This window comes from Pistacia vera, unplaced genomic scaffold, assembly GCF_008641045.1.
Source record: "Pistacia vera cultivar Batoury unplaced genomic scaffold, PisVer_v2 Contig510, whole genome shotgun sequence".
In the NCBI taxonomy this organism is placed as follows: domain Eukaryota; kingdom Viridiplantae; phylum Streptophyta; class Magnoliopsida; order Sapindales; family Anacardiaceae; genus Pistacia; species Pistacia vera.
Genome location: NW_022196347.1, coordinates 82,192 through 226,370, shown reverse-complemented (window position 1 = coordinate 226,370; position 144,179 = coordinate 82,192). Strand labels below are relative to the sequence as shown.

The window sequence follows — 144,179 nt, the reverse complement described above, 5'->3', positions numbered from 1 at the left end:
GTTAATGATCAAAATGATCAAAATAACAATTCATCAAAAACACAAACATATAGAAACATTGTCAGAATTCATTGTACAATCCTCTTTTCTCTTCTTTCACACATTTCTTTCTTCATTTTTTTTTTCTAAATTCTTAAATTAAAAAAAAAAAAAAAACATTCATCTTCTTATCAAGATTAAATTAAATTCATTTATATTGAGTTGTCTTCCGTTTCAACAATAAAATATACGTTTGAAATGAAAAAGAAAACTTATTATAATAAACAATTAATATATTTATTAATGCAATTTTCTTTGTTCTAATTTTTTTCTATTATAATTAAAACAAAATTCAGTACTCTGAAAATAAATTTCTAGTTTTGCCCTTGTTTGGATTTTTATAAATTAGACGAGGTAAATAAGGACATTTTGATTTTTTTAGTAACAAAATAGTCCCTTGACCTATCAGAGGTTGCTAAATTCTGTTTATTGATAGCATATCTTTTGTGAAAAGTTTAAAATAACCCAGTTGTTTTCTCTTCTTTACCTTCAAATAAAACCCAACCCCTATATAACCTGACCGTTTCATACTGCCCTTCTTGAACCACACTTGCCAACCTCTTGAAGCCGTTAACCACCACTGCCCCTCCTTCCCAACCCAAAAAAACCAACAAATACACAACTATCTATCAAGCAAACAACCACAGTAGCTCACAGCCAAACCCACTAACACCATTAATCAACACCAAAAGTCATTTAGGGAAAAAAGAAAAATATGAAGGAAATAAATCCAAGAGATCTAAGATTATGAATGTCAGTTGGTTGCGAGGGTGGATCAAGAGTGGGATGGAGGGGTTGGTAGGGTGTTTTTATGGAGACTGGTTCTACTAGATTTTGGATAAGGGGATTGTTGGAAATAAAATAGAATAACATATATCCTAACATAATCCCAAGATCATAGTCGCCATTGCAATCACATTTGTATATAAATGAACTATAATGAATTAACACAGTATAAATACCTCCTTTCCTTATCTCTGAAGCAACAAAAGTAATCTGGAAGAAAAACCACGAAATGTATTTTTGTTTTCCAAATTCTAGAGAAAGAGAGCGTATTTTCTTTTTCGTTTTTTGAGAGTGACAATGTAAGTAACCATTTCTAAAAGGAAAAAGTGTTCCTTTTATATGGGAGCGGTTCGTGAGAAACTGCCTTTGGCAGTTTCCACTTCTCACATCCCTTCATCATGGGTGGACTTTATTTAAACAAGTTTTAAATAAAAGCAAACGGGAACTTATCCAATATCTCCCACTCACACATGATGGGACTATCTCTCTCTATGCTTCTTTAAGGTTCATACCTTAGTAAATATGCCGTGTGACCATGCATACTTCGAGAGCACTTTAGTCATATATCTGTTAGGAATATATAACTTCTCGAATTGTGAAACTCAGGTTGTATGTTTTAGCAATACCCTAGATTACTTATACATTTTTCTAACAATCCTCATTTACAAAAAAAATATCCGTTGTATTCATAATTATGTTCTATCTTTACATAAAGTAAAACTAATTGGTCGACCAATGATACACGTGATTATAATGTGATAATTCAAAATCGTAATCTTCCTCTTTTCTCGATTCTTGCAACTTTTATTAACTTGCTTTCTAGAAATGTCCCAGCAGATTGAATTTATCTTAATCCTTGGTAACACTCTAGATAGCAATCATTAATGAAGTTTTCAAGAAACGAATAGAGTAATAAGGGTATTCTTTGAGATTTTATTCTTAAAAAAAACTCAGGGTCTCACACAATGTTAAAGTTGAGATTTTGACTTTCATTACCCCTTTGGTCAATGTTTGCACATGTGGTATGAATCACTGCTACAACATTTCCTCCTTTCCATGGTGCATGTTCTTTTCTTGTAAATGTTGTACAATTTTTCTTAGACATACCTAATGTCTAACTTGAGTTCACTTACATACTTTTAATTCATTAGACATCTAATCTGCATTAGACAGATAATGGATCATTTATCACTTGTGGTACATTTCATTATGACATTATTTTAATTCTATTTTCTAGGTGACGTTTAAACATTTTAAGCTTGGCTCTCTATTATCACCTAGATAATAGCTTAAAATCGTCTCATCTCCATTCCTACGAAGTAATGGAGGCGATTGTCTGTGTGAGAAGGCCAATCTTTTAGCTGTCCGACATGCTTTTCAAAATACACACATATATATAATATGTACAGAACATATGTATATACATAATACTTCTTCATGTATGTTCCATAATAATCTTAATTGAGCATTGGCAATATTGTTATTTAATATTGATAAGACAAATGTGAACAATTTGGGAAATCTCAAAGTATAAGTACATTAACACCTACGTAAGCCTAGAGATCTAACATATCTTGAAAGTATCTCTTGGTATAGGCTTTGTGAATGGATCCGCAACCATGTCATGCGTAGATATATACTTCATGTTCACCTCCTTTTGTGCCACCAAGTCTCGCACAAAATTATATTTGATATCTATGTGTTTGTTTACCATGATATTTGGGATCCTTAGTGTATGCTATTGCTGCTTGACTCACAGTTTATTCTTACTGGTTCAATAGCAACATTAATTATTCCCAGATGATTCTGAACTGTCTTGACCAAACGGCTCTTGCACTGCAGCTGAAAATGCTACAAACTCAGCCTCCATTGTAGATAAGGCTATGCATGATTGTTTCTTACTACCCAAGATATGGCCCCACCATTTAGTAAGAAAACATATCCAGAAGTAGATTTTCTTTCATCTAATATCTTCCCCAATCAGCATCGGTGTAGCCTCTCAAGTGTAAATCTTTCCTGATAACAAATGAGTAATCAGCTGTCCCTTTTAGATATCTTAAGATTCTCTTCACTGCTTTCCATGTGCGTCCCGGGTCGGACTGGTATCTACTTACCAACCTAACGCATAACAGATGTCGGCTCTAGTGCACATCATGGCGTACATGAGACTTCCAACAGCACTTGTATAAGGAACATTCTTCATTTGTTCCTTTTCTTGTGGAGTCTTCGGACACATTTTACCACTTAAAGTCTCGCCTTTCGCGATAGGGTTGTCTAGGGGTTTTACAATCTTGCATATGAAATCGTTCAAGAATTTTCTTAATGTATGATTCTTGTGAAAGAGATACTAATTTTCTTGAGCGATCTCTTGAAATCTTGACTCCAAGAATATAGGCAGCTTCACCATATCTTTCATCTCAAAATGAGATGATAACCATCTTTTATTTCATTGACAAATCCCTTATTATTTCCAGCTAAAGTATTCATCAACATATAATGATAATATAACAAATTTGTTATTGGATCTCTTGTATATACACAATATCTTCATTTTCATTTTGAAATCATACGACATTATCGCATTATGAAATCGAATATACCACTGTCTTGAGGACTGCTTGAGGCCATAAATTGACTTTAAAAGTCTACACACTTTGTGTTCTTGACCATCTCTAATAAAACCTATTGTTGATCCATATAGATTTCTTCTTGTAACTCTATTGAGAAAAGCATCTTTACATCCATTTGATGCAATTCAAGATCCATGCTAGCAACTATAGCTAGAATAAGTCGAATTGAGGTAAACTGTACAACAGGTGAAAAAGTTTCTTCATAATCTATTCCTTCTTGTTGTGTATTGATGGGAATGCAAAATGTCATATTTAACCCCCTTAATGTTTAGTCTTTTATATGTATTGTTTCCTAATTGTACTCATTATTACTTTATTTTGGTTATGAAGCAAATGGAGTGTTAATTGAAAAACGGAATTAATTAGGAATTCGGACAGTTTCGCCACTGCTTCGTATTCTGGGCATAATTCTCTCATCCAAGCTCCGATTGAGATGATTCAAAGTGCTGTGGAACGCTAAGAAGAGATCTACAACTTTCATGTTTTGAGTTTTTAGAGATACGGACTGAATCAAGGTGTAAGTAGCTTGAAGTTGACGCACCTGCATTACCGCCGTCCTGGAGCGTTCTGACTTGTTATGCAAGTCAGTCTTTATTGCACGTTTTGAAGACATACATGCTGCACGAAAATTACAGCTGGAAACACCACCTTCCATTTTATTAGGACTCTATTTTTATTTATTTCCAATTAGAATTAAATTAGGATTAATGTTATTTTAGAATAGGAGAATATTCTTTTTAGGAGATTGAGTGGGATTTGAATTCTTAAATTAGATTTTAAAAGGGAGATCAGAGGAGGTTTTTGTGACCACGCCTCTCTCTCTTCTCTTCTCTGAAATTTTCTTTCACTTGAGTTTTTGTGATGGCCATGAGCGGCTAGCTTTTGTAACTTGGTCGAAGGAAACGGAAACCTCGGAATCAAATAAACTGTGAGATCTTTCTTTTTTTAGTGTTAAATTCATGTTTGAGTATTGAATGTTTTCTGTGCATATTTTATGATTGATGCATTAATTACTAGGAGGCCTACTAGTGTATTTTGTTGAAATCTACTGCTAAGTTTGATATCAAATCCGTAATTGTTTGATCCCTCCAACTTGTGAAGCAACTGGGGTAAGTAATTTGCTGCGTCAGGAATTAGTAACCTTACGAAGAACATTCAACTAAATTAAATACAACCGCTTATTTTTTGGTTGTTTAGCTTCGTCGATCTCTCTAATTCTTAAGGCGGCCACTAATTAAATCTTGACGCTTGTCTAGGTTGTTTAGGGGTAAGATTAATTAGGATCGCTGTTTCCTGATTAATTACAATTAAGGAAGATAGGAAATTATTTTCAACGGTGAATATTCATATGTGAATTGATTTTTCTTTGCATCAATGATCAGTATAAGATTCCGATGGTGGATGTTGACGAGACCAAGTTCGTCCTTTTGATTGAATTCAAATTAAATGTTTTTGCTTTTACTGAAATTGTTTTCTGTTTTTACACAAACCCCCAGCGTTTTTCACATCAAAGAAAATTCGGGTAGACACTCTTCGTGGGATCGACCCTTGCTTACCCTATTACAGTTCAGTATTTAGGTTCGGAAGGTTTTATTCTGGGTGCCTACGACAGCACGCCAGATTTTGGCACCGTTGCCGGGGAGTGATTCTAGTTGATTATTTTTGTTTTTGTGATTTTTTTTATTGCGTTTTTGTTATATTTTTTTTTTTTTGCAGAAAAAAAAAAAAAACTGTGAACAGTATACTGTTCCATGAACAGTATACTATCATAAGGAAAATTTTGGTTGAGTTAGGAGTGCTGCGAGTACCCATTTCGAAGAAAACGACGTTCTGAGAAAAACTAGAAATTTTTTCTAGCCCCACCCTCTAAGGCCAAATTCGAATGTTTTGATATAGTTTTTGCCACTTTAGTGTTTCTGGCCAATTTAATTTAATTTAATTTTTTTAAATTTTCTAGTTAGTTTTCAATTTTTGTCATCATTCTAATTCTTTTATTAGGTTTTTTTGTTGTATGACCAGGTCCTCTAACCTTGGTGATTTACCGTTCGATCCAGAAATTGAAAGCACTTTGCGTAGGTTAAGGAAGGAAGTTCGGAGAAATTCTGAGGAAAGCAATTTGGCTTTTGATTCCAATTTGCTAGCAACTCTGATATAGAAGAGGAGGACTCATGGCTGGAAATCGAACTTTGAAAGAGCTTGCTGCCCCTGATTTGAATCAAGCACCTTTATGCATAACTTTTCCTGTTTTAGGATGCTGCTACTTTTGAATTGAAATCTGACTAATACACCTCTTGCCCCCTTTTCATGGTCTTGTAGGTGAAACCCTCACAGCATCTAAAGGAGCTTCATGTGGTTTGCACGAGTATGAAACCTACGGGGGTGACCGAGGAGCAAATCAAATTAAGAGCCTTCCCTTTTTCTTTGAAGGATGCAGCTAAGGATTGGCTCTATTATCTACCCTCCGGAACTATAACCACATGGAACGAGATGAAGAGATTATTTTTGGAGAAATACTTCCCAGCTTCGAGGGCAGCAAACATTCGGAAAGAAATTTGTGGTATAAGGCAGCACAACGGAGAGTCCTTACATGATACTGGGAGCGTTTTAGAAATTGTGTGCACTGCCCCCACCATCAGATTAGTGAGCAGTTACTAATCCAGTACTTCTACGAGGGCCTCACATACACTGATAGGAGCATGATTGATGCTGCAAGTGGAGGAGCTTTGGTGGATAAGACCCCTGAGGCCGCGAGGAACTTGATTGCAAATATGGCGCCAATTCTCAACAGTTTGGCAGTAGGCTTGACCTTCCATCTAGGCGTGATAATGAGGTAAATATTTCTTCCCTAGAACAACAAATCTCTAGTCTAACTTCTCTTGTTCGTCAAATGGCTGTAGGTAACATGCAAACAGTGAAGGCTTGCGGGATTTTTTCGGTAGTAGGCATCCAACTAACAGTTCCCAACTCTTCAAGAGGAGCCTGTTGAGCAAGTGAATGCAGCAGGTGGTTTCCCTGGACAACCACAAAGGAAATATGATCCTTATGAGCACATATAACCCTGGATGGAGGGATCACCCTAATCTTGGCTATGGAATCAACAAATGAATCAACCCTACCCTCAAAACAGCCTAAATTACCAGCGTACAAGCAGCCTACCCCCCTAGACAACAACTGAGCCATTCTAATTCTGGTATGTCTTTAGAAGATTGTTAAGTCTCTTGCAACTAATACTTTGCAATTTCACAGGAGACGAGAGCCAGTGTTCAAAGTGGGAGAATCAATAGTCAATGGCAACCGCGATCAATAGGCTGGGGCGCAAAGTTCGGGAAATTACCTTCTCAAACGGTGGTAAATCCAGAGAAAATGTAAGTGCGATCGTCTGAGAAGTGTATAAGAGGTTGAGATTCCAATGAGCAGCCCCTGCATCGTCGAAGGAAGAAAAGAAGAAAGATGTAGTTGTAGACAGCAACATTCCCATGACGATGGTTTCCTAAGCGTAAGTTTCCGCCTCTATCCGACTATAAACCGGTACCACCTTTTCCTCAAGCTTTAGCAGAATCTAGAAGAATGACAAAACAGAGATATGTTGAGACTTTTCGTAGATGCGAGGTAAATATTCCACTTTTTGATGCTATTAAACAAGTACCTCGTTATGCTAAATTCTTGAAGAATTGTGCACACTTAAGAGGAAACAGAAACTTAAGGGTGTGAAAAGGTGAGAGTGGAAGAATGTTTCTGCAGTGATTCAGAGAAAATTCCAGCGAAGTGCAAGGATCCAGGTTTACTATCCCTTGTACGATAGGTAACACTAGGTTTGAAGGCCATGATAGACTTGGAGCTTCTATTAATGTCATGCCATATTCCTATATGCTTCTTTGAAACTTGGACCTTTGAATAAAACTGGTGTTGTAATTCAATTAGCTGATGGATCTAATGCCTATCCTAAGGGTGTAGTTGAGGATGTTTTGGTACAAGTTAATGGCTTAATTTTCCCTACTGATTTTTATGTACTTGATATGGAAAATGGTGATCAAACTGCTCCTATTTTGTTGGAAGACCTTTCTTAAAACATCCAAACTAATAGATGTTCATAGTGCATACTACCATGGAGTTTTGATGGTGAACTTGTCAAATTTAATATTTATGATGCCATGAAATATCCTGATGATGATGATGATGATCATGTTTATTCTATTGATGTGGTTGATTCTTTAGCACAGGAAGTTTTTGAACTCAAGGAAAAGATGGATTGGGAGTTGCCATTAGTAAGCATCTTGAGAAGAGAGGAGAGTTAGCTTTTAGTACTGATTTGCAGGAAACGGTGGCAGCATGAATGATTCTCCAAAGTTACAGCAGCAGTCAGGTAACTTTCCTTGTATTGCATTACCAATTTCTAACGAGAGGTCTTTACCTTTTGTTTTGCAGGCCCCCTTCCAGATTTGAAGCCTCTCCCTAGTTACCTCAAGAAACGTGTCCTGGGAGATGGTAGAATGTTACTTAGTGCATCACAAGACAAAAGCTTTGAGTCGAGCCAACACAATAACAAAGGCGCTGCTTGGAGGCAACCCAATGGGAGTTTGTTTTCTTTTCTGCATTTTAATTTTGGTTATTTTTGCCTTTTTCTTTGCATTTCATCTTCCATTGGGGACAATGTCAGTTTTAAGTGTGGGGGAGGGGTTTAGGTTTTGTTTAGGTTTTGTTTTTTGTGTTTAAAAAAAAAAAAAAAAAAAAAATCTGCCTAGTTTAGGGTATATCGGCTGAAACCAGAACCCCCTAAAAACTGCCTAGCAGTACTTGGCAACCTCGGTATAACAACGCTATGTACACCTTAAACGAAATCCGCATTTGTTTTTAGGAAGGTTTATGCTTTAAGTCAGTCTTTGAACGTCTATGATGCATGAAATAGTAACTTGACTTTGTTGTTGAGCATATTCCTTGACTTAGGATTTAGCAATCTTTCATAAAATAGAGTTAATCAATTTGAATCTTTGCAGTTTTGAAATAATATGTCTTGAGAAGTTGTGTAGACTTGGTGACGAAGCATGATTAGGAGTGTATAACAACCCTTAAAAAAAAAAAATTGTTTTCTCAAGCTAGTCCTAATTTGGGTTTAAGCAAATAGGAAAAGAAAAGAAAGGTAGTGGTGAGTCGAGATGGAGCGTAAAACGCACTCACTCATAAACACAACCATGAAATGAATGGAGCATAAAATGCACTCATTCTTTTTCAAAACAAAAAAAAAAAAAAAAAAGAGAAAAAAAATTGTATCCTTAGTTTGCTACCCAGTTTGTAGTAGTAAAGAGAAACAGTAAAAGAAAAGTTGAGAGGGAGTTGTACATGAATTGGTTGTGATTAGTTCCCTTGTTTGCAGTGACTGATTGAGAGTAATTGTGGAAATGATGAAGAGAGAGAATGTCATTAACTCTGTTTTATTTTATTTGCTGCTTCCTAAGTAGGTATGAATATGCATGGATTAATATTGTTGCTTATGCATCATGCGATGTTTCTTGAGATGACTGGAGATGATGGTGTTCCTAATATGACTTGAGTGTAGGGTTTGTTTGAATTAGTTTGCCCAGGACGTGCAAAAGCTAAGTGTGGGAATTTGATGGAATGCAAAATGTCATATTTAACCCCCTTAATGTTTAGTCTTTTATATGTATTGTTTCCTAATTGTACTCATTATTACTTTATTTTGGTTTAGGAAGCAAATGGAGTGTTAATTGAAAAACGGAATTAATTAGGGGAATTCGGACAGTTTCGCCACTGCTTCGTATTCTGGGCATAATTCTCTCATCCAAGCCCGATTGGTGATTCAAAGTGCTGTGGAACTCTAAGAAAGAGATCTACAACTTTCATGTTTTGAGTTTTTAGAGATACGGACTGAATCAAGGTTGTAATTGAGCTTGAAGTTGACGCACCTGCATTACCGACGTCCTGGAGCGTTGACTTGTTATGCAAGTCAGTCTTTTATTGCACGTTTTGAAGACATACATGCTGCACGAAATTACAGCTGGAAACACCACCTTCCTATTTATTAGGACTCTATTTTATTTTATTTCCAATTAGAATTAAATTAGGATTATGTTTTTTAGGATAGGAGAATATTTCTTTTAGGAGATTGAGTGGGATTTGAATTCTTATTAGATTTTAAAAGGGAGATCAGAGAGGGTTTGGTGGACCAGCCTCTCTCTCTCTCTTCTCTTCTCTGAAATTTTCTTTCACTTGAGTTTTTGGATGGCCATGACGCCTAGAACTTTTGTAACTTGGTCGAAGGAAACGGAAACCTCGGAATCAAATAATGTGAGATCTTTCTGTTTTTAGTGTTAAATTCATTTTTGAGTATTGAATGTTATTCTGTGCATATTTTTATGATTGATGCATTTAATTACTAGGAGCCTACTAGTGTATTATTTGTTGAAATCTACTGCTAAGTTTGATATCAAATCCGTATTGTTTGATCCCTCCAACTTGTGAAGCAACTGGGGTAAGTATTTTGCTGCGTCAGGAATTAGTAACCTTACGAAGAACATTCAACTAAATTAAATACAACCGCTATGTTTGTGTTGTTTCTTTGTCGATCTCTCTAATTCTTAAGGCTGCCACTAGATTAAATCTTGAGCGCTTGTCTAGGGTTTTTTAGGGGTAAGATTAATTAGGATCGCTTGTTTCCTGATTAATTACAATTAAGGAGAGATAGGAAATTATTTTCAACGTGTGAATATTCAATAGTGAATTGATTTTTTCTTGCATCAATGATCAGTTATAAGATTCCGATGGTGGATGTGACAGAGACCAAGTTCGTCCTTTTGTTGAATTCAAATTAAATTGTTTTTTGCTTTTACTGAAATTTTTTTCTGTTTTTACACAAACCCCCCAGCGTTTTTCACATCAAAGAAAATTCGGGTAGACACTCTTCGTGGATGACCCTTGCTTACCCTATTTACAGTTCGTAGTTAGGTTCGAAGGTTTTAATTCTGGGTGCCTACGACCACGCCATGTATACCCCTTCGCGACTAGCGAGCTTTGTATCTTTCAATACTGCCATCAGCTTTACGCTTGATTTTGAGAACCCATTTGTTCCCATGGCTTTGCGTCCTTTCGGTAAATCAACCAATCCCATACTTGGTTTGATTTCATAGACTCCAATTCTTCTTCCATTGCTTTCATCAATTTTTCCTTAGAAGGGCAATTGAGAGCCTCATTTACATTACTTGGCTCTTCGTCATCTTAATCTATTCCTTCTTGTTGTGTATACCCTTTGCGACTAACGAGCTTTGTATCTTTCAATACTGCCATTAGCTTTACGCTTGATTTTGAGAACCCACTTGTTCCCAATGGCTTTGCGTCCTTTTGATAAATCAACCAATTCCCATACTTGGTTTGATTTCATAGACTCCAATTCTTCTTCCTTGCTTTCATCCATTTTTCCTTAGAAGGGCAATTGAGAGCCTCATTTACATTCCTTGGCTCTTCATCATCTTGTGGAGTAACTAGAAAATATTCCCCCTCAATCTCAATCGTCGCGTGGAACGTGTTCTGTTTGATCGACGTATTGGAGATTGATTGGTGTTACTCCCACTTGGACTAGCTATCACAGTTGGATTGCCAGTAGGGAATGATGGAGGATCTAAACTGATTCATCAACTTCCATATTGCTCCCACTGATGAAGTATAACCAACTGATTGTCGGCAACAGAATTTCCTTGGTCTTTGTTTTCATATAGAAACAAGTCTTTACCTATTTCGCCCTTCTTAGGAAAATCGGTTTCTAAGAATGTGACATCTCGTGATTCAAACTCAGTGATGCTACCACTTTCTTGTTCTCCTATGAGACGTATCCCTTTGAATGTTCTGAATATCTATAAAGATACATTCTTCTCCCCTTGGACCTAATTTTCCATATTTATGGAAGGATCATGAACATAGGCAGCACATCCCCATGCTTTCGGAGACTCAAATCGGGTTTCCGATTTGTCCATAACTCATATGTTGTAGTAGTAAATAGATTTGGATGGTACTCGATTGAGGATATATGTGGCAGTCAATAAGGCATCACCCCAAAAGGTATGGGCAAGTTTGCTTGTGCTATCATAGATCTCACCATCTCAAGTAGGGTTCTGTTTCTCTTCGTTCTGCAACACCGTTTTGTTGCAAGGTTCTGGGAATAGTTAATTGACGTTCTATTCCCATTTGATCCACAAATTCTGAACAATCAGATAAATATCACGTCCTCATCGTTTCGTAGAACTTTTATCTTTTTATCTAATTGATTCTCACTAAGTTTTTAAACCTTTGAAAGCATTTAAAGCTTCTGATTTTTGAGAAATCAAGAAAACATACCATATCGAGTGAAATCATCTATAAATGTGATGAAAAAATAGCCCCATGTCTAGCCCTCACATTCATTGGACCACATATGTCAGAATGAATTAGTTGCAATGGAACTTCAGTTCTTATCGCTTTTCCAAATGGTTTTTCTTGCTGTTTTTCCAACTAAGCAATGTTCACAAGTAGTCAAGTCTACTTTTGTTAAGGATCCTAACAAGCCTTCTCTGCTAGTAATTCTTCGTTGTGGGCCAATATGGCCAGCCTTGCATGTCATACATTCACATCATCATTATTAGAAGGTGTAATAAAGGAAAAACAAACATTACTATTATTATAAGTAACATCAAGTACTATAAAACCATCGAAAAATAACCACAACCATAGTATGTTGTGTCCAAAAATAATGGACACCAGTACTGGAAAAATTTAAATTAAAACCAAGTTTAACAATTCTAACACGGAAATCAAATTTCGACAAATATCGGGTGCATGTAACACGTCAGTAGGTATAGGATTCGACCTCCACGCATGATCAATTTGATGTGCCGACCCTTAACTTCCACTTTTGAATTGTTACCTACATATATCCATTTTTGTTCCCGTGGTATTCGTCGAAACTCCACAAAGCACTCTTGTCTTTCCCTATGTGGTATGTTGCTGCTGAATCTACAGTCCACAAAGGATGAGACTCAGTTAGAAAAACAGAACTGGAAACATTTATATAACTTACTTGTGCAAACAGTAATTTACCTTCTTTGGCTCGCTACAATCGCGAGCAAAATGTCCCTTGTTACCACAATTATAGCATTTCACCTTTGCCATATTCCTCTTCCTGCAGGATGCTTTCCTTTTCCGTGTTTGAAGAACTTCTCTTCTTCCCTTGAGCCTTTTCAGTATTGCCTTTTCTTTGGGATCCACCTTGGAATTTACGTTTAAATCCCTTCCCACCATGTGAACTGGAACCAGCCATATACCCATCAGTATTTGCCTTACTCGCATTAAGGCGATCTTCTTCCAGTTCCAAATGGCGTATGGCATCTTCTAAATTTCTGATGCCTTCATTGTGGGTAAGGTGTATTTTCATATGATCCCAATTTTGAGGCAATGATCTTATGACAGCTTGAACCTGTTGTTCATCTATTAGGACATGACCTGCATCTCTTAACTCACTTATCATGTTTGACAAATGCTGTAAATGTACTCTCATAGTATGTTCAGGCTTCTTTTTATTTGTGTCAAACTTGTAGTGAGTGACCGGAGTTTGGTAATGGACGTACCGCCAAACTTTGTAGCAAGTGCGAACCACATGTCCTTTGCTAATTCGTAATCCCAGTACTTTTTCATGAGATCATTGTCCATGCTGCTCAACAAAGTAATGCGAGCAGTGGAATTCTTCTTCTTCCATAAGTCATAAGCTGCACGTCTCGTCTATGTTGAGTCGTGACTCCTTCTTCAGGCTCTTCCATAGTTGTAGTAAGAGCTTCAAGAACCTCTTGTTCTTCCAAAACATATTGGATTTTCATGCTCCATATCTCATAATTGTCGCCGTTAAATTTTTCTCTCCTTTGTAAGTTCGGCGACAATGTTCTTAGATGCAGATGCCATTTCTAAACAAAATTACACGGGATAATGCATGTTATTCAATGCTCGACATACATGTTCATAATTAATTATACCAATAATAATTGTATATTAGATTTGAAATCAAAAGTTAACAATGTCAACAATCATCTCCAAAATTCCAAATTCCAATATCAAGATATAATTAATTGCAATTCTAAAATTATATTTAGACGCAATTATATAAATATAAATCAATATAAATTCACAGAAATTTTTAATAAAATAGAAAAAAAATAAATAAAAGTTGACAAACAAGTGAATTCTATTAAATAATGAAATTAGAACAAACAAATTCCAAAAGAAAAAAATTAAGTGTACAGCCACATTCCTAAAACGGGGAAGGATCTGATAATCCTTCCTAAGTCTTTATCTAACTTGTAATTAACCCTAGCAGGGAACTCCCAGTTTCTTGTGATGTCCTTTACGAGTGGAGACTCCTATAAATGCACCAACTGTCTTTTTGCACCCCAATCTATGTACTCTCTTGATATAGTTGTTGACCAAACGTCTATAATTTTTTATTGTCATCTTTAAAGTTATGAACTTTCAGCTTGGTCCACCATATCAAGGAGACCAACGAGATTAGGGTAACAAGAGTCTCTCTTAGAACTTGATATTTCGACTCATCTTCCTTTAATCCCCCTATCCAGACAATTCCTGAATCTTTTCATTCACATGAATGAAATGATTTACGAGTTGCACCAACTCTCCTCTGTGTCTCTAAAAAATCAATGTGTGAGTTTGTAGAGTTCTAATCTGTTCATAACCCTTTCCCTTTGAGCGGGTGTTCTAGCAACCATTGCACGTCTATAACGTAACATTTTTCTGTAACAAATACAAAAAAAAACTATTTATTTATCAAATAAAGGTTGACTATATTTGATAAATAATACACGTGTTTATGGTTCAATAACAAAATTAGACTCATAACAATATTCCAAGTATGCATTTTTATTCTTTACAGCAAAAGAAAAAAAATTTAGAATACTTCACGTGCCCCCACGCGCCGACAGGAGCCCCACGCGCTCCCACGCACCGGCAGGAGCTTCCGCACGCATGCCATGTGCTCACACACAATACGGGTTGGGTCAACCCGTTTCACACTAAACCGGGTCAATCCTGACCCGAGTTGACCCGTTGACCTTGTTGACTTTGCGGGTCGGGTGTTGACTGACCCGTTTGACTTTACGGGTCGGGTTTGACTCATTACCGGGTTTGACTAACCCGTTTGATCATATGGGTCGGGTCCACGGGTCAACTTGACCCATTTTTTATTTGGGTTATGGGTTGGGCCGGATAGGAATATAATGGGTTTGTGAATATGGTTAACACCAAAACAAAATTAGCCCAGTGGTTAGGGTATTGGGCTTCAACCATGGAGACTTGGGTTCAAGTCTCACCACCCACGCCTATTTGAATTTTTTTCAAAAAAAATCTAACAGGGAAAAAACGACATGTCATTCATCAGTTTGGATCGAAAACGACAGGTTGGTTCTTGTCGTCTTCAACCTCTGTCCGGGTCTACAACTGGGTACCCAACCCGGAAATCAACCCATACGAAACCTGAAACTTCAAAGAGGCATATCTAAGTCATTTTAACTCCATTTTTTATGATTCAAAAACCATTTTCTTCATAATTTCATAAGGAATTTAATGGTCTAATTATCATTACCAAAAAGACAACTTTTTACGTACAAAATTTGAAAAATTCAGAACTGCATTTGACAAACCAATAACATGCTTCAACATTAACAGTATGAATTTAAAACAATATGAACCATGGCTCTGATACCAATGTTGGAAATAAAATAGAATAACATATATCCTAACATAATCCCAAGATCATAGTCGCCATTGCAATCACATTTGTATATAAATGAACTATAATAAATTAACACAGCATAAATGCCTCCTTTCCTTATCTCTGAAGCAACAAAAGTAATCTGGAAGAAAAACCACGAAATGTATTTTTGTTTTCCAAATTCTAGAGAGAGAGAGTGTATTTTCTTTTTCGTTTTTTGAGAGTGACAGTGTAAGTAACCATTTCTAAAAGGAAAAAGTTTTCCTTTTATATGGGAGCGGTTCGTGAGAAACTGCCTTTGGCAGTTTCCACTTCTCACATCCCTTCATCATGGGTGGACTTTATTTAAACAAGTTTTAAATAAAAGCAAACGGGAACTTATCCAATAGGGATTGTGAAAAATAAGATCAGGAGAAGAGTGGAGCGACGGTTATAGTCGCCAGGGGCATCGGCGTGGATGGGAATAGAGGTAAAAAATCAAAAGAATGGAGTGGCGTGAAAATCATAAAGAAAGTGGAGCAGCGAGGGTGGGGGACATGGGTTAAACAATCGACAAAGAAGAGTTTTAAAGAAAGAGATTTAGTCAAAAAAATTCATTATAACAAATTATATAAAATTAATTAATAACTTTTATTTATTTTTTATTATCTAAAATAAAAATAAAAAATCCACCGCAGCTGTTAGCTGCTTTTTAAATTTAAAAAGTTTTAAATGTTTGTGAACAGCCAAATATGTCTAACATCTCCAATTTTGCTCTTTATTTTTAAGAACAGCTTTCATATAAATAAAGAGCATCTTCATTAATTTTTAAATATAATGAGCACAATTTTTATTCAAATCCAATAAACTCTTTAAATTTAATGAAGATGCTCTTTATGTTTAAGAAAGAGTTAATGGGAGAGAGAATTAATAAATAAAATGCATAAGAACTTGTAGTTTATTAATTAAAATTAAGATAGAGAGTGAAATTTGACTCTCTAAATGTGGAGAGCCAAACTTACTCTCTAATTCATATTTTAAAGATAAAGAGTATATTTTCTTGCATTATGGGTAGCTGGGGGTGGTAGCACCGATTGTAGGTGAGATGACGGAAAATGTATTCTGGATCTGATAGATCACTTAAGTGATATGGTATATCACTTAAGCGATCTGGTATAATGCAACAGATTGCTTAAGTAATCAGGTATATAATAGAAGATCGCTTAAGCGATCTACTATAAGTTTGGTATATGGTAGGAGATCACTTAAGCGATCGGGTATATGACAGAAGATCGCTTAAGCGATCATGCTTATTTATACCAGATTGTTTAAGCGATATACTAGATCGCTTATGCGATACACCACATCGCTTAAGTGACTCTGCATATGTTTTTAAAATCTAACAACCCTTAATATATCGGTTAATAATTTTTATTTTCTTGCATTATATGTACTTGGTTATTATTAGACATGGGACAAGTTGTTTTGGGTGTTGAATATTTTGGTAAGTGAGTGGAGGAAGAAAGTTATTGGAAATGGATTGGGAAGAACAAACAAGTTAAAGCATTTGTTATGAGTACAAAAGTTAGTTTTGATGAGTTGATTGATGAAATCATTAGAAGAGGTGGATTGAGTCTCTCACGTAGTTTTACAAATTTTTAGGTACCCCCTGTTGTATTAATGTCTAATGAAAATGTGAAGTTATATATGTTTGATGTGGTCGGTGATGGTTCGAGGCCGATTTTAACGGTTTTGGTTGCGGATAAAGCTTTGGAAGTTGGTTCAAGAGTAGGCAGTGATTTGGATGAGGAGAATGTTGGTTTTAATTTTAACTATGAGGGCATTGATTTCTTTATTGAAAAATCAAGAGTAAGAGGTGATTTGGGTGGTGAGGAGGACACTGTAGAAGAGATTGGTCATGTGGGGCAGAATGAAAATATGGACAAGGAGGATCCCGTACATGTTCCTACAGATGTAGAGATTCATATAAATACATATTATGCAAAAGGTGTAGTTTGTGAGGAAGAGAACACTATGGTCTTTTATACAGGTTCAGAGGTGGCAATTGCGGGCACTAGTGAATCAACTCATGTTTTTACTGATGGATCGAAGTTGCGCATAGGGTATTTATTTGACAACAAGGAGGAAATGGTGAAGAAGCTAAAACTTGTTGTTATGAGAGGTAATTTTGAGTTCATCACCAAAAACTTTAATTCATCGGTACTGACGGTTGCATGTCGTAACCGAAAGTGCAAGTGGCAGGTTTATTGTAGAAGGTTGGCAAAGTTCAAAAAATTTATTGTTAGCACATATACCAGTGAGCACACATGTGGGTTGGTACATATTTCAGGCGAGCATCGACAAGGCTCCGCTGATGTTATTGGACAATTTGTCAAAAGTCAGTTTGTTGAAGGGAAATGTCCATCTCCTAAGGACATTCAGAGACTTGTGCGCACAGAGTTGGGATGCGATGTTAGTTACTGGAAATGCTGGAAAGGGAGACAACATGCATAAGATTTTGTGAAGGGCACGCCAGAGCATGGGTACGCAGTATTAGAAGCGTACCGTTATATGCTTGAGTTGACAAACCAAGGTAGCAAGACGACCTTGAAGTGGGACAAGAATATGAGGTTTAAATATTTTTTTGTTGCTTACGGTGCTGCTATAAGGGGTTTTGTAAACATGAGAATGGTGTTGGTTTTTGATGGGAAAGTATGGAGATACATTGTTGGTGGCCACTGCATAGGACAGCGAGAATCACACACATCTCATTGTATAGTGTGTGGTTGACTCTGAGAACAACAAGTTGTGGATTTGGTTTTTTCAGTAATTACTTACGATAGTGCCTGATAGTGACGAGTTATGCATAATATCCAATAGACACAACTCTATAAAGAAGGGGATTGCCACTATTTACCCTCAAGCACATCATGGATTCTGTATGAGGCACCTTAGCGAGAACATAAAACAAAAGTTTAAATGTGCTGGCCTCCTTCAGACATACTACATGGCAGCAAAAGCTTATCGAGTTTATGAGTTCAAGGAGCACTTCTAACAAATCTGAATCAAGGATGATAGAATTGCTAAGTTTCTTGAGCATGATGTTGGTTTCGAGTGATGGAGTAGAGCTTACTTCCCTGGAAGAAGGTTCGATGTCATGACCACAAACATAGCCGAGTCTATAAATTCAAAGTTGCTAATAGAAACAGAGTTTCCAATAGTTGCCATTTTTTATGCAAGCTAGAAGACATTGTCACGGTGGTTCCATGAGCGTCATACAGAGTTAGATAATTTTACCACAACCCTTGTTCCGTCAGCTGAAAAATTATTGCGAGAACGTATGGAACTGTCCAATGCATTGTTTGTCTATCCTCTCAATGCTCAAGAGTTCACCGTGCGTGGCTATGGTTTGGATGCCCTAGTTAACCTTCTTAGTAAAAGTTGCAGTTGTAAAGTTTTTGACATTCAACGTTTACCTTGTCCTTATGCACTAGCACACTGAAACACCAACGTAAGCCAGATTTTGGTTGAAGAATTTACATGGAACTTTGCTCCCCTCTCTATATGGCAAACCACTATATGCTGACTTATTCAAAAATGATATATCCAGTTCCTCCAGAAAAGCAGATGTGGTGCCGCCTGAGTTGGTTGACATTATCATTAATCCACCATTCAAGAAGATAGAAAAGGGAAGAAAAAGAGTTAAACGTATTCCATCAGCTTGTGAGGTTCCTCGGAGGATGAATAAGTGCTCTATTTGCAAGCAACCTGGCCACAACAAAAGTAGTTGCCAGAATCGATCACATGTAGATCGAGAAAGTTAGGTTAGAATCGATCAGAAGAAAGAAACCAAGCAACCTGCCATTAGATCTGCAGATAATAGCAGATCGCTTAAGCGATTTGCTATCGTTTAAGCGATCTGTTGTTATCTATAGATCTGAACAGAAGATCGCTTAAGTGACAGAATAGAAGATTGCTTAAGCGATCTGCTACTTAGATTAGATCTGGTGAACACCAGATCGCTTAAGCGATATCAGATCTCGTGAACAGCAGATTGCTTAAGTGACACCAGATCACTTAAGCGATCTGATGAACTTATTACGCTTCTCTTGGCTATATGCCCTTCCTTTGTGGTGCATTAAACTGATTTTATGTCCTTGTATTTCCAACTATGTCATTAAGAAGAAGGATGAAATCGAGAGAGTTGCTAACCGTTGAAGACTTATTAGTGAATCGAGAGAGTTGCCAAGGCCAACCGTTGAGAACATGTTGTTTTCAAATGTTTATGTTGACAATTAGATTTTTTGTTTGAAGTTTTGAATAAATGATATTAAGGATGCTTGTAGTTACTTAATTGTTGCTTTTATTGTGCTACAAGAAAATGTATAAATATGTTTTTTTCACATCAGTTCTTGACAAGAAAAAAAAAAATATAAATAACTATTGAGATGTTATTGTGCTACTAAATTAATTCAATATTGAGATGTTATTGTGCTTCTGAATTTTAGCAGGAAATGTGAAGTACAAGTAAATTTGGCCTTGGTCGCTAAAGTGATGTCGTCTATCGCTTAAGCGATGATGGCTTATCTGTACAAGATCGCTTAAGCGATGACGACTTACCTGTACAAGAAGCGATCATGAATTTTAGAAGGAAATATTAAGTACAAGTAAATTTGGCCTTGGTCGCTTAAGCGATGTCATCTATTGCTTAACCAATGATAGCTTATCTGTAAAGGATCGCTTAAGTGAGAGCTTACATCGCTTAAGCGATCATGAATTTTAGAAGGAAATTTTAAGTACAAGTAAATTTGGCCTTGGTCGTTTAAGCGACGTTGTTTATCGCTTAAGCGATGATGGCTTATCTATATAGGATCGCTTAAGCGAGAGCTTATATTGCTTAAGCTATCTTGAATTTTAGAAGGAAATGCTAAGTACAAATAAATTTGGCCTCAGTTGCTTAAGCGACATCGTCCATCGCTTAAGCGGTCAAGACTTATCTGCACAAGATTGCTTAAGTGAGAGCTTACATCGCTTAAGCGATCATGAATTTTAGAAGGAAATGCCAAGTACAAATAAATTTGGCCTTGGTCGCTTAAACGACATCGTCTATCGCTTAAGTGATCAAGGTTTACCTATATAGGATAGCTTAAGCGAGAGCTTACATCACTTAAGCGATCATGAATTTTAGAAGGAAATGCTAAGTACAAATAAATGTGGTCTTGGTCGTTTAAGAGATCATGGCTTATCTGTAGAGGATCGCTTAAGTGAGAGGTTACATCGCTTAAGCGATCATACCTAATTTCCTTTAGTACTTAGAATAATCATTCTCAAATATACCATCGCTTAAGCGATGTTAGATCTTGCTTAAGTGATCTAGTATAGATTAGCCATTATCGCTTAAGCGATGTTAGATCTCGCTTAAGTGATCCAGTATAGATTAGCCATTATCGCTTAAGCGATAGCCTATGTTGCTTAAGCGACTATAGCCAATTTACTTATTTTCTCCTCAATCTTTTGATATTGTGCACGTTTGAGTGAGAAATTATATTCTGTATCATGGGTTAGCTCTATATTCAATCATAACCATCCGTATTTATGAAATGAGGTACGTTTCTACCAACGTGTCACACTAGTATGCTATGACATTCATCCATGTATCATACAGTTGTACGTCACATATCTTAGCTGTTATATTTTGATGTTATGAATGCCCAAGGTTTAAATTAACGTTAATAATCTTCTTACATGGCCTTAATATGTGTTGATGGAATTAGGTTGTCAAATAATCCTTCTTAGTTCGCCTTAATATGTGTTAATAATCGATGTTGCTTAAGCGATCAAGGCTAATTTGCTTCTTTTCTCCCGAATCTTGTGATGTTGTAAACGTCTCAAGTTAACATTAATGTTACTTAATATGGGTTTGTCAAATAATCCAAAAAAAAAAAAAAAAAATGGATCGCTTAAGCGATCTAGCTATTATTTAAGCGGTTCAGTATGTATAAGCCTTCGTCGCTTAAGCGATACTCGAAATCGCTTAAGCGACCAAGGCCAATTATTGTCAAAATCATCATCAAGTGCACGATCGCTTAAGCAATGTCACGTCTTGCTTAAGTGATCCAGTATATTTAGCCTTTGTCGCTTAAACGATATCATACATCGCTTAAGCGATCAAGTCCAAGGCAGATTCAAGATCATCCCCAAGTGCATACCGCTTAAGCAATGTCAGGTCTTGCTTAAGCAATCTAGTGTATTTAGCCTTCGTCGCTTAAGCGATACCATACATCGCTTAAGCGATCAAGTCCAAGGCAGATTCAAGATCATCCCCAAGTGCACGATCACTTAAGCGATGTCACATCTCGCTTAAGCGATACCATACATCGCTTAAGCGATCAAGTCCAAAGTTGATTCAAGATCATCCCTAAGTGCACGATCGCTTAAGCGATGTCACGTCTCGCTTAAGCGATCTAGTATATTTAGCCTTTGTCGCTTAAGCGATGTATGGTATCGCTTAAGCGATCAAGTCCAAGGCAGATTCAAGATCATCCCTAAGTGCACGATCGCTTAAATGATGTTAGGTCTCGCTTAAGCGATCTAGTATATTTAGCTTTCATCGCTTAAGCGATACACACTGTCAAAATCATCGTAAAGTCCACGATCGCTTAAGCGATTTCAGATGTCGCTTAAGCGATCTAGTATAGGAAACACTTGATCGCTTAAGCGGTATACGCCGTCGCTTAAGCGATCATGCCCAACACATATTAATTCCATCTTTTCCCCTCAATTTGATAACCTAATTGCACCAACACATATTAATTCTATCTTTTCTCCTCAATTTGACAACCTAATTGCACCAACACATATTAATTCTGTATTTTCTCCTCAATTTGACAATGTAATTGCATCAACACATATTAATTTCATATTGTCTCCTCAATTCGACAACCTAATTGCATCAACACATATTAATTTCATCTTTTTTCCTCAATTTGACTACTTTTTTGCATCAACACATATTAATTCCATTTAACAGGATCGCTAAATAAACTCAAAATCAAAAAGGGAAAGAAATACTGAATTGTTGTTTTATAAATCTGAATTGTGTCAATTACATGAAAATACAACATTATATACAAGAAATAAATGTCCTAACAACAACCCAAAATAACAACAGCCTCCATCGTCCCTCTTTATCATTGTCTTCAGCCACTTCCCTATCCTCCAAAATTATCCAACACCCCTTCAGCATCAGTAGCAACAACAGCAATGGCAATAGCAGTAGCCTCTTCGTCTTCTTCTACAGCTCCCCTTCCAACAATATCAATTTAATGCACCACAATCCAATTATCCAATTCAAGACAACCCAATTACCCATATAAGAAACACAATTCACATAAACTACGAAACTCTAAGTCCAACTTCCATACCTGTTGATGACAACATCAACAATGACTTGGATTGGGTTCTGGTCAGTTGATAATTTCCATAGTGTGCTTCACAATCCTAACAACCATCAGCAGAATTGTATTAATAATGAAAACAGCCAAACTAAAAGAACTGGTACATATTAGTGATCACAAGCATACCTTCCATAGTAACTAAGGGATCCATATGATCGCGAAAGCACTCAACAGTCAAGCGCTCCCGAAAGTTGTTCATTGTATCGTTATTCAAGCTGTCCATTGGGGTGTTGGTCATGTCAAACTTAAGAAATTTTAGTGCATATACCCCCCAATCAACATTACAATATGAGGAAGATAATAATATTGGAATTAACTTATGGAACAATTGTATTATGTAAGTTTTATACAAAATTTACCTCACGTCATTTGTCAGGGTGGGAACGCGCTTGTGTGGCCACTTTTCCATCAGTAGCTCATCACCCAAGTGCTGAAACATCCCGCTCTCTCATAACAGTCACGGGAACAATGTACACAGTGGCTGCATCTCCTTGTCCAACTGCCTCTCTCGACAAATACTCGAGTTGCAATCAAGGATCTTAAGCAAGCCATCCTCCAGTAGCCAGACGACGATTATCCAATGCATATCCTTGATGTTCAAAATATAGTATACTCTTTTCATGTTTGCCCAACTGTTGCCATATTTGGGCCTTTCCCCCCTTAAATATTGCGTCATCCTCTCATCAAATAGATAGTCAACAAGGACACTGTTAAACTCCTCTATAGCCATTCTTTTCTGCTTGCCTCCCCTTGTTGCAACTCCATCATTGGCCTTTTTCATTAACATCTCATATATACTTACCAGGTTTTGGCTAAAAGATACATCGGTGATGGCACAATGCGGATAAAAATTTCACCATTAGTGTTATATCGCAACCTCATAAGTGTCAAAACCTCATCAATACGCTGCATCAAATTAAAACAACATGATAAGTGTCATCAAATCAAAACAGATCACTTAAGTGATCACACAATACCTCATAAAAAACATAAGCAAAAATAAGGAAAAATACAGGAAAATAACTCATCGAGTCATTAAGCCAACGACCTATTGTCAAAATTTGATCAAATCACTTCCGAGGATAATCCTTGATCTTTCACTTCACAATCACATTGCTTCCTTCATCATTGTAATAGGCATAAAAGGATTTTTTTCTCTTCCTCATTTATTGCCCTAAACAAATCAAGCTTTAATTGCTTCACTTCCCCGCTTCCTTCTTGTTCCTCCGTATCAGCTTGCTTCACTTCCTCCTTGTTCCTCCGTATCAGTCAGTTTAGCTTCCACTGCCTCCGGCTTCCTCTTTTTCTTTTGTAACTCTCCTCTTCTTTGGATACTCTAATTGCGTGAAAGGGGATTTCACATGCTTGCTTTTTCGAGTCTCTCTTTTCTTTAGTTGAACTTTAGCCATTTCCAAGACCACATCAACCTTCTCCTCCACCCTTTGTACCCTCTCTTCCAATTTATCTACCTTCTCATAAATGGTACTGCTCAACATGTCAAACTTGTTGCTCAACAAGTCAAACTTGTTGTGTAGACCATTTATGAGGTACTTAGATTAAAGATGTGTTCGAAAACTGGTACTTGGTGGCAAACCAGTACTTGGTGTGGGTTTGCCACTTAAGAGGAGGCATACAAACCAGAGCCTCCATGTCTTCCTCCTCATCCGTCTCACCTATTACACCTTCGGCCTCAAACACATGCTCAACAAGCGGCCCTTCAATTGTAGTCAAATGAGTGCTCCTTCTAAGTCCCGCATTAGGCGGTCTATTTTCTCATAAAAAACATTGTCCAACGGTATGAACAATGTAACATAACCCATCACCGATTCTTCCCTAGTAGGAGTGATGAACGGATGGACCACTCCTTGCAAAAAGAAAAAAAATCAATCAAATTTACAAAAACCATTTAATCTATTACATATTCAAAAGACAAATCCTTTAATCGTACATAAGCCACTTGAATTTCCATTTCTATTTTGTCATAGTCCCAATGGGTGCTCTTCTCAGTGTGCCACCGCAACATCCTATGAAATTACGATGCCTCATCCAAAGTCTCCTTTAGCCCCCTCGCCTTAGCCAGGACAAGGACAACCTTATACATCCAAGCCTACATTGTAAAAAAAAAAAAAAAAAAACTGTCCATATCAAAATTAAAACACATATAATACAAAAAAATAAAGAAAAACCTATTAATATTTACTTGCATTGCCCAAAGGAAGCCAAACAAATTGTATGTGTTGGGTTTCTCCTTCTCGACATATTGGCGGTATTTTATCGCCATGTCTTTTCCTCGTGGGGAATCAATGGTTAACTGAAACGATAACCTTCCCCACGGATAAGAACAAAAGAAGTCCTCATTACTTGCATATCACACCCAATCCAGGTTTACAGCATTCGTTGAGTCACAAGCCATCAAGATTGAATGCACGAACCATACTAAGCACATTCGGAACTTCTCTGAAGAGCTATACTGATTTCCTTCCGCTTCTAACCTCTTCTCTAAATCATGACCCGAAACTAACTACTACCCTACGAGAACCTTTCTAACAAACGTTTCGGCAGCCTTGCTATTTTTTACCCTTTCTTCAACTTCTACTTCTGAAAATGGCCCACAATTTGGGCCCATCATTAAGCAGAATTCCATCATCCCAAACCAAATCGGCTTTCCATCAACCACAAACCACATTTCATTCTTCTTTTTGCATTAACATAGTGCACCGAAAGATAATGTGCACCCTACCTCGAGAAGACCTTACTCTGATTATCTCCTAACTCCACAAAATGACCGAACCATGAGCTTCTAAATCACTCCATCCCTCTCTGATGCCCACTTAGAATGTCCTTAATTTTCCTAAACACTTGCTAACTAGACTTAACGGTAACCCTTGTCGAGAAGTATGGCATAACATCATTTACAACCTCAAGCCCATAATCCTTATAATTTATGCTCATAGAACGCTGCACAATCGATATACACTACATATTAGCACAATAAAAAACCAAAAGAAGCAACATGTTGGAGTGCATTGGGGGAGTGGCTCTTTTTGGCTTCCAGAGGTCTAATAAGACAAGGGAGGCTGTTGTGGCAGGTTCGGTGCTCTGGACTTCATAGAATAAAGCTGCATAGGGGGGCTCAAGGCTTGCCTACATATTGCAGGGCTGGTTGCGAGTCAACCAGCCCTGCAATATGTAGGGTAATCCCCCAGCCCCCTCTATTTCGCTCTCATTGCCAACAAAAGCCATCCGAACTACCACAAACAACCTCCCTAAGGCCTCCCTTGGCTTCCCTGACTCTTTGGAAGACCAAAATACCAACTTCTCTGATGCCCTCCAACTATTTGACAAAATGCAACAATGACCCTAACAGCAAACACCAACCAAATATCCCTAAATTGGCACAAACAAGCAATAATTTCATAAAATATATAGATTATAACCTTTTCTTCATCTTCTTCCTCCTCCTGGCCTGAAGTTGTGCCGACATCCTCCTCTTCATTTTCAATTTCCCCTCCCTTGTTCAGCTGGCGGGATGTCTTCTGTCAGCGCTGTATTGTCTCCTGGTGGAGCAACTTCAGTCATCAGAAGTTGCTCCACCACAACCTTCGATTCTCCAATTTTTGAAGCACTTGCGTCCAAGATTTGGAGAGGGGCTGGGTCTTTGTCAAAATCTTTGTTTAGGTCAGCCATTGTTTCTTTGTAAGTAAGAGAGAATGTCTTCAATACAAACAACAAACGATTTCGACAATGGGTGGCAGAAAATGAGAAGAAAAACGCGATAAAGGGTGGCTGTTTCTATCGCCAGGGGGGGAGGGGTGGTTGGGTTGTTGAGTCCACTCAATCGATTTTGATTTTAGTGGGGGGTGGTCATTTTTAATTTTCAAAATTTAAACAAATTTCCGTTAATCAATTATTACCCACATATGTGTAAATCTTTTCAGTTTAACACTTTTTACATGTTTAGTGATTCTTAAGTGTGACACGTCAGTTTTTCCAACTTAAAAAAAATGCAATTTTTTTTCAAGGTCATTTTTTTGAAATGCAAACTTGGGAGGTCTGGCAAGTTAAATTTCCTCTTAGTTTTACACTAACATTTGTTAAGTTCAGGGACCTTTTTATGAATAAAAAATCCTTGTGTCCTTGACATGGGACAAAAAATATTTCACTCTAAATTAGACACTTAAACAAGTCCTTAGTTTGCGTTGGCAAACCTCCCCCTTTCTATGAAACTCTTTCGCGTGTTTGTTGTGGCTACTTGTTATTGGATATATGGCGATAGTGGTTACCCGTTCCACCAAAGTTGTAGTCGATGATTAAATTAAAACTATGCATCTTTTAGTGGAAGTCCCCAACTTATTTACACTACTGGCAATTCCATAACTTTTTTATGGAACTATAATTCTGAATTTTAAAATTACAATCCCAATTTGAGATATATTAACTTATATAATTACTAATATATTAATATTATTTTGATAATTAAATAATATAAAAAGTGATGATTTATTTAATAATTAATTTCGTATTACCACTTTAGATAATCTCAAGTGAAGAATTATTCTTTTAAGAAAATATGATATGAATATAGAGTATGTTTGGTTGTTGGCCGAAAGAATTTATTTAAACTCATAAACACTTTTAATTTTTTTTTAGAGGTTATTCACTTATTTGACTACATTTTAAAAATACTTATAAGATTTAAAATAAATTATATTACTACTTATAGATTTGAGATTCTTCTATAAGCTCTCTTTGAGGTCATTTAAAATGTTGAAATTTAAAAAATATATTATTATATTATATAAATTTGACTTTTATTTATTCTGTAGTTAGAGTCTTTTTTGGTAAATTAATAAATAAATCTCTTTTGTATTTTCCTAACCAAACAATTAAGAACTTTTTCATAAACACTATCATAAACTGTACTTTAATAAACTATTTTTCTATAAGTCATACCAAACCGAACCTTTATTAGGCTTTTATTACAATCTTACCTCATGGGGCAGTTTATTAAAAAGACATTTGGAGTTAAAATTAAATTAAAAGGCTATGTGGTTTGTAAATGTTAACTAAATAGCCTTATTTTTTATTAAGCTTAATTAAATATGATTAGGGGTTAATTAGGATTAATGAATAATTGTGTAATCTTTTAGAAATTATATATGTCCCCAGAGAGTCGAAATTCTTGCAAATAAACTCAAACACCTTCTTCTTCTTCCTCCCGCCACGTTAACGCATTCCTCCGCCATTAACATCTTCTCCAACACAGCTCCTTCTCCTCCTCCTCCTCCTCTTGACGTTTCATCCAGGTATATGTATCTCCCTTTCGATTTCATATTTCGATTTACAAAGATCTGGGTTATGATTTTGATTTAGCATGGATTGGGTTTTAGTTATGATTTTGATTTAGTTGTTTAGGTTGTTGGGCTATGTTTGATGTAATGGAAGTTGAAAGGAGTGAAATATGTTGAAAATTTGTTCTAGGTATGTGTTCTGGGTATGATGGATCGATTGTAGGTGGAGATGATTAAAAATGTATTCTGGGTATGATGGATCGCTTAAGCGATCTGGTGAATCGTTTAAGCGATCCGGTACGTCTAGAAATGCAGTAGATATATCGCTTAAGCAACCAGGTATGTGGCATAAGATCGCTTAAGTGATCTGCTAAAAGTCTGGTGTATAGGAGCAGATCACTTAAGCAATCAGTAAATGACATAAGATCGCTTAAGCGATCATGGTTATTTATACTGGATCGCTTAAGCGATACACCATACCATATAAGCGACTGTGCATATTCTTTTTAAAATATTTGAACCCTTAGTACAACATTTAAGAATATTTTTTTTTTCTTCCATTACAGGTGGTTGGCTATTATTACACATGGGACAAGTTGTTTTGGGTGTTGAATATTTTGGTGAGTGGGTGGAGGAAGAAAGTAGCTGGAAGTGGATTGGGAAGAGCAAAGAAGTTATACCAATTGCTGTGAGCACAGAGGTTAGTTTTGATGAGTTGATTGATGAAATAATTAGAAGAGGTGATTTGAGTTGCTCGCATAGTGATATAGTTGTGAAGTATGTTTTAAGCAGAGTTCCTAAACATTATAAGGTACCTCCTGCTATATTAAAGTCGGATGAAAGTGTGAAGTTATATATGATTGATGTGGCCGATAATGGTTTGAGGCCGATTTTAAGGGTTTCTTTTATAGAAAAACCGTTGGAAGTTGGTTCAAAGGAAGGAGATAACGAGGAAGTAGGCGGAGATTTGCCTGGTTTTAATTTGAACTACGAGGCCATTGATTTGTTAGTTGAAAAATCAAGAGTAGACGGTGAATTGGGTGGTGGGGAGGACACTGTAGAAGAGGCTGGTGATGGGGGGCAGAATGAAAATTTTGAGGAGGAGGACCCCGTAGATGTTCCCACAGATGTAGAGATTCCTTTAAATATAGATTATGTAGAAGGCGTAGATTGTGAGGAAGAGAACACTATGGTCGTTTATGCAGGTTTGGAGGGGGCAATTGGAGGTAGTAGTGAATCAGCTCATGTTTTTACGGATGGATCGGAGTTGCGCATAGGGTATTTATTTGACAACAAAGAGGAAATGGTGAGGAAGCTAAAACTTGTTGCCATGAAAGGTAATTTTGAGTTCATCACCAAAAAGTCGAATTCATTGGCTGTGACGGTTGCATGTCGTGACCGAAAGTGCAAGTAGCGGGTTTATTGTAGAAGGTTGGCGGAGTCGGAAAAATTTATTCTTAGCACATATACCTGTGAGCACACTTGTGGTTTGGGACATATTTCAGGTGAGCATCGACAAGCATCTACTGATGTTATTGGACAATTTGTCAAAAGTCGGTTCGTTAAAGGGAAAGGTCCATCTCCTAAAGACATTCAAAGACTTGTGCACACAGAGTTGAGATATGTTGTTAGTTACTGGAAATACTGGAAAAGGAGACAACATGCACAAGATTTTGTGAGGGGCACGCCGGAGCACGAGTACGTAGTATTAGAAGCGTGTCGTTATATGCTTGAATTGACAAACCAAGGTAGCAAGATGGCTTTGAAGTGGGACAGGAATATAATGTTTAAATATTTTTTTGTAGCTTACGGTTCTTGGTAGCGTGCCGAATGCACCAAATTAATTAACCTTACTGACCTAACTATTGAATTGTATAAAGGGCAAGCAAGGGTCGATCCCACAGGGAATGACTCGATTAATTTCTATATTCTAAAACAATAAAAACAACAGAAACGCAAATTAAATTCTAAATAGAAAACCTGACAACAGTAATGAAAGGGGGTTTGTAATCAAGGCAAACAAAAGTAAAACAGACAAAATAAAATATCAGGTTAAACAATCAGCTCTCGGTTCAAAATCCACCTAAACATGCACTGGACATAAAGTAACCGTAACACTGTTCTATCTCTATGAAACTATGACCCTAGAAACACAAGCTCTGTTACCCAGATTCCCTTAGTTGCTCACTACCGAAACAAGCTCTTCGAGTAGATACTAACCCTTGACAACCTAGAACAAGCTCTCTAAATTTAATTCAATGTAGCCTTAAGAATTAGGAAATAGATCAATCTAAGCAACAATCACGCAAGCTCGGATATTTAACTTAGGTTATGTTATTCAAGACAATAGACCGAAAACTTGTCCATAATCAGCTTCATCATGTGTCACTCGTTGAATAGAAAAGGACAATTACGGATCACAATTCCTAATTCTAACAGGTAAATTCTGATTTAAACAATTTAGCAGGCCAAAACTAAATCACTCAACAGAAATCACAAACATTAAAACGAATAATATAAACAATTCAATAAAACGAGATTAAGAACAATGTTACTAGAGTCAGGTTACACCAATGACATGAAATTAGTTCAAATCCCCTTGAACTGAAGAAGGAAATTAGCCGCACATCTTGATCTAGAACGCAAAAACTCTCCAAAATTAAAACTCTACTGTCCTCCCCCCCGTTTAACCTAAAAACTTCGGATTAATAACATTGTTTTCCTTAATTCTTCCCCAAGAATCACGGAATTTCTTTCCTAGACGTTTCCTAGAAGATAGACTTCCAGTTTGATAAAATCTGATCAGATATGGATTCCAATTCGTCTCCAGCTTGCACCAGGATTCTCGCAATGTAAAGATCTTTTCTGGGCTCTATCACTTCATAAAATTGTAGTCTAGGATGTGTAGATGAATTTGGGCTTTTGAATCACCCCGCTTTCGATATCCGACGCTCCAGTTAGGCCCATTTGAAGATTCGATGCTCAGCTAAGGAATCCTTCTGCGACTAGGATTCCGGTCCGGTTTTGCAACAACAACTGAAAACCCAAACGAACTCGGATTCTCACTATAATACCTTCCTGAAAAGCTTGATTTGTCTACCTTAATTTCTCTGAAGACCACTTTTGCAATTGAGGAATCTATCTCCATGAAAAACCGGAAAACGCAGCACTGGTCAAATAACGAAAATCTGGAAAATCTGGAATTTCCAATCTTTTATCACTTACTTCCTAAGTCTATCAACTATGCCAAACTCACAAAATAAACTCTAATCAATTCAAATAGGCATAAAACATAACAAAAAACATAATATGGAAAGAATAAAATATATCAATTACACTCTTATCAAATTCCCCCACACTTAGCTTTTGCACGTCCTCGCAAACTAATTCAAACACTCAATCATATCCAGAACACCCACATGATGCATAAGCAACATTATTTAATCCATGCATATCCATACCTAACTTAGGAAGCAACAAAGATAAAGTAAAGTAGAGTTAATGACATTCGTATCTCTTCATCATTTTCCACAATTACTCTCATCAATGCACAAGGAAACTAATCACACCAATTCATGTACACTCACTCTTAATTTTTTTCTCAATTGTTTCTCTTTACTACTACAAACGGGTAGCAAACTAGAAATTTTTTTTTTTTTTAAACAATTGAGTGCATTTTATGCTCCATCTCTTTCATGTTGTGTTTATGAGTGAGTGCGTTTTACGCTCCACTCGACTCACCACATACCTTTCTTTTCTTTTCCTATTTGCTTAAACCCAAATTTAGGACGCTTAAGAGAACACTTTTTTTTTTTCTTTTAAGGGTTGTTTACACTCCTCAGTCATCTTCGTCACCAAGTTCACACAACTTATCAGACATATTGTTTCAAAAACTACAAAGATTCAAAATGATTAACTCTTTTTATGAAATATTGCTAACATCCTAAGTCAGGAATATGTTCAATAACAAGTCAAGTTTTTCATGCACACTAGACACTCAAAGACATGATTAAAGCATAAACCTTCGTAAAAACTCTTTTTTTTTTTTTTTCTTAACATAAACAAACACCTAAACCTAACTTTCTCCCCCACACTTAAAACTTACATTGTCCCCAATGTAAACCCAATGTAGACAGGCAATAAACAAAAAGAAAAAAAAATGGGAAAACTAAAAAAAAACTAAAGTCAAGGGAAAAGAAAATCAAATCTGAATTCTTGGGTTGCCTCCCAAGCAGCGCCTTTGGTTAAGTCGTTAGCCCGACTCCATGACATCATAATATTAAAACGAATTACTTCACCATTAATTCCATTGTGAGGGTACCATCATGAACATCTATTTTTGTCCGAGCTGTATTTAGGAATGGTCTTCCCAATAGATAGGTGCAGGGTCAGGAGACGAAGAATCATCCATATCCAGAATGTAAAAATCCTTTGGAAACACTAACTCATGACCTGCACAAGAACATCTTCAACTACCCCTTCAGGGTATGCATTAGTGCGATCAGCCAATTGGATAATAACACAGATATCTTTCACAGGACCTAGATTTAATGAAACATAAAGATCTTGGCAAACATTAATCGAAGCTCCTAAATCTCCATAGCTCTCTCAATTCTGGTGTTCCCTATCTTACACGGAATTGTACATACCTGGATCCTTGCATTTGGGAGGAAGTTTTCTTTGGAAAACTGCTGACACATTTTCTCCCCATTATTATCTTCTCATCACCGTTCAACTTCCACTTATTGGTGCATAGCTCCTTAAGAAATTTTGCATACCTTGGCACTTGTTTAATTGCATCCAACAGAGGTATATTCACTTCCACCTTGCGAAACATCTCCAAATTTCTTTATCCTTCTCTTCTTTCTTTGACTTCGCAAATCTGCTAGGAAAAGGCAAAGTATAGACTGAAGTTGAATTGAAGGGTTGAATTACCTTTGTTTAGTTGTAGCCTTTCTTTCTCAATTTCATCTTTAATCTCTGCCTCCTTTGCTACACTTGGAATGTTCAGCTTTGGTTCTTCCACTTTCTTGCCACTTCTTAGCATCACTGTATTCACATTCTCCTTTGGATTCACCACTATTTGAGAAGGCAACTTTCCTCCAACTTGAGCCTCTAAACGACTTATAGCAGTTGCCATTTGACCCTCTGATTCTCCAGACTTTGAATACTAGATCTGGTATCTTGTTGAAACTGTTTGGATTCAAGCAAGGGACTTAACTATATCTTCCAGGGATGAGTTTGAACTCTGTGATGCAGTGTTGCTTCGGTTGAAAACCTTGTTGCTGTGTTTGTCTATTTTGGAGAAATATGTCCACCTCCTACTTGTCTATTTCCTCCATAACTGAAATTCGGATGATCTCCCAACCTGGATTGTACGTGTTGGAGTAAGGATCATGTTGCCTCGGTGGTCCAGAAAAGTTTCCTACTGTGGACTTTGTTCAGTCCCTTCCTCTTGAAGTGTTGGGCACCTGTCCGTTTGGTGTCCCATTGTCGAACATATCCCACAAGCTTTTACTTGTTGCGCATTCCCTACAGCCATTGTCTAACAAGAGAGGTAGACACATAATTGTTATTCAATGGAAGATGTACTTACCTCATTCACCTTTTTGGTTGGCGCATCATGTCTTGTACCAAATTGTTGGGAATTGGCAGCCATGTTTGAGATTACTGTTTGCGCTTCAGGATCTTATCTACCAATGCACCTCCACTTGCTGCATCTATCATATTTCTTTCCATAGGCAGAATCCTTCATAGAGATACTGAATTAGCAATTGATCACTTATCTGTGGTGAGGACAGCTTGCACATAGCTTCTTGATCGCTCCCAATTTCACAACGTCTCTCCATATATTGCCTTATCCCACATATCTCTTTCCTAATAGTGGCACTCTAGATGCTGGAAATATCTTTCTAAAAACATCCTTTTCATCTCATTCCATGTTGTGACTGTCCCCGATGGTAATAATAGAGCCAATCCTTTACATCATCCCCAACGAAAAAGGAAAAGCTCGCAACTTAATCTGCTCCTCTGTCACTCCAGTCGGTTTCATGCTTGAACAGACAACGTGAAACTCCTTTAGATGTTTATTTGGATCTTCACCTGCATGACCACGGAATGTAGGCAACAAGTGAATTAGACCAACTTAAGTTCAAAGCAACACTAAAGTAGGTGTATTGAATACACAAAGGCTGCTGATTAAAATCAGGGGCAGCCAACTCCTTTAATGTTCTGCCACGGCCATCTCTTCTCTATCTCTGAATCTGGATCACTGGATGAGCTGTGAGATGCTGAACCAAGGGCTATATTTAGATCGGAGATGAAGAATTGCTTGACGTGACTCTTTTCGCAACTTCCGTAAACTGCGTTCGATTTTTGGATCAAATTCCAACTCTCCTTCTAGTCTTGCTCGAATGTCGTTTTCTTTGAAATGGATACTTGCAGCACTCCTAGTTCAACCAAAATTTCTCTTAGGAACAATACTAAATAGTACTATTTTTTTTTCAAAACCTAAAATCACAATTAAACAAAATAAAATAAAAAAATTAAAAACAACTAAGCACTGATTAAAGAAAATCACAAAAAAAAAAAAAACAGATATATAAAAAAATCGACAAATACCACTCCCCGGCACCGGCGCCAAAATTTGTAGCGTGCCGAATGCACCAAATTAATTACCTTACTGACCTACTATTGAATTGTATAAAGGGCAACAAGGGTCGATCCCACAGGGAATGACTCGATTAATTTCTATATTCTAAAACAATAAAAACAACGAAACGCAAATTAAATTCTAATAGAAAACCTGCAACAGTAATGAAGGGGGGTTTGTAATCAAGCACAAAAGTAAAACAGAGAATAAAATATCAGGTTAACAATCACATCTCTTTCAAAATCCACTAAACATGCACTGAACATAAGTAACCGTACACTGTTCTATCTCATCATTATGAAACTACTGACCCTAGAAACAACAAGCTCTGTTCCCCGAATTCTCCCTTAGTTTGTCCACTACCGAAACAAGCTCTTCGAGTAGATCAACCCTTGACAACCTAGACAAGCTCTCTAAATTTAATTCAATGGCAGCCTTAGAATTAGGAGAATAGATTAATCTAAGCACAATCACGCAAGCTCGGATTATTTAACTTAGGTTATGTTATTCAAGACATAGACCGAAAACTTGTCCATAATCAGCTATCATCATGTGTCACTCGTTGAATAGAAAAGGGACAATTACGGATCACAATTCCTAATCTTAACAGGTAAATTCTGATTTAAACATTTAGCAGGCCAAACTAAATCACTCAACAAGACACAAACATTAAAATAGAATAACAAAACAATTCCATAAAAACGAGATTAGAACAATTTACTAGAGTCAGGTTACACCAATGACATGAAATTAGGCTTCAAAATCCCCTGACTGAAGAAGAAAATTGCCCACATCTTGATCTAGAACGCAAAAACTCTCCAAAATTAAAACTCTACTGTCCTCCCCCCGTTTAACCTAAAAACTTCTGATTAAAATACATGTGTTTTCCTTAATTCTTCCCCAAGAATCACGGAATTTCTTTCCTAGACGTTTCCTAGAAGATAGACTTCCAGATTTGATAAAACGATCAGATATGGATTCCAGATTCGTCTCCAGCTTGCACCAGGATTCTCGCAATGTAAAAGATCTTTTCGGGCTCCATCACTTCATAAACTTGTAGTCTAGGATGTGTAGATGAATTTGGGCTTTTGAGTCACCCGCTTTTGATATCCGACGCTCCAGTTAGGCCCATTTGAAGATTCGATGCTCAGCTAAGGAATCCTTCTGCGACTGATTCCAGGTCCGGTTTTGCAACAACACTGAAAACCCAAACGAACTCGGATTCTCACTAATAATACCTTCCTAAAAGCTTGATTTGTCTACTTAATTTCTCTGAAGACCACTTTGCAATGAGGAATCTATCTCCATGAAAACCTGTAAAACGCAGCACTGGTCGAATAACGAAAATCTGGAAAATCTGGAATTTCCTAATCTTTTACACTTACTTCCTAATCTATCCAACATGCCAAACTCACAAAATAAACTTAATCAATTCAAATAGGCATAATAACAAAAAACATAATATGGAAAGAATAAAATATATCAATTACACTCTTATCAGTTCTGCTATAAGGGTTTTGTAAACATGAGAAAGGTGTTGGCTTTTGATGGTTGCTTTCTGACGGGAAAGTATGGAGTACTTGTTGGTAGCCACTGCATAGGACGGGGAGAATCACATATATCCTGTTGCATGGTGTGTGGTTGACTCTAAGAATGACAAGTTTGTGGACTTGTTTTTTTCGGCAATTACATACGATGTGCCTGACAGTGATGATTTGTGCATAATATCCGATAGCACAACTATAAAGAAGGATTGCACTATTACCATCAAACACATCACGGATTCTGTATGAGGCACTTTGATGAGATAAAACAAAAGTTTGAGTGTTTGGCCTCCTCCAGACATACTACATGGCAGCAAAGCTTATCGGTTGATGAGTGTCGAGGAGCACTTCCAACAAATCCGAATCAAGGATGATGAGTTGCTAAGTATCTTGAGCATGATGTTGTTTCGAGGGATTGAGTAGAGCTTACTTTCCTGGAAAAGGTTTGATGTCATGACCACGAATATAGCAGAGTCATAAATTCGAGTTGTTAATAGAAAGAGAGTTTCCAATAGTTACACTTTTTGATGCATCCAAAGGATATTTTGTCACGGTGGTTCCATGAGCATCGTACGGAGTCAGATATTTTACTACAACCCTTGTTCCGTCACTGAAAATTATTGCGAGAACATATGGAACTGTCAAATGCACTGTTTTCCCTATCCTCTTAATGCTCAAGAGTTCACTGTGTGCGGCTATGGTCCGGATGCCCTAGTTAACCTTGTTAGTAAAACTTGCATTTGTTAATTGCTTGACATTCAACGTTTACCTTGTCCTCATGCACTACAGCACTGAAACCCAACGAACTGGATTTTGGTTCAAGATTTACATGGACTTTGCTCCCCTCTCTATATGGTAGATCACTACATGCTAGCTTATTCAGAAACGATATATCTGGTGCCTCTAGAAAGCGTGGGTAGTGCCGCCAGAGTGGCTGACTATCATCCATCCGCCATTCAGAAGATAGTAAAGGGGAAAAAGAGTTAAATGTATTCCATTAGCCTCTGATTCCCCGGAAGATGAATAAGTGCTCAATTTGCAAGCCACCTGGCCACAAAGACCCAGTTGCCAGAAGTACATCAATGCAATCCAGAAATTAGGTTCGAAGAAGGATGAAATTCAGGGAGTTGCGAAGGCCAACCGTTGATGAGTTATTGTTTTCAATTATTGATGTTTTAAATTTTTATTGTTACTTTAATAAATCGTTCTTTAATTTCTTGTTACAGCCGAAATCTAAATATTTGTTGGTGATTTTAGTTTGGAATTAGGTTGTCAAATTGAGGAGAAAGTATGGAATTAATATGTGTTGGTAATTTTAGTTTGTCAAAATTCAGGAGAAAAGCTGGAAAAGTATATATTGCCCATGATCGCTTAAGCGACCAAGTATATCGCTTAAGCGACCAAGTATATCGCTTAAGCGACAAAGGGTTTTTCAAACAGGATCGCTTAAGCGATCGTGCACCTGGGCAGATATTGATTCTACTAATCACATGATCGCTTAAGCGATCCAAATCGACCAAGACAAAAAGACAAGAATCGCTTAAGCGATATCACGGATCGCTTAAGCGATCATGCACCTGGGCAGATTTGATTCTGCCAATCACATAATCACTTAAGCAATCCACGATCGCTTAATCGACCAAGTGAAAAAGAAAAGAATCGCTTAAGCGATATCTACGATTGCTTAAGCAACCTTGTGTAAACAAAGTTCCTTTTAGTACGATCGCTTAATCGACCAATGAAAAATTTTAAAATTTAACAAATACACCCTCACCTTCCCACGATGCCAGATTCCGACCACCACCGATGGAATCCTACCGGGAAAGAGCGTTAGTACTCACAGCGGTCGAATCAAGTGGATAGGGTGTCGATATGACCTTTTCCAACCAAATCGACCACGGATGTGGCTGAAAAAGGCCAGATCACGGCCAGATCTGGCTGTTGACAGACGAAAAAGTCCACATCTGGTCGTCGTTTTCGGTCAACGATGCCCAAGATTTGGCCGTCATTGACTGTCAACGTCGGCCATTTCTTTAAAAGTCGATGACGACCAGATGTGGCCTTTTCCGGCCAGATCCATAGGGGATCTGGCCGGAAAATGTCACATCTATGAATTACCAGCCATTTCTGATTGTTTATAGCAATCGGTGGTAGCCGGAATCTAGGAAGTTGGGTTGGTGGGGGTGTATTTGTTAATTTTTAAACATTTTTAGGCGGTATTAATGAAATTAATTCACTTAATGGGTCTAAAATTAATTAAAAAAATACTAATATTTCCTAAATAATTAAACAAAGAAATATTTTGGGAATAGGATTTGTAATATTTATAGGAATATTCAACTAAACGCACCCTTTATGTTCTAAACAAAGAAGAATAACATATGTTCACTAGGATTCCATGGTTACCTTTGAAATATAATAATGGTCATGGTCCACTGAACGAATCGTAAACCCCATATGTTTAGCATAGACGTAAACATTCTACATCTTATATGTTTTATACTGACGTAAAAGAACTATATGTTTAATATAAATATAATAACGGTCATAGTCCACTGAACGAATCGTAAACCCTATACGTTTAGCACGTAAACATTCTGCATCTTATATGTTTCATACTGACGTAAAATAACTATATGTTTAATATAAATATAATAACGGTCATAGTCCACTGAACGAATCGTAAACCCTATATGTTTAGCATAGCGTTAATCGCTTAACCGATGCCCTGAAATATAATAAATAATATCCGAATACATAGGATCACTTAAGCGATCCTCTGTATTTACACAGTCGGTTAAGAGATCCGTCTGTATCGCTTAAGCGATTCTTTGCTTTTACTCATGGTCGCTTAAGCAATCGGTAATCGCTTAAGCGATCTAGTCCGCGGCAGATGCCCAGATCGAAAATCACTTAAGCGATCCATTTGTATCGCTTAAGCGATTTTTGTAAAAGACTCTTGGTCGCTTAAGCGATCTGAGATGGCTTAAGCGATCTTGTCCGAGGCAGAATGAATATCTGCCCAGATCTATGATCGCTTAAGCGATCTTATGTATCACTTAAACGATTCTTCCTAAAAGAGTCTTTGTCGCTTAAGCAATTTGGAATCGCTTAAGCGATCTTGGCCAAGACAGAATGAATCTGCCCAAATCTATGATCGCTTAAGCGATCTATTTGTATCGCTTAAGCGATTTTTGTAAAAGACTGTTGGTCGCTTAAGCGATCTGAGATTGCTTAAGCGATCTTGGCCAAGGCAGAATGAACATCTATCCAGATGGGTAATCGCTTAAGCGATGCTTCATAATAGACTCTTGGTCGCTTAAGCGATCTCAGATCGCTTAAGCGATCATATCTGGAAAAGTCTTGGTCGTTTAAGAGATATATGTGGTCAGTCATATACGTAATTTTTTGGTACCATGCCATTCTTTAAGTTAATTAATTTTAAAATGACTGTGATTGAGAAACATTTTTACCTCACTCATTTCCCTCCCAAATCCGAAAAGAATTTGTATCACAAAATTAAGTAATTTATATCAATCTAATTCATCACAAATCAAAATATAAGAGACATCAATGTAACCTGTTTATCAAAATAGGCATGGGATGTGGCAAATATCGAAATATTTGGACAAGCTAACCATTAGCCCCAATTATGGTGAATCAAATAATCATACCAGTATATCACACGTTGTAGTGATACACAAAATGAAACAAAACGCTAAAAAACTATTATCCAACTTAGGTGAAGCAAATGATCACACCATACATAGTAAATTCAAACTGCTAATGAGATATCTTATATGGACAAAAAAAAAAATATCCCCCAAATGTCAGATCCAATTCTTTACAATGATTCTGTAGGCACAAGGCTTTTGGCTGCCACAAGAAGAGCCACAACACAACGCGATATGGACTTGACTGCCTTTAATTTACTCTTTGATGCCAAAGAGTTTAATGTCACTAACACCTTTGCACAATCCCTTTATTGTAGATGCCTCCTCCTGCCAACCAGCCTTTGAGAAGTTTCCTCTCATTGTTTGCTAGGAACCTGTAAAATTATCCGGCACACACCTGCAGATGCGTCAACTTTTGTAAATAAAAAAAAAAACACGTAAAAAAGTTACAGAGTGGGTAGGTGAGAAGTTCACTCAGTCCGTCTCTTTCGGTAAAGCTCCATATAAGCATGATACCTGCAACTTCAGCACCACAACCCAAGTATCAACATCAACATCACATAAACTACAAAATTCCAAGTCCAACTTTCATACCTTTTGATTGGGTTCTACTCGCTCAAAACGGATCCATCTGCCCATGGAAGCAGTCGACAGCCTAGCCCTCCTGACAGTCTCTCATTGTTTCATCATTCAAGCCATCCATAGGGGTGTTGGTCATGTCGAACTCAATAAATTTCAGGGCATATGCCCCATATTCGGCAATAAAATAGGAAGAAGACATTAGCATTAGAATAAACTTACAGAACAATTATATTATGTAAGTTAGTTTTATACAAAGTTTACCTTGACTCATTTATTGGGCCGGTAGAGCGCTTAATTGGCCACTTTGGTTAGTACTTGATCACCCAAGCGTCCAAACATCCCGCTGTCATGCAATAGCCGCGGGAACAACCTAGACAGTGGTTTCAACTCGACCTCCAACTGCTTGTCTCGACAAATAGTTGGGTTGCAGTCAAGGATCTTCAGCAACCCCTCCTCTAGATGCGCGACGACTGCTATCCAGTGCATCTATTTGACGAGGATGATGCAGTACACTCTTTTAACAAAGGCCCAACCGTGGCCATATTTGGGCTGATCCCCCCGTATATACTGCATAATCCTATCATCAAAATGAAAATCATCAGGGATGCAGTCCAACGGTTGTGGGGCCAATCTTTTTCACTTCAGTCCTTTTGCTGCACCACTAGCAACGACATTTTTAATTAAAGTGCTATATGCCGAAACAAGCGTTTGGCCAAATGCCACATCAGTGATGGCACAGTCGGGAAACAATAGATCACCATTAGTAGTCTGTTGTAGCCTCATCAGTGCCAATATCTCATCGATGTGCTGCATCAAATAAAAACAACAAGATAAGTATGGAAAACATAGGCAAAAATAAGGAAAATTAAGCGAAAATAACTCACTGAGTCCTCAAACCACGTGCCCATCGTGAACAACTTCTCAAACCATTCTCGAGGATAATCCCTGTCTTACACTTTATATGAGCATTACTTCTTGATCCATTGTAATAGGCATAGAAGAGTTTTTTCTTTTCCTCTATTGGCCTATACACATCGACATTTGAGTCTATTTTCGCTTGCCCACTTCCTCCCCTTTCCTCCATTTTTACATCCCGCTTTCTTCGCCTCCCACTTCGCCCTCCTCCATTATCACCGCCCCACTTCCTCCACCAACCTCCTCAACCTCCTCCATTTCTGGTTCTTCCTCCATTTGTTTCTTAATTTTCTTCTTCTTTACGTGTGTCACTACCATGTAAGGCGATTTCACAAACTTGCTCTTTCGGCTCTCTCTTTTTAGCCCAGTTTGCACTTCAACCGCCTTTAATTCTCCACCAACTTCCTCCTCCATTGTACCAACTTTCTCTGCCAGCTTATCCACTTTCTCCTCCACCCTTTTCATGTGCTCTTTCATCTTGTCAAACCTGTCATAAACGGCTATTGTAAAACTTTCAAACAGGCTGTTTATGAGGTTAACCACCTTATTCTCCTGACGCCGATGTCTCGATAAAGCGGTACTTGTTATACTGGTTTGCTGAGGCATACGAACCTCTTCCTCCCTCTTCTCCTCCTCATCCTCGGGGCTCCCACCCATTGGAGCTTCAGCATCCTCGGCATCAACCATGTTGTCAAGCAGTGGCCCTGCAACTGCCGTCACATGCGTGACTCCTTTTAGGTCTCGCATCAGGCGGTCTATCCGTTCATCCCTTTCATCCTCTAATGCTTTAAAAGATGTGACATAATCCTCTTCCGCTTCATCCCCAGTAGCGGTGAGAAAGGGACAGATGACTCCCTGCAATAAGAAACAAAATCAATCATATTGAAGCGACATTTTAAAGCAACTGCATATTCAAAAGCTTAATCCTTTAATCTTACCCTAGCCACTTCAATCTTAATGTCTATTTGGTCGTAGTCCCAATGGGTACACCTCTCGACATGCCACCGCAACATCCTAGGAAATTGTTGTTGCACATCCAAACTGTTGCGCATCCCCTCACCCTAAGCGAAGACAGGGATGGCCTCATACATCCAAGCCTACATTGTAAAAAAACAGTCCATATCATAATTCAAACACATATATCATAAAAAAAATAACAAAAAGCTATTAATATTTACCTGCATTGCCCATGGGAAGCCAAACAAATTGTAGGTGCTTGGTTTATCCTTCCCGACCCATTGGGACTACTTTAACGCCATGTCTACTTTTTTCAGGTTGTTGATGGTTTGCTCAAATGATATCTGTCCCCACGGATCAGAATTAAAGAACTCCAAGTCGCTTGCAAACAACAACCAATCATTCTTAACAGCTTTTGTTGAGTCACCAGCCAATAAGATTGAATGTAAAAACAATAGCAAGCATATTTTTATCTTCTCCCCATCATTAAAACGAACTATTTCTAGCCTCTCCTCTAAAACGTGTCCTGTAATAGATTTTGCCCCGTGTAAAACCTTCTTACGAAACCTTTTGGCTCCCGGACTCGTCCTTATTGCATCTGCCTCTGCCTTATCTAGCATTTCCCCACATCCTAAGCCCGTCACCAAGGCATACTCCATCATCCCAAACCGTAGTGGCTTTCCGTCTACCACGAACCACATTTCTTTTTCTTTTTTATTGCATTTTACTGAGTGTAGCAACATGTAATGCACTCTCTGCCCCCAAAATGCCTTTTTCCAATTTGTTCTGATTCTTAAAGACTGACCGAAACAAGTCTGACGTAAATCTCTTACACCATGCCTCATTCCAGCTAAAATGTCCCTTATTCTGTCAAAAACATCCCAATTCGACCTCACTGTCACCCTTGCAGGGAAGTAGGGCACCTTCTCACTTATAAGCTCCAACTTGTAGTCTCTACAGTTTACGGTCCGCACCATTGATATAAACAAAATGTCAGCAACAAAAATAAACCAAAACAACTAATAAACAAAATATCAGCAACAAAAAATTACCACTGTAGTCACTTAAGTGATTTCGGATCGCTTAAGAGATCTTGACTCTGCCTCGTGCAAGATCGCTTAAGCGATCTGAAATCGCTTAAGCGACCAAGAGTAAACTGAAAGAATCTCTTAAGCAATACAAAAAATCGCCTAAGCAATCTTATATCTATGATTCTGCCTCGACAAGATCGCTTAAGCGACTAAGAGTAAACTGAATCAATCGCTTAAGCGATCGCAATTCCAAGAGTAAACTGAATCAATCGCTTAAGTGATCATGAGTAAAAGAGATTAATTGCGATCGCTTAAGCGACAGTACAAGCAATATTCCCAAAACATTTACGTACCCTTTCTTTGCCGGACTCCTCCCCGTCGCCTGAATCCTAGGACGACTCCTCTTGGCCTGAATTCTTGTCGGACTCCTCCTCTTGGCCTGAATTCTGGCCTAACTCCTCGTCTTCAGAACCGTTTGTCGATTCTTCCCTCTATTCTTGTGCGGCCATCATCTCCTCTGCCTGTGGACCACCTTCACTGATCGGATGATCCACCGGAGCAGCCATTGAACTGCTTGCGCCACTGGAATCTAGGATTTGAAGTGGCGTTGGGTTTTCCTCCTCATTGTGAGTGTCAGCCATGGTTTTGGATTGAATTTGGTGTCAAAGTTTGCAGTTTCGATCGGAAATGTGGACTGTATCGCCGTAAATTGTACAGATTCTATTTAGGGTTCAAGAAATCAATTTTAGGGTTCAAGAAATCGATCAAAAATTACGACTATATCACCGAAAATCCTGACTGTATTCCGTTTAGGGTTCAAGAAATTGATTTTAGGGTGAAATTTACAGGTTCGATCGGAAAAATCGCAGTGTCTCCCTTTGGTTCAAGAAATCGCTTTTGCCCTAATGATTTCGATTAGCAAGTAATGGTGGGGCTTGTTTTGATAAATTTCAAATTTTAAAAACTTTCATTATTTATATTTGGCCCACATGTTTAATCTTTTCATTTAACCCATTTTACGTGTTTAATTAATCCTAACTATGCCGCGTCATCTTCTCTAAATTAAAAAAAATGAAAATATTTTCAAGGCCCATTTTCTTAAATCGAAACTTGGGATGATCGGGCAGCTAAATTTTCTCCTTACCTCATTGGTGAAGTTGAACTAATGTTTGAGTATACTGGTAATGGTGAATTAAGAGACCACCTTAGCAAGCCTTAAAATCAGTGTTCTGAAAACCGGATCGGTCGGTCGGACTGCTCTGATTGGTGATTGGCGCCTTCTCTGGTCCAGGTTACCATTTTTAACTATTCACAAAATCCCTAATTTGATCGTCATTGACAATGGGCTACCAAGTGCGGGTTAGAGGGGTCTTGTAGAGTGGAGGCCATGGTTCAAGGGGTGGTGTTGATTAAATTTTGGAAGCCGAAGTTCGCCAAAATTTGGCCGAAAAAATCAACCAATACACAGTTCACGGCCAACGAACAGGGGCTACTAAATGCCAAGGTTAGATGAGTTTTGTAGAGTGGAGGCCAGTGGTTTAGGTGGTGGTGTCATGTTCAATTTTGGACGTCAAAATTAGTTGCAATTGGTCAGAAAAATCAATCCATCACGACGGTGTTCGAGAGTCATGGCCGGCTATGGGGGCTAACAAGTTATGGAATTGAGGGGTTTTGTAGAGTGGAGGACGTGTTCAGGTGGTGATGTCGAATTAAAATTTGGCTATTAGAATCAACCATAATTTGGTCGAAAATCAATTGTTGATCACATGAGTGTATTTACTAGATTTCAGACCTATAAAAACTCTTGCGTAGTTTTTAAGAGTGTGTTTATAATATAACTATATTAGATCCAAGTTAGACCATTGGTTTAACCGATCGAACTGGGCAACCCTGAGACCAGCCCCTTGGTCGAGAGACACTCCAAGTCGGTTTCAGAACCTTCTTAAAATATCGAAAATGCGGTGTTAGTTACGCGTGTTTGCCATAACCAAAACCGTGTGAATTAAGCAGAATATTCCCGTTCCCAAATTTAGCAAACCTCCAACGCCACGACGATCTCATTTTATCACCACGCCTTATATTTATATTATACTTATCGCAATAACTACTTAACTTCTCTCAGCTCCACAACAAATTCAGGTTCTTTCACTAACAAAGAATGAGCCTCACCTTGTGTGGAAGTGCTTCTGCAAGTGCTTTAATGGCGTTTCACGGGAGTGAATGATGGGTAAGGCCATCAAATTCATGTTAAACAACTCCTAGGAGGGATACAATCCTTTGCAGTTCGTTTGTAATTTTAAATGGTTAATTTTGATTTGTTAAATTGAATTATGAGTTCTAAACTTGACCTAATTTTTACAGTGCTTGTGTGGACTATCCGAACCGGATATTATATACAACTAATTCTTGGAAGCTGCTTACTTATCTTCTCCTTCGTGCTTCTCTCGTCCAACCAAGCCTTTGAAAGTTGTAATTGCTGGTGCAGGTGGCGTGTTTTTCCTTTTATCTCACCAGTTCATGTTTTAGAATCCTCGTGCTTTATGTTTGGAAATTTCAAAATTATGAATAAAACGTATTTTTCTAATAGCAATATTCAGTGAAATTAAAGCAAATATTCCGAAAACCATGTTGTAAGTAATCAAAACAAATGATTTCATTTCAGACATTTTGTACTTTTTAAGATTCTGATGGATTATTTTCCCCGGCTAACTGTTAGTAGATTTAGTTGTCTTCAGAGTTTACTACAAATCTTAAACTCCATTTCACTACTGTAACACTATATGGCTTGGCTTGTTTTTCTGTTTCCAGGCTAACGGAAGCATATGTCTTAATGGCAAAGTTATGGGGTTTTCCCAAACTGTAGATGAGCTGCATAGAAATGAGGGAGTATATTTATGGTTGTGCTGACTATTTTTTTTATGAAAAGTGCTCATAATTTAGTGTAAGCATGTCAAGGGAGCAGGTTCCCTAATCTTTTTGAATCTTGGTCTCTGTTTTCCTTTGGTCAAACTCTTTCAAAGATGCACCCAGAAAGTCAGCTAGTCTGAAGTGAAAGTTCTGTTATCTCTTATAGTGTTTCCTCTATGGGAAGAAGTTAAAGATCAGAAATACTGCTATAAAATAGGCCACCCTGTAAGATAGTTTTAACAACTTTAATAATGACAAACACCCGATTTCAAATAGGATATGAACTTATGCGCATTTACACATTGAAGTTTTGACTTATGAATTAAACCATTATGTGAAAAGTTCCTTGGCTTTGTGTTGACTCCACAAATGTCAGAAATTAGAATATTGACATAAAGTACATTGGTTAACTTGATAGAACACTCTACAATTAGAGTGAGCTGGCCACCTAAAGATAATGTTTCTTCCACCTAGTCAATTTGTTCTTTTGGGTTTGAATAATTGAATGCAGCACTGAAATTATATTCAAAGTAGAACCAAAGGCACTCAAATCAATGAAAGAGCACCAGTCTGCATACCCATTGTATTCCCAAGATTAGCAAAACTAAAGTTCCATACTGGAACTAACTCATCTTAGTCAATCTGTCTTCTGAACAAGTTTGCTTCAAGACAGAATATTCACTTTGGTCTCTTCTCTGTGAGGCCTATCTCCTCAGCAGATAAATTAAAACCCCTGTGGTCACCATTAATTTTTTTCCCAATATGTACTATGGGAAGCACTGATCTTTGAATCTTTAACAACAGGTTTTCTAAATTTGCTTTTGGACAGTGCAATTTGAGCATCCAAGACAATCTTTTGACACAGTCCTCTGTTATCTCGTGACACTTTACCAAAAGCTTTTACACTACTGTAACTAAAATAAACTTTCATCTTTCCCATTTATCTTTTAAAAGTTTCTCTTATTTATGTTATAATGAAACTCTAATTTCCAAAATATTGCAGGTCTGGCTGGTTTTCAACTGCAAAATATCTGGCAGATGCAGGTCACCGACCTTTGTTACTAGAACAAGAGAGTGTTCTAGGTGGAAAGGTTTTTGTGTTGCTTTATCTTTACCACTTCCCAATTAGTTGACCGCCAAACTAAAGATATATATGTTACTTTCTGTTGATTTCTTAGTCTTTGTTAACTTCTAGAAACTTACAAAAGCTTGTAGTTAGTGATTAGAGAGAGGTCATTTTTCAGCATCATTGACAATAGGCGTTTTCATATGGATGATAATCTGGAAGTTTTTAATTCTGGTTGATATTGTGGCATGAGTACTTTTCTGTTTCTAGGAGCATGGATTGCACAATTGCATGATAATTTTTGTTTCCATCTTGATATCCATATGTAATGCGGGTCTTATCTTTTCAATTTCTTTGTCATTCCCATTAAACTTGTTCTTTTCCTTATAGGTAGCTGGCCTGGAAAGATGATGATGGGACGGTATGAGACAGGCCGCTATATTTGTGAGTTGATATAGTTTCTTATATACTTAGTTAATTTTTATTTATTTTTATTTTTTTATTATATATTAGTTCGTGATGCTACAACATTATTTTCTATTAACCATCATTCCTAAGTTCTACTGCATTTTTTACTCGGATAAATTATGTAAGTTTAGAAACTAATTCTTGTTGCTGATTTCTTTGTTGTTTGACTCAACAACTTCATTATTGTCTTCTAGTGATTGTTGTTTTGATGTTATGAATGTCTTAATAAGTTCTGATGCACTTCACTTCGTAGTGATGATCTAGTGGTATCTTTTACCTTATGCAGTTTTTTGAATGTTCCATAACAAACTTTGACGAAGTCACCTTTTTGTCTTTTCCTTTCTTAAAGTAGGGCTAATCTTATGCATTTCCTTTTAATTGATAAATATTTTCTTTTCTTGCTGGCAAGTTGGGCTTACCAAATATACAGAACCTGTTCGGAGAACTTGGTATCAATGATCGATTGCAGTGGAAGGAGCACTCAATGATATTTGCAATCCAAACAAGCCAGGAGAATTCAGCCGATTTGATTTTCCTGAGTTCTGCCAGCTCCTGTAAAGGTTAGATACTTGTACCCACCTAAAGAAAAAAGGAAACTTCTGACCATTTTTAATTGAAGTTATGTTCTGCTTCTTCTTAAAAAAGTATGTGCTCTTTACGTAGATTTGGAAATGCATGTTAAGAACCAAGATTGGAAACAAAGAGTAAATTGGCTTGTTGGTTTATGTACTTATTACCTGATAAATATTTGAACACAGTTCAATTCTTCTACCACCATGTCTGACATGGTGGCCCCATAATCATATATGTATAGAAAAAAACATGTTACTAATTCATTAAATTGTTATTGTAAAGGTGAACTGGAAGTTTAACTTAGGAACATAGATTTACAAGTTAAAGCTTATCATTAAACAAGGAATGAAGAATTCTGCGCAATCAGCCCTACCAATCTCATGAATAGAGAAGAAGAATACTGAATTGAAGGGTTCATCACTATCTTTGTAGTTGTACAACTTCAATGCTAACTTTTGGTTGTTAATGTCATTTATATATATATATTTTTTTTTTTTTCAAAAGTTAAATTCTTCAATTTTCCACAATTTTGCAGTATATTTTCCAGAGTTTACATATTATCTCTCTTCGTTTTTTTAGATGGAATTTCTTCCCTTATGCAACACATTTAATGCTTATCATTTGACTCTACATTTTGAATGAACTGTAAGGAATAGGGGCGATTTTAAGGAATAATGAAATGTTGACTTGGCCCGAGAAAGTCAAGTTTGCGTTGGACTTCTTCCTGCATCTTGGTGGACAAGCTTATGTTTGAAGCCCAAGATGGTTTAACTGTTAAGGAGTGGATGATAAAGCAGGTACGTGGTAATTTGATTGCCATTATTATGTGCATACAGGAGTAAGTAACGCATTTCACTTGGTTAGCATATGACTCATTCATGCCTTGTTATTGAAACTTTAGCTAAGAGAATATTTGGTATCTTAGATCTTACCTGATGTTTTGATCATTAAAGTTTTAGAAACTTGACAATTCTGCTTGTTAGTGGTATAGTCTTTCAGGACTTTATTGTGGCATATGATACCTGTTAGACACTCAAAAATATTCTGTGTTGCTTGTGAAATTGCAAGATATTGACGTTAGTTTGTAGGCATGGCCCTCATACTTCACTTTTAGAACACTGACCAAATACGACATAAATGTGTATGTATGCACAATGTGTCTGTGACTGTATCTACAATTGACATTGCTTTGTCTTTGACTAAAGAAGAATTATCTTACCGACAAAGAGATCCTAGGTGTTGTTAGTTGAGGCTTGTGTACTAGTGTTAGTGAAATCACTCTTGAGTGTTGATGCAACCTCAAATTTCAACTGTCTGAAAGAACCTGCACAAACTTCCAGAATACTAAAAACTGACGAAATTGGGAAAACTTTATTCTTGGAAGAGTATAAGTAAAGAATTTGAAGTACTCCAAAATTTGTGGCATTGTGGGCTGTTGAATTCTCTCTCTTGTTGGTGTTTATATTGCACAGTTTACGCAAGATTTTGAGCTATTGTGAAGATCAACTCTCTTGCAGTGGAAATCTAGTCCACTTCTGTATCTTTTTCTCTTTTTCAGTATACTGGTGTTTCTATAAAAAAGAAAAAAAAAAAAAAAAAAAAAAAATACCTCCAAATATAGTCTAAATTCATGGAATAATTTCCCGTAGAAAACTTTATTGATTGTTGTGCTCTTGAAAGTTGTTAAAACTTTATTTATGTGGGTGCCCTACCTATTAAATCTAGACTTTTGGGATTTTTGAGTCTACAGCAGGGTATCGTATCAATTTGACCTGGATGTTTTACCTCTACTTTAGATTAAACCATGAAATGTGTTTGAACACAAATTTGTTTTGTGGTCACTACCTTTTTTTTTTTTTTTTTTTTTTTTAATGTTTGGGATTAATTCACTAGTACTTTTTATAACCAGTCCAACCTAGGTTTATATATAATCAGCTTCTGAGTTGAGTTGGTTATTTTGTATCGTTCATGTTAAATTTATTGAATGCTAGTGCAAACTACAAATTTAGCAAGGAACATGTATATTAGCTCGAGTTGAGTTCTGTATTCTCTATCTTCAAAGTTAAATTTTCAGAATGCTTTGTGCTTGTGAATTTGCATAAAACTTCGCAGATATTCAAGCTGAATGATTGACTAATTGTTTTGTCTTTTAAACTTTAGGGAGTACCTGAGGCGTGACGACAGAGTGTTTATTGCCATGTCAAGGCACTAAATTTATTAACCCTGATGAATTGTCATGCAATGTGTATTGATTGCTTTAAATCGATTTCTTCAGGTACAGTATCCTCTTTGTTTTCTTAAATTTTTTTCTAATCTCTTGATTGTCCACCAGAAACTTTATACTAACATCTATATCAAAATAATTTAAATGACCTTTGGTAAGTCTGGCTGGCGATCTAATGTTGGATTAGTGTATAGATGTAAAACTGAACATATCAAGTAACATATCACTTCTATTTTGTTTACCATGACCAAATTTACTCTCAAACATTTTTCTGCTTTCTTTGTGTTTGAAAGGTTTTGGGTATTTGGTAGCATTTTGCGGAAATGATTTCTCATTTTCAAAGTCTAGAACACGGGGACAATGTGTTGATTAACAAATTTTAGAAAAAGTTTTCATAAACACAAATCATTTTCTAACTTTTGTAAAGGAAATGACAAAACACTTATCTTGTTTTCACCATTTTCATGATTTTTTTGTGAATAACCATAAAACATTTTCGAGCTTTTGAATTCTTATTAATATTTAATTTTTTTTCACTATTAGGTAATTTAATAAGTTATTCTAGTAATAATATATCGAAAACATATTTTTTTCCTTCTAAAGAACTCTTTTGACACCTTTGCACTATTTTCATTCATAATACTGTCTTTTGAGAATGATACTACACATTCTCAAAATTTGAAAATAGACGTTCAATTTCTTGTTTCTATTTTTTCAAATTAATTTTATAAAATAATACCGAACAACTACTTAGAACCACGTGTTTTGATTACCCTTATTGAACTGTAATATTGTGGCATCCGCCATGTGTGTATATATAACCGCTGTTTAGTCCTCTGTACATTTTTATTTTTTCTTAATTTATTTTAGCTAGAGAAAATATACACATACACACACATGTACCTCATTTGCTACCTTATACTTCTTTATAGACCATCTACATAATAATTACTTTCCATTTTACAAGACCGATATCAATTGAATATAAATCAATGTTCCCTTTTTATTTAAAGAATGCTTCATTCTCCTCTTAATTCTATTTTAGATTGACATAGGTAGAATAATCGTGGGTCTTTTATCAAATTAAGTGAATTACTTTTCTCTACTTTGTTTTACTATCTGATCAAGTCAATCGAGACCTAATTTAGTTTTCTCATGAAACACTAACATGTTGTTGTGAGTATTATGTGTGTTTTGGTTGTATTTGTGCATATGAATATAGGTATAATGTGAATAAGCTTGTTGTTGATATACTATTGGATATACGTTTCCAGTTATTTATACTTAATATACATAACGAACTTCTGTAGAGAATGGCTGATTCAGAATATATTTTATTATGTTTAACAGAGAAAGCATGGTTCCAAGATGGCATTCTTGATGGTAGTCCCCCAGAGAGACTTTGCATGCCGATTGTTAATCACATTCAGTCACTAGTGGTGAAGTGCGACTAATTCTCGGATACAGAATTGAGCTGATAGTAATGGAACTGTGAGATTTCTTACTAACTAGCGGGGAGAGTATTGAAGGAGATGTTTATGTATTGCCACTCCAGGTATACTATATATTTTCTTAACTATAGTTTGTACTTATATATACATATTTCACTAATTGGGACTATGGATCTTGTTTTATTCAGTTGACATCCTAAAGCTTCTTTTCTGAAAATTGAAAAGAGATGCTGTACTTCAAAAGATTGGAGAAATTGGTTGGAGTTCCAGTTATCAATGTTCACATTGGTTAGTGTGGAACTCTTTGTTTTGTCTGAAATAATATATAGTAACCCTCATTCATGGCATGATTGAATTAGAAAGTCTATTGAAACTGACTTCTCTGTTTAAATGGTTGGCTGGAACTTTGATAAATGGAAAAGAATAGTTGATAAGATGTGAGTTTTTCTTGTAATCCTTAAAATGGTCTCCCTCCAAAGTACTGGTGTAACATAGGGAAAGTTGCATTTTTTTGTCATATCACTAGTTTTATCATTCTTTGTTCAATATTTGAAAATGCAGTACTGAGGTAACATGGGAAAATCATATTACTAACTTGTCCTATCATCACGCATTTTATCAATGTCTTTGTTCAAATGTCTGTCCGTGAATTCCCTTAAATGAAAGGTAGTTGATAGAAAGTGAAAATTTATTTCAAGCTTTAAAATGTTCTGAAAATGCAACTATTTAGGTAAATGGGGAAATTCATATGAATTGCTCTTTTATTATTAATTCATCACTCTTTTTCTTCATTTATTTACTTTCAATTTCATTATCATTTGCTGCTAATTAACTGATTGACAAATGAATACTCATTCCTTCTTTGAACAGTCAATTGGATTCTTTCGTATGTAATCGGCTATCTTTGGGATTGTTGGCAACTTCATTCTATAGTTAGTCATTAGTGAGAGCTAAATCATGAGTCCAGTGTTAACTATACAGATATTTTTCATCTGCAGGTTACAGGAAACTGAAAAACACATATGATCATCTACTCTTCAGCAGGTCCTGCTCTAGTTAATGCTAATCCAGTGCTGTTTGTGCAATAGTCATTAGCGATTCAATGCAGATTGGTTTACAAAGCTAATAGTATTGACTATCTTAATGCCTTTTAGGTTGCCCATGGTTGAAGAAGATTTTTTTCTTTAGCTTCTGCTTGATGTTATCTTACGTATCTAGTAATATTGCTTTTTGGTCTGTATTGAGTTTCACTGTGCGTCTCCTTTTACAGAAGTCCTCTATTGAGTGTGTACGCTGACATGTCTGTACACGTAAGGTAAAGTTCTATTTATTGATCCCTGTTGGCTATTTTTCTCTCCTTGTTGAACGCATGTATATTAAACCACAGCTTTTTTGTTGCTGTACCTTTAATATTCATTATTCTACCCTACACCCTACCCTTGATTAGTGGGAAACAACATAAACTTTTAAATTTTGACCTGGTAATGGTCAGCTTTTGCTTAACATATTGCAAGCATGGGTAGCTGTGCTGGTTAGGCACCACATGAAGACTACCCTGTATGTTTAATATTTAGGAAAAAATGGATATTGCCAGTTAATTGTATGCTCTTCTCTGTTGAATATGTTGGACAGTATATAAGTCGATGTCTATCTTTTTACCAGTTTTCTTATTCAAAGTACAGACCACCTGCATTAACTGCATCTTTCTTTGATTATGCATAAAGTGGTTAATTCCGATTCCTTGTTTTTGTAGGAATATTACAACCCTAACCAATCCATGCTGGAGTTAGTTTTTGCCCCTGCTGAAGAATGGATCTCATGCAGTGACTCAGAAATAATTGATGCACAATGAAGGAGCTTGCTAAACTCTTTCCTGACGAAATTTCTGCTGATCAAAGCAAAGCAAAAATTGTGAGTACCATGTTGTAAAAACACCAAGGTTAGATGGCCAACCTTTTAAACATTTCTGTAATTTCAAAGGTTCCAATCCTAGATTTATTTAACATAGTAAGTTTTGTTGATGCAACAAATTACCTTCAATATCACTTGAATTTGTGACATCCGCATGGATTGGGAAAGAGAATTTCTGATTGGGTGATTGTGACATCCCACATTACTTGTGAAGTCTCTGATGTTAATAGGGTGAAGTTGCTTACATCTTTAAAACACATGTTGGGTTATAAAAGCTCAACAAAAAACTGCACAGTTCTTTTAGTGCGAAATAACTCTTGAGATTAAAGTAGACTGTCTTGTAAATTGTGAGTATGATATATGGCATTAAGGCCAATCCCGATCGAAGTGTCGGTGGGTGTGAACAAGTTTCTCTAAGGTATTACAAGCAAGGACCCTGGATAGCAAGAGGGCTTGATTGTGACAAAATAAATCAGCCAGGAAGAGAACTTTTGATTTTTTAAGGGAGCAAGTTGCTTGCATATCAGAAAGTGTGTGACATGCAAAAAAATCTCCGAGGGTCTTCCAAGCAAGGAGGTGGGGTTGCAAGAGGGTTTGATTGTGATATCATACATCAGCCGAAGAGAAGTTTTTTTTTATTTCTTTGGGATGAAGTTGCTTGCATATGCAATACATGTTTGGGTAATAAAATCCAAAAACAAAGTCTTGTGGATCTTGACTGCAGAATGATGTTGGATTCAAATTAACATTATCGAACATAGTTTGGCTCATAGTAGATAGTTAATTAAACCCAGTTGGATGTGGAGGTGATGTGCAAAGAAACTTTTGAAGGTCTTGCAAGCAAAGACACTCTTTGGTCCCTAGTAAGGTGGTTGTACATCCCTTAGTGCCTGGGAATGAGAAGTTCTTGATGTTTATAAGGGGTGAAATTGATTACATTTGTAAGCATTTAAGACACATAAGATGAAAGTGGACGATCTCTTGCATATTGTTTATGCCATGATAGAAGCGGCTATGGTCATCTAGTGCTGGACAACAGACAGCAGTCTAATTTGATTTTTCAACTTAATTCAAAATTTGTCAATCCTGCCTAGTACTTTTCACTACTATATATTGTTTAACCTTTAGCAAATGCTTCTACATGTAGTGTCATAACGATTGTCAATAACTACATCAACGATTTCCATTCTTGTACTTCATTTGATTTGTCCATTTTCAAAGCCTAACTTATTATTTCAGGTCTGTGTACAAGACTGTCCCAAATTGTGAACCTTGTCGTCCCTTACAAAGATCTCCAATAGAGGGATTCTATTTAGCTGGGGATTACACAAAACAGAAGTATCTGGCTTCGATGGAAGGTGCAGTGTTGTCAGGAAAGCTTTGTGCTCAAGCTATCATACAGGTACATTTTGTCCAGTCAAAACGTTTATTATCTGCTGTCTTTCATTACCACAATTTCTTCCTTAAAAATGGCCTTAGCAGAATTTTTTTGTGAGAAAGCTCAAACTAAGCAAAACTGTTTTAGCATTGAGGGGGGAGCGCACAAGGTATTGATTGTTAGTGTAAGGTTAAATGAATATAGTTGATAGGAATATGAAAGATTTGAAAAGTAGATAAGTAAAATGAAGCACAGGTAGAGTTCTATGTCTAGTTTGGTTATGTGGTCAGCCCTAATTTATAGAAATATGCAGGATTTTGAGCTGCTTGTTGCACGACCAAAAGGAAGATTGGCTGAGGCAAGCATTCGCTAAATGCCCTTTAATTGGAGGCAAAATTGTTGAAAGATTGAGTGACGATTGTATATCAATTGTAATTAACATATAATGATAGAGATATCATTTTTTAACTTATAAAAAAGAAGAACACAGGAAGAACTTGTCGATTCTTTAATAGTGAATCTATTTCTCCAAATGAAGCATTTCATGTTTTCTCTCTGATTTTAAGTAATGATCATTTGGAGTATAATATCATTGCCTTGAGAGAAGAGAGATGATATCAATCGCTTCTACTTTCATTAGGAATAATACAATGGGATCAATACTCAATTGGTATCAAGGTGAGGGTCTTATGACGCTAAGCGAATAAGCTTAGAGGCGTAGGCGTGGTCAAGTTAGCGCTTAGACACGATAAAATTGTTGAAGTTTCTAATCTTCATCCCCCAATCTTTTTAGCTATTAGTTTTTCAATAAAGATTGGTTCATAAATTATTTTTTACATTGCGTAATCTCACTCATTTTGTCCAAAAAGAAAAGAAGTTATCTTATAAAAGATGTATATACAATCAATCAATTATAAAATATTATAAAATATTATGTTTGTATATAGATGCACCAGTCACAAGATTAGTTGATTGTATCATGTATTAATTATATGAAACTTTGTTAAATTATAAATTGTTGGTAACTTTAGTATTAAACGTATACACCAATTTAGGACTTAGAATATTGATAAAACCTTCTTCAATATGAGTGATGTTATTGAGCTTCGCCAATGGGTCAAGCTATTATAACAAAGAATTTTGACTTAAATTTGTAAAAAAAAATCCATGATTATTAATTCATAGTAATCCAATAGCTTAAAAATTTATTTAGTTAACATTAAAAATAGTTAAATCTAGCTTTTCATTCAAGTTCATTTGATAATTTGTATTACAATAAGATAACTCTTATCTGATTGGATCAATTTATAAATTAATTTTATATTACAATTTTATCATCGAATGAAATTTACAAATAGGATTGAAAAAGCAAATCTATTTTACCTTAAGGGGCAGTTTGGTTCGGGGTTAAGTGGCATTACTGGGGTAATGTCATCTTATATTACTTGATTACCATGTTTAGTTGTCAAGTAATATAAGATACTAGTAATCTTCAAATACCAATAATGGTTACTATTGGTAATATAAGAGGTAATCTGATTACCTCTATTTTCTTAGGTTTTCTGAGATTACCAGGGTTATCTTTTTTTGTTACAATTTTATCCCTTATTAATAAAAATTTTGGACAATAATACCCCTATTTTAAAACAAATTTACATTAATATCATATTTCAATTTTACCCTTATTTAATTAAAATTTTAGATAATAATGCCCTTATATTTAAAATAATTTACAGACCACCACTGCCACCAAGCCACCACCACCACAGCCACCCAGCCACCACCGCCGACAGCGGGTCAACCACCACGGACCACCGCCAAAAAATTGCCGGAGTCCCTAAAAACACTGGAAATTCTGTGGGAGGCTCCGGGAGGCTTCGATATGGCTGTTTTTGGCCAATTTGGCCGAAAACGGCCATATCGGGCCAGATCTGGTCGGAAATGGCCAGATCTATTCTGGCCATTTCCGGCCAGATCGAGGATCTGGCCGGAATGGCCAGAATAGATCTGGCCATTTCCGGCCAGATTTGGCCTGATATGGCCGTTTTCGGCCATCAATATGGCCGGAAACGGCCATAACGAAGCCTTCCGGAGCCTCCCACAATTCCCTTCTTTTTTAGGGGCTCCGCAATTTTCCGGCGGTTGTTCGCGGTGGCGGCAGGCGGCGGGAGGTGGGGGTGATTTCGTCATGAATTAAATTTTTTTTATAAGCGGGGGTGTTTTAGCTAAATCTGAAATATTGGGGGTTAAAAAATTATTCAAAAATTAATAATAAAAATAATATTATATTAATATTTAAAAGAGGGTCAATTTAGTAATTTAAATAACATACCCACCAATTTATTCTCATAACCAAACATATTAATATAACATACCCACCAACTAACCAAACATATTTTCTTAAAGATTCCCAGTAATCTTCCAAGGTAATCTATCTTTCCAGTAATCAAATATTTCCAGTAATCTAACATTCCTGAACCAAACGCCCCCTAAGGCTTAAACTCTAATTTCTTTTCTAAACCCTAATCCATTATTCCTTTATTTTATTTTTTTTAATCAAAATTTATTTAAATTAACGTGAAAGAATAATTATAGGTACAAACTTCAATCAAAATTGGGAAGTAGGTTGACAAACATCACAGTTATTTAACATACTTCAATTATATGAAAAGAATCCAAACATTTTGCAGTGATCCTAAGTTCCTAACAACACTAAGATGCAAAATCTTAACTTATTTAGTTAACTTTTGGTAATTTACAAAATTCGTGGGAGCAGTGAGAAAATTAGTAAAAAATTAGCTAGCCATTGTGTAAACTTCACTAGGGATGGATAGTTAATGTATTAATCTCCTGATGACTAATTAAATAACAAAAAAATTCTTGAGATTTTAAAAACTTCACCCACTAGTGATCAAGAGTTAATACATTAACTTGTCGTTATGTTTTAGCTATTAAAATAAATAACAAAACAATAATTCACTAAATATATATTCACTCTTTCAATAGCTTATTAATGATTTATTAAGGGTAGATATTTGTTATATCAAAAACTGAGTTTTTAGTTAAAACGAAGGTTCTGAAACCCAACTCGAGCAGTCACTCGACCAAGGGACCATGTTTCGATTTGCCTGGTCCGACCGGTTAAACAGGTGGTCTGCCAGTGATCTAGAAAGTTTGAAATCTTACAAACATACCCCTGAAGAATATGCAGCAGTCCTTACATGTTTGAAATCTAGCAAATACACCCCTACGATCGGACCCTAAATTGATTTTTCCGACCAAATTTTGATGGCCAAAATTCAATTCGACACTACCACCTGAAGTATTGTCCTCCACTTTACAAAAGCCCTTTAATTCCTAAATTTGGTAGCCCTTGTTCGCCAGCCGTGACTTGCAAACATCGATGTGATTGGGTTGATTTTTCTGGCCAAATTTCAGGTGATTTTGACGTTCAAAATTCAATCTAACACCACCACTTGAACCATTGGCCTCCACTCTACCTGACCACTTGGTAGTCCCTCGTTTGCCAACCATGACTCACGTATTGGGTTGATGTTTCTAACCAAATTTTGATTGATTCTAGCGTCCAAAATTCAATTCGACACCATCCCTTGAATTACCGACCTCCACTCTACAAAAACCCTCTAATCTTGAAACTTAATAGCCTCGTTCGTCGGTGATCAGGTTAGAGGTTTTTTGAATAGTTTAAAATGGTAACTCGGACCGAATAGGGCGTCGGTTTGGTCCAATTTTTAAATCAGTGGCTAAAACAATAAACCTTGGGGGTCGACGTCTTTTTAAGTAATAACATATTTTGTTCCCCTTGTCTCTTTGAATCTTGCTTTTTTGAAGAATTGGGTTAGTTTTACCCTCATGAAAAGGGAACAATGTAATCTCAAAAGTACAACATACCTTATATATTAGTAAACCAATTAGCTTGCTTGAAAAATCTGGAAAGGAGTTGGGCTTCTCTTTTCTTGAAGAAAATATAGAGGAGGGGCTGGACTGTCAAGATCAGATGGGGCTGCAATGTCTTGAAGGGCCAATCGTTGGTGAAAGTAGATGGAGTTATGGTGAGCCCATAATAATTATGGGTTGGACATAGAGAGGCCGGAGTCCAATTAAATAATTAAGCTTGCTTTATCTATTGCAAATTAAGCATACAATTGTTGAGGCTGCAGGAACATCCCCTCTACCACGCTTTCAAAACAAATTTTCCAGCCCAATTCTATGCAATGTAATTCTTATTTGGAGGTGATCAAAACAACTTACACTTTCCTATTCTTTTTCTGGGTATAAATTCCCCACAATGTGAATAATTCAACAAAATTCAGAAGTTTACCCCTCTCTACTCTAACGGCTACATTTCTTTATCATCTCCTCTTCTTGTCTCCAATGCCCTCAATCTCAGCAATCTTGCCCAAACCCTAATCTCTCTGTAGTTTACTGATCGGAATCAACCACTTCATGCAGCCAAGAAACACAATCTTCAGAGAGGATTAGCAAAACTAAAGTTCCATACTGGAACTAACTCATCTAGTCAATCTGTCTTCTGAACAAGTTTGCTTCAAGACAGAATATTCACTTTGGTCTCTTCTCTGTGAGGCCTATTCTCAGCAGATAAATTAAAACCCCTGTGGTCACCATTATAATTTTTTTCCCAATGTACTAGGGGAGCACTGAATCTTTGAATCTTTAAGCAAAGGTTTCTAAATTGCTTTTGGACAGTGCAATTTGAGCATCCAAGACAATCTTTTGACACAGTCCTCTGTTATTCTCGTGACACTTAGCCAAAAGCTTTACACTACTGAACTAAATAAAACTTTCCATCTCCATTTATCTTTTAAAAAGTTTCTCTTATTTATGTAATGAAACTTCTAATTTCCAAAATTATTGCAGGTTGGCTGGTTTATCAACTGCAAAATATCTGGCAGATGCAGGTCACCGACCTTTGTTACTAGAAGCAAGAGATGTTCTAGGTGGAAGGTTTTGTTGTTGCTTTATCTACCACTTCCCAATTAGTGACGCCAAACTAAAGTATAATGTTACTTTCTGTTGATTTCTTAGTCTTTGTTAACTTCTAGAAACTTACAAAGACTTGCTAGTTAGTGATAGAAGAGAGGTCATTTTTCAGCATCATTGAACAATAGGCGATTTTCATATGGATGATAATCTGGAGTTTTTAATTCTGGTTGATATTGTGGCATGAGTACTTTCTGTTTCTAGGAGCATGGATTGACACAATTGCATGATATATTTTTTCCATCTTGATATCCATATGTAATGCCGGGTCTTATCTTTTCAATTTCTTTGTCATTCAACATTAAACTTGTTCTTTTTCCTTATAGGTAGCTGCCTGGAAAGATGATGATGGGGACTGGTAGAGACAGGCCTGCATATATTTTGTGAGTTGATATAGTTTCTTTATATTACTTAGTTATTTTATTTTATTTATTTTTTATTATATATTAGTTCGTGATGCTACAACATATTTTCTATTAACCATCATTCCTAAGTTCTAACTGCATTTTTACTCGATAAATTATGTAAGTTTAGAAACTAATTCTTGTTTGCTGATGTCTTTGTGTTTGACTCCACAACTTCTATTGTCTTCTAGTGATTGTGTTTTGGTGTTATGAATGTCTTAATAAGTTCGATGCACTTCACTTCGTAGTGATGATCTAGTGGGTATCTTTTACCTTATGCAGTTTTTTGAATGTTCCAATAACAAACTTTGACGAAGTCACCTTTTGTCTTTTCCTTTCTTAAAGTAGGTAATCTTATGCATTTCCTTTTAATTATAAATATTTTCTTTTCTTGCTGGCAAGTTGGGGCTTACCCAAATATACGAAACCTGTTCGGAGAACTTGGTATCAATGATCGATGCAGTGGAAGGAGCACTCAATGATATTTGCAATGCCAAACAAGCCAGGAGAATTCAGCCGATTTGATTTTCCTGAAGTTCTGCAGCTCCTGTAAATGGTTAGATACTTGTACCCACCACTAGAAAAAAAGGAAAACTTCTTGACCATTTTTAATTGAAGTTATGTTCTGCTTCTTCTTAAAAAAAAAGTATGTGCTCTTTACGTAGTTGGAAATGCATGTTGAAGAACCAAGATGGAAACAAAGAGTAAATTGGCTTGTTGGTTTATGTACTTATTACCTGATAAATATTGAACACAAGTTCAATTCTTCCTACCACCTCTATGACATGGTGGCCCATAATCAATATAGTATTATAAGAAACAAAACATGTTACTAATTCATTAAAATGTTATTAGTAAAGGTGAACTGGAAGTTTAACTTAGGACATAGATTTACAAGTTAAAGCTTATCATTAAACAAGGAAATGAAGAATAATCTGCGCAATACAGCCTACCAAATCTCATGAATAAGAGAAAGAAGAATACTGAATTGAAGGGTTCTCACTTATCTTTGTAGTTGTACAACTTCAATGCTAACTTTGGTTGTTAATGTCATTATTATATATATTTTTTTTTTTTTCAAAAGTTAAATTTCTTCAATTTTCCACAATTTTTGCAGGATATTTTCCAGAGTTTACATATTATCTCTCTTCGTTTTTTAGATGGAATTTCTCACTTAGCTACACATTTAATGCTTATTCATTTGACTCTACATTTTGAATGTAACTGTAAGGTATGGGCGATTTTAAGGAATAATGAAATGTTGACTTGGCCGAGAAAGTCAAGTTTGCGATTGGACTTTCCTGCAATTCTTGGTGGACAAGCTTATGTTGAAGCCCAAGATGGTTTAACGTTAAGGAGTGGATGATAAAGCAGGTACAGTGGTAATTTTGATTGCCAGTATTATGTGCATACATGAGTAAGTAACGCATTTCACTTGGTTAGCATATGACTCATTGCATGCCTTGTATTGAAACTTTAGCTAAGAGAATATTTGGTATCTTAGATCTTACCTGATGTTTTGATCATTAAAAGTTTTAGAAACTTGCAATTCTGCTTGTTAGTGGATTAGTCTTTCAGGAACTTTATTGTGGCATATGATACTGTTAGACACTCAAAATATTCTGTGTTTGCTTGTGAAATTGCAAGATAATTGACGTTAGTTTGTAGGCATGGCCCTCATACTTCATTTTAGAACAGCTGACCAAATACGACATAAATGTGTATGTATGCACAATGTGTCTGTGACTGTCTATCGAAATTGAGCATTGCTTTGTCTTTGACTAAAGAAGAATATATCTTACCGACAAAGAGATCCTAGGTGTTGTTAGTTGAGGTTGTGGTACTAGTGTTAGTGAAATACTCTTGAGTGTTGATGCAAGCCTCAAATTTCAACTGTCTGAAGAACCTGCACAAAAATTCCAGAATACTAGAAACTGACGAAATTGGGAAAACTTTATTCTTGGAAGAGTTAAGTAAAGAATTTGAAGTACTCCAAAATTTTGTGGCATTGTGGGCTGTTGAATTCTCTCTCTTGTTGGTGTTTTATTGCACAGTTTACGCAAGTTTTGAGCTATTGGTGAGATCAATCTCTTGCAGTGGAAATCTAGTCCACTTCTGTATCTTTTTTCTCTTTTTCAGTATACTGGTGTTCTATAAAAAAGAAAAAAAAAAAAAAAAAAAAAAAAGTACCTCCAAAATATAGTCTAAATTCATGGAATAATTTCCCGTAGGAAACTTTATTGATTGTTTTGCTCTTGAAAGTTGTTAAAACTTTATTTATATGTTGGGTGCCCTACCTATTAAATCTAGACTTTGGGATTTTTGAGTTACAGCATGGTATCAGTATCAATTTGACCTGGATGTTTTACCTTACTTTAGATTAAAACCATGAAGAATGTGTTGAACACAAATATTGTTTTTGTGTGCACTACCTTTTTTTTTTTTTTTTTTTTTTTTATGTTTGGGAATTAATCACTAGTACTTTTTAAACCAGTCCAACCTAGGTTTATATATAAAATCAGCTCTGAGTTGAGTTGGTTATTTTGTATCGTTCATGTTAAATTTATTGAATGCTAGTGCAACTACAAATTTAGCAAGTGAACATGTATATTAGCTCGAGTTGAGTTCTGTATTCTCTATCTCAAAGTTAAATTTTCAGAATGCTTTGTGCTTGTGAATTTGGCATAAACTTCGCAGATATTTCAAGCTGAATGATTGACTAATTGTTTTGTCTTTTAAACTTTAGGGAGTACCTGAGCGCGTGACGACAGAGGTGTTTATTGCCATGTCAAAGGCACTAAATTTTTTAACCGATGAATTGTCAATGCAATGGTATTGATTGCTTTAATCGATTTCTTCAGGTCACAGTATCCTCTTGTGTTTCTAATTTTTTTTAATCTCTTGATTGTCCACCAGAAACTTTATACTAACATATATCAAAATAATTTAAATGACCTTTGGTAAAGTCTGGCTGGCGATCTAATGTTGGATGTGTAGTAGATGTAAAACTGAACTATCAAGTAACATATCACTTCTATTTTGTTTACCATGACCAAATTTACTCTCAAACTTTTCTGCTGCTTTCTTTGTGTTTGAAAGGTTTGGGGTATTTGGTAGCATTTTGCGGAAATGATTTCTCATTTCAAAGTCTAGAACACGGGAGACAATGTGTTGATTAACAAATTTTAGAAAAAGTTTCATAAAACACAAATCATTTTCTAACTTTTGTAAAGGAAATGACAAAACACTTATCTTGTTTTCACCATTTCATGATTCTTTTGTGAATAACCATAAAACATTTTCGAGCTTTTGAATTCTTATTAAATTTTAAATTTTTTTTAACTATTAGGTAATTTAATAAGTTATTCTAGTAATAATATATCGAAAACATATTTTTTCCTTCTAAAGAACTCTATTGAACACATTTGCACATTTCATTTTCATAATACTGCTTTTGAGAATGATACTACATTCTCAAAATTTGAAAATATGACGTTCAATTCTTGTTTCTATTTTCAAATAATTTTATAAAATAATACCGAACAACTACTTAGAACCACGTGTTTTGATTACCCTTTGAACTGTAATATTGTGGCAATCCGCCATGTGTGATATATAAACCGCTGTTTAGTCTCTCTGTACATTTTTATTTTTTCTAATTATATTTTAAGCTAGAGAAAATATCACATACACAAAATGTACCTCATTGTACCTTATACTTCTTTATAGATCCATCTACATAATATATTTCCATTTTACAAGACCGATATCAATTAGAATATAATCAATGTTCCCTTTTATTTAAAGAATGCTTTCATTCTCCCTTAATTCTATTTTAGATTGACATAGGTAGAATAATTGGGTCTTTTATCAAATTAAGTGAATTACTTTTCTCTACTTTGTTTTACTATGATCAAGTCAAATCGAGACCTAATAGTTTCTCATGATAACAACTAACATGTTGTTGGAGTATTATGTGTGTTTTGGTTTATTGTGTGCATATGAATATGGTATAATGTGAATAAGCATTGGTTGGATAACTATTGGATATACGTTTCCAGTTATTATACTTAATACATAAACGAACTCTGTAGAGAATGGCTGATTCAGATAAATTTTTATTATGTTTAACAGGAGAAGCATGGTTCCAAGATGGCATTCTTAGATGGTAGTCCCAGAGAGACTTTGCATGCCGATTGTTAATCACATTCAGTCACTAGGTGGTGAAGTGCGACTAAATTCTCGGATACAGAAAATTGGATTGATAGTAATGGAAGTGAGAATTTCTTACTACTAGCGGGGAAGTTATTGAAGGAGATGTTTAGTATTTGCCACTCCAGGTATACTATATATTTTTATTAACTATAGGTGTTTATAATATCATATTTCACTAATTTGGACTATGGATCTTGTTTATTCAGTTGACATCCTAAAGCTTCTTTTGCCTGAAAATTGGAAAGAGATGCTGTACTTCAAAAGATTGGAGAAATTGGTTGGAGTTCCAGTATCAATGTTACATATGGTTAGTGTGATGAACCTTTGTTTTGTCTGAAAATAATATGAGGTAACCCTCATCATGGCATGATGAATTAGAAAGCTATTGAAATGACTTCTCTGTTTAAATGGTTTGGCTGGGAACTTTGATAAATGGAAAAGAATAAGTTGATAAGATGTGAGTTTTTTTGTAACCTAAAATGGTCTCCAATCCAAAGTACTGGTGTACATAGGGAAAGTTGCATTTTTTTGTACATGTCACTAGTTTTGATCAATTTCTTTGTTCAATATTTGAAAATGCAAGTACTGAGGTAACATGGGAAATATATCTAGAACGTCCTATATCATCACGCATTTTAATCAATGTCTTTTTTCAAATGTGTGCCGTGAATTCCCTTAAATGGAAAGGTAAGTTGATAGAAAGTGAAAATTTATTTCAAGCTTTAAAATGTTCTGAAAATGCAACTATTTAGGTAAATGGGGAAATTCATATGAATTGCTTTTTATATTATCAATTCATCACTCTTTTCTTCATTATTTACTTTCAATTTCATTACATTTGCTGCTATTAACTGATTGACAAAGAATTCTCATCCTTCTTTGAACAGTCAAGGATTTTATCGTATGTAATCGGCTATCTTTGGGAATTGTTGGCAACTTCATTTCTATAGTTAGTCATTAGTGAGAGCTAAATCTGAGTCCAGTGGTTAACTGATACAGATTATTTTCATCTGCAGGTCGACAGGAAACTAAAAACACCTATGATCACTACTCTTCAGCAGGTCCTGCTCTTAGTTTATGCTTAATTCAGTGCTGTTTGTGCAATAGTCATTAGCGATTCAATGCAGATTGGTTACAAGCTAATAGTAATTGGACTATCTTAATGCCTTTTGGTTGCCCATGGTTGAAGAAGAGTTTTTCTTAGCTTCTGCTTGATGTTATCTTACAGTACTAGTAATATTGCTTTTTGGTTCTGTATTGAGTTTCATCTGTGCGTCTCCTTTTACAGAAGTCCTTATTGAGTGTGTACGCTGACATGTCTGTAACATGTAAGGTAAAGTTCTAATTTATTGACTCCCTGTTGGCTATTTTCTCCTCCTTGTTGAACGCATGTATATTAACCACAGCATTTTTGTTGGCCTGTACCTTTAAATTCATTATTTCTACCCACACCCTACCCTTGATTAGTGGGAAACAACATAAACTTTTAAATTTTGACCTGGTAATGGTCAGCTTTTGCTTAACATATTGCAAGCATGGGTAGCTGGGCTGGTTAGGCACCACATGAGGAACTAACCTGTTATGTTTAATATTTAGGAAAAAATGGATATTGACAGTTAATTGTATGCTCTTCTCTGTGAATATGTGGACAGTATATAAGTCGATGTCTATCTTTTTACCCAGTTTTCTTATTCAAAGTACAGACCAACTGCATTAACTGCATCTTTCTTTGATTATGCATAAAGTGGTTAATTCGCGATTCCTTGTTTATGTAGGAATATACAACCCTAACCAATCCATGCTGGAGTTAGTTTTTGCCCCTGCTGAAGAATGGATCTCATGCAGTGACTCAGAAATAATTGATGGACAATGAAGGAGCTTGCTAAACTCTTTCCTGACGAAATTTCTGCTGATCAAAGCAAAGCAAAAATTGTGAAGTACCATGTTGTAAAAACACCAAGGTAGATGGCCAACCTTTTAACATTTCTGTAAATTTCAAAGGGTCCAATCCTAGATTTATAACATAGTAAGTTTTTGTTGATGCAACAAATTACCTCAATATCACTTGAATTTGTGACATCCGCATGGATTGGGAAAGGAATTTCTGATTGGGTGATTGTGACATCCCACATTACTTGTGAAGTCTCTGATGTAATAGGGGATGAAGTTGCTTACATCTTAAAACACATGTTGGGTTATAAAAGCTCAAACAAAAAACTGCACAGTTCTTTTAGTGCGAAATAACTCTGAGATTAAAAGTAGACGTCTTGTAAATTGTGAGTAGATAGATGGCATTAAGGCCAATCCCGATCGAAGTGTCGGTGGTGTGAACAAGTTTCTCTAAGGGTATTACAAGCAGGACGCTTGGATGCAAGAGGGCTTGATTGTGACAAAATAAATCAGCCAGGAAGAGAACTTTTTGATTTTTTAAGGGAGCAAGTTGCTTGATATCAGAAATGTGTGGACATGCAAAAAAAAATATCCGAGGGTCTTCCAAGCAAGGAGGTTGGGTTGCAAGAGGGTTTGATTGTGATATCATACATCAGCCAGGAAGAGAAGTTTTTTATTTTTCTTGGGATAAGTTGCTTGCATATGCATACCTGTTTTGGGTAATAAATCCAAAAACAAAGTCTTGTGGATCTTGACTGCAGAATGATGTTGGGATTCAAATTAAACATTATCGAACATAGTTTGGCTCATAGTAGATAGTAATTAAACCCAGTTGGATGTGGAGGTGATGTGCAAAAAAAACTTTTGAAGGTCTTGCAAGCAAAGACACTCTTTGGTCCCTAGTAAGGTGGTTGTACATCCCTTAGTGCCTGGGAATGAGAAGTTCTTGATGTTATAAGGGTGAAATTGATTACATTTGTAAGACATTTAAGAACATAAGATGAAAAGTGGACGATCTCTTGCATATTGTTATGCCATGATAGAAGGGCTAATGGTATCTAGTGCTGGACAACAGACAGCAGTCTAATTTGATTTTTCAACTAATTCAAAATTTGTCAATCCTGCCTAGTACTTTTCACTACTATATATTGTTTAACCTTTAGCAAATGCTTCTACATGTAGTGTCATAACGATTGTCAATAACACATCAAAGATTTCCATTCTTGTACTTCATTGATTTGTCCATTTTCAAAGCCTAACTTATTATTTCAGGTCTGTGTACAAGACTGTCCCAAATTGTGAACCTTGTCGTCCCTTACAAAGATCTCCAATAGAGGGATCTATTAGCTGGGGATTACACAAAACAGAAGTATCTGGCTTCGTGGAAGGTGCAGTGTTGTCAGGAAAGCTTTGTGCTCAAGCTATCATACAGGTACATTTTGTCCGGTCAAAACGTTTATTATCTGCTGTCTTTCATTACCACAATTTCTTCCTTAAAAATGGCCTTGGCAGAATTTTTTTGTGCGAAAGCTACAACTAAGCAAAACTGTTTTAGCATTGAGGGGGGAGCGCACAAGGTATTGATTGTTAGTGTAAGGTAATGAATATAGTTGATAGGAATATGAAAGATTTGAAAAGTAGATAAGTAAAATGAAGCACAGGTAGAGTTTATGTCTAGTTTGGTATGTGGTCAGCCCTAATTTATAGAAATATGCAGGATTTTGAGCGCTTGTTGCACGACCAAAAGGAAGATTGGCTGAGGCAAGCATTCGCGTAAATGCCCTTTAATTGGAGGCAAAATTGTTGAAAGATGAGTGACGATTGTATATCAATTGTAATTAACATATAAGATAGAGATTCATTTTTTAACTTATAAAAAAGAAACACAGGAAGAACTTGTCGATTCTTTAATAGTGAATCTATTTCCAAATGAACATTTCATGTTTTCTCTCTGATTTTAAGTAATGATCATTTGGAGTATAATATCATTGCCTTGAGAGGGGAGATGATATCAATCGCTTCTACTTTCATTAGGATAATACAATGGGATCAATACTCAATTGGTATCAAGGTGAGGGTCTATGACGCTAAGCGAATAAGCTTAGAGGCGTAGGCGTGGTCAAGTTAGCGCTTAGACACGATAAAATTGTTGAAGTTTCTAATCTTCATCCCCCAATCTTTTAGCTATTAGTTTTTCAATAAAGATTGGTTCATAAATTATTTTTTACATTGCGTAATCTCCATCATTTTGTCCAAAAAGAAAAGAAGTTCTATAAAAGATGTATATACAATCAATCAATTATAAAAATATTAAATATTATGTTTGTATATAGATGCACCAGTCACAAGATTAGTTGATTGTATCTGTATTAATTATATGAAACTTTGTTAAATTATAAATTGTTGGTAACTTTAGTATTAAACGTATACACCAATTTAGGACTTAGAATATTGATAAAACCTTCTCAAAGAGTGATGTTATTGAGCTTCGCCAATGGGTCAAGCTATTATAACAAAGATTGACTTAAATTTGTAAAAAAAAATCCATGATTATTAATTCATAGTAATCCAATAGCTTAAAAATTATTTAGTTAACATTAAATAGTTTAATCTAGCTTTTCATTCAAGTCATTTGATAATTTGTATTACAATAAGATAACTCTTTATCTGATTGGATCAATTTATAAAATATATTTATATTACAATTTTATCATCGAATAAAATTACAAATAGGATTGAAAAAGCAATCTATTTTACCTTAAGGGGCAGTTTGGTTCGGGGTTAAGTGGCATTACTGGGGTAATTCATCTTATATTACTTGATTACATGTTTAGTTGTCAAGTAATATAAGATACTAGTAATCTTCAAATACCAATAAGGTATAGGTAATATAAGAGGTAATCTGATACCTCTATTTTCTTAGGTTTTCTGAGATTACCAGGGTTATCTTTTTTTGTTACAATTTATACCTTATTAATAAAAATTTTGGACAATAATACCCTATTTTAAAAACAAATTTACATTAATATCATATTCAATTTACCTTATTTAATTAAAATTTAGATCATACGCCTTATATTTAAAATACTGTACAGGGCAGCTAAATTTTCTCCTTACCTCATTGGTGAAGTTGAACTAATGTTTGAGTTAACTGGTAATGGTGAATTAAGAGAACCCAATTAGCAAGCCTTAAAATCAGTGTTCTGAAAACCGGATCGGTCGGTCGGACTGCTCTGATTGGTGATTGGCGCCTTCTCTGGTCCAGGTTACCATTTTTAACTATTCACAAAATCCCTAATTTGATCGTCATTGAACAATGGGCTACCAAGTGCCGGGGTTAGAGGGGTCTTGTAGAGTGGAGGCCGATGGTTCAAGGGGTGGTGTTGGATTAAATTTTGGAAGCCGAAGTTCGCCAAAATTTGGCCGAAAAAATCAACCAATACACGAGTCACGGCCAACGAACAAGGGGCTACTAAATGCCAAGGTTAGATGAGTTTTGTAGAGTGGAGGCCAGTGGTTTAGGTGGTGGTGTCATGTTCAATTTTGGACGTCAAAATTAGTTGCAATTTGGTCAGAAAAATCAATCCAATCACGACGGTGTTCGAGAGTCATGGCCGGCTAATGGGGGGCTAACAAGTTATGGAATTAGAGGGGTTTTGTAGAGTGGAGGACGGTGATTCAGGTGGTGATGTCGAATTAAAATTTGGCTATTAGAATCAACCATAATTTGGTCGGGAAAATCAATTTAGGGTTAGATCACATGAGTGTATTTACTAGATTTCAGACCTATAAAAACTCTTGCGTAGTTTTTAAGAGTGTGTTTATAAGATTTCAAACTTATTAGATCACAAGTTAGACCATTGGTTTAACCGATCGAACTGGGCAACCCTGAGACCTAGCCCCTTGGTCGAGAGACACTCCAAGTCGGTTTCAGAACCTTGCTTAAAATATCGAAAATGCGGTGTTAAGTTACGCGTGTTTGGCTCCATAACCAAAAACCGTGGTGAATTAAGCAGAATATTCCCGTTCCCAAATTTAAGCAAACCTCCAACGCCACGACGATCTCATTTTATCACCACGCCTTATATTTATATTATACTTATCGCAATAACTACTTAACTTCTCTCAGCTTCCACCAACAAATTCAGGTTCTTTCACTAACAAAGAAATGAGCCTCACCTTGTGTGGAAGTGCTTCTGCAAGTGCTTTAATGGCGTTTCACGGGAGTGAATTGATGGGTAAGGCCATCAAAATTCATGTTAAAACAACTCCTAGGAAGGGATACAATCCTTTGCAGGTTCGTTTGTAATTTTAAATGGTTAATTTTGATTTGTTAAATTGAATTATGAAGTTCTAAACTTGACCTAATTTTTACAGGTAGCTTGTGTGGACTATCCGAGACCGGATATTGATAATACAACTAATTTCTTGGAAGCTGCTTACTTATCTTCTTCCTTTCGTGCTTCTCCTCGTCCAACCAAGCCTTTGAAAGTTGTAATTGCTGGTGCAGGTGGCGTGTTTTCTCCTTTTATCTCACTCAGTTTTGTTTTGTTCATGTTTTAGAATCCTCATGCTTTATGTTTGGAAATTTAACATAATTATGAATAAAAACGTATTTTCTAAGAGCAATATTCAGTGAAATTAAAGCAAATATTATACCGAAAACCATAGTTAGTAAGTAATCAAAACAAATGATTTCATTTCAGACATTTTGTACTTTTTAAGATTCTGATGGATTTATTTTCCCCGGCTAACTGTTAGTAGAATTTAGTTGGTCTTCAGAGTTAACTACAAATCTTAAACTCCATTTCACTACTTGTAAACTCTATATGGCTTGGCATTGTTTTTCTTGTTTCCAGGCTAACGGAAGCATATGTCTTAATGGCATAAGTTATGGGGTTTTCCCAAACTGTAGATGATGCTGCATAGAAATGAGGGAGTATATTTATGGTTGTGCTGACTATTTTTTTTATGAAAATGTGCTCATAATTTAGTGTAAGCATGTCAAGGGAGCTAGGTTCCCTAATCTTTTTGAATCTTGGTCTCTGTTTTCCTTTGGTCAAACTCTTTCAAAAGATGCACCCAGAAAGATCAGCTAGTCTGAAGTGAAAGTTCTGTTATCTCTTATAGTGTTTCCTCTATGGGAAGAAGTTAAAGATCAGAAATACTGCTAATGAAATAGGCCAACCCTGTTAAGATAGTTTTAACAACTTAGAATAATGACAAAACACCCTATTTCAAATAGGATATGAACTTATGCGCATTTACACATTGAAGTTTTGACTTATGAATTAAACCATTTTGTGAAAAGTTCCTTGGTGACTTGTGTTGACTCCACAAATGTCAGAAATTAGAATAATGACATAAAGTACGTTGGTTAACTTGAGAGAACACTCAAATTAGAGTGAGCTGGCCACCTTAAAGATAATGTTTCTTCCACCTAGTCAATTTGTTCTCATGGGTTTGGATAATTGAATGCAGCACTGACATTATATTCAAAGTAGAACCAAAAGGCAGGTCTAAATTAATGAAAGAGCACCGGCTCTGCATACCCATTGTATTTCCTAGAATTAGCAAAACTAAAGTTCCCTATTGGAACCAACTCATCTTAGTCAAACTGTCTTCTGAACAAGATTGCTTCAAGACAGAATATTCACTTTGGTATCTTCTCTGTGGGGCCCATCTCCTCAACAGATAAATTAAAACCCCTGTGGTCACCATTGTAATTTTTTTTTTTCAAATATGTACTATGGGAACTACTTAATCCTTGAATCTGTTAGCAAAGGTTCTCAAATTTGCTTGTGGACAGTGCAATTTGAGCATCCAAGACAATCTTCTGACATAATCCTCTGTTATTCTGGTGACACTTTAGCCAAAAGCTTTTACACTACTTAAACTAAAATAAACTTTCCATCTTTCCCATTTCTGTCTTAAAAAGTTTTTCTTATTTATGTTATATTGAAACTTCTAATTTTCAAATTTATCGCAGGTTTGGCTGGTTTATCAACTGCAAAATATCTGGCAGATGCGGGTCACCAACCTTTGTTACTAGAAGCAAGAGATGTTCTAGGTGGAAAGGTTTTTGTGTTGTTTTATCTTTACCACTTTCCAATTAGTTGACGCCAAACTAAAGATATATATGTATACTTTTCTGTTGATTTCTTAGTCTTTTGTTAACTTCTAGAAACTTACAAAAGCTTGCTAGTTAGTGATTAGAAGAGAGGTCTTTTTTCAGCATCATTGAAAAATAGGCGATTTTTATATGGATGAAAATCTAGAAGAAGTTTTTCATTCTGGTTGATATTGTGGCGTTAGTACTTTTCTGTTTATAGGAGCAAGGATGGACACAATTGCATGATAATTTTTGTTTCCTTCTTGATATCCATATGTAATGCAGGGTTTTATCTTTTCGATTTCTTTGTCACTCAACATTAAACTTTGGTCTTTTTCCTTATAGGTAGCTGCCTGTAAAGATGATGATGGGGACTGGTATGAGACAGGCCTGCATATATTTTATGAGTTGATATATTTTCTTTTATATTACTTTTAATTATTATTTTTTTGTATTATCATTTTAGTTCGTGATGCTACAACATTATTTTCTATTAACCATCATTCCTAAGTTCTACTGCATTTTTTACTCGGATAAATTATGTAAGTTTAGAAACTAATTCTTGTTTGCTGATGTCTTTGATGTTTGACTCAACAACTTCATTATTGTCTTCTAGTGATTGTTCTTTTGATGTTATGAATGTCTTAATAAGTTCTGATGCACTTTCACTTCGTAGTGATGATCTAGTGGGTATCTTTTACCTTACGCAGTTTTTTGAATGTTGCAATAACAAACTTTGACGAAGTCACCTTTTTGTCTTTTCCTTTCTCAAAGTAGGGCTAATCTTATGCATTTCCTTTTAATTGATAAATATTTTCTTTTCTTGCTGGCAAGTTGGGGCTTACCCAAATATACAGAACCTGTTCGGAGAACTTAGTCTCAATGATCGATTGCAGTGGAAGGAGCACTCAATGATATTTGCAACGCCAAACAAGCCAGGGGAATTCAGCCGATTTGATTTTCCTGAAGTTCTGCCAGCTCCTGTAAATGGTTAGATACTTGTACCCACCACTAAAGAAAAATAGGAAACTTCTTGACCATTTTTAATTGAAGTTATGTTCTGCTTCTTCTTAAAAAAAAAGATATGTGCTCTTTACGTAGATCTGGAAATGCATGTTGAAGAACCAAGATTGGAAACAAAGAGTAAATTGGCTTGTTGGTTTATGCAGTTATTACCTGATAAATATTTGAACACAAGTTCAATTCTTCCTACCATGTCTATGACATAGTGGCCCCATAATCAATATATGTATTATAAGAAACAAAACATGTTACTAATTCATTAAAATGTTATTAGTAAAGGTGAACTAGAAGTTTAACTTATGAACAGAGATTTACAAGTTAAACCTTCTCATTGAACAAGGAAATGAAGAATACTTCTCATTGAACAAGGAAATTAAGAATAATCTGCGCAATACAACCTACCAAATCTCATGAATAAGAGAAAGAAGAATGCTGAATTGAAGGGTTCATCACTTATCTTTGTAGTTGTACAACTTCAATGCTAACTTTTGGTTGTTAATGTCGTTTATATATATTTATTTTTTTTCAAAATTTAAATTTCTTCAATTTTCCACAATTTTTGCAGTATATTTTTCCAGAGTTTACATATTATCTCTCTTTGTTTTTTTAGATGGAATTTCTTCACTTATGCTACACATTTAATGCTTATTCATTTTGACTCTACATTTTGAATGTAACTGTAAGGAATATGGGCGATTTTAAGGAATAAGGAAATGTTGATTTGGCCCGAGAAAGTCAAGTTTGCGATTGGACTTCTTCCTGCAATTCTTGGTGGACAAGCTTATGTTGAAGCCCAAGATGGTTTAACTGTTAAGGAGTGGATGATAAAGCAGGTACAGTGGTAATTTTGATTGCCAGTATTATGTGCATACATGAGTAAGTAACACGTTTCGCTTGGTTAGCATATGACTCATTGCATGCCTTGTTATTGAAACTTTAGCTAAGAGAATATTTGGTATCTTAGATCTTACCTGATGTTTTGATCATTAAAAGTTTTAGACACTTGACAATTCTGCTTGTTAGTGGATTAGTCTTTCAGGAACTTTAATAGTGGCATATGATACCTGTTAGACAGTCAAAAGTATTATCTTTGTTTGCTTGTGAAATTGCAAGATAATTGACGTTAGTTTGTAGCTGTTGGAAACTATGTGTATATATATAGTGTAAAGGGTAAAGGGTAAAGGGTATATTTGTAATTATTGAGTGTGTATATATTTAAGTTAGGGTGTACTGTTGACATTAAGTGAAATAGAGAAGATAACTTGCTATCAGAGCCTGAAACGCGTAAACCCTAAACCCATTTGCGTGATTCAGTTTTCCGGCGAGTGCTGGCTTTTTCCCTAGGTTTTCCGTCGACGTCAGACCCCTCCCTTGCATTTTCCAGCGATGTCAAACCCCTCCCTTGCGTTTTCTGGCGACGTCAGACCCCTTCCCTATGTTTTCCGGCGACGTCTGACCCCTCCCTTGCGATTTTCGACGATGTCTGATCCCTTCCTTCTGTTTTTCGACGACGTCTGACCTCTGTGTCTGTTTTCTGGCGACGTGTTTTTGTTTTTCGACGACGTCTGACGCTGTTCTTCATTGTTTTCCTTTTTTTTTCTGGCGAGTGCTGATTCTGAGTGTTGGTTTGGTGTAGTAAATCGCTCTTCTCTGATTGTTGGTTTGGTGTAGAAAATTTTTGCATGTTTTTTGTCTGAAATATGGCTCTGTGTTTGTGTGAAAATGGGAATGCTTTGTGTTGGCTTGGAGTTGAAAATGTGATACCAGAGTTGTTCTGAATCCTGGTGGTTTGAGTTGTTGTGCTTGCTTGGGTTGTTTGGTGTTGGGATTGTTGGGAATCGGTGGAATTGTTCTGTTTGCTTGGGTTGTTTGGTGTTGGGATTGTTGTGAATCTGTGGAGTTACGAGTTATTTGCTAGACAGTATGGCCGCGGATGGTAAGAAGATGGTGACTGAAATTGTCACTTCCTTCACCAAAATTACTAATCGAAAATTATTGGGAAAAAAGAATTATATTCAATGGAAGCGGATAATCCGACGATATGTGTCCAACATTGATATGGGAGACCATTTAATTGAGGATCCACCTGAGGAAACAGAAGATGATAGTAAAACTCGAAAAAGATGGCTCATGGAAGATGATAAGCTCTTCAATCAGATTCAGAACACTCTTGATTCGTTCGTGGATGATGTGATTGGTCACTGTGATATAGTCAAGGAGTTATGGGAGTATCTAGAGTTCTTGTATGCTGGTAAACAAGACTTGTCTCATGCCCACGAATTGTTATTAAAGATATATCGAGCAAATATGTAAGAGAAGACATTGCTCGAATATTATACAGAGATAAAAAGAGCCTTTGAAGAAAAAAGGGCTATGTTTCCTGTTCCTACTGACGTGAAAATGATGCAAGCACAAGAAGAACAAGTGGTTGTGCAATGTTTTCTGGCTGGGTTGAGACTGGAATATGAGATAGCTCGTACACAACTTCTTACTGGTGAGACACTTCTCTCTCGTACATATGTCTTTGCTCGCCTTCTCAAAGTTAGTAAAGGGGAAGATCGAGGAGTGTCTAAGGACAAAGAAACCCTCAAGGATCCTAATGTTGATCATGCAGCCCTAGCTAGCATGAAGTCTGGTGATAGCAAAGGTAACGAAGGGACAAGTCGTGATCCTAGGAACAATCGTGGTAATGACCCTCGTACTTGCTTTCACTGTGGTGCTGAGGGTCACGTAAAGAAAAATTATTGGAAGCTTCATGGCAAGCCCCTGAATATGCAAGACACTCAAAAGTTTGCTCATGTTGTAACTCAAGATGGTCTCTTACCCACCCCATCACAGGTTACTATCTCTACAGCAGAATATGCTCGTCTCACTCAGAATTCTTGCTCCCAGTCATCCATCCCATTGACCACCACTACTTTAACCCAGTTAGGTAATCCTACAGCCTGCTTGTCCACTTCTAGTAGTAACTAGGTCATTGATTCTGGTTCTACCCACCATATGATAGGCGATACAGGTATTCTCTGCTCATTTACACCTTCTCCCAATTTGTCTTCGGTTACCTTAGCTAACGGGTCTACTGCACCTACCATTGGATGTGGTACCGCCCATCTCAACAAATCTATGTCTCTTTCTTCTGTCTTGTGCCTTCCCCATTTTCCCTTTAATCTTTTATCAGTTAGTCAAATTACTAATGCATTCAATTGTGGTGTTTACTTTTTTCCTATTCATTGTATATTTCAGGATCTTGGGACGAGGCGGATTATTGGTAGGGGTCGTGTATTAGGTGGCCTGTATATGCTCGATGATGTCTCCACTCCTATCTCTCAACTTGTTGCGTGTACCAGTGATTCATCTCTACCCATACTACATGGTCGCCTTGGTCATCCTCCCCTTCCCATTTTGAAAAGGTTGTGTCCTAATGTAGGGTCAGTGTCACACCTTGAGTGTGAGGCGTGTCAGTTTGGAAAACACCATAGAGTGTCCTATAGCCCTAGGATAAACAAAAGAGCCACAACCCCTTTTGATGTTATACACTCTGATGTTTGGGGTCCTTGCCCTTTGTTGTCAAAGTCTGGATATCGATATTTTGTTATTTTTGTGGACGATTTTTCACGTGTAACTTGGTTGTACTTTATGAAAAATTGTTTTGAAATATTCTTCATATTTTTTACCTTTTATACAGAAATACAAAATCAATTTACTTCATCTATTAAAATTCTCAGAAGTGATAATGCCAAAGAATACTTTTATGCTCCTTTCTCTTCCTTTTTGTCTACTAGAGGTATTATTCATCAGTCATCATGTGTTTATACACCTTAGCAAAATGGAGTTGCTGAACGCAAAAATCGTCATTTATTAGAAGTCACTCGTACTCTCCTTTTTCACATGAAAGTCTTTACAGAATTTTAGGCAGATGCTATCTCTACAGCATGTCACTTGATCAATCGCATGCCTTCTTTTGTTTTGGGTGGTCAAATCCTGTTCTCCATCCTCTTTCCATCATAGCCTTTATTCTCTCTTCCTCCTAAAGTGTTTGGGTGCACGTGCTTTGTTCAAGATGTTAGACCTCATGTATCCAAATTTGAACCTAGGTCCCTCAAGTGCATATTTGTGGGTTATTCCCGATATTAGAAGGGTTATCGTTGTTTTTTCTCCTGTCCTAGGTAAGTACCTTATCTCAACTGATGTTTCCTTTTTTGAAACCACTCCATATGTTGAGTCTTCCACCTCATCTACTTCTCTTGAAGCACCCCCTGATGAACTTCTTGTTTACTACATTATCCATCATAGTCATCTACCATCTTGTCCTCCTATCACCCAGGCATACTCTCGCAGGGTTCACCAGCACTATGAGACACCTGTAGCAACATTTGATCCACTACCCTTATCGACTGCCTCGTCCTCTGATCCGGTTCCTCTATCCTCTGACCATGATCATGATCTTCCCATTGCTCTTCGTAAAGGTAAGTGCTCTTGTACCTATCCTATCTCCTCATTTGTTTCTTATCACTCTCTATCTTCATCTTCCAAGTCTTTTATTGCCTCTTTAGACTCTGTGTCTGTTCCCAACTCTGCGTCTGAAGCAATTGCTCATGATGGGTGGCGACGAGCTATGAAAGAAGAGATGTTGGCTCTAGAACATAATGATACATGGGTTCTAATGGGGTTGCCTGAAAATAAAAAGGCTATTGGGTGCAAATGGGTTTTCACAGTGAAGGCTAATCCCGATGGGACCGTGGCTCGATTGAAAGCTCGTTTGGTTGCTAAAGGTTATGCCCAAACGTATGGTATTGATTATTCCGAGACATTCTCCCCAGTGGCTAAAATGACCTCTGTCCAACTATTCATTTCTCTTTCAGCTTCATATCATTGGCCTCTTCACCAACTTGATCTAAAAAATGCCTTTTTACATGGTGATCTTCTTAAAGAGGTTTACATGGAGCAACTTTCGGGGTTTGTTGCTCAAGGGGAGTCAAGAAAGGTATGCAAACTGAGGAAATCTTTATATGGCTTAAAGCAATCTCCACGGGCGTGGTTTGGGAGGTTTAGCGAAGTGGTGACTCAGTCTGGTTTACATGGGAGTGCTTATGATCACTCTGTCTTTTATAAGCAATCTAGTTCTGGTATCATTCTTTTGGTTGTTTATGTTGATGACATTGTAATCACTGGCAGTGATGATGTTGGCATTCAGAGTTTGAAAAACTGTTTGGCTTCCAAATTTCACACAAAGGACTTGGGTGCTTTAAGGTATTTTCTCGGAGTTGAGGTTTCTTGGAGTAAGAAAGGGATCTTTCTCTCTCAACGCAAGTATGTGTTAGATGTGTTGACCGAAATGGGTCTAAGTGAGGCTAAGCCTTGTGACACTCCTATGGTTCCTAATGTGAGATTGAATGCTGAGGATGGAGATATGTTTGGTGATCCAGAGAGGTACAGACGGATAGTTGGAAAGTTAAACTACCTTACAGTAACCCGTCCAGATATTGCTTTTTTAGTGAGTGTGGTGAGTCAGTTTATGTCTTCTCCTAGGACATCTCATTGGGATGCGGTCCTCCATATTTTGAAATATCTAAAAGGAGCCCCTGGACGTGGGATTCTTTACAGTGACCATGGTCATAATAAGGTAGAAGGTTTTTCAGATGCTGATTGGGCAGGATCCTCTGTGGATAGACGGTCTGTGACTGGGTTTTGTGTTTTTGTTGGAGGAAATCTTATTTCTTGGAAAAGTAAGAAGCAACCTGTTGTAGCTAGGTCAAGCGCAGAGTCTGAGTATCGGGCTATGGCACAAGTTACGTGTGAGCTCATATGGACAAGACATCTTCTTAGAGAAATTGGGTTTGGTGACCCAGGGACTATGGACTTGTGGTGTGACAACCAAGCAGCCATACATATAGCAAACAATCCAGTCTTTTTCACGAGAGGACTAAGCATATAGAAGTGGATTGTCACTTTGTACGAGAGAAACTTGAACAAAAGTTAATTGCTACTAATCATGTTAGAACAGGGGAACAACTAGCTGACATCTTCACGAAGTCTCTAGTTGGTAAAAGGGTAACCTATATTTATAACAAGCTGGGCATGATAGATATATATGCTTCAGCTTGAGGGGGAGTGTTGGAAATTATGTGTATATATATAGTGTAAAGGGTAAAGGGTATATTTGTAATTATTGAGCGTGTGTATATATTTGAGTTAGGGTGTACTGTTGACATTAAGTGAAATAGAGAAGATAACTGTAGCCATGGCCCTCATACTTCACTTTTAGAACAGCTGACCAAATACAACATAAATGTGTATGTATGCACAATGTGTCTGTGACTGTATCTACGAACTTGAGCATTGCTTTGTCTTTGACTAAAGAAGAATATATCTTACCGACAAAGAGATCCTATGTGTTGTTAGTTGTGTCAACGGATAGCTTTGCTGTCCATATTTATTTCCATTTATTTCCAGATTTTTTTTCTTGATTTATGGTTATTTTAATTAGCTTAATATTTGACAGATTGTATAAGGATAATATTGGCAGATACGTAGCTTTTCTCCATGTATAGAATTCTTTTGTACAGTTTATATAATAGAGAGAAATCACAAGGCCATTCATACAACATTTTTGACTTATTTCTGACATGGTATCAGAGCAAGGTTGAAATTTTTTTCTTCTCTTGGTTTTGGTGTTGCTAGCGTGAATCATTTTCTCTTTTCGGTTTCGTGTGTCAGTGTCTTCTGAGTCTCGGTAGCACATCTTGGCAGCACATCTCGGCACCTTCTGGTTCTGGTGTATCAAGCACCGACATCACCGCTTTGTGTTTTTCAATATTTTGTTTTTGAGGAAATCTTCATTGACATTTTTTTGGGCATTTTCTGCTGGAGTGGTGTCCTTCGGCAATCTCTGTTTAAGGTCCTTCTCTCGGTTCCTTTATTTTTTTTTTGGCTATTTTTTGCTTTGTCTCAGGTTCCATTTATTTGCAATGGACGCTGCACCAGTGTGTCAAGTTTATAGGCAAAAATTACTTTACTTGGGCTTTTCAGTTTGAACTTTTCCTCAAGGGAAAAGATCTTTGGGGCCATATTGATGGCATGGATGTTGCACCAATATCTGACACTGACAAATCCTAAGATGTCGTGTCTTCTCTTTCTTGGGCTGTGCTTGATGCTCGAATCATGTCTTGGCTTCTTAGTTCGGTGGAACCACATATCGTCACCAACTTGCGGGCTCATCGCTCCGCTCAATCCATGTGGAATTATTTGAAGATGGTTTATCATCAAGATAATGATGCTCGTCGCTTTCAGTTGGAACATGCGATTGCCATGTTTCAACATGGTAGTCTTTCCATCCAAGACTACTATTCAAATTTTTTTACTCTTTGGCATGAATATACTGCTTTGGTTACAGTAGATGTTCCTGTTGCTGCTCTTTCGACTATTCAGAATCTTCACAAGACTAGCCAGTGTGATCAGTTTCTTATAAAACTACGCCCGGAATATGAATCAGTTCGCTCCTCTCTACTGAATAGATCTCTTGTTCCCTCTCTTGATATTTGTTTTGGTGAGTTACTTCGCGAAGAACAACGTTTTAGTACTCAAGTTATTCTGGAGCAATCTCATGGCAGTTCTAAGACGGCAACTATGGCTTATGCTGCCCAAGGACGTGGATCACCTGTGACTTCTAAAAATCTGCAATGTTTCTGCTGCAAAGAATATGGGCATATTGTTGCCAATTGTCCTAAAAAATATTGTTCTTATTGCAAGAAAAATGGTCATATTATCAAAGAATGTCGTATCCGCCCCCAGAAACGTCAAGCCCAAGCATTTCAGACTTCTGTTGCTATTCATCCAGCAGCGACTTCTGTAGCACATGGCTCTTCCTCAAGTGCTTCCTCTGATCTTGCACCTTCTGCAGCCACTTACTGCACCCCTGAAATGGTGCAACAGATGCTAATTTCAATATTATCTGCGATGGGGTTTCAAGGTAAAAATTCTACTACACTCTGGTATGTAGACTCGGGGGCTTCTAATCACATGACGAATACTCCCACAACTCTGTCTCATGTTCGGCCCTATGTTGGCCAATCTGCCATTCAGACTGCCCATGGCAGTCCTTTGCCAATCGCTGCTGTTGGAAATGCCTCTTCTACATTTACTGATGTGTTTCTTGCTCCTCAGCTTTCCACGAATCTTATTTCTGTTGGTCAATTAGTTGATATCAATTGTGCTATTAATTTTTCTGGTGATGGTTATGTTGTGCAGGACTAGGTAACGGGGGAACCGATCGCGAAGGGACCTAAAGTGGGGCGCTTGTTTCCACTATTTTTACCTGTTCCAGCACTTTCTCCAGTTTCTTCTATTAAGTCTTTTGCTTGTAATAATGTTCCTGATATGAGTATGGTGTGGCATCGTCGTTTGGGCCATCCCAATACTCAGATCTTATCTCACGTATTGAACTCTGGCTTTCTTGGTAATAAAGAACGTTCTTCTTTATCTCTTGAGTGTGATTCTTGTAAACTTGGTAAAAGCAAAACTCTTCCATTTCCTTTGCATGCTAGTAGAGTTTCTCATTGCTTTGATCTTATCCATAGTGATGTTTGGGGACCTTCCTCGGTTAGTTCACATGAAAAATTTAAGTACTATGTGACTTTCATTGATGATCATTGCAGATTCACTTGGGTTTATTTTATTCGCTCTAAATCTAAGGTTTTGCATACTTTCACTGAGTTGTTAGCATATGTTGAAAATCAATTTTATGCGAATATTAAGACATTACGCACAGATTCTGGTGGTGAATATTTGTCTACTGAGTTTCAGGCATTCTTGGCTTCTAAAGGTATTATCCATCAATGTTCATGTTCTGCTACTCCCCAACAAAATGGAGTAGCCGAAAGCAAAAATCGTCATCTTCTTAATGTGGTATGTACTCTCTTGTTAGAATCTTCTGTTCCATCCATGTTCTAGCTTGAGGCTCTAAAGACTGTTACTCATTTGATTAATCGTTTACCTTCCCAAGTTTTACACATGGAGTCTCCTTATTTCCGCTTGTTTGCTAAGCAACCTAGTTACGATAATCTTTGTATATTTGGTTGTGTATGTTTTGTTCATTTACCTCTTCATGAGCGTCATAAATTATCTGCTCAATCTGTTAGATGTGCATTCTTAGGATATAATGTGTGTCAAAAGGGATTTGTTTACTATGATCCTACATTACATCGTACACGTATTTCTAGGAATGCTATTTTCTTTGAAAATCAACATTTCTTTCTTGTGTCATATGTGCCCTCTTCTTCTATTGTGGTCCTCCCCTCTTTTGAGCAACAGTTCTCAGATCTTCCTCAACTCAGTTCTCGCTTTAAGCCAGGTATGGTGTATACGAGACGATCTCGCCCACGGTCTCTTTCGGTGGCTCACCCGATATCTGATCTTAACATGCATCAGAATCAGTCAGTTGTAGCACCTTCAGAGCCTTTGGTACATGCTGTTAAGCATGACTGTTGGCGACAAGCTATGCAGGAAGGGATTTGTTTACTATGATCCTACATTACATTGTACACGTATTTCTAGGAATGCTATGTTCTTTGAAAATTAACATTTCTTTCTTGTGTCATCTATGCCCTTTTCTTCTATTGTGGTCCTCCCCTCATTTGAGCAACAGTTCTCAGATCTTCCTTAACTCAGTTCTTGCTTTAAGCCAAGTATGGTGTATACGAGACGATATCACCCACGGTCTCTTTCGGCGGCTCACCCGATATCTGATCTTAACATGCATTGGAATCAATCAGTTGGAGCACCTCCAGAGCCTTTGGTACATGTTGTCAAGCATGACTGTTGGCGACAAGCTATGCAGGAAGAAATTGCCACTCTAGAGGCCAATCACACTTGGGACATTGAGCCTTGCCCTTCAACTATAATTCCTCTGGGTTGCAAATGGGTTTACTCAGTCAAGGTTCGCTCTGATGGAAGTTTGGATCGTTATAAAGCTCGGCTTCTTGTCCTTGGGAACAATCAGGAATATGGTGTCAATTATGAGGAGACCTTTGCTCATATGGCTAAGATGACTACTGTTTGTATGATCCTAGCTCTTGTTGCTTCCAATGATTGGCCACTACATCAGATGGATGTTAAGAATGTTTTCCTTCATGGGGATCTTAAAGAGTGTATTTATATGAAGCCACCCAAGGGATTGTTTCCCTCTCCGACCTCCAATGTGTGTAAACTTCGTCGTTCTCTTTATGGTCTCAAACAAGCTCTGCGGGCCTGGTTTGATAAATTTCGAATCACTTTATTACAATTTTCCTTCAAGTAGAGCAAGTATGACACTTCATTGTTTCTTCGGAAATCGGACATGGGTATTGTTGTCCTTTTTGGTTTATGTTGATGATATTGTGATCATTGGTTTTGATCCTGTTTTACTTGTCCAGCTCAAGACCCATCTCTCAAAATCCTTTCATATGAAAGATCTTGTGTCTCTCACGTATTTTCTCGGTCTTGAGGTGCATCGTAGTCCCTCTGGTATTTCACTAAATCAACATAAGTATGCTAGTGATTTGGTGGCTACAGCTAGACTACAGGAAGCTACCTCTGTCGATATTCCCATGGAATTAAATGTCAAGCTTCGCAAAGAGGAGGGTGACTAACTTGTTGATCCCAGTTTATATCGGAAATTGGTGGGTAGCCTTGTCTATCTCACCATCACTAGACCAGATATTTCTTTTGCTGTACAGCAAGTCAGCCAGTTTCTTTAGACTTCTCGTCATCTTCATTTGGCTGCTGTCCGTAGGATCATATGTTATGTTCATGGCACTTCTGCCTGTGGCTTATTCTCTCCTGCAGGCAATTCTCCTCGTCTTGTTGCTTATAGCGATGCTGATTAGGTTGGTTGTGCTGATACACGTCGCTCCATCACTGGTTGGTGCGTGTTCTTAAATGATGCATTGATCTCTTGGAAGAGTAAGAAGCAAGACAAAGTTTCTAAGTCATATACAGAATCTGAGTACCGAGCGATGTCTCTTGCTTGTTTCGAAATTATTTGGCTTCGAGGTTTGCTTGCTGAGTTAGACTTCTCTGAAACCGATCCTACACCTTTACACGCCAATAATACAAGTGCTATTCAGATCACGACCAATCTTGTCTATCATGAGCTTACAAAGCATATTGAAGTCGATTGTCACTTTATCTGTGAAGCTTTTGAAGCTCGTGTTATCACTCTTCCACACATTTCCACTGAACTACAAATTGCTGATATCTTCACTAAGGCTCTCACTCGTCATCGACATTGCTTCCTAAGTAGCAAATTCATGCTTGTTGATCAACCCGCATCAATTTGAGGGGGGCTGCCAACGGACAACTTTGTTGTCCATATTTATTTCCAGATTTGTTTCCATATTTGTTTCCTTGATTTATGGTTATTTTAATTAGCTTAATATTTGACACATTGTATAAATCCACACCAGTTGATAGCTCCTACTATCAACCTCTAATGTGAAAAAGCCAACAAATCAATCACATAATCCAATGGACACTACATGCCATCGTCCTCAAGTGTGATTCTCAGTATCAGTAGAGTGGACATTACATGCCACCACGTACACGCACAATGTGTACTTCTTTACTATGCTCATGATGCGTTTATCAACCTTCGCTTTGGCGAACAAGCAAAACTGTCATTTTAAGTCGACCCATCACCATTAAGGAAAACTCTAATGCATTTTAACCTCCCACTGGTAGAAGTGTACCCTTCGCTTTGGCGAACAAGGTTTCGACGAACAGTGGTTTGATTAAAACCATGGTGATGGAATGCTTACGTGACTTAATATACTTTAATTGAGGGTTTGTTATTTAATGTCTGATCAGCTTATTATCTTTGTTAGAATGACATTGTTTGGCATGTTATTGAACATTCAACCTTATCATGCATTCTAAACAAAATATTAAAATGTGCCGATATATGGCCCAACTAAAACCGATTTCCTCGAGCCTAGAGGAATCGGTATGTCACCTAGAGGTCCTGTAATAAAATCTTGAGTCTTCAAGTATGATCGTCTCTTCCTTGACCCATCTTCAAGTATGATCGTCTCTTCCTCGACCCGTCTTCAAGTACATTACAAAAACATCATTCTAAATTTACAATAAGAATAATTATACAAAATTCTTTACATCAATAAATTTAGAAACCTCGATTTACATTCGAGGGGAATGAGATGAGAAGAGAATGTACATTGAGAAGAGGAGAAAGGCAGGATACGCATACCCTATTTAATAAATTACAATCATACATACCCAAAAATTTTAAAACATTTACCATAGGTCTAAGGCTCATGTACCGGACACCATGCAATATACAAACAAGTACATGGCATTCATTCAAAAATAATCAATTTTGAATTGGGTGGGTGAACTATTAATTACCCCCTAACAATCTGCAAATTTACATTTGGTCTAAAAGTTTTGAAACTTTACAATCTGGCCCCTATGCAATTCTGGAATGGCAACAGCCAAAGACAGTAAAAGAAGTTAGAAGTTTTTTAGGGCTAGCAGGTTATTATAGGCAGTTTGTAGCAAGGTTTGCTCAGTTGGCCAAACCGCTTATAGCTCTCACCAAGTAGAGAACTCCTTTCATTTGATCAAATGCCTGTGAAGAAAGTTTTCAAGAGTTAAAAAGAAGATTGACCACAGCTCCTATTCTCGTGTTACCGCAAGAGGGTGTAGATTATGACATTTATACATATGCTTCATTTCAGGGACTTGGTGCAGTATTGATGCAGTTGGGTAGAGTAATAGCCTATGCTTCTTGTCAGTTAAAAGAGTATGAGATGAGGTACCCTACACATGATCTAGAGTTGGTTGCTGTAGTTTTTGCATTGAAAATATGGAGACATTATTTGTATGGAGCAAAGAGTAACATTTATACAGATCATAAAAGCTTGAAGTATTTATTCACCCAAAGAGAGCTGAATGTGAGACAGGGGAGATGGTTAGAGTTGGTTAAAGATTATGACTGTGAAATTAAGTATCAACCTGGGAAAGCCAATGTAGTAGCCGATGCCTTGAGTAGAAAAGCTTACTTGTCCCGACTCACAAGGCATAAAGAATTAATAGAAGAATTATGCAAAGAACAGATTGAGGTCATACCAGGAAGGATTGTTAGGTTAGAGGTTCAGTCTACATTACTGGAAGAAATTAGAGGAAAGCAAGCTGCCGATGAGTGGTGTCAGAAAATAAGTCAACAAGTGCTTAAGGGTAAGATACTAGAGTTCCATCTTTTAGATGGTGTCCTCCGTTTCAAGAGTCGTTTGTGCATTCCTCAAGATGATAAGTTAAAGAAGAGAATTCTTACGGAGGCTCATGACACACCATACACTGCTCATCCGGGAGCAACCAAGATGTATCAAGACTTAAAGAAATGCTATTGGTGGCCAGGTATGAAGAAGGATATTGGAGATTTTGTAGCTAAGTGCCTGGTTTGTCAACAAGTGAAAGCAGAACACCAAAGGCCATTAGGTTTGCTTCAACCGCTTAGTATTCTTGAATGGAAATGAGAAAGTATTTCGATGGATTTTATTATAGGTCTCCCTAGAGTGCAGAAAGGGTTTAATGCTATATGGGTGATAATAGACAGATTGACCAAGTTAGCCCATTTTCTTCTAGTCAAGGAGAGCACTACTTTGGATCAGTTGGCCCAGATTTACATTAAAGAGATAGTGAGACTACATGGAGTACCCAAGACAATAGTATCAGATAGAGATTCCAGATTTGTCTCAGCTTTCTGGACTAGTTTACAGAGGAACTTGGGTACCAGATTGGCTTTTAGTACTGCCTATCATCCTTAAATATATGGCCAAACAGAGAGAACGAATCAGATACTTGAGGATATGTTAAGGACTTGTTGCATGGATTACAGAATGTCCTGGCATGAGATGTTACCCTTGGTGGAGTTTGCTTATAATAATAGCTATCAGTCTACAATTAAGATGGCTTCTTATGAGGCTTTGTATGGTAGACGTTGTAGATCTCCACTACATTGGGATGAGATAGGCGAGAAAGATGAGTTGAATACCACTCTTGGGCTAAAACTAACTCAGAAAATGATAGAAGATGTCAAGTTAATCAGAAGTAGAATGAAACAAGCCCAAGACAGGCAGAAAAGTTATGCAGACTTGAAGAGGAAAGATGTTGAATTCGAAGTGGGTGATAAAGTGTTTCTAAGAGTTGCCCCCTACAAACGGGTGATGCGTTCGATAGCAAGGGAAAGGTAGCACCGAGATACATTGGTCCATTTGAAGTATTACAGCGAGTGAGAAAGATAGCCTATAGGTTGGCTCTACCACCCAACATGGACAAAGTACACAATGTATTTCATATCTCGATGCTTCGGAAATATGTAAGTGATCCTTCCCATATATTAAGTGTAGTGTTAGAATAGATGCCCTAGAGCTAATCAATTATTGTGGAATTGACTCTTTGTAATAATGTTCATTAATCAATAATCAAGGCATTTTATACTATATCGCGTAAATCATTATTATTGCAATATGTATTGATATATGTCCTTAGAATGGTAGAACCGTGACGAGGGTATCAAGTGTTTCAAATCTTGATAGTGAGAACCCTATGAACACATATGGTGGCCATTTTAGAAACGTCCATAGCCNTAACCTACTCTCTTCTAATGCCTGATCAAGACCTTGTTGTACCAAAAGGTCTTGTATCATACTTTGCCATAACATAAAATTAATTTTGCCATCAAATAAAGGAACCTCAAACTTAGACATACCTCCAGAAAACTAAGATGTCTGACAATCACCGATTACTCTTAAATCCAGTCTCCTCTAGAGCTTGCCTTCTCCCAAATCACAAACAGTGGGCTCTGATACCCCTTGTTGAAAAAAGATTTCCACAACTCAAACGAAAATTGAAGCAAACAACTAAAAATAAAGAAAACCAAAATGCAATAATTTTAACGTAGTTCGGTCCAATCAATTTAGCCTATGTCTACTATCCACTCAAACAATCCACTAAGCAAAAGCTTACAATTATGCAATTTTTAGAAGAGAAATTGCAAACTCCTTACACTATCCCAAAAGCCCAATTACACCTTTAATAATAGGCCACAATGACTATTCTTTTGGTATCTATCTTACACTTTTTAAGATATTTTAATAGCCTAATTTATTAGTCTATTTAAAAGTGATAGTCCCCTTGCAACTCCATTTCCCAAGCAATATGGGATTCAAGGCACTATCCTAACATACAGCGCCTTGTTTGATTTTGATTGCATTATCTCATGCAACTAAAACGTATGTTAAGATGATTGACATCTGTTTTAAATCCATTCTCTGGAGTTGAGATTCTCCTTTCACGTGCTTACAATGCATATCATAAGTTGGTATATATTCTCAGCAGGGCATCCTCGTAAGAGGACCTGTACTTATTTGTTATTAAGTTGGTTACCTGCTGCACTGGCCTTACGGAATTCAGGAGCTAAAGATTGTCGTATATGTAAAATAGAGGAAGAAAGTGATCTCTTTGTTGATGCAATCTCCTTCAATGATTCTTTCTACTTTTTAACCAAGAGCTATAACATTTGAGTAATGATGATAGATGTGTTTACTCAATATTCAAGAAAGGTGTTTCCTCAATAGTCAAGAATAGGAGATGTCCAACTCTTAAAATAAAAACTCAATTGATCAAAACTCAAATGAGCTTTCGATCATCTTTAGGGTTTAAAGTATTTGATTGAGTTATCTGGTGAGATTTTACTTGTCTATCGATTTTTGAGGGATTGGGGTCATGCCACTGTAAATTTCAAGGTATTTGAGTTAGATATTGAGCAAGGGGCATGGGCATTTTTAGGCTGGATAAAGATGGACAAGGAGGAGGACATTTTTTAATCAATGTAAAAAAAAAAAAAAAAAAAANGCGTTTTGGTCAAGCAATGGCCAGTGATTCTCAAATGGCAAACTTGGCTATTAAAGATTGTAAGCCAATTTTCGAAGGGTTGGATTCATTAGTTGATGTAGGGGGTGGAACCGGATCATTTTCCAGGATCGTATCTGAGGTATTCCCCAACATAAAATGCACGGTACTTGACCTCCCACACGTTGTTGCTAACTTGCCTGAGACTAGGAACTTAAAGTTTGTAGGAGGAGATATGTTTCAATCAATCCCTCCAGTGGACGCCTTCTTATTTAAGGTACGTTTTCTCCTTGCTCTAACAATGAAAATTTTTAATCCTGAAATTGGGATAGTTTCTTTGTCCAATTCTACCTCTCATATCAGGTTTAAAAGTAAGCTGAATCTGTTTGCATCTTTTATTTACCAATTCAAATCGTAGGCAAGTGATGAAGCAAACTGTTCAATGAAGCTCTATAACATGGCCACGATAGAACATTAACATCTAAATCATGTATATGTAAACAATGAATAGTGTTTTAGTTTTCTAATGAGTTGTTCTTCAGTGGATGTTTCATGCCTTCGGTGATGAGGATTGCGTGAAGGTACTGAAGAAATGCAGAGAAGCGATGGCAACCAAAGAAGGGAAGGTTATAATCATAGATATGGTGATAGATGAAAAGAAAGATGCACTGAAATAACAGAAGCAAAGCTCTTATTTGACATGTTGATGATGGTTTTTGTCACTGGAAGGGAGAGAAATGAGAAAGAATGGGAAAGGCTATTCTTAGAGGCTGGTTTTAGTCACTACAAGATAACACCTATGTTTGGTTTGAGATCCCTTATTGAAGTCTATCCATAGAATGAACAACTCAATGTTGCAAGCTCCATCAATAAATCACTTAATCTTTGAAGCTGAATTGCTATCATTCCTCTTGAATCATTTATAATGAAGGATTTGTACTCTGGGATTTTGTTGTTATTTGTAGAATATGCCTGTGGCCTTGTTTCTGTTTGATGGGTTAAGATAAGCTATTAAGATTGGGATACAAAACTTGGAAGTTTAAGCCTTGAGCTACCTTTATTCCATTTTGATTTCTCTTATTAGTTCTGCCAATGTCAAGCTTGTTAATTATTCTGGAAAAATACTTGCTAATAGCTAAGTGATTGATGAGTCAATAACAGTAAGGTAATCTACATACTAATACAGAAAAAATCAAGAGTAAATCACATTCTAACAAAGACAAAATTGCATGCTAAACCTCAACTAATCTAATCCCAAGGGGTTGGCTGACGATAAAGAGGTTTGCTCATTTCTTTAAGTTTTTTGGTTCAAACCTTAAGGCCACCTACCATAATAATATTGTGGTTTACCTGGTTCTTTGAGTTTGTAGGGTATTTAATAGACTTTGAAAATTAGTTGAAGTTCATGCAAACTGGCCTGGACACCCTGGTTACCAAAAAAAAAATAAAAATAAAAAATTGCATGCTTAAACCCAATAATCAAATGCTTCCTAAGCTCTTCTTTGAATAATGTCAAACCAAAAAGAATAAAGGAAATTACAACCTGTACAATCTCTATATATTTTTGCCCATAGCAGCAAAATCATCATAAATATAACATTAATTCACCAATGTGGGCATACCAAATAAACTACCCTCCAGATATAGGCCTATTTTTTCTCTTCAAACTTTGGCGTTACATTGGCCAAAGCAAAACCATCAAATGAATTCATCTTCTGATGTTCATCTGGTTTTTTGCTAACTTTTTCTTCATCAATTTCAACTGCAACATATTCAGTGTCATCAAATTGAAGATCGCAGTCAACGGAATATGAAGTATCAAGGGTGAAAGAAGGTGAAGTGTCAAGGGAAAGTGAAGTGTCAAGTGAAGCATCAACTGAAAGTCCTGAAGAGTGACTAGATTTCAACTTTTTTCTAGCTCTGCGTCGCCAGTTTTTAAGACCTTGAACCACATTTTCTGTGAAAACAGCTTTCTTCATTGATGATCCCATCTGGTTCATATTGCATCAAAAAATATCATAATGAAGAATGTGATGATCATTAAGTTAATAAAATCAAAAGCATAAAAAACTAATGACACGATTCTGTATACCTGTGTGACCAAAGCATAAAGAGGCAACGTCACATAGCCGCAAAGGACGTGAGCTAACACTCCTAACACTAACTTTATGATAATATCTTCGTTTTCTCGATGGAAGCAAGATCTTAATCCAAACTTGTACTGTAATTTGAACCAAAGTTAATCAGTAATGAACCTCAGTTTGTTCAATTTATGACATAAAGAACCTCAAACAATGCTTACCCAAGTCCATGTGAAGAATGCCAACTGAAATGAATTCTGCAGAGCCCAAAATATAGATAAGTTAGTTCAAAACTGATCCAAACACACTAAGAAAAAATATGGACTGATTCTAAATTTAATATATTAAGTTACCTGAACCAGTATGAAGTGTATGATGTGTAGAATCAATTTGGGCCTATTAAACCAGAAGTACCGGTCACTAGGCCGAACAAGCAAAGTCCCTATAACAACGTGAGATTTGTTATGGCTATCTAAGCACATCTGAGTTATTATGGCTTGCAGCTTTGTTCCCACCAGTAATAGCATCTGCAAACATAGAAAATTATTTTTACTGTAACTCTGTGTTCTTGAATTAGCACACCTATGCTAATATAATGTTTTACTTTTTTCTTACCACTAGTGGAATAAAGGGAAGCCACAAATAACTGTGGAATTCTGCAGAGTTTCAATATACAAATGGAGTTAGAATAACCAGAGCTAGCTTAATAAATAAAATGAGGTTCATTTTACAAATATAATTTAAGTGGGGGTTTCAATCTTACTATATGCGTTGAAGAAGATGAAAAGAACGGAGAATATCCAAATCCAGAAGCTGCCAAAATGATTGCAATGAAGAATTATTTTCTACTCATATTTCCATGTAATATATGGATCAAGCAGTACTAAATGTATACCTCATTCCAACGACCACTCCAAAGTCCTTTTCTAAAGCTCTTTTTATGTATTTTTGGAAGTCAAAGTTATTTCCTGCAAAATGAGCCTACAGAACAAGAGAAAACCATGAAGATTAGTTTAAATCAATAATTAATCCTTAAAAATTGCAGGGTATACTTCATCAGTAAAGAGTGAGTAATACCATAATAAATCCATGTCTGAGGGTTAAATAATCTGTTCTGGAGACAGGTTCATAAAATTGTCTCAGAAAATATGCCTGAAAAAAAGAAATGAAACGGACAAAATTATTAATAGCTAGATAAGTTATACGGTTTCAGATGGTGAAGCCAGTTTTTCAATATTAATGCACTAACCGGCCAACGAAGTAATCTGTTCTCACTCCAAAATTTAAGGTGTCGCTTCCCAAATGATGTTTGATGAAACAGCCGGAACCTTCTTGGATCTTCATACAGATACAGTAAGGTCAGTGGGAGAACAAAGTCTTCAGATTAAAGAAACTCGATTTTTTTTATAATCCAACAAGCTAGAGATTGAGAATGTAAAATATGTTCTTATATGTGAAGAGGATAAGTAGAATCTTGATTCTGTTTTTTTCTTCTATACACAAGTTAGAAGGTAAACAGATCATGATTTGTTATATAAAAATGGGGCACAGAGTTTTTCACTTTTTAGATGAGTTAACGACTTTTTCCCATCCAAATAATGATTTAAACGATATTTTCTTACCCATAAACTTTTAAAATATCATTTTATTAACTAAATTTATATTTCAACAACGAATAGAGAGCAAACCCGGTCCAGGTTATTAAGGCTTCTAAAGAGAGGAGGCCAATGAGTCTTTTGATAGTTAGGATTGATCAAAATTTGATTTGAGAGGAATAGTTGTAAAAACCCTAATCGCTTGATTTCCAACGATTGCAAGGTCAACGAGAGTAGGGTTTGATGAGTTTTGGTAAGTGATAATCAAATAAGAGAATGGTGATGGTTTAAGGTAGTAACAATATTAGAATTGAAAACGAAATATAAATTTAAGTAATAATATTTTAAAAGTACGTGGCTGTAAAGTGTAAACTAAACACACCATTATTTGGGTGGGAGAAAGTCGTTTTACTCCTTTTTAGATTAATAAAATATTAGAGGGTCCATAAACAATTGAATCAGAAATGAAATGAAATTAATAGCGTAAAATATATTAACTTACCATTTGTAAATTGATATTCTATTGTCCTTGTTTCAGCCTCCCAAGATTCCCAACTCCTCATCTGGGAAGGTTCACAACAAAAAATTGTCAAACTTCAAGTCAAACTTTCCCACTAACATGTACTGGAATCCCTATAAAAAATCTGGTACCGACTATATAATAGAGCCTTTTCAGACTTGGTTAATTTGTCCATATTATTGTTAGTCAAAAGCTTGAAGTAAATCAGTCCCTAATCAAAATCCCAAGAAGCAAAATATGGAAAGTTCAAATATTGAGATTGTGGAATATTCATTAAACTGTCGACCAAGAAAAAGAGAGAAGAAATTAAGGATGAATATTTATTGCCTTATTGGAATAGGAATACCTTGGCCATGCCAAGACCGAATGTGAGGACACAAGATGAAGAATGGAAAAAGGCCAGAACAAATATCAAATACTGAAGTTGCCTTACAGCTTCCCTTGAAAGCAAAGACACCTTTCCCTGTTTAAGAATCGCACCCACACCAAAACCAACATTAGAGTTCATTAAAGTTAAAACTTGAAGCTTTTCAATACATAAACACATTACATAAATATTTAACCTCACCCTTGCAACATTACTCTAAGAACTTAACAAAATTTGAAGCTTTAAAATCTATGAGAATGTTCTCAATTGTCACCATTTTAAACGAGTTTCCTGCTGTCCAAACTAGCCCATATATCAAAAGGCTCCTTTACTCTCTAATAATGAAGCTAAAGTATCATTTTGACCGAACCACATATATAGTTTCGTTTGTTTGCTGTGATGTCTCGTTCTAAGATTTCTCGACTGTAATTCTTGGCTAATGATTTTATTTTCAGGACATCTTATACTTGTTCAAGGATCATTTCATACATTATGTTAAATATCAAGGAAAATCCATTGTTCATGAATCGTATATATGGGATTTCTTTCTAATTTTCTGAAATATGGGATTACCTGTTCCTGACATTTGAGTTCTTCTTCACTAAAGTAATCTGAATCGGTTCTTCCGCAAGGCAGAAAAGTTTCAGCTACGCTGGTTGGGATACAAATATTTGCAATAAGCTTTTCACTCACAGTCAGCAGCAATGACATGAAACCCAAGAGCATCAAGTCTGCAAACATAAACTCTTATATATATAGTTCACACTTATACATGAAAAAAAACCATCAAGTAAAAAAGCATCATTTCTTGATTACTTTCTCACCTGATTTGATCTTCTCAAGAGCTTGAATAAGGGACTTCTTCTTCCTCTTATTAAAATACTAAAAACAAAACCATAAAACTTCAGCGTTACCGTTACATGATGTTTATTAATTTTTCGTTGCATGCAACGGCCTATATGGTAAAGTAATAGTGTCGTTACCTGAGCTAAAAGATGAAGTAAATGGTCGATAAGAATGGAAAGTGTTATCAAGACGAAACAAACAGTAGCCACAGCCCATGTTGGTGTTCTTTGAAGTGAAGTTGTTGTCTCTTCAGCCATTTCTCTCTGACTCTCTCTCGCTTTTCCTCGTCTGCGTGTAAGCTATGTATAGCTGTTGATGCCAATCTAAACAATGCAGTTGAAGAAGAAAGGAGATCAGTTGAAGGAAATTTCAAAATATTAGAATTTTTTGATAGAAAGTGATGTACGGCTAAATTAACATAACTAAATTCCATTATAATACTAATATATTTATGTGTTGAATTCTTTAAGTTTCTGATATATTGGTTGGTCTGACCCCACAGAGTTCTCATACGATATCAGTGACGGGGGCAAGAAAAATGACAAAAGAAAGTGGAGGGCCTGGAGGCTGTGTTTGGTAAAATCAATTCAACCACCAATAAAATCATCATCTGTTACATTTCTGTTAGATTTCCCATAGAAGAAAGAAACAGACGGCGGGGAGAGGAATTTGGGTGGGTAAAATGTTTCCATATGGCTTAATTTACATATATTTGAAGATTTCATTAGATTTGTCTTTGAATTGAAGTTCAAGTTATTGTCTGAATCAAATTCTATGGCCTCAGAAAAACTTTACCAGGCTGATGAAATCAATTGTGTGAACTGATCTTTGTTTACATGGGACTTTGAATTATTGAGATTCAAGAACTTAGGCTGTGACCATGAAATTTAACGTGAGGCCCCGCCCTCAAGATGAGCAAATTGAAGATTAACTGGTTGAAATTTATTAGAATGGCTTCCGTGGGAAAGAGACAATTTGTTAAAGCGTAGCCAATGAAGCAACTAGTATATTGGCGTTTTAATACTAAACACGTTTTTCGTCCATTGATATATTTATTTGATCTCGTTTTGACTATAGCCAATACACTCTTCCTCATTGACCACCTTATGCGTTTGTGTATATTAACATACAATACCTGGTTAGTGGTTTCTCCTACGGCTTCAACTTCTCTTATATAACAACCTAAAAGTAGTAAGGGTGTTTTTTTTCAGATTTTTAAAATTACAGGGGTGGTTTAATGTTACCTCAAACATAGAGGGGTTTCACATGAGCTTAATAAATTGATAGGGGTTGAAACAACCGCCACCGCCCACTGCAACGGATGAAAAGATTTGAGCATTATATGCAGCCAAATACTGGAATAGTTAAATGGTTAGGAACATTAAATTGACTTTAATGTTTATTTGATAATTGAAAAGAAAATTACTTTTCAAACATGTCACCACTCATTTTATCTTACAAAAAGTAGATACTCTTACGTATAATTTCAAGAATATATCCTAATTAAACCCATAACAAAAAAAAACCTTCCGGAAATTTCATGTTTAAGTTTAACAATTTACACACAAAGAATCCTGAAATCCTCCACCAACATAATTTGTATTTGAAAGAAATATTGTCCAAATCAAATAAACATGACCAAAATTGAGTACACTCTCTCTCTCTCTCTCTCTCTATATATATATATATATGACCAACCAAGGGTGTCCAAGCTAGCTTGCGTGTATTTCAACTAATCTTTCGGGACGTTAAACTATCGACTAAGTAAGAGCTTCAGTGACCACCCCTATTAGCAAGCGTAGAGACTCAAACTCAAAAGATATCATATTAGATCCTCCTCTTACTCTTTTATCATCAAGGAGACTTGAACATGGGAAACCATGTTAGATCTTCTCTTACTCTTTTACTATCAGGCCACCAGTGGTGGTTGAGTACTATATTTTTGTGCGAAATTGTTCTCCCTATTACTTGTATTAAAACAACTAGACTATATAGAGTGGAGCATTATCTCATTGAATTTCTATTTGTTCATATATTTTGATGTTAAAAGATGAAAATTTGTCTTTGGCAGTCGAACTACTTGAATATTCCATGCATAAATTAAGTCTTTATAATCCCATATAACTAAGACGCGTTTACATGTTGACAATTCAAGATTAAATTAAGTCTTCATAATCCCATATATCAGGATCTGGTGGATAACATTTTTGGCTTCAAACCAAGTATATATTTGGAATTGAATTTTGTACTTTGATTCTCCTGAGAAGCAGTCAACATGGAGATGTAAATGTAATGGGGGGCGACGTTAAGTGAATTTTGTCGTTGAAAATATGAAGCAGAGTGATGTATCGAGGCAAGCAACAAGACTGGGCCTTGTGGACCTCACCCTATTCTAAGAGGAGGACCATTTTACAAATTTTGAAAACATATAATACGTTCATAACCATATGCCATTCATTTCTTCTTAAAAGTTAAAAACACCACAACACGGCATCCTTTACATCAATCAATGCTCTCCCTGTTCATACCTAAATATTACGATTCATAAAGCCGTGCTGGAGTTGTCTACCACTTCAACAATAAGGGATCATGCGAACACATTCGGGGGTGAGGTGAGACAATATTTTAATATATTGACTGTGCTGAACATAACTTGTTAATTGGGTGAACCAGAGTAAATAACATGTCTTTCTCTTTCTCTTTACTAGTTTGATATTTGTGTGTGTTTACTTATTTGATTTCATAATTGTTTTAAAATCTGGCCCACTGTGAGACCCAACAAAGTGACCGAGTCACGGGTCGACTGGTCCAACCAATTGGACCGGTCGGTTTTAATTAGAATCCGAAATTTTAATTTATTTTGAAAATTGCCAAATAAATTACAAATGAGTCTCTAAATTTATGAAATATTTTGAAGACACCCCTAGAAAATTACCAATTAACCCCTATAAATGTGAAATATAGCAAACCCCCCCTAAAACCATTGTTTTAAAAACCGGACAGGAGGGCAACCCGCTCTGATGGCCGGGTCACGGTTCAACCGGTCCAACCAGTTGGACCGTCGGTTGAACCAATGGTTTGACAGGTTTAAAATCTAACAAAAACACCCTTGATAAATACCATAAGACCCTATAGGTTTGAAATCTAGCAAACACAACCCTGGCCAAATGCAAATCGACGATCGATTGGGACAGCAGCAGTGACACACTAGGGAGGGTAGATTGGATGATGGGGAGGGCGAATCAGTAGCTAGCAACCAGTTGGACCGGTCGGTCCGGTCTGGTTTTTAAAACAGAGCCTAAAACCTGAATCGGACCAAAAAGGCTGCCAAGTCTCGGTCTAACTGGCCAATCCAGGTCTTAAAACAAATGTAAAATATTTCAAAAACACCCTTGAAAAATTGCCAATGAATCCCTGCAAATGTAAAATATAGCCCCCCCTAAAACCTAAACCGGACCGAAAAGGCTGCTGGGTCCCGATCCGACCGACTGGTCTGGGTTTTAAAACAAAGTTTTGTATTACTCTAGACTGTTTCCAGCCGGGCTTCATAATCCAGAGGCACATTTATTTCGCCATTCATTAGCTCGACTTTTCAATCGTTAAAAGGGATCGTTGTTTGATAGTGTTTGTATTCTGAATATAACTTAGAATTTAAGAAGAATAAAACAAACAATACCTTCGGAATTTCATAAAGGGTATCACAAAAGCATCTATGCAATACCCTTTTAAGTTTGATTACAGTACTGGTATTCAAATCCGGGAATCACTAGGAACTTTTACAAGGTTAATACAAATTGTTATACCCAAAGAAGTTAAGCATCAACAAGTTACTTCAGAAGAATAATTACAATTTTTTTTTTTTTTTTTTTCTCTCAAGCTAAATTGTATCAGTTACAGCACACGTATAATTAGAGCAACTTGAGGCACATTTTTCTTCTGCAAACTCAGGTGCTTACTACTGGCATCTTCATTAGTATATATCATAATTTCCAACACACTGGATGATTCCCTGAAAAAGAAATTAACAACTTCAATGAGATTACAACTACAAGGAATTCAATCTCAGGTACAGTAAACCCATTTTCAAGAAGACCATGAGGCTAAAAGTATTTATTCTACCAAAAATTTTGACAATACAGAATCATCCCATCATAATTAGTGAATCAATGAACACTCTAATCCTAAATTAGACCATGAAAACCAGAAGTAAATGAGATGGTATTTGCCAAACCCCTCCAAACTCGTGGCACTAACTAGCTTTAAGTCAGCTTACGGGTTAGCAGGTCTTGCAACAAATAAATTCAGAAACAGAAGCATTCCTAATCAAAATGCTGTTTAGCTCTGACTGCAACCAATCATCTCCAACAAGCTATATTCTATCATCACCATCCTCGCAAATGACTTCCATCATTTATTTTCTCCACATCTAGAAAAGCCCTTTTGTATTGCGCACAAGCATTAACGACCCATCACACCACTATGCACATCAAGCATGCAGAAATTAAGAGTCATTGTCCACAACACTCCCCTTTTTGTGAACCTGCAGTTTCTATCCTACAACTGAAGTACATTACGCAATATCAAAAAGCGGATCTCGTACAAGCATAGAGGTTGCTTACATTGGTACAGTTGTTTCCAACTGCCTTGGTCATCATTGGAGGCTTTGGATGGAAATGCTCTCCAACATGAGGAAGAAGTGAAGCTCTGGGATTCAACTGAGATGTAGCTGGAGCTGTGTTGTCCTCAACAGTAGCAACATGTCTTTCCTCGGTCAGACAAAAGCCAAAGAGTCTGCAGCTACTTTTACATGAGGAAACTATATCTTGACCTCCCCTACATGCTGTTTGAGGGGCAAGAGGACGTGACATCCCAAGTTGAATATGCTCATTTGACTGGCCTAAAGAATTCAAGCCTCCTGGATCATCCCCCCTGAAACTATGCTCATAAGGTGAAGATGATGTTTGCTTTTGCCCATATGTTTCAGAACTATGAAAAACACTGTGATTGCCAATTCGTGGCCCCTTCTGATCATTCAAGCTATGAAGAGGAGGATTATAGTTTGGAACCGGATTATTTACCAGCTGGAACATCAACACTGAAGATGGTGATGAGACTTGTACAGAAGGTGCAGGGGGGCTCATATGAGTACTATAACCCTGAATTGCAGAAGACCATCCATTTCTTGAACCTAGCATCTGACCACCATTCCTGATTCCAACACAGCCATTACCATGAGCCTCATTAACAGTAGGTGCTCTTCCATATGGAGACTGGGGAATAATTTCTTGACCTTGCAAGACCTTACGGAATCCAAAAGATTCACCAAAGCCCAAGCCTTTGTAGGAAATATCAGAATTTACATGAAGGTTGCTGATACCATCTCCTGTAGCAGCAATCCCAGGTCCATTTGAACCAGGACGGCACCTCCTGATTTCAGATGGCTGCAGATTCTGAATATCAACACCATCATAAAGACCATTAAAACCAAAAATTTCTTGACCTTGCAAGACCTTCTGGAACCTCAAAGATTCCCCAAAGTCTGGTACTCCAATTCCATCTGTTAGAATAATGCAATAATTAGTCAAACAATGTTGCAGGGGCAGGAGAAGTGCAACTGGTTGGAGTGAAATATTTTTTGTCAACAAAGGACCTACCAGGAACTGGAAAATCTGGTTTCCCTGAAGGCAATCCCATCCTGGTTCTCTTCAAACCAGGTGTGATCAAGCTATTGGAATTAGCAGCAGAACCAGATTGCTCAATTTCCCAAGGAGAAACCCTTGTGTGCCCGTTAGCCTCACTATCATCCCACCTAACCTGCAAAATAAAACAGACACAGTGAACATTACAAAACCTAGTAGTATTTGAATAATCATATATTAAAAGTCAGAATCCACAAGATGCTGAAAGCAGAGAAAGCAAGGCAAAGAGAAACCAAAGGTATGCAAAACAAACATGAAGAACCCACCAGTAAGACAAAGTCAAATTTTAGACAAACATCCATCAATCAATCCAAACACATAATCAAGGCCATAAGTGATCATAGAAATGAAGTGTGATTGACAATGACTCTGGACAGGATGCCTAGCTAAATGTTAAACATGACATCTGTGACTATTGAAGTAATTATCAATTGGTTATTCAAGAATGCAATAGATGTCCTGTTGAGTGATACAGAAAATAATCATGACTGCAAAGCATACCATTCAATCATCCTTTTAAGACTTTGCAACTTGATCTTTCCACTAGAAAAGATAGACCCAAGGTTTTTGTAATATACCAAATAACATCTTGCATGGCATACATAATAAGTGAGAAGAAGGAAACTACCTCTACATGACCTACATGAAATAAATTAGATATAGCTAAAGAAAAGATAAGCAAGATGTGGCACACCATATCCACAAATTACCAGCCACAAGACTCACCAAAATCAACACCACCTCACTTTTTACACACGTGACACTTCCAAACTGTAGGATCAATGCTCTTTTGACAACTGAGATTACATATTAATGCTATGTAATTTCAGCGATTTATCGTGCATTGAACCAACACTGCACAAATTACGTCATATACATCAGGGCTAAAACAATTGCACTTTCAATGTTTACTTCGTAATTGGAAGTACATTGGGTTCTGAACATTTAAAAGATAAGAACATGAAAATTTGAAAAAGAAAAAAAGAAGTAAATTATACAAAAGTAACAAAACATAAAACCAAACTAATCAGTTGCCAATTTCATAAGTGTCTTTTCGTAGAAACCCAATTTTTCATTGAAGCACAAAGTGTGATTATTGCATAGACCCCTATTGGGTAACAAAGATACACTACAATAGTCAACATCAGAAGAGAACATGAAAACCTAACCTTAGAAAATTAGCAGGGCAACATGAGCAGGATGGTAAACTAAAACAAATGAATAAGACATATCACACCCATGTCTATCAAGCAGAACACAAAAACTAATATAGGGCATTTTTTAACCCAAAACTTGTACGCACATGTACTTGAAATATCAACAAAGTCTTACCAATAGGCATCTCCATTTTGAACCAGGCCATCTAAGAGGATCTACATCACTGATTCCAGTAATTAGTCCAGTGCATCTGCCATAAAGACTTCACATAAGAATTTAATATTGCCAAGTTAATTGAACTCCTTGCAAGCCAAAACATGCCAAACCTTCGCTCTGCAGAATCTTCCGTTTCAAAACGCATTTTGAATCTCATTCCAACAGAAAAATGATGATCAAGGCTCTTCAAGAATTTATGGACAGGGATTATGAACTCTGATGCACTACCCCTACAACATGCATCAGGATAGGATGATTCATTAAGATATCAATAGGAAAGAATCAACAAAATTAATCTCTATGAATTATAAAAAATAAATTTACTAACTAATAACTATAGGAAGAAAAATGTTGGTCATACAATAGTCATTTGATGATGGTGGTACAAGATGAGAATGATAATTGATAAAAGAAAAATGGTAACAAAGGGTACAACAAAATCAGACCTTTATTTCCTTAGGCATTAAGAGAATACATTTGACAATGCTGGTTATATGGGACTCATGACACAAGTAAGGGCATAGTATTATAAAGGTACAATATATTGTTTGCACATACATAATACGATTTTTCTTAATTACTAACTTTGGTAGATTGTGTAGATAGTTTGAATGTGTCAGATTACTGTTTTCTCCAAGATTTAGCTTTTTTAGAATGTCTTAAATTTTATTATAAAAAAAAATTATAATCTTTCTAGAGTTCAGTGATGTACACTTGATGCAAGAAAATATAAGAAAGCAAAACCGATCCAAAAAGCTTTATAATTTATGTAAACAATAGTTTTACAGCATTCCAAAAGGGGCAGCTTAGTGTAGGTATGCACATATAAGCCCAATAAATGGATTCACATATTAACATACTCTCAGATTGTTTCATAAAAGTACTAGACAAGGGAAGCAGCAAAATACCTTGGATTGTAGTAAACGCTGAAAGAACGTCTCATTGATATAGCACTAACCACATCCGTGATAGTGCTGTGACTCAACTGCTGGCTGCACGAAGATGGAAAAGCAGCACCACTTTTTACTTGAGATGCCCTTCGTATTCCCAACCTCAATTCACCATCTTCACCTCTGCGAAAGTTAAAATATAAGAATACAGAATCAAAAAGCTAGTATTTCAATGGTGTAAGTTCTTCATACCTCAGGAAAAGCACCGCATCTCCAGAGACAAGCTTCTTCTTATTAACAAATGCACTCCATCCAGTAGTCAGCAAGTGCCTCCGCGGTTGTCCTGCTCGATCCACAGAAAATTTGAACCCGTAATATCAATAGTTTTTATGATGTAATAAAGGCATTGAACATAACTGTTACAAAAAATCAATCTAACCCTTTCAGCATACCCCTGTAAATGTGTCGAAATCTCCATTCCAGGCCATGAAGATCCTTCGCTACAAGCTCTTGTGAAGGCCTCTGTTGACTATAATCCTATAGTAACAAACTACTTTATCAAGACATAATTTTCAAAGCAGTATCTGATGTAGGCATTAAACACATGATTCATTTTTAACTGTTTTAAGGCCAAAGAGCATTTGGGGAGGAAAATGCACTACAATTACCAGGGGAGGGAAGCAGTCCTCTGCAGCCCGACGAGGTACAGAAAAGCCTCCATGAGTGCTAGTATCAGAAGCAGTAAGGGTCTTGCAAAACATGTGGGGTGTCGAAGACTTCGCAGCCACCTCAACATCCTCCTCCCCATGCCCCTCAATTTTCCCTTCTAGCAACTTCTTCTCAGTTTGCTACACAAAATACAAAAATTCAGGCACAATCAACTCATCTTAAGAACTTAAAGCCAAACCACCACCAAAAATCATAACACCGTGGCATATCAAATTCCACAAAAAAAAAAAAACACACACACACTCACAAATTTCCAATCAATAACTACCCATTTCGTTTCTGAAAACTAAACCAACTTAGCCAGTCAATTTTACAAGATAAATGATGAAGCTCTAGCCTCTGTGACCAAAGAAAAAAATTTGTAGATTTAAAATCTAAAATCAGAACAGAACTCACCTCGGTTTCAGGAACCAGAGAGACCTGCGCGTAAACCTCATCACTTGCAGCCTCCGCCTGCCACAAAGAACACAAATTTAAGAGAAAAACCATAACTTCCACCTAAAACAGATAAAAATATCGAACCTTTATACTACTAACCAACACTTAATTAGTAACAACACACAACAACTCCAGCATATTTTCTTTCCACACTTAGCTTCAATTATCCACAAATATGTGACAAAGAAAAAAGAAAACAAAATTTTGGCGTGTTTAATTGTAAGCTTACATGGAGTTTGACATCAGCAACGCGACAAAACACGTGAGGAGGAAGATCAAAAGGAGCGGAAGATGCGGCGGAATAATCTGAGACATGTTCAAAGTGACCCTGAGGAAAGTACACCACCACACTCCCTCTCTTCGGGAGAGATATGAGGGGGCCAGCACAGGCGTGCCACAGCTCCAACGACACTCCAGAAGCGCTTAAAGTAGAAGCACTTAAAGCGGAAGCAGATGAAGAAGAGGGAGACGGAGACAAAGACGCAGAGGAAGGAGTGTCTTCGTCCTCCGTAGTATTGAGATCGATTAAACCCACCATTTTAAGAAGCAACCAGAGCTGTTCAGAAGAAAAAGAAGAAGAAGAAGAAAAGGAAGAGTTTCATGGGTGCATTTTTTAGAGGCCAGTTTAGAGTGGTAAATGTAGTTGAGATGGGAGGATATCAAATCAAGCTTTTAATTAAAATGAGGTTCATTTACAAATAAAATTTAAGTGGGGGTTTCAGTCTTACTATATGCGTTGAAGAAGATGAAAAGAACGGAGAATATCCAATCCAGGAGCTGCCAAATGATTGCAATGAAGAATTATTTTCTACTCATATTTCCATGTAATATATGGATAAGCAGTACTAAATGTATACCTCATTCCACGACCACTCCAAAGTCCTTTTCTAAAGCTCTTTTTATGTATTTTTGGAAGTCAAAGTTATTTCCTGCAAAATGAGCCTACAGAACAAGAGAAAACCATGAAGATTAGTTTAAATCAATAATTAATCCTTAAAATTGCAGGGTATACTTCATCAGTAAAGAGTGAGTAATACCATAATAAATCCATGTCTGGGGTTAAATAATCTGTTCTGGATACAGGTTCATAAAATTGTCTCAGAAAATATGCCTGAAAAAAGAAATGAAACGGACAAAATTATTAATAGCTAGATAAGTTATACGGTTTCAGATGGTGAAGCCAGTTTTCAATATTAATGCACTAACCGGCCAACGAAGTAATCTGTTTTCACTCCAAAATTTAAGGTGTCGCTTCCCAATGATGTTTGATGAAACAGCCGGAACCTTCTTGGATCTTCATACATATACAGTTAGGTCAGTGGGAGAACAAAGTCTTCAGATTAAAGAAACTCGATTTTTTTTAATCAACAAGCTAGAGATTGAGAATGTAAAATATGTTCTTATACGTGAAGAGGATAAGTAGAATCATGATTCTGTTTTTTATTCTATACACAAGTTAGACGGTAACAGATCATGAGTTGTTATATAAAAAGGGGCACAGAGTTTTTTACGTTTTTTAGATGAGTTAACGATTTTTTCCCATCTAAATAATATTTAATGATATTTTCTACCTATAAACTTTTAAAATATTATTTTATTCTCAATTTTATTATAACAATAAATAGAGAACGAACTCGTCTAGGTTGTTAAGGCTTCTGAAGAGGAGAGACGATGAGTCTTTTGTGGTTAGGATTGATCAGAATTTGATTTGAAAAGACAGTTATACAACCCTCATCACTCGATTTCTAACGATTACAGGATGGCGAAAGTAGGGTTTGATGAGTTTTGATAAGTGATGATCAAAGAACAGAATGATGGTGGTTGAGGTTGCAACGACACTAGAATTGAAAACGAATATAATTTAAGTAAAAATTGTTTTTAAAATATGTAGGCGTAGAAGTGTAAACTAAACACACCATTATTGGGTGGGAGAAAGTCGTTTTACTCTTTTTAGATTAATAAAATTAGAGGGTCCATAAACAATCGAATCAGAAATGAAATGAAATTAATAGCGTAAAATATATTAACTTACCATTTGTAAATTGTATTCTATTGTCCTTGTTTCAGACTCCCAAGATCCCAACTCCTCATCTGGGAAGGTTCACAACAAAAATTGTCAAACTTCAAGTCAAACTTTCCCACTAACATGTACTGGAATCCCTATAAAAAATCTGGTACCGACTATAAAAGAGCCTTTTCAGACTTGGTTAATTTTTCCATATTATTGTTAGTCAAAAGCTTGAAGTAAATCAGTCCCTAATCAAAATCCCAAGAAGCAAATATGGAAAGTTCAAATATTGAGATTGTGGAATATTCATTAAACTGTCGACCAAGAAAAGAGAGAAGAAATTAAGGATGAATATTTATTGCCTTATTGGAATAGGAATACCTTGGCCATGCCAAGACCGAATGTGAGGACACAAGATGAAGAATGGAAAAGGCCAGAACAAATATCAAATACTGAAGTTGCCTTACAGCTTCCCTTAAAGCAAAGACACCTTTCCCTGTTTAAGAATCGCATCGACACCAAAACCAACATTAGAGTTCATTAAAGTAAAACTTGAAGCTTTTCATACATAAATATTTAACCTCACCCTGCAAATTACTCTAAGAACTTAACAAAATTTGAAGCTTTAAAATCATGAGAATGTTCTCAATTGTCACCATTTTAAACGAGTTTCCTGCTGCCAAACTAGCCCATATATCAAAAGGTCCTTTACTCTCTAATAATGAAGCTAAAGTATCATTTTGATCGAACCACATATATAGTTTCGTTTGTTTGCCGTGAGTCTCGTTCTAAGATTTCTCGACTGTAATTCTTGGCTAATGATTTTATTTTCAGGACATCTTATACTTGTTTGAAGGATCATTTCATACATTATGTTAAATATCAAGGAAAATCCATTGTTCATGAATCGATTATATGGGATTTCTTTCTAATTTTCTGAATATGGGATTACCTGTTCCTGACATTGTGTTCTTCTTCACAAAGTAATCTGAATCGGTTCTTCCGCAAGGCAGAAAAGTTTCAGCTACGCTGGTTGGGATACAATATTTGCAATAAGCTTTTCACTCACAGTCAGCAGCAATGACATGAAACCCAAGAGCATCAAATGCAAACATAAAGTCTTATTATATAGTTCACACTTGTACATGAAAAAAACCATTAAGTAAAAAGCATCATTTCTTGATTATTTCTCACCTGATTTGATCTTCTCAAGAGCTGAATAAGGGACTTCTTCTTCCTCTTAAAATACTAAAAACAAAACCATAAACTTCAGCGTTACATTAATGATGTTTATAATTTTCGTTGCATGCAACGGCCTATATGTAAGTAATAGTGTCGTTACCTGAGCTAAAAGATGAAGTAATGGTCGATAAGAAGGAAAGTGTTATCAAGACGAAACAAACAGTAGCCACAGCCCATGTTGGTGTTCTTTGAAGTGAAGTTGTTGTCTCTTCAGCCATTTCTCTCTGACTCTCTCTCGCTTTTCCTCGTGCGTGTAAGCTATGTATAGCTGTTGATGCCAATCAAACAATGCAGTTGAAGAAGAAAGGAGATCAGTTGAAGGAAATTTCAAAATATTAGAATTTTTTGATAGAAAGTGATGTACGGCTAAATTAACATAACTAAATTCCATTATAATACTATATATTATATGTGTTGAATTCTTTAAGTTTCTGATATATTGGTTGGTCTGACCCCACAGAGTTCTCATACGATATCAGTGACGGGGGCAAGAAAATGACAAAAGAAAGTGGAGGGCCTGGAGGCTGTGTTTGGTAAAATCAATTCAACCACCAATAAATCATCATTACATTTCTGTTAGATTTCCCATAGAAGAAAGAAACAGACGGCGGGGAGAGGAATTGGGTGGGTAAAATGTTTCCATATGGCTTAATTTACAATAGTTTGATATATTTGAAGATTTCATTAGATTTGTCTTTGAATTGAAGTTCAAGTTATTGTCTGAATCAATTCTATGGCCTCAGAAAAACTTTACCAGGCTGATGAAATCAATTGTGTGAACTGATCTTTGTTTACATGGGACTTTGAATATTAGAGATTCAAGAACTTAGGCTGTGACCATGAAATTTAACGTGAGGCCCCGCCCTCAAGATGAGCAAATTGAAGATTAACTGGTTGAAATTTATTAGAATGGCTTCCGTGGAAAGAGACAATTTGTTAAAGCGTAGCCAATGAAGCAACTAGTATATTGGCGTTTTAATACTAAACACGTTTTTCGTCCATTGATATATTTATTTGATCTCGTTTTGACTATAGCCAATACACTCTTCCTCATTGACCACCTTATGCGTTTGTGTATATTAACATACAATACCTGGTTAGTGGTTTCTCCTACGGCTTCAACTTCTCTTATAAACAACCTAAAAGTAGTAAGGGGTTTTTTTTCTTCAGATTTTTAAATTACAGGGGTGGTTTATGTTACCTCAAACATAGAGGGGTTTCACATGAGTATAAATGATAGGGGTTGAACAACCGCCACCGCCCACTGCAACGGATGAAAAGATTTGAGCATTATATGCAGCCAATACTGGAATAGTTAAATGGTTAGGAACATTAAATTGACTTTAATGCTTATTTGATAATTGAAAAGAAAATTACTTTTCAAACATGTCACCACTCATTTTATCTTACAAAAAGTAGATACTCTTACGTATAATTTCAAGAATATCCTAATTAAACCCATAACAAAAAAAACCTTCCGGAAATTCATGTTTAAGTTTAACAATTTACACACAAAGAATCCTGAAATCCTCCACCAACATAATTTGTATTTGAAAGAAATATTGTCCAAATCAAATAAACATGACCAAAATTGAGTCACTCTCTTTCTCTCTCTCTCTATATATATATATATATGACCAACCAAGGGTGTCCAAGCTAGTTTGTGTGCATTTCAACTAATCTTCGGACGTAACTATCGCTAAGTAAGAGCTCCAATGACCACTCCTATTAGCAAGCGTGAGACTCAAACTCAGAAGAGATCATATAGATCTCCTCTTACTTTTTATCATAAGGAGACTCGAACATGGGAAACCATGTTAGATTCTCTTACTCTTTTGCATCAGGCCACCAGTGGTGGTTGAGTACTATCTTTTTGTGGAAATTGTCTCCCTATTACTTGTATAAAACAACTAGACTATATAGAGTGAGCATTATCTCATTGAATTTCTATTTGTCTATATTTTGATGTTAAAAGATGAAAATTTTCTTTGGCAGTCGAACTACTTGAATATTCCATGCATAAATTAAGTCTTTATAATCCCATATAACTAAGACGCGTTTACATGTTGACAATTCAAGATTAAATTAAGCTCATAATCCCATATATCAGGATCTGGTGGATAACATTTTTGGCTTCAAACCAAGTATATATTCGAATTGAATTTTGTACTTTGATTCTCCTGAGAAGCAGAACATGGAGATGTAAATGTAATGGGGGGCGACGTTAAGTGAATTTTGTCGTTGAAAATATGAAGCAGAGTGATGTATCGAGGCAAGCAACAAGACTGGGCCTTGTGGACCTCACCCTATTCTAAGAGGAGGACCATTTTACAAATTTTGAAAACATATAATCACTGTTTTAAAAACCGGACCAGACCGGTCAGTCCAACCGGTTGGACAGGGACCCGGGGCCTTCTCCGAGTCAGGTCACTCTTTTTAACTATTTGAAGTTTAAAATATACACACACACCCCTATTATTCCATCAGTCCCTGAAGGTTTCAAATCTAATAAACACACCCTCTAGCCAAATGCAAATCGGTAATGACCTCCCCTTTTCCGGCGACCTTCACCTTCCCTTACTGCGGAAACCACCTTCTGAGTTCTGACTTTCTCCGGCGCTGTCAGCTTCATCTCCAACCGCCGTGTGACATTTCGTCGTCCACCTTCGCCGCGAGATTTTTCTTCCATTTTCCGGCGTCGATCGGCTTCTCCGACATCGACAAGCTTCCTAGCCACCGATCTACCTTCTCCCAAGCTCCCTTGCCGTCGTTCACGAAGATCCAGTCATCTCACCAAAAAAGCAACCGCGACCAGTGACTTCCACCACCGATCTGCATTTTCCAGCGATGCCTCTACTTGTAGCTGTCGTTCACCCTCCCCATCATCCGATCTACCCTCCCGTGTGTGTCGCCGCTGCTCTCCCAATCGATCGCTGATTTGCATTTAGCCAAGGTTGTGTTGCTAGATTTCAAACCTATAGGGTCTAATGGTAATTATTATGGGTGTTTTTGTTAGATTTTAAACCTGTCAAACCATCGGTTCAACCAAAGTCCAACCGATTGGATCGGTTGAACCGTGACCCGGCCACAAGGGTTTGCCCTCCGGTTCTGGTTTTTAAAACAATGCATATAATACGCTCATAACCATATGCCATTCATTTCTTCTTAAAAGTTAAAAACACCACAACACGGCATCCTTCACATCAATCAATGCTCTCCCATTCATAACTAATATTACGGTTCATAAAGTCGTGCTAGAGTTGTCTACCACTTCAACATAAGGGATCATGCGGACACATTCGGGGTGAGGTGAGACAGTATTTCAATATATTGACTGTGTTGAACTAATTGTTAATTGGGTGAACCAAAGTAAATAACATGTATTTGTCTTTCTCTTTACTAGTTTGATTTGTGTGTGTTTACTTGTTTGATTTCATAATTGTTTTAAAATCGGCCCATTGTGAGACCCAACAAAGTGACCGAGTCAGGGTCGACTGGTCAAACCGATTGGACCGGTCAGTTTTAATTAGAATCTGAAATTTTAATTTATTTTGAAAATTGCCAAATAAATTCAATTAGTCTCTAAATTTATGAAATATTTCGAAAACATCCCTAGAATATTACCAATTAACCCTATAAATGTGAAATATAGCAAACCCCCCCTAAAACCTGAATCGGACCGAAAAGGCTACCAGGTCTCGTCTGACTGGCCGTCCAGGCTTTAAAACAGATGTGAAATATTTAAAAAACCACTGAAAAATTGCAATGAATCCCTACAAATGTGAAAGCCCCCCCTAACGACTTGAACCGGACCGGAAAGCTGCTAGGTCCCGATCCGACGGCTGGTCCGGGTTTTAAAACAAAGTTTTGTATTACTCTAGACTGTTTCAAGCCGGGCTTCATAATCAGAGGCACATTATTTCGCCATTCATTAGCTCGACTTTTCAATCGTTAAAAGGGATCGTTGTTTGATAGTGTTTGTATTCTGAATATAACTTAGAATTTAAGAAGAATAAAACAAACAACCTTCGGAATCATAAGGGTATCACAAAAGCATCTATGCAATACCCTTTTAAGTTTGTTACAGTACTGGTTCAAATCCGGGAATCACTAGGAACTTTTACAAGGTTATACAAATTGTTATACCAAAGAAGTTAAGCATCAACAAGTTTTCAGAAGAATAATTACACCATTTTTTTTTTTTTTTTTTTTTTTTTTTTTCTCAAGCTAAATGTATCAGTTACAGCACACGTTAATTAGGCAACTGAGGCACATTTTTCTTCTGCAAACTCAGGTGCTTACTACTGGCATCTTCATTGTATAATCATAATTTCCAACACACTGGTGTTCCCTGAAAAAGAAATAACAACTTCAATGAGAATACAACCACAAGGAATTCAATCTCAGGTACAGTAAACCCATTTTCAAGAAGACCATGAGGTAAAGATTTATTCTACCAAAAATTTTGACAATACAGAATCATCCCATCATAATTAGTGAATCCATGAACACTTAATCCTAAATTAGGCATGAAACCAGAAGTAAATGAGATGGTATTTGCCAAACCCCTCCAAACTCGTGGCACTAACTAGCTTAATTCAGCTTACGGGGTAGCAGGTCTTGCAACAAATAAATTCAGAAACAGAGCATTCTAATCAAAATGCTGTTAGCTCTGACTGCAACCAATCATCTCCAACAAGCTATATTCTATCCACCCATTCGCAAATGACTTCCATCATTTATTTTCTCCAAATCTAGAAAAGCCCTTGTGACTGCGCACAAGCATTAACGACCATCACACCACTATGCACATCAAGCATGCAGAAATAAGAGTCATTGTCCACAAACACTCCCTTTTTTTGAACCTGCAGTTTCTATCCTACAATGAAGTACATTACGCAATATCAAAAAGCGGATCTCGTACAAGCATAAAGGTTGCTTACATTGGTACAGTTGTTTTCCAAATGCTTGGCATCATTGGAGGCTTTGGATGGAAATGCTCTCCAACATGAGGAAGAAGTGAAGCTCTGGGATTCAACTGAGATGTAGCTGGAGCTGTGTTGTCCTCAACAGTAGCAACATGTCTTTCCTCGGTCAGACAAAAGCCAAAGAGTCTGCAGCTATTTTACATGAGGAAAATATCTTGACCTCCCCTACATGCTGACTGAGGGCAGAGGGCGTGATATCCCAAGTTGAATATGCTCATTTGACTGGCCTAAAGAATTCAAGCCTCCTGGATCATCCCCCTGAAACTATGCTCGTAAGGTGAAGATGATGTTTGCTTTGCCCATATTTTCAGAACTATGAAAAACACGTGATGCCATTCGTGGCCCTTCTGATCATTCAAGCTATGAGAGGAGGATATAGTTTGGAACCGGATTATTTACCAGCTGGAACATCAACACTGAAGATGGTGATGAGAATTGTACAGAAGGTGCAGGGGGGTCATATGAGTACTATAACCCTGATGCAGAAGACCATCCATTTCTGAACCTAGCATCGACCACCATTCCTGATTCCAACACAGCCATTACCATGAGCCTCATTAACAGTAGGTGCTCTTCCATATGGAGACTGGGGAATAATTTCTTGACCTTGCGAGACCTTACGGAATCCAAAAGATTCACCAAAGCCCAAGCCTTTGTAGAAAATCAGAATTACATGAAGGTTGCGATACCATCTCCGTGCAGCAATCCCAGGTCCATTTGAACCAGGACGGCACTTCCTGATTTCAGATGGCTGCAGATTCTGAATATCAACACCATCATAAAGACCATTAAAACCAAAAATTTCTTGACCTTGCAAGACCTTCTGGAACCTCAAAGATTCCCCAAAGTCGGTACTCCCATTCCATCTGTTAGAATAATGCAATAATTAGTCAAACAATGCTGCAGGGGCAGGAGAAGTGCAAATGGTTGGAGTGAAATATTTGTTGTCAACAAAGGACCTACGGAACTGGAAAATCTGGTTTCCCTGAAGGCAATCCCATCCTGGTTCTCTTCAAACAGGTGTGATCAAGCTATTGGAATTAGCAGCAGAACCAGATGCTCAATTTCCCAAGGAGAAACCCTTGTGTGCCCGTTAGCCTCACTATCATCCCACCTAACCTGCAAATAAAACAGAACAGTGAACATACAACCCAGTAGTATTTGAATAATCTATATTAAAAGTCAGAATCCACAAGATGCTGAAGCAGAGAAAGCAAGGCAAAGAGAACCAAAGGGATGCAAAACAAAAATGAAGAACCCACCGTAAGACAAACTCAAATTTTAGACAAAAATCCTCAATCAATCCAAACACATATCAAGGCCATAAGTGATCATAGAAAGAAGTGTGATTGACAACGACTCTGGACAGGATGCCTAGCTAAATGTTAAACATGACATCGTGACTATTGAAGTAATTATCAATTTGTTATTCAAGAATGCAATAGAGTGCCTTGTGAGTGAACAGAAAATAATCATGACTGCAAAGCATACCATTCAATCATCCTTTTAGACTTTGCAACTTGATCTTTCCACTAGAAAAGTAGACCCAAGGTTTTGTAATATACCAAATAACATCTTGCCTGGCTACATAACAAGTGAGAAGAAGGAAACTACCTCTACATGACCTACATGAAATAAATTAGATATAGCTAAAGAAAAGATAGCAAGATGGGCACCATATCCACAAATTACCAGCCACAAGACTCACCAAAATCAACACCACCTCATTTTACACACGTGACACTTCCAAACTGTAGGATCAATGCTCTTTCGACAACTGAGATTACATATTAATGCTATGTAATTTCAGCGATTATCGTGCATTGAACCAACACTGCACAATACGTCATATACATCAGGGCTAAAACAATTGCACTTTCAATGTTTACTTCGTAATTGGAAGTACATTGGGTTCTGAACAATTAAAAGATAAAAACATGAAAATTTGAAAAAGAAGTAAATTATACAAAAGTAACAAAACATAAAACCAAACTAATCAGTTGCCAATTTCATAGTGTCTTTTCGTAGAAACCCAATTTCATTGAAGCACAAGTGTGATTATGCATAGACCCCTATGGGTAACAAAGATACCTACAATATTCAACATCAGAAGAGAACATGAAAACCTAACCTTAGAAAATTAGCAGGGCAACATGAGCAGATGGTAAACTAAAACAAATGAATAAGAAATATCACACCCATGTCTATCAAGAGAACACAAAACTAATATAGGGCATTTTTAACCAAAACTTGTACACACATATACTTGAAATATCAACAAAGCTTCTACAATAGGCATCTCCATTTTGAACCAGGCCATCTAAGAGGATCTACATCACTGATTCCAGTAATAGTCCAGTGCATCTGCCATAAAGACTTCACATAAGAATTTAATATTGCCAAGTTAATGAACTCCTTGCAAGCCAAAACATGCCAAACCTGCTCTGCAGAATCTTCCGTTTCAAAAGCATTTTGAATCTCATTCCAACAGAAAAATGATGATCAAGGTCTTCAAGAATTTAGGACAGGGATATGAACTCTGATGCCCTACCCCTACAACAGCATCAGGATAGGATGATTCATTAAGATATCAATAGGAAAGAATCAACAAAATTAATCTTATGAATTTAAAAAATAAATTTACTAACTAATAACTATAGGAAGAAAAATGTTGGCCATACAATAGTAATTTGATGATGGCGGTACAAGATGAGAAGATAATTGATAAAAGAAAAATGCTAACAAAGGTACAACAAAATCAGAACGCATTTTGAATCTCATTCCAACAGAAAAATGATGATCAAGGCTCTTCAAGAATTTATGGACAGGGATATGAACTTGAGCACTACCCCTACAACAATGAAAATTTTTAATCCTGAAATTGGGATAGTTTCTTTGTCCAATTCTACCTCTCATATCAGGTTTAAAAGTAAGCTGAATCTGTTTGCATCTTTTATTTACCAATTCAAATCGTAGGCAAGTGATGAAGCAAACTGTTCAATGAAGCTCTATAACATGGCCACGATAGAACATTAACATCTAAATCATGTATATGTAAACAATGAATAGTGTTTTAGTTTTCTAATGAGTTGTTCTTCAGTGGATGTTTCATGCCTTCGGTGATGAGGATTGCGTGAAGGTACTGAAGAAATGCAGAGAAGCGATGGCAACCAAAGAAGGGAAGGTTATAATCATAGATATGGTGATAGATGAAAAGAAAGATGCACTGAAATAACAGAAGCAAAGCTCTTATTTGACATGTTGATGATGGTTTTTGTCACTGGAAGGGAGAGAAATGAGAAAGAATGGGAAAGGCTATTCTTAGAGGCTGGTTTTAGTCACTACAAGATAACACCTATGTTTGGTTTGAGATCCCTTATTGAAGTCTATCCATAGAATGAACAACTCAATGTTGCAAGCTCCATCAATAAATCACTTAATCTTTGAAGCTGAATTGCTATCATTCCTCTTGAATCATTTATAATGAAGGATTTGTACTCTGGGATTTTGTTGTTATTTGTAGAATATGCCTGTGGCCTTGTTTCTGTTTGATGGGTTAAGATAAGCTATTAAGATTGGGATACAAAACTTGGAAGTTTAAGCCTTGAGCTACCTTTATTCCATTTTGATTTCTCTTATTAGTTCTGCCAATGTCAAGCTTGTTAATTATTCTGGAAAAATACTTGCTAATAGCTAAGTGATTGATGAGTCAATAACAGTAAGGTAATCTACATACTAATACAGAAAAAATCAAGAGTAAATCACATTCTAACAAAGACAAAATTGCATGCTAAACCTCAACTAATCTAATCCCAAGGGGTTGGCTGACGATAAAGAGGTTTGCTCATTTCTTTAAGTTTTTTGGTTCAAACCTTAAGGCCACCTACCATAATAATATTGTGGTTTACCTGGTTCTTTGAGTTTGTAGGGTATTTAATAGACTTTGAAAATTAGTTGAAGTTCATGCAAACTGGCCTGGACACCCTGGTTACCAAAAAAAAAATAAAAATAAAAAATTGCATGCTTAAACCCAATAATCAAATGCTTCCTAAGCTCTTCTTTGAATAATGTCAAACCAAAAAGAATAAAGGAAATTACAACCTGTACAATCTCTATATATTTTTGCCCATAGCAGCAAAATCATCATAAATATAACATTAATTCACCAATGTGGGCATACCAAATAAACTACCCTCCAGATATAGGCCTATTTTTTCTCTTCAAACTTTGGCGTTACATTGGCCAAAGCAAAACCATCAAATGAATTCATCTTCTGATGTTCATCTGGTTTTTTGCTAACTTTTTCTTCATCAATTTCAACTGCAACATATTCAGTGTCATCAAATTGAAGATCGCAGTCAACGGAATATGAAGTATCAAGGGTGAAAGAAGGTGAAGTGTCAAGGGAAAGTGAAGTGTCAAGTGAAGCATCAACTGAAAGTCCTGAAGAGTGACTAGATTTCAACTTTTTTCTAGCTCTGCGTCGCCAGTTTTTAAGACCTTGAACCACATTTTCTGTGAAAACAGCTTTCTTCATTGATGATCCCATCTGGTTCATATTGCATCAAAAAATATCATAATGAAGAATGTGATGATCATTAAGTTAATAAAATCAAAAGCATAAAAAACTAATGACACGATTCTGTATACCTGTGTGACCAAAGCATAAAGAGGCAACGTCACATAGCCGCAAAGGACGTGAGCTAACACTCCTAACACTAACTTTATGATAATATCTTCGTTTTCTCGATGGAAGCAAGATCTTAATCCAAACTTGTACTGTAATTTGAACCAAAGTTAATCAGTAATGAACCTCAGTTTGTTCAATTTATGACATAAAGAACCTCAAACAATGCTTACCCAAGTCCATGTGAAGAATGCCAACTGAAATGAATTCTGCAGAGCCCAAAATATAGATAAGTTAGTTCAAAACTGATCCAAACACACTAAGAAAAAATATGGACTGATTCTAAATTTAATATATTAAGTTACCTGAACCAGTATGAAGTGTATGATGTGTAGAATCAATTTGGGCCTATTAAACCAGAAGTACCGGTCACTAGGCCGAACAAGCAAAGTCCCTATAACAACGTGAGATTTGTTATGGCTATCTAAGCACATCTGAGTTATTATGGCTTGCAGCTTTGTTCCCACCAGTAATAGCATCTGCAAACATAGAAAATTATTTTTACTGTAACTCTGTGTTCTTGAATTAGCACACCTATGCTAATATAATGTTTTACTTTTTTCTTACCACTAGTGGAATAAAGGGAAGCCACAAATAACTGTGGAATTCTGCAGAGTTTCAATATACAAATGGAGTTAGAATAACCAGAGCTAGCTTAATAAATAAAATGAGGTTCATTTTACAAATATAATTTAAGTGGGGGTTTCAATCTTACTATATGCGTTGAAGAAGATGAAAAGAACGGAGAATATCCAAATCCAGAAGCTGCCAAAATGATTGCAATGAAGAATTATTTTCTACTCATATTTCCATGTAATATATGGATCAAGCAGTACTAAATGTATACCTCATTCCAACGACCACTCCAAAGTCCTTTTCTAAAGCTCTTTTTATGTATTTTTGGAAGTCAAAGTTATTTCCTGCAAAATGAGCCTACAGAACAAGAGAAAACCATGAAGATTAGTTTAAATCAATAATTAATCCTTAAAAATTGCAGGGTATACTTCATCAGTAAAGAGTGAGTAATACCATAATAAATCCATGTCTGAGGGTTAAATAATCTGTTCTGGAGACAGGTTCATAAAATTGTCTCAGAAAATATGCCTGAAAAAAAGAAATGAAACGGACAAAATTATTAATAGCTAGATAAGTTATACGGTTTCAGATGGTGAAGCCAGTTTTTCAATATTAATGCACTAACCGGCCAACGAAGTAATCTGTTTTCACTCCAAAATTTAAGGTGTCGCTTCCCAAATGATGTTTGATGAAACAGCCGGAACCTTCTTGGATCTTCATACATATACAGTTAGGTCAGTGGGAGAACAAAGTCTTCAGATTAAAGAAACTCGATTTTTTTAATAATCCAACAAGCTAGAGATTGAGAATGTAAAATATGTTCTTATACGTGAAGAGGATAAGTAGAATCATGATTCTGTTTTTTTATTCTATACACAAGTTAGACGGTAAACAGATCATGAGTTGTTATATAAAAATGGGGCACAGAGTTTTTTACGTTTTTTAGATGAGTTAAACGATTTTTTCCCATCTAAATAATAATTTAATGATATTTTCCTACCTATAAACTTTTAAAATATTATTTTATTATCTAAATTTATATTATAACAATAAATAGAGAACGAACTCAGTCTAGGTTGTTAAGGCTTCTGAAGAGGAGAGACTGATGAGTCTTTTGGTGGTTAGGATTGATCAGAATTTGATTTGGAAAAGACAGTTATACAAACCCTCATCACTCGATTTCTAACGATTACAGGATTGGCGAAAGTAGGGTTTGATGAGTTTTGATAAGTGATGATCAAAGAACAGAATGATGGTGGTTTGAGGTTGCAACGACACTAGAATTGAAAACGAAATATAAATTTAAGTAATAAAATTGTGTTTTAAAAATATGTAGGCGTAGAAGTGTAAACTAAACACACCATTATTTGGGTGGGAGAAAGTCGTTTTACTCTTTTTTAGATTAATAAAATATTAGAGGGTCCATAAACAATCGAATCAGAAATGAAATGAAATTAATAGCGTAAAATATATTAACTTACCATTTGTAAATTGATATTCTATTGTCCTTGTTTCAGACTCCCAAGATCCCCAACTCCTCATCTGGGAAGGTTCACAACAAAAAATTGTCAAACTTCAAGTCAAACTTTCCCACTAACATGTACTGGAATCCCTATAAAAAATCTGGTACCGACTATAAAATAGAGCCTTTTCAGACTTGGTTAATTTTTCCATATTATTGTTAGTCAAAAGCTTGAAGTAAATCAGTCCCTAATCAAAATCCCAAGAAGCAAAATATGGAAAGTTCAAATATTGAGATTGTGGAATATTCATTAAACTGTCGACCAAGAAAAAGAGAGAAGAAATTAAGGATGAATATTTATTGCCTTATTGGAATAGGAATACCTTGGCCATGCCAAGACCGAATGTGAGGACACAAGATGAAGAATGGAAAAAGGCCAGAACAAATATCAAATACTGAAGTTGCCTTACAGCTTCCCTTGAAAGCAAAGACACCTTTCCCTGTTTAAGAATCGCACCCACACCAAAACCAACATTAGAGTTCATTAAAGTTAAAACTTGAAGCTTTTCAATACATAAACACATTACATAAATATTTAACCTCACCCTTGCAACATTACTCTAAGAACTTAACAAAATTTGAAGCTTTAAAATCTATGAGAATGTTCTCAATTGTCACCATTTTAAACGAGTTTCCTGCTGTCCAAACTAGCCCATATATCAAAAGGCTCCTTTACTCTCTAATAATGAAGCTAAAGTATCATTTTGACCGAACCACATATATAGTTTCGTTTGTTTGCTGTGATGTCTCGTTCTAAGATTTCTCGACTGTAATTCTTGGCTAATGATTTTATTTTCAGGACATCTTATACTTGTTCAAGGATCATTTCATACATTATGTTAAATATCAAGGAAAATCCATTGTTCATGAATCGTATATATGGGATTTCTTTCTAATTTTCTGAAATATGGGATTACCTGTTCCTGACATTTGAGTTCTTCTTCACTAAAGTAATCTGAATCGGTTCTTCCGCAAGGCAGAAAAGTTTCAGCTACGCTGGTTGGGATACAAATATTTGCAATAAGCTTTTCACTCACAGTCAGCAGCAATGACATGAAACCCAAGAGCATCAAGTCTGCAAACATAAACTCTTATATATATAGTTCACACTTATACATGAAAAAAAACCATCAAGTAAAAAAGCATCATTTCTTGATTACTTTCTCACCTGATTTGATCTTCTCAAGAGCTTGAATAAGGGACTTCTTCTTCCTCTTATTAAAATACTAAAAACAAAACCATAAAACTTCAGCGTTACCGTTACATGATGTTTATTAATTTTTCGTTGCATGCAACGGCCTATATGGTAAAGTAATAGTGTCGTTACCTGAGCTAAAAGATGAAGTAAATGGTCGATAAGAATGGAAAGTGTTATCAAGACGAAACAAACAGTAGCCACAGCCCATGTTGGTGTTCTTTGAAGTGAAGTTGTTGTCTCTTCAGCCATTTCTCTCTGACTCTCTCTCGCTTTTCCTCGTCTGCGTGTAAGCTATGTATAGCTGTTGATGCCAATCTAAACAATGCAGTTGAAGAAGAAAGGAGATCAGTTGAAGGAAATTTCAAAATATTAGAATTTTTTGATAGAAAGTGATGTACGGCTAAATTAACATAACTAAATTCCATTATAATACTAATATATTTATGTGTTGAATTCTTTAAGTTTCTGATATATTGGTTGGTCTGACCCCACAGAGTTCTCATACGATATCAGTGACGGGGGCAAGAAAAATGACAAAAGAAAGTGGAGGGCCTGGAGGCTGTGTTTGGTAAAATCAATTCAACCACCAATAAAATCATCATCTGTTACATTTCTGTTAGATTTCCCATAGAAGAAAGAAACAGACGGCGGGGAGAGGAATTTGGGTGGGTAAAATGTTTCCATATGGCTTAATTTACATATATTTGAAGATTTCATTAGATTTGTCTTTGAATTGAAGTTCAAGTTATTGTCTGAATCAAATTCTATGGCCTCAGAAAAACTTTACCAGGCTGATGAAATCAATTGTGTGAACTGATCTTTGTTTACATGGGACTTTGAATTATTGAGATTCAAGAACTTAGGCTGTGACCATGAAATTTAACGTGAGGCCCCGCCCTCAAGATGAGCAAATTGAAGATTAACTGGTTGAAATTTATTAGAATGGCTTCCGTGGGAAAGAGACAATTTGTTAAAGCGTAGCCAATGAAGCAACTAGTATATTGGCGTTTTAATACTAAACACGTTTTTCGTCCATTGATATATTTATTTGATCTCGTTTTGACTATAGCCAATACACTCTTCCTCATTGACCACCTTATGCGTTTGTGTATATTAACATACAATACCTGGTTAGTGGTTTCTCCTACGGCTTCAACTTCTCTTATATAACAACCTAAAAGTAGTAAGGGTGTTTTTTTTCAGATTTTTAAAATTACAGGGGTGGTTTAATGTTACCTCAAACATAGAGGGGTTTCACATGAGCTTAATAAATTGATAGGGGTTGAAACAACCGCCACCGCCCACTGCAACGGATGAAAAGATTTGAGCATTATATGCAGCCAAATACTGGAATAGTTAAATGGTTAGGAACATTAAATTGACTTTAATGTTTATTTGATAATTGAAAAGAAAATTACTTTTCAAACATGTCACCACTCATTTTATCTTACAAAAAGTAGATACTCTTACGTATAATTTCAAGAATATTTCCTAATTAAACCCATAACAAAAAAAAACCTTCCGGAAATTTCATGTTTAAGTTTAACAATTTACACACAAAGAATCCTGAAATCCTCCACCAACATAATTTGTATTTGAAAGAAATATTGTCCAAATCAAATAAACATGACCAAAATTGAGTACACTCTCTCTCTCTCTCTCTCTATATATATATATATGACCAACCAAGGGTGTCCAAGCTAGCTTGCGTGTATTTCAACTAATCTTTCGGGACGTTAAACTATCGACTAAGTAAGAGCTTCAGTGACCACCCCTATTAGCAAGCGTAGAGACTCAAACTCAAAAGATATCATATTAGATCCTCCTCTTACTCTTTTATCATCAAGGAGACTTGAACATGGGAAACCATGTTAGATCTTCTCTTACTCTTTTACTATCAGGCCACCAGTGGTGGTTGAGTACTATCTTTTTGTGCGAAATTGTTCTCCCTATTACTTGTATTAAAACAACTAGACTATATAGAGTGAAGCATTATCTCATTGAATTTCTATTTGTTCATATATTTTGATGTTAAAAGATGAAAATTTGTCTTTGGCAGTCGAACTACTTGAATATTCCATGCATAAATTAAGTCTTTATAATCCCATATAACTAAGACGCGTTTACATGTTGACAATTCAAGATTAAATTAAGTCCTCATAATCCCATATATCAGGATCTGGTGGATAACATTTTTGGCTTCAAACCAAGTATATATTTCGAATTGAATTTTGTACTTTGATTCTCCTGAGAAGCAGTCAACATGGAGATGTAAATGTAATGGGGGGCGACGTTAAGTGAATTTTGTCGTTGAAAATATGAAGCAGAGTGATGTATCGAGGCAAGCAACAAGACTGGGCCTTGTGGACCTCACCCTATTCTAAGAGGAGGACCATTTTACAAATTTTGAAAACATATAATCACTGTTTTAAAAACCGGACCAGACCGGTCAGTCCAACCGGTTGGACAGGGACCCGGGGCCTTCTCCGAGTCAGGTCACTCTTTTTAACTATTTGAAGTTTAAAATATAACACACACACCCCTGATTATTCCATCAGTCCCTGAAGGTTTCAAATCTAATAAACACACCCTCTAGCCAAATGCAAATCGGTAATGACCTCCCCTTTTCCGGCGACCTTCCACCTTCCCTTACTGTCGGAAACCACCTTCTGAGTTCTGACTTTCTCCGGCGCTGTCACGCTTCATCTCCAACCGCCGTGTGACATTTCGTCGTCCACCTTCGCCGCGAGATTTTTCTTCCATTTCCCGGCGTCGATCGGCCTTCTCCGACATCGACAAGCTTCCTTAGCCACCGATCTACCTTCTCCCAAGCTCCCTTGCCGTCGTTCACGAAGATCCAGTCATCTCACCAAAAAAAGCAACCGCGACCAGTGACTTCCACCACCGATCTGCCATTTTCCAGCGATGCCTCTACTTGCTAGCTGTCGATTCACCCTCCCCATCATCCGATCTACCCTCCCTGGTGTGTCGCCGCTGCTCTCCCAATCGATCGCTGATTTGCATTTAGCCAAGGTTGTGTTTGCTAGATTTCAAACCTATAGGGTCTAATGGTAATTATTATGGGTGTTTTTGTTAGATTTTAAACCTGTCAAACCATCGGTTCAACCAACAGTCCAACCGATTGGATCGGTTGAACCGTGACCCGGCCATCAGAGCGGTTTGCCCTCCGGTCTGGTTTTTAAAACAATGCATATAATACGCTCATAACCATATGCCATTCATTTCTTCTTAAAAGTTAAAAACACCACAACACGGCATCCTTCACATCAATCAATGCTCTCCCTATTCATACCTAAATATTACGGTTCATAAAGTCGTGCTAGAGTTGTCTACCACTTCAACAATAAGGGATCATGCGGACACATTCGGGGGTGAGGTGAGACAGTATTTCAATATATTGACTGTGTTGAACATAATTTGTTAATTGGGTGAACCAAAGTAAATAACATGTATTTGTCTTTCTCTTTACTAGTTTGATATTTGTGTGTGTTTACTTGTTTGATTTCATAATTGTTTTAAAATTCGGCCCATTGTGAGACCCAACAAAGTGACCGAGTCACGGGTCGACTGGTCAAACCGATTGGACCGGTCAGTTTTAATTAGAATCTGAAATTTTAATTTATTTTGAAAATTGCCAAATAAATTCAATTAGTCTCTAAATTTATGAAATATTTCGAAAACATCCCTAGAATATTACCAATTAACCCCTATAAATGTGAAATATAGCAAACCCCCCCTAAAACCTGAATCGGACCGAAAAGGCTACCAGGTCTCGATCTGACTGGCCGGTCCAGGCTTTAAAACAGATGTGAAATATTTTAAAAACACACTGAAAAATTGCAAATGAATCCCTACAAATGTGAAATATAGCCCCCCCTAAGACTTGAACCGGACCGGAAAAGCTGCTAGGTCCCGATCCGACCGGCTGGTCCGGGTTTTAAAACAAAGTTTTGTATTACTCTAGCTGTTTTCCAGCCCGGGCTTCATATCCTGAGGCCATTTATTTCGCCATTCATTAGCTCGACTTTTCAATCGTTAAAGGGATCGTTGTTTGATAGTGTTTGTATTCTGAATATAACTTAGAATTTAAGAAGAATAAAACAAACAATACCTTCGGAATTTCATAAAGGGTATCACAAAGCATCTATGCAATACCCTTTTAAGTTTGATTACAGTACTGGTATTCAAATCCGGGAATCACTAGGAACTTTTACAAGGTTAATACAAATTGTTATACCCAAAGGTTAAGCATCAACAGTTACTTCAGAAGAATAATTACAACTTTTTTTTTTTTTTTTTTTTTTTTTTCTCTCAAGCTAAATTGTATCAGTTACAGCACACGTATAATTAGAGCAACTAGAGGCACATTTTTCTTCTGCAAACTCAGGTGCTTACTACTGGCATCTTCATTAGTATATATCATAATTTCCAACACACTGGATGATTCCCTGAAAGAAATTAACAACTTCAATGAGATTACAACCACAGGAATTCATCTCAGGTACAGTAAACCCATTTTCAAGAAGACCATGAGGCTAAAAGTATTTTATTCTACCAAAATTTTGACAATACAGAATCATCCCATCATAATTAGTGAATCAATGAACACTCTAATCCTAAATTAGACCATGAAAACCAAGTAAATGAGATGGTATTTGCCAACCCCTCCAAACTCGTGCACTAACTAGCTTTATTCAGCTTACGGGGTGCAGGTCTGCAACAATAAATTCAGAAACAGAAGCATTCCTAATCAAATGCTGTTAGCTCTGACTGCAACCAATCATCTCCAACAAGCTATATTCTATCATCACCATCCTCGCAATGACTTCCATCATTTATTTCTCCACATCTAGAAAAGCCCTTTGTATTGCGCACAAGCATAACGACCCATCACACCACTATGCACATCAAGCATGCAGAAATTAAGAGTCATTGTCCACAACACTCCCCTTTTTGTGAACCTGCAGTTTCTATCCTACAACTGAAGTACATTACGCAATATCAAAAAGCGGATCTCGTACAAGCATAAGGTTGCTTACATTGGTACAGTTGTTTTCCAACTGCCTTGGTCATCATTGAGGCTTTGGATGGAAATGCTCTCCAACATGAGAAGAAGTGAAGCTCTGGATTCAACTGAGATGTAGCTGGAGCTGTGTTGTCCTCACAGTAGCAACATGTCTTTCCTCGGTCAGACAAAAGCCAAAGAGTCTGCAGCTACTTTTACATGAGGAAACTATATCTTGACCTCCCCTACATGCTGACTGAGGGGCAAGAGCGTATATCCCAATTGAATATGCCATTTGACTGGCCTAAAGAATTCAAGCCTCCTGGATCATCCCCCCTGAAACTAGCCGTAAGGTGAAGATGATGTTTGCTTTTGCCCATTGTTTCAGAACTATGAAAACCACTGTGATTGCCATTCGTGGCCCCTTCTGATCATTCAAGCTATGAAGAGGAGGATTATAGTTTGGAACCGGATTATTTACCAGCTGGAACATCAACACTGAAGATGGTGAGAGACTTGTACAGAAGGTGCAGGGGGCTCATATGAGTACTATAACCCTGAATTGCAGAAGACCATCCATTTCTTGAACCTAGCATCTGCCACCATTCCTGATTCCAACACAGCCATTACCATGAGCCTCATTAACAGTAGGTGCTCTTCCATATGGAGACTGGGGAATAATTTCTTGACCTTGCAGACCTTACGGAATCCAAAAGATTCACCAAAGCCCAGCCTTTGTAGAAAATCCAGAATTTACATGAAGGTTGCTGATACCATCTCCTGTAGCGCAATCCCAGGTCCATTTGAACCAGGACGGCACTTCCTGATTTCAGATGGCTGCAGATTCTGAATATCACACCATCATAAAGACCATTAAAACCAAAAATTTCTTGACCTTGCAAGACCTTCTGGAACCTCAAAGATTCCCAAAGTCTGGTACTCCAATTCCATCTGTTAGAATATGCATAATTAGTCAAACAATGCTGCAGGGGCAGGGAAGTGCAACTGGTTGGAGTGAAATATTTGTTGTCAACAAGACCTACCGGAACTGGAAAATCTGGTTTCCCTGAAGGCAATCCCATCCTGGTTCTCTTCAAACCGGTGTGATCAAGCTATTGGAATTAGCAGCAGAACCAGATTGCTCAATTTCCCAAGGAGAAACCCTTGTGTGCCCGTTAGCCTCACTATCATCCCACCTAACCTGCAAATAAAACAGACACAGTGAACATTACAAAACCCGTATTATTTGAATAATCATATATTAAAAGTCAGAATCCACAAGATGCTGAAAGCAGAGAAAGCAAGGCAAAGAGAACCAAAGGTATGCAAAACAAACATGAAGAACCCACCAGTAAGACAACTCAAATTTTAGACAACACATCCATCAATCAATCCAACACATAATCAAGGCCATAATATCATAGAATGAAGTGTGATTGACAACGACTCTGGACAGATGCCTAGCTAATGTTAAACATGACATCTGACTATTGAAGTAATTATCAATTGTTATTCAAGAATGCAATAGATGTCCTGTTGAGTGATACAGAAAATAATCATGACTGCAAAGCATACCATTCATCATCCTTTTAAGACTTTGCAACTTGATCTTTCCACTAGAAAGATAGACCCAAGTTTTTGTAATATACCAAATAACATCTTGCATGGCATACATAACAAGTGAGAAGAAGGAAACTACCTCTACATGACCTACATGAATAAATTAGATATAGCTAAAGAAAAGATAAGCAAGATGTGGCACACCATATCCACAAATTACCACCCACAAGACTCACCAAAATCAACACCACCTCACTTTTTACACACGTGACACTTCCAAACTGTAGATCAATGCTCTTTCGACAACTGAGATTACATATTAATGCTATGTAATTTCAGCGATTTATCGTGCATTGAACCACACTGCACAAATTACGTCATATACATCAGGGCTAAAACAATTGCACTTTCAATGTTTACTTCGTAATTGGAAGTACATTGGTTCTGAACATTTAAAAGATAAAAACATGAAAATTTGAAAAAGAAGTAAATTACAAAAGTAACAAAACATAAAACCAAACTAATCAGTTGCCAATTTCATAAGTGTCTTTTCGTAGAAACCCAATTTTTCATTGAAGCACAAAGTGTGATTATTGCATAGACCCCTATTGTGTAACAAAGATACGCTACAATATTTCAACATCAGAAGAGAACATGAAAACCTAACCTTAGAAAATTAGCAGGGCAACATGAGCAGGATGGTAAACTAAAACAAATGAATAAGACATATCACACCCATGTCTATCAAGCAGACACAAAAACTAATATAGGCATTTTTTAACCCAAAACTTGTACACCACATTACTTGAAATATCAACAAAGTCTTACCAATAGGCATCTCCATTTTGACCAGGCCATCTAAGAGGATCTACATCACTGATTCCAGTATATTCCAGTGCATCTGCCATAAAGACTTCACATAAGATTTTAATATTGCCAGTTAATTGAACTCTCTGCAAGCCAAAACATGCCAAACCTTCGCTCTGCAGAATCTTCGTTTCAAAACGCATTTTGAATCTCATTCCAACAGAAAAATGATGATCAAGGCTCTTCAAGAATTTATGGACAGGGATTATGAACTCTGATGCACTACCCTACAACATCTCAGGATAGGATGATTCATTAAGATATCATAGGAAGATCAACAAATTAATCTCTATGAATATAAATAAATTTACTAACTAATAACTATAGGAAAAAAATGTTGGCCATACAATTAATTTGATGATGGCGGTACAAGATGAAATGATAATTGATAAAAGAAAAATGCTAACAAGGGTACAACAAATCAGAACGCATTTGAATCTCATTCCAACAGAATGATGACAAGGCTCTTCAAGAATTTATGGACAGGGATTATGAACTCTGAGCACTACCCTACAACATCATCAGGATAGGATGATTCATAAGATATCAATAGAAAGATCAACAAAATTAATCTCTATGAATTATAAAATAAATTTACTACTAATAACTATAGGAAGAAAAATGTTGGTCATACAATAGTATTGATGATGGTGTACAAGATGAGAATGATAATTGACAAAGAATGGTAACAAAGGGTACACAAAATCAGACCTTTATTTCCTTAGGCATTAGAGAATACATTTGACAATGCTGGTTTATGGACCATGACACAAGTAGGGCATAGTATTTAAAGTACAATATGTTGTTTGCACATACTATACGATTTTTCTTAATTACTAACTTTGGTAGATTGTGTAGATAGTTTGAATGTCGGATTACTGTTTCTCCAAGATTTAGCTTTTTTAGAATGTCTTAAATTTATTATAAAAAATTTAATCTTTCTAGAGTTCAGTATGTACACTTGAGCAAGAAAATATAAGAAAGCAAACCGATCCAAAAGCTTTATAATTTTGTAAACAATAGTGTTACAGCATTCCAAAAGGGGCAGCTTAGTGTAGGTATGCACATATAAGCCCAATAAATGGATTCACATATTACACAACTCTCAGATTGTTCATAAAAGTACTGACAAGGGAGCAGCAAAATACCTTGGATTGTAGTAAACGCTGAAAGAACGTCTCATGATATAGCACTAACCACATCCGTGATAGTCTGTGACTCACTGCTGGCTGCACGAAGATGGAAAAGCAGCACCACTTTTTACTTGAGAGCCCTTCGTATTCCCAACCTCAATTCACCATCTTCACCTCTGCGAAAGTTAAATATAAGATACAGAATCAAAAAGCTAGTATTTCAATGGTGTAAGGTCTCATACCTCAGGAAAAGCACCGCATCTCCAGAGACAAGCTTCTTCTTATTACAAATGCACTCCATCCAGTAGTCAGCAAGTGCCTCCGCGTTGTCCTGCTCGATCCACAGAAAATTTGAACCCGTAATATCAATAGTTTTTATGATGTAATAAAGGCATTGAACATAACTGTTACAAAAACAATCTAACCCTTTCAGCATACCCCTGTAAATGTGTCGAAATCTCCATTCCAGGCCATGAAGATCCTTCGCTACAAGCTCTGTGAGCCTCTGTGACTATAACCTATAGTACAAACTACTTTATCAAGACATAATTTTCAAAGCAGTATCTGATGTAGGCATTAAACACATGATTCATTTTTAACTGTTTTAAGGCCAAAGAGCATTGGAGAAAATGCACTACAATTACCAGGGAGGAAAGCAGTCCTCTGCAGCCCGACGAGGTACAGAAAAGCCTCCATGAGTGCTAGTATCAGAAGCAGTAAGGGTCTTGCAAAACATGTGGGGTGTCGAAGACTTCGCAGCCACCTCAACATCCTCCTCCCCATGCCCCTCAATTTTCCCTTCTAGCAACTTCTTCTCAGTTGCTACACAAATACAAAAATTCAGGCACAATCAACTCACTTAAGAACTTAAAGCCAAACCACCACAAAAACCATAACACCGTGGCATATCAAATTCCACAAAAAAAAAAAAACACACAACACACTACAAATTTCCATCAATAACTACCCTTTGTTTCTGAAAACAAACCAACTTAGCCAGTCAATTTTACAAGATAAATGATGAGCTCTAGCCTCTGTGACCAAAGAAAAATTTGTAGATTTAAAACTAAAATCAGACAGAACTCACCGCGTTTCAGGAACCAGAGAGACCTGCGCGTAAACCTCTCACTTGCAGCCTCCGCCTGCCACAAAGAACACAATTTAAGAGAAAAACCATAACTTCCACCTAAAACAGATAAAAATATCGAACCTTTATACTACTAACCAACACTTAATTAGTAACAACACACAACAACTCCAGCATATTTTCTTTCCACACTTACTTCAATTATCCACAAATATGTGACAAGAAAAAAGAAACAAAATTTTGGCGTGTTTAATTGTAAGCTTACATGGAGTTTGACATCAGCAACGCGACAAACACGTAGGAGAAGATCAAAAGGAGCGGAAGATGCGGCGGAATAATCTGAGACATGTTCAAAGTGACCCTGAGGAAAGTACACCACCACACTCCCTCTCTTCGGGAGAGATATAGGGGGCCAGCACAGGCGTGCCACAGCTCCAACGACACTCCAGAAGCGCTTAAAGTAGAAGCACTTAAAGCGGAAGCAGATGAGAAAGGAGACGGAGACAAAGACGCAGAGAAGAGTGTCTTCGTCCTCCGTAGTATTGAGATCGATTAAACCCACCATTTTAAGAAGCAACCAGAGCTGTTCAGAAGAAAAGAAGAAGAAAAGGAAGAGTTTCATGGGTGCATTTTTAGAGGCCAGTTTAGAGTGGTAAATGTAGTAGATGGGAGATATCAAATCAAGCTTTTAATAGGGTTAAATTAAATAAAAAATGTAGAAAAGAAAAAAAAAAAAAAAAGTAAGAGATGGGTTTTTAGAGAAGAGAAGTGAATGAGTAAGAGTGCTTTTTTCTCATGTGCAGAGAGAAGAGCAGTTGCAGTGCTGCAACTGCTGCCTGCTGCAATGCTGAGACTACTGTGTGGGTGTGATGTGTGGCAGAAAGAAAGAGAAAGAGAAGAGTAGAGCTTTAGTAGTGTATGGCTTTTTTTTTTTTTTTTTTTTTAAATGAGAAAATGATAATGAAAATGAGAGATTTGATAAGAGGCAATAAAAGGAAGAGAAAGAAACAGTGAGGTGAGGGAACTGTACGGCTCCCTGTATTTCCGGACGGATGTCTATTCTGTCCCCTCTACTTCCTCTAATCTCACCCATGTCCCCTTCTCTCAATACTATCTATTTTTTTTTATTTTTATTTTTCTTCTGGATAATCCTCTTTTCCCTTTTATTTTTATCATTATGTTTTTTAATATTTGAATTTCTTTTTTAACTGTGTTGAATTAGTTTATACACATTTTAACTAATTTTCGAGATCTATTAAACAATAGACTAAAATCTCTTTTATCATAATTTCAAAGAGATTTTTGTAGAACATAGACCGCTTCAAACTTATTATATAAGCTTTTTATTTAAAAAGTTATATTATCCATCCAAATTGCATTTTTGACATTAAAATAATATTATTATATAATCTTAATAAATCTACGTACAACTAAAAAATAATAACAAATCATTGGTGATGTAAATTATAATAAGTTGATTTGTCAAATCTAGGCCAACCAAGTAGATATTATTCACATTAGCACAAGCTTATACGAGTTTGCTTCTATTTCCAAGTAAGCTGTCATTCATCTAAAACATTTCTACTTAGTTATGTTTATTAAGCGATATAAGATATAATACAATGAATAATTTTTATTTTTTTTTTTTTTTTTTTAATAACATGGATTTATAATTTACATGTCTATTGAAAAATTATAGCAAAAATTGGGGTAGAGGGGGAGGGTTGTATTATTGGTCTAAGTTTTAAGTGACAAAATAATGGTGATGTAGGATATTGGATACTGAAAATTATGTAGAAAAACAATTATGGTCCAAGTTGTTTATAAGATGTATAAATTTGGAAAGATGGTGATCTCTTTTGTGTTGCTCAAAGATTTTGACTTTGTCTAAATTAGTGTTTGTAGGGCTATTATTAGTTGTTTTTCTTAGGCAAAAAGCAATGGCATATGCCAATCAGGGAACAACTATGGGTGCGTTTGGTTTAGTATTTTGGATAGGATTTTAGGGGTAGTATTGGGTTATTGGATATGGGAGTATTACGAGGTAAATTTTAAAATTTATAAAAAGCCCTTAGTTTTACTAATTTAACTAAAGACCCTAACATGTAAAATGACAAAACACCCCCACCACCTGCACTTGTCAATTCCGCCACCACCGCCGGAATCTGGCCGGAAAATTTCGTTACGGCACAGACTTGTCGGATCTGTGCCGTAACATCGTTATGGCCTTTTCCGGCTAGATCCATGGTGGATCTGGCCGGAAAAGGCCAGATCTACGGTTTGTTATGGCCGTCGTTTGCCGAAAGGCCAAACGACGGCCATCTTTGGCCGTCAGCGACGGCCAAAGAGTGGCCGTCGTTTTCGGTCAACGACGGCCAAGATTTGGCCGTCGTTGACCGTCAACGACGGCCATTTCTTTGCCGTCGCGTGACGGCCAGATCTGGCCTTTTCCGGCCAGATCCGTGGTGGATCTGGCCGGAAAGGCCACAGCGGTGAACTTCCGGCCATTTCTGGTCGGAAGTTTGGCCGTTGTACAGATTCCGGCTATCACCGACGGTGGTTGCCGGAATCTGACAAGTTGGGTTAATGGGGGTGTTTTTGTTAATTTTTAAACTTTTTTTTCAGGGGGTATTTAGTGAAATTAATAACCTTATGGGGTTAAAATGTATTAAAAAAATAGGGTAATATTTTGAGAATATTGTACCAAACGCTATTTGAAAAATAGGATCCAGAATAGGATAAAATATTAAACCAAACGCATACTATATCATTTTAAACAACAACGATTTCCACTTGCATAATCCACCCACATCTTATTTCACAGTTCCTTGATTTTATAATTTATTTATTTATTGTGGCTTTTATAAATGAATTTATTTATAATTTTGTAGTTCAAAATTAGGGATTTTTTTTTTTCATTAAGAATATTAACACCATCTCTCTTGATAAAGAATATTAGTATTTTCTTAAGAAACTAACAAGTTTAAGAGTATGCTACATATTCCCACTCAAGGTATAACGAAATCCAAGATTTTCACCTTTGGTTTCATAAATTATAGATTTTCACCCTTAAATTAACAACGTTTCTAATTTTTTGAATTTTGATACAGTATAGATAATACTATTACCAAATTGCCCTTCTCCTTCTTTCAAATTTTCAATACATACGACATTTGTCATCGGGCTTCTTGCTACTGATGGAGCACGACCTTTAATCTTTCCCAACTTTCTGCCATCGGTCGAGCATGGCTCTTCACCTTCCAACCAACCGCCAACCACAACAACTTCACCCTTAAACAGCCGCCAACAGCTACTGCACTTTCGCATTTTTTTGCATTTCCTGGACATATCTCGATTGATTCTCACACCGAAAATCAACATTGTCTGCACCGTTCACCTCCCCTTCCTCTCCTCTTCAAAAACCCATCCTCCATTTGACCATCACAACTCGTCGTTTGGTGCCTACGATTTGCACTTGCCACCGTGAGACAGTTGCAGTTTTGCAGCCTCTCATCCATTTTTTTCGTGGTTTTTGGTGTTGATCATTGGGTTTGTTGTTTGCAATTGTGTTGATTTCTAGTCGCTGACAATCCCCCCCCCCACTCCAACCTTGCTACTCTATCGTCGTCCACCACCTGCTCGACCATTTGCTACAACAAGCTCAGCCAACCAGCGCCCATCCTTTCCTCCTCGCATGAGCACGACCTGCAGGAAGATGGGAGGAGGAGGGGCATAAAACTAAGGGCGGAAACATATTATTTTGAAATTCATATTTAATGCAATGTAAAAATGATTATTTTATCTTTTATAAAATAATTTTTATTAATTTAGGATAGAAATCTGAAAGTTATGAAATTAGGTACGTAAAGCTTGGATTTAGCTAAGGGAAGTGGGATCATGTCCTTTGCTTCATGTTCAATTTTAGGAAAAAAAAAACTCACAGAATGAAAGGCTAGCTGTTGAGTTAGATAGAAAATTAAGATTTGTGTTGGGCTAGAGAAGTAGGTCATCCAGTAGAGACATTGACTCACTCACCCGTACAATCCTCCATTTTACAGGTACACCTTCTCAGTCAAATTATAATTAATAAATTTCCTATTTTTCAAGCTATTCAATGAATGAACTCCCATACTCACCAATTTCTTCAACACTTAATCTTATTGTTACAATTATTGAAAGTTATAGTTATAATAACTACTAATTCAAAGCAATTATTATATTATATATTTTTGAATTATTTAAATTATCCAAAAAAGTATATTGATGTAAATAAACAGCGTGACTTTAGAAAGGTGTGCCAATTGTCAGGAGAAGAGGGTAATATGTAAAGTGATTAACAAATGTGTGACAATAATGAAAAGGGGCAGTTCATTATCAAGCCATCAATTGCAATGAGCCCAAGCCAGGCCTAGCCTATACTTTAATAGCTACTAGCTGAGACTCAGACTCAGACTCATTACAGTAGTACAGTACAGTCGTAGGCTAGCCATGTAACCCGGACAAAACGGGTTACTACTCAATGCCCAATTGTTTTTTTTCAACTCTTCACTCTCCCTGTCCTTTTTTATCTTTTTCTAGTAACCTACTCTTCCACGCGCCTTTCTTTAAATCAACATTTATGGGAGTTTTTTTAGCAATAATAAAGATATCGACATGTATTTATTACAAATATATATTCAGGAAAAAAATATTATTTTATTTTTAAAAAAGTGATGAACGCAACGAAACGCGCCTTTTGGAGTGTGGCATAAGATGTTGTTTGTTTCCGTTTGGCCTCACTTTTTAGCCTTTTGCGTCAGTCCCACCCACCGCACTAAGATTGTTTCATTATTAGCCGGTCAGTTATTTGGGCACGTTCCCCTTTGATATTGGAGCCGCTCACACTTGTTACTTATCAAAATAATTAGCGAAATTATATAATAAGTACAAATTTTTTAAATAATTAGGGTGCATTTGGCTCCAATCCTATTCTCTAAATCATGTTGGGTACATTATTCCAGAATATTATTTTATTTTTTTAATTATTTTTAGACCTTAAAGTTATTAATTTCATTAAAACCCCCTAAAAAATTTAAAAATTAACAAAAACACCCCCATCAATCCAACTTGTCAGATTTCAGAAACCACCATCGGTGATAGTCAGAATCTTTAAACAGCCTAAAGTCTGACCATAAATGGCCAGAATTTCATCGATCTGGCCGTCAGCGACGGCCAAAGAAATGCCATTGTTGACCAAAACGACGGCCACATCTTTGGCCGTCGCTGACGGCCTTTCCGACCGTCGACGACCTAATAGGCTGTAGATCTGGCCTTTTTCGATCAGATACGGGTGATCTAGCCGAAAAGGCCATAATGACGCGTTACGGCACAGATCCGAGGTCTGTGTCGTAACAAATTTTGTGGCCAGATTCTGATGGTGGGCCGGAATTTGGCACTACCGGTGGTGAGGGTGTTTTTTGTCATTTTATATAGGGTCTTTAATTAAATTAGTAAACCTAAGGGTTTTTTCATAATTTTTTAAAATTTACCTCGTAATCACTCCCCTATCCAATATCTCAATACTATCCCAAAATCCTATCAAAAATACAAACAAACGCACCCTAATTATTATGAATTATATCATATTAATGATCTCTTTTAATTATTTTTGAATAATATAAAAATTATTTGAAAATTTAACGATTTTTATTTATTCAATTAGTCCACGTCAACACAGGGACATCATTCTAGTTAAAAAGGAAAAGAAAAAGGAGTGGCCATAAAACTTAGTTTAATTTCTAAATAGGTGGGAATTGGAAGGTCAAAATATAAATGGAGGGTTACCTTGTTGGGAAACCATGAATTATTATCTACTATTTAAGTATACCTGCACCCACAACTACCCTTGTTTGGATTTTCCTATTTCTTCCTCACTTTTTTTTTTTAATAATACAGAATATAATCTCTTTGTGTGCACCCATTCTTCATCTAAATCTACCCCTAACACGTGCCTCTCACTATCATTTTTAATAATCAATCTAATTAAATATTATTTATTTTGTTAATTTCATTTTTCTTAAAACAAAAGTTTTGTTGATAATTTTAGGTTAGGATTTGAAAAGTAATATTTTACCAACCAAAATGTTGGTAAATAAAAGGTTGATAATATATAGAGTTAACTGCTTTTTTCCCACCCAAAAAAAAGTTTTCTCATCCTTAACTTAAAATACTATTTTAATACCGAAACATAATTTTATTAGTAATTTTTGTTGTGATGAAAGATAAAATGATCGAAAATTCGTTATAAGTGAAAGAAGAATGGTTAACAACCATTTTGACCGTTGGAGAAAAAGAAAGAAAAAAGACAACGCCACGTTTTTGCTCACCAATCTTCGATATTGAAGCTTTCCATAAAGGGTGTTTTTTGAGTTTTGGTTAGAGAAAGAGAGAAGGGTATTTTTGGAAAATCATTCTATTTCCAATCCAAAGAGAGAAATATAATAGTTAGATAATAAAAAGGTATTTAAAAAATTTGAGGTTGGAAAAGTGTAGTAAAGTTTTTTTTTTTTTTTTTTTTTTTTGGGAAAAGTAGTTAACTCATAATATATAACACTAACAGCAGCCATAAGGGACGAATGAAATGATGGAGCAAGTCTCACGTGCACCATTTGGATGAAATTGATAATGCTTGTGTTATCATATTGTTTATCTAATCATGATTAAATATAATAATTCTTATCTTAAACCCATTTTTAATCATATTGTCTTTTGACCGAATGTTGAAACGACACTGCATTGGCTTGTCGCATATCATAATGGTTGGTATGATAAATATATATATTGTTAATGCACGAAGTGTGGTAATTAATTAACTCTCTAAAATAGCAAACCCCAAGTACCTTACAGATTCTCATCAGCCAATGTACTTGAATTTTTGTTGAATTTAAGCACCCACAAAAAGAAGCCCAAGGGACCTACAAAACAGAGTTTTATTCTTTTACTTTATTTTTTAATTTTTCTAAGTCCCAAGTACTTTATTGCAATTAATCAACTATATCGGGTGGGAAAAAAGTTAAAATTACCAAAAATTAAGGAAAATAAAAGTAAGAGATCACAATTTTATTTGTCGGCCTCTCTAGCCAAACATTGTCTAAACTTAATCACTTGTCTTTACCTAATGCCGGATCCTAATCATGGTGAAGTTTACACAAAATTTCCCCTCATTATATATATTTTATATCCTGAGGATGGGTTTAACGATTAAAGAGGTTTGCTCATTTATTTAAATTCTTAAATTCAAAATTTGAGATTACCTATCATAATAACATTATGACTTACGTGGTCTTTTTGGTTTATAAGGTGTTCAATGAATCTCAATGATTAGTGAGATACGCGTAAATTGGTCCTAATACCCGATTTACAAAAGAATAAAAAAATTCTGCTCATGGGCAACTATCAACTATTAATTTATCAAAGAATATATGATCCTTCGGTCAAAAGTTTAAAGGAGTTTTTAGGCTTACTTCATCCACTAAATTATATCTATAAATATCTTGGAGATCATGTAATTAGATTCTTAATTATGTTCTATTTTTTTAAAATAATTTTATTTTTTAAAGTTAATATTTATTTGGTTTAATTTTGGGATTGGGTTTAGTAAAATAAGTTTTAAAACGGGCACAAATTAGAACCTTCCACGCTTGAAAGAGAAGGGCATGGTCTGGAGCAATATTAGAGACAAAATGTATAAAACTTTTTGGTTAGTGGATTTTATTGTCTTGATTAATGTCTACGCAATCTTTCACACTTCCCATAATAATTATTATAAAGTTGAAAGTGGGAAACACAAACACTCTCGATTAAATCATCTTTTTTATTTATTTATTTAATTTTACTGTTGAAGACAAATTAGCTTTTTCATTGCTTTATGCCATTGCCAACCCACATTTGATCTGTTCTTGGACCTTCAAAGTGAATTTGTCAAATTGGTACATAATGTTTGTTTTCTTTCTTTCATATTAAATACGAATATCAAATAATTAAATAAAAAAAAAGTATTCATTGTAGCAAGAAATGTAGGAAGAGTAAACGACTTTTTTCCACCCACGGTCTACCTTAATAATAATTTCCCACATAAAGTTAATCTTTTGTTATTATCCAAAGCCGATATCAGTGACGAAAATTCTCTCTGTCACCATCATTTGAACCTTCGGTCTTCTCTTTACAAAACCCAACTCACTTTGGCATCTGATTTTTTTTTTATTGTCGACCATTACAAATCTAAGGTTTCCTATTTTTAGCTAATTTTCAACTGATTTCGACAACGAATATTCAATTAGTCATCACCATTCGATCTATCTGCTTTCACTCTACAAAAACCCCCTTATCTTGGTAAATAATCCTTGACTCCTAATAACTCGCCGAACACCGACTAAGAAAGCGAAGTACATGTTAGGTATTAATAGAATATATATGTTGGGTGGTGGGAAAGTGATATTTGAAATTTTTTTGGTGGGAAAGTGTTATTAAGGGAAACCTCGGGTGAGAAAAAGTTGTTTACTCGTGTAGGAATGACAAAAGTTGGGGTTTGATAGTCACAAAGTGGAATTTGATTTGTAATTTGGACCACCACAATCGTGTTACACTCCAATCATTTTCATGGTTGCCACTTGACATCAACATTTTAACACTATTCATCTTTCCTTTCATTTTATCTTTAACTAAAATAAGATATTTCACGTTTTCTCAACATGGGTTTTCATTTAGAGTATTATTTCACATAATAATTAAATACATTTATTTAGGATCATTCTTTTTTTCAAACACAACAGACAGATAAATCCCAAAATACCCTTGTTAAACAAACATAATGATATGCGATTAATCAAAACCAGCACCGTTACAAATTCACACTGAATCATCTCATATCACTTCATGTCGCGGTTCCTATACTTGACAGGGGGTACCAGGACTCTCCCGAAAGAGCGTGAAACGAACGCGCAAGATCTTCTGCCATGATTCAAGGCCTCCCGACTTTACGCAGTGCGCGTGGGATATGAAGTGTCACAAATACAGAGAAAAAGGGTCATCATCAAAAAGCAGAAGCTATGACTAAAGTTAAAGCTTTTGCAGAGACCCCTCGACTTTTACGCGGGTGCTCCCTCTGATTTGCTCAGCCTTTCATCGTACTTTAGTCACGTCAATCATCCTCACTCGCTCATTTAACTTACACGCGCCCTGACACTTGTTTGCTGTCCTGCAATCTTTTGTATTGTATTGCATTTGTACCGCTACGCTCTTTCTTATGGGCGTGCACGTTTCGGATTCACGAGCGATTTCGTGATCTGATGAAGAGGGTTAGTTCGGTAATTACGGAAAGTGAATGAGTAGTATGTGTTTTTATAGGCTTCATAGCAGCAGCTATTGGGTCTCGAAAAACACACTTTTTTTTTTTAATATTTGAATAAAGGTAGACACGTGGCAGGAGACGGCTGGTGGGTAGGACCCACATGAGACTTGCCAAAAGGAACTAGACAGGTCGTTGTCTGATCAGAAGGTGTTTGGCCTATATATGAGGTTAAGTCGCTTGATCGTACGGTCAGGCTCCGGGAAAAACTGCATTTAAACCATCAGACACTCTGAAGATCCAGTGGATTTTGTTTTTTTGTTTTAACAATTTCTTTTGAACTCTTCCCAAATTTCTCACTAATCTTCCCTTCAAACCATTTGTCACGGGTACCCGTCCATCTCACTCTCGAGTATATCCATTATCACACGTGGATGTCTCTCTGCATGAACGTATGGTGGGAGACTAAAAGACTAGCTAGATTTACTTTGATACCGCTTGTTACGAACCTAAAAGGATAATATATCAGGTAGAAAGACTCCCTTTATAAGTTTAAAACCTTTTCAATGCACTTTTGATACGAGATTTGTGACACATTGCGTATAATTACATATTTTCTCTGGCATACGAGATTATAGACCTGAAATAAGTTGAAACAAAATAATTCATTTTTTTTATGAAAACTATCAAACATAAAATTGATCATCGGTTGTTTTGTTAAATAAATAAATCAAATTAAATTCTTGTGAATTGTAAATCCAAAAATTTGATAAATACTTTTTTTTTTTTTTTTTTTTTCACATATTGCTCCATAAAACGGTGCAAAATAAAAAAAAATTTAAAAATGTAAAAAGAAAATAAATACTGATGTTAATCAAGCAGTAAAAGCTATAATTAGTATAGGGCCTGTTGGGCCCAAAAATAAATTGGATTTAATAACAGGTTTGCCATTAATTCTGGGCCTATATGTCCAGGATGATCAATGCCAAGTGGGCTCACTTTCTTTTCGCTAGGCCCAAAAATTAATTGAGTGGCTAGTTCCTGCTCTCAATTTTAATATATATTTCTTTAGCCCTCATCTTCTATTTTAGGTGAGGATATAATTGTAATAAAAAATTTATTTTTCTTCCTCTGTATTTAATTTAAGCTTTAATTGTAGTTACCAAAAAAATAAATAAAATTTTGGTCCATAAGAATTCATAATTTCACAAGGAAATTGAATCTCATAGTAATTATCAAAATTATTAAATGTTTTTTAGAATAAAATTAAAACTGAATTTATAGATTATCATCTATTATTCTGTAAAATGCGGAATAATCATTTACATACATCCGTTTAGACTTGGTGTAATTCCTACCATTGGTGTTTGACTTCCATAATTTGATATTGACTCATTCACTTAGGTAACTCAATTCACTTCTAGGATTTTTGGTGTTTTTCTCAATGTTTTAAAACTTGGCCCAGCCCGGTTGATTGAACCGGTTCAATCAGGGTCGTGTTCTTCATCGGACTAGGTTACAAATTTTATTGTTCTTGGCAAACCCTAAAAATTAGGATGACTATCAGCAAACAATTGGGGGTTGGGATGTTGGGGGTTTTTGAAGAGGAAGGGTCGGTGAGTCAAAAGGTGGTGACAGAGGTGATTTCTAGTGAGTGAAATGACCGGAAATTGCAAAAATAGATCATCAACAACAACAGCCTATTGTCGATGATTGGCTAGGCGAATTGTTTTCTTGGGGGGGGGGGGGGGGGGGGGGGGGTTGTTGTTGAGATGGATTTTGGTCAAGAGGCTAAGGGAAGTGTTTTTGTGGTGATGAGGTCTGTTGTCAATGTCGGAAACAAGCCCTATTTGGCCTGGGTTGTCGACTTCGACGATGTAATTTAGGGTGTTTTGTAAGATTTTCAAACCTATTGGGACTTATGTGTCATTTTTAAGGATGTTTGTGTTGGATTTTAAACTTTTTACATGTGACATCATCGGTTTGACTCACTGGTGAAACCGGGACTTGACCACTTTGTCGAGTTTCACCCTAAGTCTGTTTAAAACATTGGTTTTTCTCGTACTATAATTTTTCTTAATCAAATTGGGAAACCAACCCTATTTATAACTGCACTTGGGACTCCAAGTGGTTACTGAGGTGGTTACCTCGAGTTACATCCACTTCCTAGTGACAGTTAATAGGCCACTTACATTTCTTCCTTAAGACATGAATACATTTTCAGATCTGAATATCCTCGTACCCCTAAGGCAAATACAATTACCATCTTATCATCCTTTGGATAGTTCTTCATTAGTCTCTTTCTTCTTCTTCTTCTTTATTTATTTATTTTGTTTAAGTTTTATATTTGAGAAAACTAGTACGAATCATATTGTTTAAATAGGAAATTGATTATATGATCAATAAATTATGTAACTTTAATCAACAAGGTGATTATGTTAGTTTTTAGAGTTGAAAACTTTATACAAATAAAAGGATATTAAAAGATTTCAGTTATAGAGCAAAATAGTGAATAATTTTTTTCCAAACTTTTTAAATATTTAAAAGAACCATTGTTTATGTTTTTTTAAATACTATTATACCCCTATCTAAGGTAGAAGATGGGAGCTAAAGAGAAACATTATGGGGTTTAAAAATCACTTCTATGATATCTAGAATAATACTACACCAACAATCATTTCTTACAAACTTTCTCTCACAATCCTGACGTAGCAGTTCGTAATTGGTCAGTTCACAACGGGTGCCACATGGGTCTCATATGGGTCCCACTAATTAATTGCAAGCTAACTAATTGTGAGCTGCCACGTCAGGGTTGTGAGAGAAAGTTTATAAGAAAAGGTTATTGGTGTAGTATTACTCCTAATATCTATAAGAGTGTTGTTATTTAAGCCCCAAACCAAAGAAAACCATTAAATAAAATTACACAAATAATCATATTACAAAATTAGCCTTCCATTCTTCTTCTCTTTATTAAAATGTAATCATACTTAAACAAATCTATGGAGTTATAAATAGAATTTAACACAATTATATAAAAAAAAAAACTTTACCCTAAACCAAATTAAAATTCATTAATCCACAGAACCTGAAATAATATGGACAATCATTTTTATTCTTTTGATGTGATTTTTCTATATGCTAGATTCTCAGAGCCATCAATTGCATGAGCCCAAGCCAGGCCTAGCCTTACTTTAATAGCTACGAGCTAGACTCAGCCTCAGACTCATTACAGTAGTACAGTACAGTCGTAGGCTAGCCATGTAACCCGGACAAAACGGGTTACTACTCAATGCCCAATTGTTTTTTCAACTCTTCACTCTCCCTGTCCTTTTTTATCTTTTTCTAACCTACTCTTCCACGCGCCTTTCTTTAAATCACATTTATGGGAGTTTTTATTAGCAATAATAAAGTATCGACATGTATTTATTACAAATATATATATTCAGGAAAAAAAATATTATTTTAATTTTAAAAAAGTGATGAACGCAACGAAACGCGCCTTTTGGGAGTGTGCATAAGATGTTGTTTGTTTCCGTTTGGCCTCACTTTTTAGCCTTTTGCGTCAGTCCCACCCCCGCACAAGATTGTTTCATTATAGCCGGTCAGTTATTTGGGCACTTTCCCCTTTGATATTGGAGCCGCTCACACTGTTACTTATCAAAATAATTAGCGAAATTATATAATTAGTACAATTTTTTAAATAATTAGGGTGCATTTGGCTCCAATCCATTCTCTAAATCATGTTGGGTACATTATTCCAGAAATATTATTTATTTTTTTAATTATTTTTAGACCTATCAAATTATTAATTTCATTAAATACCCCCTAAAAAATTTAAAAATTAACAACACAACCCCATCAATCCAACTTGTCAGATTTCAGAAACCACCATCGGTGATAGTCAGAATCTGTATAACAGCCTAAAGTCTGACCATAATGGCCAGAATTTCATCGATCTGGCCGTCAGCGACGGCCAAAGAAATGGCCATTGTTGACCAAAAACGCCGGCCACATCTTTGGCCGTCGCTGACGCCTTTCCGACCGTGCACGACCATAATAGGCTGTAGATCTGGCCTTTTTCGATCAGATACGTGGTGGATCTAGCCGGAAAAGGCCATAATACGCGTTACGGCACAGATCCGACATGTCGTGTCGTAACGAAATTTTGTGGCCAGATTCTATGGTGGTGGCCGGAATTTGGCACTACCTGTGGTGAGGGTTGTTTTTGTCATTTTATATATTGGTCTTTAATTAATTAGTAACCTAAGGGTTTTTTCATAAATTTTTAAAATTTACCTCGTAATACCCCCTATCCAATATCTCAATACTATCCCAAAATCCTATCAAAAATACTACACCAACGCACCCTAGATTATTATGAATTATCATATTAATGATCTCTTTATTATATTTTGAATAATATAAAAAATTATTTGAAAATTTAACGTTTTTTATTATTCAATTAGTCACGTCACACAGGATCATTCTAGTTAAAAAGGAAAGAAAAAGGAGTGGCCATAAACTTAGTTTAATTTCTAAATAGGTGGAATTGGAAGGTCAAATATAAATGGAGGGTTCCTTG

The 144,179-nt window shown here is 36.4% G+C and overlaps 5 protein-coding genes, 1 long non-coding RNA gene and 4 pseudogenes across 6 annotated transcripts; 5 read left to right on the top strand and 5 right to left on the bottom strand.

The window, feature by feature from the left end:
* The first annotated feature begins 45,695 nt into the window (after window positions 1–45,695).
* Window positions 45,696–55,827, top strand: LOC116106260 (annotated as a pseudogene).
* A 3,505-nt stretch (window positions 55,828–59,332) lies between these two features.
* On the top strand, window positions 59,333–68,914 carry LOC116106259 (annotated as a pseudogene).
* Window positions 68,915–70,685: 1,771 nt separating this feature from the next.
* LOC116106258 (15-cis-phytoene desaturase, chloroplastic/chromoplastic-like) lies at window positions 70,686–71,364 on the top strand. The gene is made up of 2 exons (XM_031392603.1): window positions 70,686–71,098; window positions 71,179–71,364. The coding sequence occupies exons 1-2, from the start codon at window positions 70,970–70,972 to the stop codon at window positions 71,362–71,364; spliced, it is 315 nt and encodes a 104-aa protein (XP_031248463.1). The 5' UTR covers window positions 70,686–70,969.
* Window positions 71,365–72,762: 1,398 nt separating this feature from the next.
* Window positions 72,763–74,807, top strand: LOC116106257 (15-cis-phytoene desaturase, chloroplastic/chromoplastic-like; the record flags this gene model as incomplete). The annotated part of the gene is made up of 4 exons (XM_031392602.1): window positions 72,763–72,879; window positions 73,259–73,316; window positions 73,748–73,903; window positions 74,621–74,807. Coding segments are annotated over 4 exons (492 nt in total), but the record flags the coding sequence as incomplete, so codon positions are not given.
* Window positions 74,808–89,762: 14,955 nt separating this feature from the next.
* LOC116106256 lies at window positions 89,763–90,698 on the top strand (annotated as a pseudogene).
* Window positions 90,699–91,317: 619 nt separating this feature from the next.
* LOC116106270 (MLO-like protein 12) lies at window positions 91,318–95,621 on the bottom strand. The gene is made up of 14 exons (XM_031392613.1): window positions 95,386–95,621; window positions 95,227–95,284; window positions 94,976–95,133; window positions 94,382–94,498; window positions 94,018–94,078; window positions 93,170–93,258; window positions 92,998–93,072; window positions 92,816–92,901; window positions 92,684–92,733; window positions 92,536–92,576; window positions 92,274–92,447; window positions 92,142–92,177; window positions 91,932–92,060; window positions 91,318–91,830 (listed from the first exon to the last, which is right to left on the bottom strand). The coding sequence occupies exons 1-14, from the start codon at window positions 95,503–95,505 to the stop codon at window positions 91,489–91,491; spliced, it is 1,536 nt and encodes a 511-aa protein (XP_031248473.1). The 5' UTR covers window positions 95,506–95,621; the 3' UTR covers window positions 91,318–91,488.
* A 3,285-nt stretch (window positions 95,622–98,906) lies between these two features.
* LOC116106265 (auxin response factor 3-like) lies at window positions 98,907–104,836 on the bottom strand. Its single transcript, XM_031392609.1, is given in 12 exon segments — window positions 98,907–99,257; window positions 99,868–100,805; window positions 100,903–101,062; window positions 102,280–102,355; window positions 102,432–102,551; window positions 103,230–103,394; window positions 103,464–103,554; window positions 103,664–103,748; window positions 103,880–104,059; window positions 104,337–104,393; window positions 104,608–104,657; window positions 104,660–104,836. Coding segments are annotated over 12 exon segments (1,995 nt in total). The 5' UTR covers window positions 104,694–104,836; the 3' UTR covers window positions 98,907–99,218.
* Window positions 104,837–113,121: 8,285 nt separating this feature from the next.
* LOC116106255 lies at window positions 113,122–131,210 on the bottom strand (annotated as a pseudogene).
* Window positions 116,653–120,964, bottom strand: LOC116106266 (MLO-like protein 12). The gene is made up of 14 exons (XM_031392610.1): window positions 120,729–120,964; window positions 120,570–120,627; window positions 120,319–120,476; window positions 119,725–119,841; window positions 119,361–119,421; window positions 118,505–118,593; window positions 118,333–118,407; window positions 118,151–118,236; window positions 118,019–118,068; window positions 117,871–117,911; window positions 117,609–117,782; window positions 117,477–117,512; window positions 117,267–117,395; window positions 116,653–117,165 (listed from the first exon to the last, which is right to left on the bottom strand). The coding sequence occupies exons 1-14, from the start codon at window positions 120,846–120,848 to the stop codon at window positions 116,824–116,826; spliced, it is 1,536 nt and encodes a 511-aa protein (XP_031248470.1). The 5' UTR covers window positions 120,849–120,964; the 3' UTR covers window positions 116,653–116,823.
* LOC116106267 lies at window positions 124,930–125,714 on the bottom strand. Its single transcript, XR_004124296.1, has 2 exons — window positions 125,660–125,714; window positions 124,930–125,068 (listed from the first exon to the last, which is right to left on the bottom strand). It is a non-coding gene; the product is annotated as an uncharacterized LOC116106267 (long non-coding RNA).
* Window positions 131,211–144,179: the final 12,969 nt, after the last annotated feature.

Bases quoted from the DNA above. Each gene is read 5' to 3' on its own strand.
- LOC116106258 (XM_031392603.1), top strand. From the start codon at position 70,970: ATGAGCCTCACCTTGTGTGGAAGTGCTTCTGCAAGTGCTTTAATGGCG. The intron at 71,099-71,178 runs GTTCGTTTGTAA...TAATTTTTACAG, and splicing joins AGGGATACAATCCTTTGCAG to GTAGCTTGTGTGGACTATCC.
- LOC116106270 (XM_031392613.1), bottom strand. From the start codon at position 95,505: ATGGCTGAAGAGACAACAACTTCACTTCAAAGAACACCAACATGGGCT. The intron at 94,499-94,975 runs GTAATCCCATAT...ATTCTTAAACAG, and splicing joins AACTCAAATGTCAGGAACAG to GGAAAGGTGTCTTTGCTTTC. The intron at 92,577-92,683 runs GTAAGATTGAAA...GAAACTCTGCAG, and splicing joins CATCTTCTTCAACGCATATA to AATTCCACAGTTATTTGTGG.
- LOC116106266 (XM_031392610.1), bottom strand. From the start codon at position 120,848: ATGGCTGAAGAGACAACAACTTCACTTCAAAGAACACCAACATGGGCT. The intron at 118,237-118,332 runs GTATTACTCACT...CTTGTTCTGTAG, and splicing joins TCAGACATGGATTTATTATG to GCTCATTTTGCAGGAAATAA. The intron at 117,912-118,018 runs GTAAGATTGAAA...GAAACTCTGCAG, and splicing joins CATCTTCTTCAACGCATATA to AATTCCACAGTTATTTGTGG.